Source organism: Labrus bergylta, chromosome 4, assembly GCF_963930695.1.
Source record: "Labrus bergylta chromosome 4, fLabBer1.1, whole genome shotgun sequence".
NCBI classification, from domain to species: Eukaryota; Metazoa; Chordata; class Actinopteri; order Labriformes; family Labridae; genus Labrus; species Labrus bergylta.
The window spans coordinates 11,009,061-11,153,239 of NC_089198.1; the positions used below are offsets into that span (position 1 = coordinate 11,009,061).

Genomic DNA, 144,179 nt, shown 5'->3' on the forward strand with positions numbered 1-144,179 from the left:
TTGAGTGTTATCTGGCTGTCAAATCCTGTACTTTGGAACGTGCAGAAAGGGCAGTACATCCACTCTGCTGATAGACACTGCTGTGAAATTCTCCCTCCACCACCCCAACCTCCACCTGCTTCAGTCATCACATTTTATACTCCAGGATGAATTGTTTGCTTCTTATGTCTGCAAGATGTTAGTACCATTACATGCACATTCAGGTTCTGTTCTGCATGTCCCCATGGGGGGAATTAAAGGTTTGCGCTCTCAGCTAAATCTGTGGCATACTGCACTGATACTGCTGAGAGCTAAGAGCAGAAACAATACTGTTAAATACAACTGAACAAACCATGAGTGCAATAAATGGTTAAATCTATGACGAGAGTATTCCTGACTGAAATACTGATAATGCTGAAATTGAACTAATGTCTCCAACAAAGGTATAATGAAGTACAAGTACACAAGGGTTCCGCTAAATCATATAGCTAGATACAGTATAAATGGATTGTATTCATATTTTCTACTAAGACACTACCGATTCCTACATAATGTTTCAGGTTAATTGTCTCTGATTTGCTTTTCTTCTCATAGCCAGCAAATACCTTAAGGCATCAAGACCAACAGTTGAACAGTTAATTCTACAAAATACCTTTTACCATAGCCTGCTGTATCATGTTCATCTGTTCCACAGACTTTTAATGTTCACCAGAATCAGTTTAAAAACAACAGTCATTGTGTAAGTTCCTGACTTACTTGCCAAACAATCAATCATTTTTCTATTTGGAGATGGTCCCACATTCACGCCTTTCATAAGTGGTTGCTGTCAGCAAAACAACTCAAGTTCTCACTTAATTAAAGCCTCCTCCCTTTTTATAGCACTTGGTTTGGCGTTACATCAATGAGCGCATCACAAAGGTGCCTATCTGTCCATGTGACCTGCAGGTGCACATACAGAGCGGGGAACTACTGCAAACACAGCTGAAAAACCAATACATGCAGAGGAGCAGCATACACTCAGCAGAACAGTCATTAAAGATGCAACGTATAATGCTCAGTTCAACCAAAGTCTACACGATGGAGTGATTGAGTTCAGAGTGACATGGGAGGGCAGGCGCACTTTATCTATGAACCTTTTTAACCCGTGGGAAGACGCTGTTTAGCGTTCCGCTGGATTTGACAGTAGACGTTTTGGCAAAGCGTCTACTGTCGATGCTTTGCCAAAGCATCTACAGTGTATGCTTTGCCAAAGCATCTGTCATGATTTGGTCTTATTTAGTTTTGTATTTCAGAATTCAGGTTTCCATTTCTCCTGTTTATCCTAGTGTTGCTGCATGTTTCATAGTTTAGTCTTCAGTGTTTCCTGTGTTATTTTGTAATTTTGTATCCTTGTGTCCCTCTCTGTTCTAGTGTGTCGATGTTTAACAGTGTCTTCAGTGTTTCATATATTTGTCATAGCTGTCCTCAGTGTTTCTTGTCCTGCCTCTGTGTGTTTCTCTCCAGTGTTGATTGCCCTCATTGTCTTCACCTGTGGCATTAGTCTCACCTGTGTCTGATTACCCCATGTCTATTTAGTCTCTTGGTTTCTTGGCCTCTGCGTCAGTTCATTGTCGTGTGTGAGTTGTCAGTTGTCATTTTACGAGTGTCTCCTTGTTTTTTTGAGTTGGATTTTGATAGGAAGTTTTTGTTTGCCTTTTTGTTTAAAAAAATAAGTAGTTTTTGTTATTCTGCACTTGTGTCCACATCCCCTTGTTTTCCAACCGTTCATGACAGAATGAACTGACCATCAATGGACCCAGCAGATTTTTTTTAGTTGTTTCAACAAGCCTTCTCCCTGGGAGGGGACTCATCTTGCCTTTTTCTCTAGCACTCAAGGTAGAAGGAGACGCAGTCAGGGCCTTCCATGTCAGGACTCAACCCAGCTAAGCTTCAGCTCAAGTTTCAGCCTCCCTGTGCCTCAGAGCCACAGCCTCCTTGTGTTCCTGCAGAGCGCCGTCTGCCATTCCAACTCCTGAGCCCTTGTCGGAGGCCCTGCCGACTCGTGAGCCCTCGTCGGAGGCCCTGCCAACTCCTGGTGCTTCCCAGTCCAGTCTTGGAGAGCAGGATTGAGTTGTTGTTGACGGTGATGAGTCCCTACTTAAGCAAATTTGACGATGGCTGGTGTCGAATCTCGCACTTGAGTTATATTGAGTCAGCGGGGAGAACAGCAGGGGGTGCTCAGGCTGCCCCGAGATGAACCTGTAAACTGTGAGATGGATTTTGATGTTTGGCTGCCCGCCCTGACCAACTGCTGCCTCTACGTCTGGAAGTTTGGGCCATAAATCATTTAAGCGTGAGTCTTAGTCTACATAACGTGATGCAACCTGACTCAAGCCCCAGTCTTGATGGGCCTTTTCAGGTCAGTGGTTTGTCAACATGATGGTGGCAGTGTCATCATAAATGATTGTTGCTTGCAGATAACTAATAAATCTTTCCACCAGGGTTTTTTTCATAGGTCACTATTGTTATGGTTTAATATAATTAAATCCAGCTCCAGTACATATCATTACTTCATTAACAGTTTGGTTTCAATAAGACATTTTAATCATTGCATTTAACTAACATAATAAAATTGACTCCTTCTTTTGGATGAGTGTGTGTGATCTTTGTCTGTGAACGCCCTGCCTTGTATCTAGTTTCTCTTTTATTTTAAACTAAGTAGGTCTGAATCATAGACTGAAACTATTAGTGGACGAAGCCTGAGTGATGTCAGCCATCTGTTACTGCAGGGGGCTCCGGAGGCTGATCGGCAGCAGCCGCGATGCTGGAAATCCTGTCTCAGCCTAACTTTCAGTCAAACTAACGACAGGCTAAGAGCTGGAGCTGAGGCGGGTTTGAAGCCTCTTGACCAACCGTTATATCGCGTCCAGCTGTCAATCATGTCAGCGCCGCTCCTAACATGTACTGTTTTCAAAATCCAAAATTCACCCCCTGTACACTGTGTGCCAGTGTTGACAATAACTAATGTAGAGACATGTTTCGTTTTTTGTACCAGGCTGCAAACATCTTTATTTATGCTGTAAAATCGGCTTTTTTAGCCAGTCGTGTGTGTGACTTCTGGTGTAACTGGAGCCAGCCTGAAGTGGACACTCAATGAACTGCAGAATTTTGCACTTGCGCTTTGGCTTCATTTTTCATGACCGGGGCTGCAAGTACCTACTCAATCTTTCAGTAGGCTGTACGTACTATCCGTGCTGCATACTGTTAGTACCTACTATTCAGTATGCACACACAGTAGGCAGATATTTGTTCCTACTTCGTCTGAACTGGCCGCATCCACCCGTTTCTTTTGTTTAGCGTTATTCAAGAGTAATGCGCATATAGTCAGGTAAACAATATCACAATGTAAATCAAGTAAAAGACAGATTAAATAATATACCGTAGCCTTCATCAAGAAAAGTACAAATGAAAGACAGTAAAATGAAGACATTATTTAAATAGAGGGGGAAAGGTTTTATAATAATGCAGACATTTGTTATATTTTCTGTTGTTAATTAAAAGTAGTGATTTCAGTCGGGACTTTAACTCTAGATTAAAAATTGATTCAATAAATCCACGCTTGTTTGGTTTGATTTGGAGGCGGACGTGACGATTTACGTTTAATTTCGCACAGCATTGTGGGTGGTAAAATACAATTAATTTCCTGAAAGCATGCATCCGATCCATACTGCATGAAACCTGGAAGTTAGTATCCATACTGAAATGTTCAGTATACTGAAACTCCCTACTGAATAGTACGTACTGCCTACTGAACTGTGGCTATTCGGAAAGGGCCCGGAGGTTGCCTGCTTGGTCTGAATTGAACAATCACATAATTTTTGCTTCCTTTGTTGTTATTTCTGTATTCTAATAATTGTTGTAAGTCATTGTTTCTTCTATGCATTGTGCGTAGTTGCTGTTTGTTTTGAAATGTGCCTTTTATTAAAAAAAATGTGATCTGACTTGACTTGATTGGGGCTTGAAGAAAAACAGATTGAGTGTGCCAACGGTGCAACATAAAAAAGCAAATATTAAGAATACAATTAAGATTAATGACCAAAATAAATACAGTTTTTAACTAAATATTAATTTCTCGAAATCACAAGTGTGTTTTTAGAGCAGTGTTACAACATAAATCACACCCTCACATTTTTTATGTCATGCATATTTTAAGGTAATTTCAGGATGTCTATTTAAGATGAAAAAAAGGGACTTTGTTAATTTTCATCCACATAAACTGCAACTTTAAAATGTGAGGGGGTTATTTCTTACACTGATTTTGGACCATGGTTGGAGAGCAAGTTTTTTGCGGCTTTAGGATTGTTTGGATCTTCCCAGCTTGCTTCACCTGAGACACTCCTGAAGCCCAATATGCCCTTGTCGCAAAAAAAACAAACTGTCTCCATCTTGGAAATAATAAAATAGGGTCCGTTTTTCCCCTCCCTCTTACGAAATTTACAGCACACCTTTTGCCTTAGGTTATGTGAACCTGATCCGTCCTGCCCTGCCTCCCCTTAAAATCTATATAGTTGTGATGACTGCTGCTCCAGTTTAGTCGCGCCCTGCTGATGCTTGGACACCTTTGCCTGCCTAGTGATGGAGAACCACAATCATTTCATGGTTGCTCTGTCGGCCGCCCTGGCATTCGGGTCTTTGACCATAATATTCGTGCTGAGATGGGTTTCCAACTATAGAGATGGTTTGGCCTGGGATGGAGGACCAGCCAATTTCAACTGGCATCCCGTCTTGCAGCTCTCTGGATTTGTTTTCTTGAATGGACTGGGTGAGTCTTTTTTACATTTAAAAAAATTGCAACAGCTAAGAAGTATATTGCTTTTAGGTTGCATAGTGTAAGGTTAGTCCTCTCCAGGAACCCAGCAGAACAAAAAATGTTCATTGATTTAATATTAAAAGTGCAATCAACAAATGCACCTTTCAAACCTTAACATGTGCATAGAGATATGGAGCCTGTTCTTAATGAAAACAATGTCTTTGTTCATGTGCAAAATGTAGAAATCTGCATAATTGATAAACAGAGTTTGCAACTAAGCCCGAGTCGCCTTCTCTTGCAGGCATCATTGCCTTCAGACTCCCCTGGACCCATCAGCTCAGCAAAGAATCTGTGAAGTTGATCCATGCGGCATTGAATACCTTGGCCTTCTTCTGCGCCATAATGGCTCTCAAGGCTGTTTTTGGTTCCCAAAGTGGTTCCAATTTCCCGGATTTGTTCAGCCTGCACAGCTGGCTGGGCATAACTGTTGTTTCACTGTTTGGCATAGAGGTATTTAAACTACATTTCAGATTATACTGTAATGAGTACTCATATTATTTTTTACTTGCAACTAATGGAATCACATTACTGTATTTTTAACAACCGTTACAAACCTTTTTTTTTAAAGCTGTGATAAATCCTCTCTTTCTGAAACACCACGTCATAGTGACAACAATATAGATATTTGAAGAGTAAATGTTTCCGTCTCCATCAATGAACAGATTGCTCTTGCAGCCAGCATCTACTTGTTTCCAATCACACCAGAGTCCTGGAAAGCAGCGTTTCACCCCCTCCATGTGTTCCTTGGACGTTTTCTCTTCGGTAGCACGATATGTGTGTCACTCATTGGCCTTACAGAGAGACTCATTTTTAGCTTGTGAGTATCACCCCAGGAAACATTCCTCAAATTGTTCAAATTGAAACTTTAGACATGATGTAAACAGAGAATGTGCTGCCTCACAATGTGTAAACTTTTTCTCTTTTTTTTTTTTTTTTTTTTCTCATTAAGGAACGACCCAAAGTACTCGGACTCCCCACCAGAGGCATTCTTTGCAAATGTAATGGGATTGTTGCTGGTGGCCTACGGTGTTGCAATCTTCTGGATTTCAACTAATAAATCTTGGAAACACCCCGGCCCGCCAATTTGGCATACCAGTGGGCTGCTTGAGGATAAGATAAAATAAGCTGTTAAGTCGAAGCTGAGAGTTGAGTGGGTGTGAGGAGGAGGAGGGATAACAAACAAATTACCAAGACCTTTGATTCAAATAGAAATGATAAAGAGCAGATGCTTTGAATGTATGTTTGTTTAGTCTAAACTGGTTAAAGATTGTCTAAAGAGGAAATTTACGCTTGCTGATCTTTCTATTCATGACTTTATTTCTTTGAACCTAAAACTATTTCATGTTTATTAAGATTGTTTTTTTGGTAACATTTCATATTAAAAACATGCATGAATATTCATAGTGTCAATCAATCCCAATATGGAGGCTATAAATTATGGTGCTGGTATATATTTAAACTGTTAAAAAAAGATATATTGTCATGTTGTTTTTATATTCATTTATAGGCTTTATCATGTTTCTTGGGTTGAGTAGAATTAAAAACATGTTTGGAAAACAGAACCTCACTGAAATAAATAAAAAAATCTGAAACTTCCACCTGAGTCTTGTACTATTTGAATGTATATAAATATGTTCATATTATATTTACTGCCTGCAAAGAATGAGCAGCAGCTTGTGTTGTAGTGATTTCAGTCATCATTAGTACTCTGAGCTTTAGGCAATATAAATAATTATACTACATATCGGCCTATATTGGTACTTTCATAAACCAAACCAATATAAACTAAAGAACATTCAGTTCATTTTCAAACGCTTCATTTTAAACGATTACCGCTGAATTATGAGGTTTAGACAAGTCGAAAGTCTCCATGTTTGACCTCAAGTGACTCTTTCCTCCAACAACCGCTGGCTGCAGATGTGGGCGGAACCTGGTGGAGTCGGATGTGGGCGAGGCTTGACACCACAGACGGCAAGTATCGAGATCATGAAACAGATATCACCATCTGCCGGACAAATATTATTTATGTGTCTGACAACATAATAAAAACTTATATTAGTTTAATCCGAGTGAATGCATTTAATATGCTAAGTATACACACAGAAGGTCAAATTTGCATCTTGTAAAATGTAACTGAAATATACCTCTCAAGTTGCAGGGTTGTTAAATTCATTATTTTGGGTCCTTACATTTTAAATTACACCGTATTTCATAAGATATTCGAGGAAATCAAAAAAAATACAAACAGGATGATATATTTCAGGAAAATGTAACTTAATTATTTAAATATTAGGTTATCACTTTACTGGAATGTCTGTACTTTTTAAATCACTAGAGTTAATGAGTGCAGCAGTGAGACTAATCTACTGTAGTGGTAGAATTACTGAAATCCGTTTTTAAGCAAGAACAACAGAACAAACATGTAGAAATACATGTGGACTTAAAGCCCAATTTCAAATCCTGCCATCGAAACCCATTGAAACTTTTTTTTTTTAAATGTTGGAATATATAGTCTACTGATTTGTTTCTTATCTATGAGCAGCAGTGGATCGCCAGCACTGAGACAATTTTTTTTTTTTTTTTTTACAGCTGTTGCTCCTTAAGGTGAAGTTGGTTTTACTATTTTATCCAATGCCAGGTAGCTTTTTACTTTAGGGTTCATAAACCAGGAGTAGGGGCCCCTCAAAATGTCACCAGATTTATCTTTCAGTTCATATTAGAAGGAGGAAAGACAGATTAAAGAATGGGTGTGAAAGGCGATATTTGGTTGTGCAACAGATAATTTTGCTCTTTTGGCCTCAAGCTCTATCAATGAAACATATCAAGGCTGTATGGGAGTGACATTTAATGAGGGACAAGAACAAACACAGCAACTTGTCTTTACTTGTCTTTACTCCCCTAAAACAGAAGGTTATCAAACGGCAGAGAATAGCTCCATTGCTCAACTCAGAAACCCGTACTCTAAAACAATCGTCGCAAAATTTTGAAAGAATATGGCGCTCGACCAAAACGGTAGAATCTCGTTTATTCTGGCAGGATAGTCATAGAAAATATATGAAGGCTCTACGTCACGCTCGAGCTGCCTACTACTCCTCTCTAATCGAGGAAAACAAAAGCAATCCTAGATACCATTTCAGCACTGTAGCCAGGCTGACAGAGAGTCATAGCTCCATTGAGCCTTGTATTCCTTTAGCCCTCAGCAGTAATGATTTCCTTAGTGTTTTCAACAACAAAATTCAAGACATCAGAGACAAAATTAGTAACCTCCTGCCCTTACCTGGTGCAGATACGTCTGATACGGCAGAGACAGTTCCAGGACCAGATATTAGTCTAGACTGTTTTTCTCCAATCGACCTTTCAGAGCTAAATTCAACTATTTCTCAGTCGAAACTGTCAACCTGTCTTTTAGACCCAATCCCAACCAAGCTGTTTAAGGAAGTCTTTCCCTTAGTTAGCAACTCTATATTAGATATGATCAATATGTCTTTACTGGCAATATGTACCACAGTCATTTAAAGTAGCGGTAATCAAACCTCTACTCAAAAAACCTACTCTAGATTCAGGAACTCTGGCTAACTATAGGCCTATATCCAACCTTCCTTTTATCTCAAAGATCCTGGAGAAAGTGGTAACTCATCAGCTGTGTGACTTTCTCCATGACAACAGTTTATTTGAGGAGTTTCAGTCAGGATTTAGAGTCCACCATAGCACTGAGAGTGCACTAGTTAAAGTTACAAACGATCTACTTCTAGCTTCAAACAGGGGACTTCTCTCTGTGCTCGTCTTGTTAGATCTTAGTGCTGCTTTTGACACCATTGACCATCAGATCCTAATATACAGACTAGAACATTTACTTGGAATTGTAAAATTGGACTGCTTTAAGTTGGTTTGAATCCTACTTAGCAGACCGATCTCAGTTTGTACATGTTAATGATAAGTCCTCTATGCACACCAAAGTTAGCCATGGAGTGCCACAAGGTTCAGTTTCTTTCGTACATTCAAGTATTTTGTGTTTATAAATGCATGTTTAATCTTTTTGACACAGTCTTTAATAATTAAGACTTTGTTTATATATATATTTAGCAGTTTCTCTGAAATGATTTGATGCAGATGTGATTTTGTCTTGTGGTGATTTTTAACAATATATGATGATTAATAAAGAGAGGAGAGTTTAGTTCCTTAAGGTGCTCTAACATTTTCTTTAAAGTCTGTTGAAGAGGTAGAGTGTAAACTATTATTTTCAAACACAAAAAAAACTCTTGCACAAACAACACCTCTTCATAATGAACAAAGAAACATGGTCTTATATGTGCGTTTTAAGGCAAAGATTTTGGAGACGGAAGAGTGACTGAACGTAAATAATGTTTGTTTCCCTAAAAGGTCCACATCCTCCTGGTCAGTAACGGCATATTCTGGTCTGCCACAAGAGTATAGTAGACAAGGGCAAATAAGTTGCATAGGCCCATAGATTAAAGAAAAACAAACATATTTTTATATTTATAGGCTAAACAATATTAACTTGTCTAATTAAAAATACATCTGACGTTGAAGCTGAAATGTGTGTTTTTTTTGCTTTTATTTTATTTGGTAATAATGAAATAAGGTAACTTAAAGTGTAATGTAAATATGTATGTAATTCCGACATTGACCACCAGGTAGAGCCATAGCTTAGTCTGAATTTTGAGTCAGGTTTGTGGATCAAGCATACAAGTTTTTTTTTTAACTTGTCGGAGTATTTGTAAAATTGATTTGAGTTTATGCACTTTGTTTGATTATTCATTGAATTTATAGATTATAAGAATATGTGGACATGTGAAATGTAAATGAATGAATCGACAAATTTAAACTTGCTTCAACCTGAACACACATCAACACTAGTTCCCAAACTGTACCCCAGTGACTTATTTCAACAATATAAGGTGTGTTGAAATAAGTCTTTACACCTGATAACATGCACAGAATAAACTGTAGTTCATCCCCTTTAAGAATAAACCTTAATTATACAGGTTTACTTCTTATAAAGTTGATGTAAATCATCTCCATATCCTCTTTTTTTGCTACACCCTATCCTGTATTTTAGACACTGTAGTTCCTCACCTGTCCACTAGTGGCCCTCAGAGAGGCTGCAGCTCTCTTGTCCAGTGACGTTGACGTTGACCTTGCTTTTCAAAATTTAAGATTGCTGCTTGTTAACATTTATGGGTCAACATTAACACACCATTTTTCACAGTTTTAGTCTAAAACTACTCTTTTGTTAGTAAAGTACAGTTTTTAGTTACTACCATGATCAATTTAAACAAACAAACAAACAGTAAGTTTGAGCTTTATTAGACTGTGTCACGACCATAAACTGTAAATAGGTCATTACCGATATTTCAGTAGCGTTCAAGATGTCAAATGTCGAGGAAAATAAGTAATTCCTTGTGAAATTTAGGACTGATAAACTTCATTAATACTACGAGTAAGACTTTTGAGTTGACAGTGAACTGTTTTGGTGTCCTGTTGTGTTCCTAACTTGAATTTGTTGTATTATATCTTCTTTGCTCACAGTTTAAGTTGTGATTTATTTCACTTCAGTCTTGAGTGGTAGCTGTTTTTTTAAAATTATTATTTAGTGGTGATTGATATTGTGTAGGCTACTTTATATGAGTAGAATGAATTAATTGTGTGCTTGTATATTTATTAGGAACGGGCATTTAATTTCTATTATAGGATGTGGTTATTTTTTATGCTTGTTATGTTAGAAAATCGTCAGCTCCTTCTTTTAACAATTAAGCCCTCAAAGCTCCCCCAATTATAATTTATGGCACTCATGAGTCCATGTTAATTATAGCCCACCTTCAGTTATGTTGGTAATTAACGCTGATCTAAATGTATTCATTTTTTGCCCTCTAATACATCTGTGTCCATTACGTTTCTTTAAAAAAAGAAGAAGAGAGAAGTCCTCTACACTCGTCATCAGGCTCAGGCATTAGCGAGGTAGTCAAATCCTATTTTCCATCATAAAAAGTGAAATTTATGAACACAAACTTTCATCACTTCCACGTCGCCTAATCCGCTCAACTCAGAGGAGAAAGGCTGATCCTGATTTTCTCTCTCTCAGAAACCTGGACTGGCTGCACTGATCAGACCTGTTTAGAAACTTCTCCTGTACCTGAAGTACGGAGGACAAGATATAAAGATGGGGCTTTAATTTGTAACTTTGTGTTTTTTTGTACATATTTTCGGCGAAGGTTCTCGTATTATTCATTCCAGGAGATACACGGATTATAGAATCGCTTTTCCCCTCCCTTTGTATGGTCTTGAAGGTGCACCGGTGGCAGATCTCGGTGAGTTTTTCACTTTATTTTACACAACATGTAAGAGAAGCGATTGAAAAATGAAATAACATCCATACTTTGTTTAGCAGCCTCCCTAAAATCAGTACCTGATTTTTTGCTTGTTACTTTAGTCTGTGATTCCGTAGGAGTAAGGTGGCTTCTCTCTCTGATACTGATTAAAGTTTGGATGTTTTCATTTTCATGTTTACATAGTTGAAGTACATGAAGAATGAGTTGCTATGGCTTTGATATTTCTCCATTAAAGCTTTGGTAAATCTAAGTTAAAAAAGCATATAGCTCCATCCTCTGTAATTCCCTGCAGACTCACGGATCTGCTGTCATGGAGGCTTCAGTCATAGAGAAGTGGGTCTGGACTTCCTTCTTGACTCAGAGTGATACAGAAAGAAAGAGATTTCCTCCTCAGGAATGCTATTGCAGAAAATCCAAATCCTGCTGAGTGTTAATACCCCTGATTTTCTTGTGTAAGTGGCTCAAGACGAGTTTGGAGTTCTTACAAGGACACAGCTCTGAACTCTTATTGTGTCTAATAAAGGTGTAAAACTGCATTTAATTCAGTTTAACGTGTTTACTGAACAGATGAGGAGATTTATGTTTCATAGACAGAAATGTGGAAAGTCTTTCGTTGGCTGCACACTTAACAACACCTTACAAGAAATGTCTCACAACAATTTTAAGAACAACAGTATTTAATAGCTATTATCTTATTTTACTTTGAGTATATCTTACAACTTTACCCACTCACATATTTTCAAAGGTGGTAGTTATATGAGCATTAATACTGAGGGGTTTATTTGGGATTTAAATCACAAGTCTCCAGGAAGATGTGACAGGAAAGCTGACGTTGAAATTTCTAAAAAAATAAAATAACAAAAATCATTAAGCATGACATTTCACTTTAAATCAGTCATACTGGATAGTTTACTCCCAGTGTGTTTTGTCTACTGGATTCCCTTGGATGTGCTAAATAACAGACACCTCAGAATTTGAATGCAGTGCAGTTAAAACTCAATCTAAACTTTAAAAAAAAGGTATGCTATATTATATATATGTATTAGTTCAAGCCAGATGCAATCTCAAGTTTTCTTTTTCAATTTGACACTTTAGTCCAGGACAAAGATTTTCTGATCTGATTTGTGTTGTTTCGTGTCTTTTTTGTTCCTTATAGATGATAACAACGGGCTGATTGATTGGTCAGAGGGGTTGAGCGACAGTCGGAGGAGGAGGTGTGTCAGCAATGGGGCGTAAGCTGGATCTGTCAGGGCTGTCTGACAATGAGGCGGAGCATGTGCTGCAGGTGGTGCAGAGAGACATGAAGCTACGCAAGAAAGAGGAGGAGCGACTCAGGTTAGACCTGGACCATCTGTGGTCTAAGCTTTAGACACTTGTGATAAACGTCTAATGCCACCTTTGCTCTAAGTGTAACCTTGAGTCATTCCATCTTAACAATGGATCAAAACTGCCCTCTTAACGGACAAGGAGGTTGAGTAGCTATGCTCGCTATCACAACTGGTAACTGCCATTTAATGGACTGATAACACTTAGATAATCTAAAATAATGAGCTGAGCGTTGATGAGCAGGTTGTCGTGTAATTAAATGTATCGTATAACATCACACATTAACATACTGACTTTCAGTATCTGTTAATAATAGGGAGAATAGTTTGTATTAGAGTCGTTTGTGAACATCAGTGTGTGTTTTCTGTCCTCTCCTCTCAAGTTTGTTCAACAACACTGGACGGGAAATCACCTCCCTTTCCTGTTGTACTCAGACTGACTTCCTCAAAGCGTCAGTCCCTAAATGCATGGACACAAAGACAGAATTAAATGCTAATGTGGGTCTGATCTGAGAGGGACATGGTGGGACACAATAGTTGGAAATGCTCACCACTGTAAGTTAGTTATCGGTTAGATATGTCAACATTATGTCATTCTCCCTCCTTACTGGTTTACATCTTCCTCGTGCCCTTTCTGTTATTGACCTACAAAACAATATTCAGTCCTTTCTTTATCAAAAAAGGCTGTTAACAATCTGGGAACCAAATCAAAAGATAAAACAACTTGTTAAATAGACTCACCGGTAATGGTGGCGAGTTTTTATCACAGGAAGTCCTAATGTTGAATTTGGCTCGAGACGTACGTTCTGAACTCTGCCATAAGAGAAAATGACCAGGAACATTTTTATGTCAATAACCTGTTACCAATAAAAACCTGTTTTAAGTGAGCCCCAGTGTTGCCAGACCCAGTGTTGCGAGACTTTTTGCTTTGGGTCCAATTATTTTGAATAAACAAATAAGACGACATTTAAAATGACCCTGCTAAGAACTTGTAGACAGAATTAAAGGCCACTACCTGAAACTTTTTCTAGGGCGCCAAGCTGAGAGAAAAGGTTGGAAGCAGTGGTCGATTATGTTTTGTGATTTTAATGGTCATAAATTCCAAGGTGAATTAATGAATGTTAACTCATAGAAACACTTGTAAAATTAGAGTTACAGCAACATAAGTATTATGTCTTTATTCAGTCTGTTTTTGTGTTTACTTAATAATTTTCCTCTGCTGTTGAAATGAAGCTCAAAAAGAGTTAACAGGAAGGTTTCTGGTTCAGTTTCCATGTGACCAAAAGCGATTAAGTGGTGAGCTTTCTTCTTTCTTAAAATGTGGAAAGCAGTGTGCTTACTTGGAGATAATCCTGTTGTTGTTTACAGCTCCAGGTGTGCAGAGACTCACACTTACATTTGGCTGAAAGAGGGGTTTGAAGTTTTGATGCACAATAATTGTTGTTTTTTAAGGTTTGAAGAACAAGAGGGCTTTTTCAATTACTTGACTCTGATGCAAGACATGACATCAAAATGACAACAGTGGCTGACACTATAGCCGTTTTTCACATATGCAATCCCACACACTACGCTTGCCGAGCGTCACCAAAAAAACGAAGCATTGTGATCTTTCTAATGAACTGGTGATGCTTGGCAAGAGTAGTGTGCAGGTGTTTTGTTTTTAAGTAATAGTTTGTCACCCTATGCACCTACTTTATGAGATAGTAGGATGTGCAAACACCTCCTTAAAATTTAAAAATACATATGCACTCTTGAAATCTGTTCACATATGCACTTCACAGCCGGGAGACTGACCCTGTCGGACGGGAGGGGGGTCTCCACTCTCCAGAGGCAAGAAATGACAAAGAACAACAGGGAAGTGGCACATGGTGCAACCAAGTCCTCTATACGACGCTAAAATTAGAATATATTTTCCTTTTTATCAATGTTAGGTGTAGTTAGACTGAATCACAGCACCTACTAAAGAGTGGAGGAGATCAATCTGTCGAACAGAAAACGTATTGCAGCTGTTTAGTCACATACATGGTGATAGTAGCCGTGCACCGGTCACAGGATAGAAATGTCACCACCAGCCCCGTCCCATTCGCTCGAGGTGAATTCTCCTGATTATTTCCTGCTGTGTTCTCACGTCAGCTTACTTGGACTTACCGTGGAAAACAATCGAGGTAGCTGGAAGGAGAAACTCCGGGAAAAGGTCAAAGTGAACATTTAATATACGATAGAGTGTTCAAGCAGATAGATTAAAGAAACAGTCAGTGAATCCAGCAGTACACTGAGTGTGTCATGAGAGTGAATTTGTGCTAAATAATTCTGTGGCTAATGAAGCACAATCTGACTGTGTTTTGTTTGTTAATTCTTCCCGCTCACTGATACGTTTTCTGGGAAAAGCACCAGTAGCCATTTTCCTGCCAATGCACCTGATGATTAGGGGATTGCAAGCATGTGTTTCTGTCTCGTGTGCACACATCCACCCACACACACACACACACACACACACACACACACACACACGCATACTGGGCGTCTGTGGAAAACCGCATGAAAAAGGACAAATGTTGCCTTCCATTTTTTTCAGTTTGTTTTGATTTGTATTACATTGAGTACTAGTTTCAGAATTGTTCTTTGATGTCTTAATGAGATGAATTTATTTGACAAAGTTGTTGTCACAGCCCATTTAAACAGTATGAAGATTTTGATTCTGAACTTTATCCGATTGTGAAGAAGTTGAATTTCAAACACAAGAAATTAAAATGTATCCTGACATGCATCTCAAACATCTCAGACAGTTTGACAATAACACACACATAGCGTTAATAATAGTCGTCTACTTTTATGGTTTAATGGGACTTTAATCTTTATGTAAAGTTTCATGACATTGAGCTAGATCTTCTTCATTAACTGAACATTATTTTTCTTAAGTGGCAGCGGACTGACAGTGTGCGTAAATAATTTATAAATATATTGGTACTGATAAACTACAATTGATCATTAGTTTCTTTTGTTAATTCCTTCAGCAGAGAAACACGTTTTACACAGAGAAAGCAACAGTAGCTGGTTTACTGCCAATTCACCTGACCAATTTGGGATTGCTGACACGTGTTTCTATTTGATGCCAACAGGCATACACACACAGACACACACAGACAGACACACACACAGACACACACACACACAGACACACACACACGCTCACAGTTTGACGTAACCAGCTCAACAGATCAAGACACTACATTATGCGTATTCAACATTACCATATTCTACTTTATAAAACAAACACTATGGACCAATTTAAAATCAAGCAGGCAAAGAAGCATAAACGTTCATGGTTTCACACAGATGCAGGCACACATCCGCAGACATCACATCAGCTTATCTTAGAGAAACAGACTTTTTTTTTTCTGAGGATTATTGCAGCTGACACGGCTCGAGCTTCTTCATGTTTGCTCTGTTTTCTGTGCCGCCAGCTACAAAACTCCTTCAGACGAGGGTCGGTGAGGCACAGAGCTGCAGATACTGGAGAGTGGACATGTATGTATCATGTTTCATACGTATTCAGACGATTCAGAGAGATGAGGAGGGATTGTTGCTTCACTGTTAACGTCATGGCTGCAGGTTCGTCCTGCTGAGTCAGAGGTTTGTTTTTAATAGCGAACTGCTCCGTGCACTCGTATTATGGACGTTACTTTACTCTAACTCTTCCTTCTGTAATGTTGCGTGTTGTTGTGGTGAGAGGGCGTCTGTCTCTCAGTCAGAAAGGCCTCTGATGGACACAGCTTGAATAGTTTTGGAGTAACAAAAATGTAGCCTGAAGGTTAGTGCTGTCACAACTGAAGAGAAATGTGTCTGAGAAGAGGAATTCTGCTGTCTGTCACATAATGTGTAGCACAAAAAAAAGATCATGATTTACTCACATTTATTTTATGTGTACACACCACTTTAAATAAGAGAACCTCCTCAATAGAGTTTTGCAGTAAAAAAAAAGGTCATATATAAATGTGATGTTTGTATGTTCTGTCAAAACAGAAGACACATTTTTTCAACTATTATGATTCTTCAATCTGAATTGTTACCTTTTTGTTGTTTGTCATCCCTTTGTGACAAAAAAAAAAAGTGTGTTTAAAAAACGTCAATTTGGGAGTTGGGATATCATGAGAATAATTTTTCACTATATGCAGACTAGGGCCCGACCGATATGCGATTTTTGGGGGCGATACCGACAAAGGGGAGTGGAAAAAATCAGATGCCGATATATCGGCTGATAACTTCCTTAGATCTATGTTCAATCTGTAGCGCTAAATAGACTTAAATATACACATTTATTGCGTTAATCCCTCAAATGCATTTATCAAACACATGTAGAAAATATGTATAATAAAGACAAGACAAGATGGTCGCTGCATATTATGTCCACTACACTAAATTAAATAAAGAACTGTTTTGTCAAATAAGATAAAATCAATCTCTATTCACCTCACTTTAGTCTTTTTGTTTGTCGATTTTTTTACCCCACCTCTACTATTCATGTACCCACAATGCCTCTGTGCTTCACAGCTGTCCCAATAATCCAAAAACATATCAATTTAGATATATATAGAGAGAGAAATCAGTTTACTTCTTAGATCACGTCAGCTGCCCTCCTTCCTCCTTTAGAAGGAAGGATTTATGAATGACCAAACAAACAATGATTAGATGTTATTTCATCATCGCTTTTGGAAAGACTGAACAGAATAAAATAATTCCTTATTTGCAAACGCTCTAATTTTTCGTAACAGCCTAAAAACTTTTCCTAATCCAGGATTTTTCCACAGTAGGAGGGTTCATTTAATGTTTTCATGTCTAAATCGATTGTAATTGAAAAATACTGTTGTCATGGGGCCAACTGTCTTTATTCCCAGTTTGTCCACTGTGAGCATATCAATGAACTTCTTAGATTAGTTTAAAATGGCATTGGGAAACTGTCGATGAATGTTATGTTCTTCAGCTTCATCATCTACTAAATGGACTTTGTGTTGACTGTTTGATATTTTGTAGGTTGAAGCTAATTCAATATTTCAGCAAACGTGTAAAATAAGCCATCTGACCTTCAACTTAACTTGACACAAGCGGTGAACACAGCATTGAAATGTCATCATCGGATAACTTCACATAATACACAACACTTCATATGATGAAGCTATCGTCCAGCATTGTCATTCATTCGACGTTTTTCTGACAACCTAATGGATGGATTTTAAAATATACTCTCTTTGAGCGACATATCAGACCGTTAAGCTTCAAAATGATCCAATGTGACAACATGCTAGTTGGTGTCTTTGTCTGTCTGCAGTCCGTCAGAGTACAAAAGCTTTATAAATCCGCTCTACTCTTCCTGCTAGGGGTCAAACAGCAGACAGAGTTAGCTACTTGCTGGGGAACATAGAGGAGAATTTAGTAGATTGTGTGTCATTCAGAGATGGAGGAGACCAAAAACGGAGCTAAAAGAGAGTACCTCTGTCAGTTAGTCAGAAACATGACTCTTAATGATGCTCTACTAGATGTGTTGAATGCATTCATTTCAGTTGAAGGTGAAAAAAAACCTTGCAGATAGACCAGACCAGCAGGCGGCCTTTAAAGGGGAATGACATGATAAATCCTCAGCTTAAAATATCTTTATAAATGATCATTTCAGCTTTTTCAATCATCATTTACCTTCAAATGATACTCAGGAAAGGATGGATTGACCCACTTTGTGAAACCACTTTAATTTCTGCTCCATTTTCATTAAAGGGAGACCGAGGATCAGTGTGTCGTGCTCTATGTTTTTTTATGCATTTCATTTTCTCGTTGTAATATTCATCCGATTTATCTTAGGGAACCCATGACTGATCTATCCAACCTACTGAAACACATAACTACAGAATTAAAGATTTTTTTTGACCCTTTGTTTTCATATTACCCTCTCTAAAATGCACATCCCTGCTCTCACTATCTGTCCCCCTCTAACCATCTCCTCCTCTCTCTCTCTCTCTCTCTCTCTCTCTCTCTCTCTCCCCCCTCAGTGAACTGAAGCAGGAGCTGGACGACGAGGGCAGTCGCTGCCTCCTGCTGTCACGGCAGGGTTACTTCAACCAGCGCTGCTGCATCCGCTGCTGCTCGCCCTTCACCTTCCTGCTCAACCCCAAGCGCAAGTGTCACGACTGCAAGTACAACGTGTGCAAGGCCTGCCGGGTCTACAGCAAGCGGGAGAAAGCCTGGCTCTGCTCCTCCTGCGAGAAGAGCAGGTAAGGGCGCCGATAGTGAAAGTGCAGTGTGTGTGTGTGTGTGTGTGTGTGTGTGTGTGTACATGTGTAAGTTCAGGATGAGAGGCTGACATAAAGGTTATTTCAGTCTGACTCTGCTTCCGGAGAGATGGATTTAGCACTTATAACTTACAAAACAGTCATTAGGATATAGTGCAGAATAAAGTCTGCAATCGGCTGTTGTGTTGTTTCTGTTCTGATCACAACATGAAAGAGAGAAAGACACTTTTTTTGTTTTGTTTTGTTTTAATTAATGCTCTGTGAAAGAGGGGCAGGTATTATAAGATTAGTCTTCTTTCTGCTCCTTTTCATTCAAAATTTGAGATTTTATGTTTGTTTGTTTGTTTTTCTTAACTTTATTGTTTGTTTGAATGAAATAAAATTTACAAAAAAAATAGTGGTGGAAGAAGTGCAATAACATAAAATGTTTGAAAAAAAAAAGATTTTGAACTCCTTTTATTGAAATGTTTGTTTTTCCTGAAGTGTGAAGTTTAGCCTCTTTTTTCTTTTGACCTAAAGCCAATAGTTCCTAACTGCTTTGGTACATTCTGGTTTAAAATGCCAACTTTATCAAATGAAAAAATCAATTTGATTGGAAATCTATGGCTTTGAGGTTTTAGGTAGTTTACATTTCTTTTCGGGCTGCACAAGTAATCACAACGGCATCGACATTGAAATATGAGCTTCCTTTACGCATCAAAAAAGTGCACATTGACCTGTTTGATGGAGGGCCAGGTATAAACCTTTAACGACATGTTGATGCAGTCAGATAAACTACCCTCATCTGTAGAATATGAGAAGTGATCATGTTCAAATTAATTATCATGATGTCTGATGTTCACTCTGTATGAGGTGAGACTGCACAGACTGCAGGAATTATCTAAAGATGGGTCACACATGGAGAGTTTCTGTGTCACCTCCTGTCAACACACACACACACACACACACACACACACACACACACACACACACACACACACACACACACATGCTCAGCTCTCTCTCTGCTACTCGAGCGCACTGTGAACAGATGGTAACTCACGGCGAAACGAATATCTCTGCCATGTCCTACAGCTGTCAATCCCAAGCATTCAACTGTGTCATCCACTAATTAGATCTATGAACAAAAAGCATCTGATAACACATCTGTTAATTATAGAATATATGACAATATACACAACCTACAAGAACTGAAAAATCAACTGGAACTGGAACAATCTGTGGATTTAATTTTTGAAGAGCGTACGACCGATACCGCAGCCAGCCAGTAGGGGTGGCTCCAAATGTTTTGGCTTCACTTTAGCAGAGCCGTAATGTTGTCCATCTTTTTTACAGTCTATGGATTCAAGTCTTAGCACATTTCTTAGCACAGAAGCCGAAGATAGAAAATAGTTATCTTATCGATACCATTTCTGATTTCCATCAAGCTGCATTTGACGGCCTCAACATTGTCTCGACCTGTAAAGTGTTACAGACTCTCGTATCTGTGTGTGCTGTCAGCCTACTGACACTTATTTTCCTTTTTTTTTTTTATTTGTGAAAGAAGTTTATAGCGTAAGCCGGCTGAATTTGCACATGAACATTCAGTGTGATGCATGATTCAGATGAACACACAGTCACAGTGGTTATCTGCAGCGTGGAAGTGAACCTGCACAGCCGCCTGCAGCTGGATGTGTTCATCTGTGAGTCAAACCGTGCTCAGAACAGTTCAGCAGAGTTTCAGTCCATTAGGCATGCCAGCATGAATAATATTCAAACCTGGACTGAGTTCAGTTCATTACTGTGCTCTGTAAACACCTGGGAGCCGGGTGTAACAGTTTTTCTTTCAGAGCACATCTGATGCTGCACAAAATACTTTAATAACATATTACTAGAAGTAATACTAGTTATATTATGTGTGAGTCATTTTAATTTAGATAAATAAGTATAGGACTCATTATTGTATTACTTCTTTTTTTACCACATGTTTTAACATTCACTTCAATTACAAAAGAATGAGAGAGCTGAAATAGTCTTCATCATAGACTCTAATAACAGTATGTCCTGCTACCATGATCCATACACCGGAAAATATGTTTAAAAAAAACCTTTTTCATTTCACTTTTCATCTTCAGAAGCGATACGGCGCGTAAACCTACACGTCATGAGGAAAATATAAGATGTACGATTGTATTGTTCGATATTGTGATAATGATATGAAGTGTAATTAATAAAGTTAAGAGAGAAAAGAGGGTTTATCAGCATGAATTCACAGTGTCAGTGTCAACAACTGTGTTTGACTTCATGTCCCTTCTCAATCCAAATCCAAAAGCCAGTTTCTGGCACCACTGAATTTTCAAAAAGTAGCCAGCTTGAGCTTTGTGTGCCTTCAGTAGTGTGAAGCATGACGTTTACAATCCATCTGAAAGATAAACGTGTATCCATTTTGAGTGTGGAAGCATGGTTTGCTTGTTTGCACTGAATGAAATAACTTTTCTTATTCGCTGCGATAAATTCAGACTTTGGTGATGTGTTTATTGTTAATGCTCGTAGCGTGATTCATTGTGCAGCCCAAATACAGTAAGAAGTGAACTGAAGTATTAATCAGAAGGTTAGTACTCAGAGCTGTAGCGTCATCATTTAATGTCAACAATAACTGCATGGACTGACACCTGTTTGTTTTTCATTCTGTGTGCTGTGTTATATGAAAAGTATTAAAAATAGATTAGAATGATATACATGTTTTAAAAGTCAAAATGGATCTCTGTTTGTCTTTTCCAGGTTGTTGAAGACACAGAACCTGGAGTGGTTCTACACTAATGTGAAGACGCGCTTCAAGAGGTTCGGCAGTGCCAAAGTGCTGAAGACTCTTTACAGGAAGCACCTGGTGGAGCACAGTACACTTTCTGAGCTTACAGGTAACACCGCTCTGTTCAAACCTCATTTCTCTCCTCTGGTGGCAGTAGACAAATCATGTTCATGTGTTTCTCAACAGTAGTCTGACATACGTAAAGGTTAACTTTAACTGGATAGAAAGTGAAAAGTCAGTGTTTGTGTGTCAATTTACTCGGAAATGTTCTAGAAGAATTAGATGTTCTTTAATAAGTGACGCTAAGATCTTGTCAACAAGCCTTGTCCTTGAATACTGTAGACAGAGGGGCGGCTGTGGCTCAGTGGTAGAGTCAGACGTCCCTCAACTGGAAGGGCGTTAGATCCCCAGCTCCTCCACACATGTCTGATGTGTTCCTGACACTTGACCCCAACTTGACCCCTCGTGGAATGGGTAGTTGTGATCGATGCGGTGTGAAAGCACTTCGTCCATATGGATGTAGATAAAGATGTCGAGGACACATTGAAAAAAAAACAACCGTATATAGCAACATTAGTGTACGTTCCTTGTGTGTATATGTATGTGCATTTTTGCAGTTTCCTGCCTCATCACAGTGTAGAGCAGGAGCAGAGTGAAACAGGATTAAGCTCCCGCTTCGCTTTTTTTTCATATAACTAAATTAGATTACTCCTGTTCCTGCCAGAGTCACATTTTTTTTTTCATTTTTCATTAGAGACCCCTGGAGTCGGTGCTTTTTGTGGTATTATCGAATCAAACTTTAAGGTCATTTTGCATCACAACGTTTCTTGTACTGCGCATCTTGAGAATATTTTCCAGGGAATCTCTAACCACCAATCAGGGTGCGAAAAAATATGACATGAATAAAACACAATATTAAACACATTACAGACCCACCGCCTAGTGGCCGGTTTAAGAACTGATCTGTTTATCGTGACACGTATGGGTTTGTACAAATGACAGACTTCACTACTGCCAATTTATACTTGAATTTTAAATTAAATTGTAAATGAAGTATGTTCACTTCTTTTTGCACAACTCTAGCCAACAGCCTGCGAAGCCTCATTATCTTGTTTGCCTGCATTTATGAAGGTTGGTATCATAATAATTGAGTATTATGTCAAAGGTGCTCTGATTTTGACCCTTTAGCACATTGTGTAAAATCACAGAGTGGGGGTTGTTGCATGCATCCATTGTTTTGTTCTATGTATAAAAAAACAAAGGTGGCGTAACAGTGGGGCTTTTATTCAGTATTATTACAGAATCTCTGTATATAAAGGTCCATTGTACCGGTTTTTGGCAGCTGCAGTAAAAATTCTTAAAACTCAATGTGCACAAGCTTTTCAGCAGCAAACAGCAGATGGAAAACGTTCACAACAAGCAATCAGAGAAAGAGCATTTAGCAGCAGTAGATCCTATCAGTCACCAAAACACAGGAAAAGATCAGAGCTTACTTAAAGAAAGGGTTTGTCTTGAGAAATAGATGAAAAATAGAATATCTTGCCCCGTGTCCGTTGTATTTGTAAATATCCAGCTGCTAGCTAAGATATTACCCACATCAACTTCAGGAGGCGAAGATGTGCCAGTTTGGGGTTTGCAGCTTGTTCCCAAAAGTGACTTAAATTCATAGAAACAATAGAAGATTCAAGGTCAGTCCTGTTCGTCTTTACTACAGTCATTTTCACCTGGGGGGTCGGAGGGGGGTGTAGCAGAGAGAATCACTCCCATGATTCCCCGCCAGCCTTCGACATCATGTTTTGTTATTGTTTTGATTGAGAGCCCCCTGGTGGTGGATTTTACATACTGTTTACGTTGAATTGGTATCTGATTTTGCAGGAAGTGAGTATATTTCAGAGTGTGTATTTTGTTCAATGACACAAACTAGTTTCAAGAGAAAAGCTGTTTCAGTCATTTCCTTCATTCTTTCCATAAGGGGACTTTGAACAATCCTACACAGATTAAACACAAATACAGTCAGAGCTGTGAGCTTCACTGGAGCTATCCGGGCTGAAAATGTATTCATAGTACTCCTCAGTGCTTAAATAACACTGTTCACCCAGCAGCATATGCTCCATCCCGCTCGTCTAGTCAGAGTTGAGGCAGAGGAGTGCATCCTCGGGGCCATTAGTTCAGTCCTTCTGATCTGATTGAAGGACGAGGGATTTCAGAGTATTACAAGTGTTTCATGGAGTGGGGGGTCGCTGGCTGCAGATGATGCAGCACTGTGACCCCTGCGGGAGGATGACTGATGTGGGATGATCACCATCAGGCCACCGCTCACAATCGTATTCCTCACATGCACTCTTTTGCACAGTTTGCACAGTATCACACGTTTTAATTTGTTTTTCACCCAGCCGTGTTTAATCAGCTGCCAAATCCGATCTGCAGAGTCTGAACCATGAGGAACCTGCTAACATTGCCTCGTACAAGAACAACACGGGCTGAATGAATAGAATTAGAATTTGGAGTTTGACATAAACAGAAGATACTTGTGCCCTAATCAAAGGGTATCACACAAGTATCTTATTTATTTCAAATTCTAAAGCCATTCTCTTCTCCAAACTAAGTCATTTAGTGTGAGATTTTTGCAGCTGTGAAACATTAAGCCTCAAGAAACTACTACAAAGCAGCAACAGAGACATCCTCCTCTGGAGAGGGAAACACAGTGACTAAGTCCCCTGGAGTAGCAGTATACGCATAGAGAAAATGAGAGCTGATCACTGATTAAAGAAACATAAATGAATACGGTTTGGCTTTAATTTGACTCCCTTTTCTTTTCTCTTGCATGAAGAAAGAAAAAAATTATCAACAAACACAACAAAACAAGTTTGCAGCCATGCCAGCAGCTCAATGAGACAGCTCTCAGTCAGGGATGTGCCCTGGGCTTCATTCAGATTACATTAGATGTACTTTATTGTCCCTGAGGGGATATTTGTCTGGAGCAATAGTGCAAAAAGAAACATGCAGCTCAGTGCAACATGATGCAACATAAATACAAACCTAACACACAGGACTGGCAATAATAAGTAAAAGAAAATCACAAGGAGCATCAAACACGAGATGAAAATACGAGATTCTTAAGTGTGCAGAATAATGTCAAACAAAGACACTGCAGACAGGCTGAGATATAGAGCAGATATGTTTCATAATCTAGCTGCTGAGACTAATTTATTACCACTAAACATAAAGTCAGAGGCTGATTAGAATGTGGTGAGTTTAGCAGGTATTCAATAATTAGACAAATTAAAACTGTGACTGCATAATTGTGCTGGATAAAAAAAATCAAATGCTCGCTAAAGTCTCAACAAATCACCAAGAGAGGACAATGAATGTGTGCAAAAGTTCCAGGCAACTAATCCTACAGCTGTTAAAGTATTTCAGACCTCGTGACGGTGTTCAGGTATGAGAAGACCCTCGCTCTTTAGGGACGCAATCCCAGGATGTTGAGAGAAAAAAACACGGAAGACATGAAGAAAATTGTGTTTTGTGTTTGTTATCAAATTTGCAGTACTACAATTACAAATAAGAGCATGTTTGATCAAGATTTACTTTAAACTGTGTGTTATAGGAATCACACATTACCTCACATTTTAATAGCTTAAGTGACCAGTTTATATTTACTGTTTTTAGGTTAACATTGTGTTTATATCCTTAATTCATATTTATAGGTTTAACTCAGGGAGTGTGGGAGCAGTTGTGTTGTATTGTGTTGTCTTCAGCATCAGTGGACAGTTAAGCTTCCTGTTCAATAGAGGTGGGGAAAAAAATATTTTTTGTAAAAATCAAGATTTTTGTCTTTTGAGATTTGAAATAGATTAAGAACTTCCAAAAAAAAAAATATATATATATATTTTTGGGCTAATCGGTCCCTCCCTGCTAAGTGCTAATGCTAGCTCTTTAACTCAGTAGAATGTCAAATGGAGCAACAAGAAATTCAGCCAGTCTCACAGATGAATGGAGTAGATCCTGAAATATGTACTGACAAAAATAGTACATAAAATAATGATTCTCAGACTTCGGAATCGGCTCTGATTCCATATTCTTCCGTTTTTTTTAAGCACACAGTACTTACGTTTTCGGATGTGCGTGCTGTTTGATATTTTTTGTATGAACTCCAAATCCTTCAGTCTCATGAATGTGTTTAACATTTGTTATCCGGTATTAAAAATACTGAGTAGTATTCTGATGTGAGCTTCTGTAGAAAATGACACCATTATCATTATCCATGATTCACACATCATGTCAGTTTTATGATACACATAAAAACACAGATTAACAGATACTAAGTTAATGCCACAGTCAGTTCACCTTGGTTCAGGGGGTGTAATAGTGCATTCAGGGTAACTATGACCTTTAGCTGCTGTGCAACAGAAAGCTCTATTGGTCTCAAGTCTCTTTAATGTTCCTGTTCTGGGACAAAAAGGCCTCCACACTCATTTTCAAAAAATGTCAGGGGTCAACACAAGCTCCTAAAATGACACAGAATACCCTCATTTTGTCTTCATTTAAACGATCTGTCCCATCGGTGAACTTCTGCTTACATGCAGGGGTTTTACAACGAGATTCTGCGTGTGTTTGCAAAATGAGCGAGGTAAATATTACTTGGTTTAAATCCTGTCCCCTTTCCCCTTAAAATGATCAGAAGTGACCCTGTGTGTGAAGTGACCAGCGAGCGCAGCGCACAGATAAAGGTCTCCTGGTAATGCCACAAGTGAGGTCGCTCTAATGCACTTATATAACCACAAACGGCTGCATTGTTGCATGAATATTTACATGACATGCAAAGAGCTCAGGGCTCAGGGTTGGAAAGGGCAAGTCAACTGTGCGACTGAACTCTTTGCTGCAACATCAAATCACAAACTGTACATTTTGAAGGACAGCACAGATATCCCGTCTACTGTTTAAGTCATGCTGATGATAAAGTGACAGTACCATTTATTAAACCTGATTCTTCTTGTATCTGTGTTTACATTTCTCTGTATATCTATTTGTATGTGTGTTTCTGTGGGTGCACAGAGGGCAGCACCTACGAGGAGAGTATCTGCAATGAGGGCAGCATCAGCGGGAGCGACTCAGCCTTCTACAGACAAAGTGAAGGTACAGACACGTGTCATATTTATTTCATGTGATGCATCTTCTGGTAACACATTCAAAAAAACCAACAAAGCAAAACCTTTGAGATACCTTTTGGTTAACACACCAGTATGTTCATAGGGTTAGGGTTAGCATTTAACGTGCACTCAAGAGAAGAAGAAAGGCGATATGTATTTAAAGCCTACAGTTTGTCATGATTAAGATTTGTTTCCTAATCTCAGAAAATGAAACTTTATATACACACAAAGTGATGCTGTGAAAGATGATGTAAAAGTGTTTTTTTTTTGTAATAGCCATGGATTTATCAAAGATATTAGAGCAGACATTGCATTGTTTTTGGAAATACTGGAGTAACATTAGGACAAAGTAGCTTCATATTTAGCCAATAACTACAGCAGGTAGTATGAAGACTTGAAACGTGGGGAAACAGCTCGCCTGGAATATAACCAGACTTAACAAAACGAGGATCACTGGACCACCTTAACGGATTAAATGAGATCAGCGTGTGTGTGTGTGTGTGTGTGTGTGTGTGTGTGTGTGTGTGTGTGTGTGTGTGTGTGTGTGTGTGTGTGTGAGCTTGAGAGGCGCCGGTGGCTGGATTTAGTCACCTTTGTACTGAGCCCTGCTCGCTGTTTCCCCTTCTATTCATTCTTTGTGCTAAGCTAATGTGAGACTCATACACAAGTCTCTGTAAGAAAATGTAAAATGTTAAACTGGTATGTTTGATTTGGACAAAGCCCTGTTCTAAAAGAACGAGGGAACAATTAAGTTAAAAATGCAGGAGTTGTTGTACAGCTGTGTTTATAAGTGTTTTTGAAAGGATCATAGTGTCAAGTGTACATTGATTGGTTGACTGATGAGCCAGACGAGCGCAGGCAACAGCCACCAAAACATGCACCAATGGATTGACAGGAAGTCTAAATTCACCCCTGTTCTTTTTGAATGTTGATAATGTGATGAAACACAACTCCAAGCTCAGTCTCCTCCAACTTGTTTCTCATGTGGCGTTTCTTTACTAACTGCAGGCCTGCTTATGTTTCTATTACGTAAGCGTATGCACTTCCCTCATCCAGACATTGAGCGCTTGATTCCTAAAACGTGTGAAAATCATTTCACTCTGTCGTGACACAATCAGGTCTCTGAAAGAAGACTAATGACACATGACTTGTTAAGGATGCAATTACTCCCTTTTGAAACGAAAACATATTGCCCAGATAATGAAGAACATTAACAAGTGAAGATTTCATTTCTTTGTCTTTAGAGCACAGCATGGAAGAGACACTCACTGTGGCCTTGCGGGTGGCAGAGGAGGCCCTAGATGAGGCCATCACCAAGGCTGAGTTCGACACGTCCAGTCAGGTTATTTACATTATTCATTCTCAATTAAGACTTTGTGATTTGTATTTCTTGTTTTGGATCGCTAATCTTCTCATGTGTCAGCATTTCATGGACAACATATTTTTAGAGGCTTCAATCATAAGCTTAAATGCAGCTGTTTTAATGGTCTGTCTGCAGTCATTTCATCAAGTTTCTCCTTAATCTGACTCTTCTACTTTTTCTATCTATGTCAGATTATGAAAATCAGAAGAGCTTATATCCCGAGGATCATTACAGAGAACAAAAAAACCCTCTAGATCACTGTGTTCTACTGACAGACTATTTAATCCCAAACCCATCCAAGCCAAACTTTTGCCCCCAAATGTAACGAATCAGCATCTTTTTTTTCTTCTTCTGTTTTTACAGTGAAATCTCAAAATCTCAAAAACCCTAACTCAACAACATGAGTAACCATGAGTGAACTCACAGCATTTGATCAAACCCATAACTTTGAAACATGGAGCTATCGGCTTCTCTCCACGCTTCAACAATGTTTTCAGCTCTAACTCAAACTCTATCCTAAAATAAATGAACAAATCCATTAAAACTGGAACTGGACTTTAAACACATCCGTCATGAAAGCTCTACACAGGAAGCTTTAGACTCTGGGATAGTCAGCATCGGCCAATATTCAAAGATTGTTTATGACAAGTACCAGAGTCTCTTGGACTGGAGAAAAACACAAAATATAACTAATGCTGAATCAAACCGGCTTTGTTTCTAATAGCCAGCAGGGGGCACTGCAGTTATCAATTACAATGTTGTAGCTCATGATCTCTGAAGAAAGATATACTTCAGGGAGTTAAGAGAAAAACAAAACGACTACAAGGAGACACAAAATGTCAACAGAGATAAAAGCCGTGACTGGAAGAGAGCCTAGTTGTAAAACGACTCCAGTAACAAACATTAATGCATGACAAAAAACTACAAGTGGCACAATGCAACTACAAATACACACAATGCAACTACAAAGACAAATAAACAACAACAAAATGCAGGACAACAAAGACATGCAGAACCACACAGAAGAAAAGGCAACTACAAATGAGATCTTATGAACAGTAAAGAGACAATCACTGACTACAAATAAGAAAACTACAAAGAACATTTAACTTTAAAGAGGTAAAACTAAACAAACAAAGATGACTAATAACTAAAAAGAGGCACTAAATCACTCTGAAGACATTCAAAAAAGACTGCATAAAAGAACTACATTACTATGAACAGACAAAAAGGGCAAACTTAAGAAAAACAGACAATAACTGACTACAAAGAGGAAGCAAATAACGTCAAAGAGAAAATAAATCAATACAAGGAGGACCTTAATAACTATGAAGACACAACAAATGACCCCAATGGAACGCTCTTCTTCTTCACAACTTCAGACAATTGTTCAAATATATAAAACCTCAACACTACAAGTTTATTTCTAGTTCTGCTGTCCTTTTATTTGAAACACTGCAGCATGTCAGAAACCTTTCACCTTTCACTAATCTCTGCAAGTATCCCAAAGCTTTTGAACTGAATGCAGCAATTATGCGGCTTGAAGGGGTATCCGTGGAGGAGTAATCAGCTTACAGGGTTTTTTGTTGTTGTTGTGTGTGCGAGGTGCTGAATAGCTTTCTTAGTTGGTTCTGTGTTTGTTCACTAGGAGAAGCAGAATGAGGCGCACTATCTGCGAGAGCACAAAGGGGAGCTCGTTGAGGAACTGGCCAAAACTATTGTGCAAAAAGTAAGAGGCAGTTCTATATTTTGTTGCATGAATTTCTTTGAGAGTAGCAAGTGTTTGGAGGTGTGCAGTCGGGTTGATTTACTGTGTGTGAGAAGCCATTGAATGGAGAATTACGCTAGTCATTCAAACGTATTTCTCTTTAACTTAATAAAACACAACCGCAGTATTGTGCGCAGTACTAATCAGGTCTCTGTCTCTCTTAGATTATTAATCGGAGGAAGACTTTGGCTGACATGAGGGCAGAGTATGTCCAGGACTGGCCAGTTGAACACAACACTGACCTTCATCATCACCATCAGTCCGCCAGTGATCGTGCCACCAGCTCCGTCAAACAGCAACCAGGCCTCTTTGTAAAAACCAAACACAAACAATAAAAGCATCACAAACACAATCACTCAAGTTTCACAGATAAAAAAAAAACGTGCACTTTTAGGGTCAGGGCTCCAAAACAGGTTCAAAGATTTAAAGTTTCTCCTTCCTTCCTGATCTATCAATCTCTTCAGATTGATTTTTTATGTGACTCTCTACAGCAGGGCTATTCAACTCTATTTCAACTCAACTCCACATTTTTTAGAAAACTAAGGACCGGGGGGGGCCAGACAAGCAAGCCCACCACAGCAGTATACTGCCAGAAAGCCCATCAACAACACAAGCTTGTGATAGGCTGCAAGCACAGGACCAAAGATGTTCTATTAAACGGGAGTGCTGTGCTGTTTTTAAAACTTTACTGTGGCAACAATGACAGTCATTCCACAAGTTTTCCCCCGTTTATTAGTTATTTATTTTTTAATTGTAAATAGAACTGATCTGCAAGCCAGTCTGATGTCATCCACGGGCCGGAGTTGGCCCCCGGGCCACCAGTTGAATAGGCCTGCTCTACTGTACCGAACTTTATTTAAAGTTTACATTGCTCCACATCTACCAGCTACAATCAGTTCAATGCTGCTGACACATTATTGTTAAAAGAATCTGATATTATTATGAGAGAGCTAATCAGTGTTTGTGGTTCTCAGTGGTTCTTTTTTTTTATCAGTGATTCATACTAACTTCAGTGAGATTATACATGAAGGACCTGAACATTGTAGCATTGTGACAAAGGCAATCCTACTGAAATAAAGGATTCAGTTATCTTCAATCACAGAGGAGAAAAACGAATATGTGATGATTTCTGCACATACACATCCTCTCATCTGTATGCTGATATGTGCTGCCCTCTGCTGGTTCATGTGTGATTTTGTAATTCAGCCATGCAGAGTGCAGTATGGTTGTCGTTGAAGATAGAACAGGTGACACAGCAGAGATGTAGTTCTTACTTTCAGCCTTTCACTCAATTGTATTTGTCATATCGCCCCCTTCTCAGAGATCACACTCCGCCTTCTCACTGTTGGAGAACGACTCTCCCGGGATGGTTCAAGACTCTTCAAAGGCGTCAATGAAGGAAGACGGTGGTCCCGCTATGACAGCTTGGAAGAGTGTAGACCGGCTGGACAACGCGGGTAAGATCACATTTATTTTGCTTCTTTAACTTGAACAGTCATTGTTCCAGTCTTTTTTTCTTTTTTTTTTTTTTGGCAGTGATAAAAGATCAAAATGTTCTATTTGCTATCTGAAGAGAATGGTATGTGGTGAATACTTGATCTATAATTGACTAATTGTTTCAGTTCTTATGTGAAACAGGACATTTACATTGATACAGTAAACAGTGTCAGCTAATTCCTGCCTCTGCTGTTTGTTTGTGTTTGTTTATGTTGCAGCATGTCTGATTCTACTTTTTCTGGCATATGGTTATGTGTGTACATATTTGTGTTTGTGCGTGTGTGCGTATGCTTGCATACTTGCATGTAAAGGCGTCTCCGCAGTTCTTCACAGCATGGATGGGAACTGGATTGCCCTGCAGAGCGCCCAGCTGTCGCGTCCCAGCCTGCTGACGAAGAGGAAGAGCCAGGTCTACAGTGCCTTGGAGAGGGAGTCTGCAGTGGTGTCCGCCTACGAAGGCATGGGCTCCGACAACGACATCAAACACGGGTCGGACAGCTCTTTGGGTACCGCCCTCCAGGAGGTCCACAGGAAGATGGTGGACTCGAACATGGATCTGCAGGACACCTGCGACAGGATCCTGTCCCCGCTGATGAGCCGCCGAGCTAGCGGAGACAAGATCCTGTCCCCCATGTTGGGCCGCAGAAGCAGCAGAGACATCATGCTCGCCGACTCTGAGGGGAACTGGAAGCCAAACAAACCTCTGCTGGGTGTCATAAAACTGAAGGTGCCCGCAGAGATCAGGAGACCTCCTTCCCGCAGGACCAGCATCATCGATATGAACTTTAACACGGAGGGAGCCAGACAGGAAGAGAACATGGGGGCTGCGGAGAGATCACAGCAGAAGAAGAAGAGCGAGAAAGAGTCGTCTTCTCTGGTAAATAAATTACATGTTTCTATGATTGCGTTAAAACATAAACTGATGGGATGAAATGACATGAAGAGATAGGTTGATGAAAAAGACGACTTTACATAACCATGTGAAATTGTCAATTCTGGCACTGATTCAGTGTTTAGTTTTTAATTAATTTCAATTACTGTGTATTTATACAGCATATTTTAACAAATAGGTTCTGAAGCACATAGTTATCAAAGGACCCTGCACAATACCATAGAAACAGATACACACAGACACACCTTTTTCCTAGGAGAGCACACACACAGGACCATACATCAGCCATACATAATGGATGCATTTCATGTTTATGAGTTTAGAAAAATGTGTTGGACCTAACAATGAAGGGGAAGTGTCACTTCAGGCTCTCAACCTGGCTATAGAAAGTTTTCATGTCTCTTTTCGTTTGTAGTTGTCTTTAAGAAAACTTGCAGACTTGTATATTAATTGCAGATTCAAAGAGGTAATGCAAGGATTATTCAAAATTGAAAAAAAAAGGTTATGTGCATTTATTATAAACTAATAATTAGAAACATATACTCTTGTCGTCTGTCAGTGGACATAATCGTGGAAATGCCTCGCAGCTTTTAACACAGAATCTACACATCTGAGTTTATCTCATGTCACATGGAAGTTGGAATCATGGCAGAGCCGTTGTATTTTATTGCATCAGTTTTGTCTAACCAGAAACCTTTTTGAAAATATTCAAGATTCTCAAATGTTTTTGATCTTTCACAGAATAACAGAAAAAAAGACAACCATCCACCAGAAGCTTTGACTCCCGACACTTTGTCCTCTGGAGGTATGACGACCCCTGAAATACTGGAACTTGAGACTGACATCACTGGACAAGTAGCCAATCAGATGGACCAGGAGCTCACAGCCAAACTAGAACAGCTCGCTGGCCGAGTGGATGACTCATCCACTGGAGAAGAAAAAGAAGCTGTCGATGGAGATGCTGTTGATGATGGACGAAGAGAGGAAGAGGAGGATAAGGACAAAGACGAAGAAGATGAGCAGCAGCAAAGGATGGAGGTCGAGTCGGATGAGGGAAGAACTGAGGATGAGGAGAAAGAGGAGGAGGAAAGGAATGAAGAAGATGACGAGGAGATCAATTACAGATTAAACAAGCTGATCACTCATTCCAGGCTCAAGTACTTCTCTTCCACTGATGAAGAGTTAGACAAAGCTGGCAAGAGTGAAGAAGAAGAAGAAGAAGGAGAGAGAGAAGGAGAGGGAGATAAGGATGAAGATACAGAGGAGGAACAGAAAGAGGAGAGGGAGGAAAAGACAAACGGCTTTACATTTAAACTCTGTCAGCTGGAAAAAGAATCCCGGGCGTACCAGTTCTCCTCCACAGAGGACGAGATGGACAGAGTTGGCATCGAAGAGAAGACAGAAGATGAGGAGGAAAACGGGAAGAATGTGGAGCTGGCGGTTAAAGTGTGCAGATTAGCTTACCAAGTAAACGCCAACCAGTTTTCCTCCACGGAGGACGAGCTAGACAGTGTTGGCCTCTTGGACGAAGACATGAAGACTGGAGAGGAGGAGGAGGAGGAGGAGGAGGAGGAGGATGAGAAGAAAGAAGAGCTGGCGTTGAAAGTGTGCCGATTAGCACATCAAGTCAACGCTAGCCAATTTTCCTCCACTGAGGACGAGCTGGACCGAGTGGGCAGAGGTGAAGAAGAGGAGGAGGGGACAGACGAGGAGGCACTGTGGAAACTGCGGGCGGAGAAGGCCGTCCAGGCCGCTCACATGCGTGATTTAGCCAGTCTAGTTGGTGCTTCTGAGTTTTCTTCCACTGAGGATAATCTGGATAAAGTCGGACAGACAGGGCAGGAGGTAAACAAAGTGACAGGAAGTGATATGTGGGAGAACGCAGAGGGAAATAATCAAGACAAGGAGGAATCCTTCGAGGATTTGGATGTGAACATGTTTGATTTAAGGGATGAAATCGAGGAGAAAAAGAAAGGGAGCAGTGATGAAACAGTGGAGGAAAAGAAAGATGGCAAGGAGGACGGAGTCACAGAGCAGGGTGAGGTATTAAAAGACACTGAAAAGGCAAGAGAGGCAGAGATGGAGTTAAAAACTGTGGAAGAGGGCAAGGAGATAATAAAAGTTGTAGAAGAGAATCAGCCGGGGGCAAGACAGGAAGACGATAAAATCGAAGAAAGCAATGGCAGTCAGGGAAGCTGGGAGACGGCAAAAGATGAAGAAAACAGTGAGGAATACGCAGAGTTTGACAGGATCATCAGCAGCATGTTGATGATGACTCTGGAGGACATGCAGGTACAGACGGTAAATGACGAAGCAGGTGAAAATGGAGGAAACGTGAGCGAGCAAGCGCAAGTAAAGGTGGACGAGAATGTCAAAATAGAGGGAGGAAGTGGTTCAGTGCAAATGGAGGTGGATAGGGAAGTGACAATAGGGAACGAAAGTGAGTTGATGCATGTGGAGGTGGACGAGGAAGTCAAAAAAGGGGGAGAAAGTGAATTGGAGCATGTCAAGGTAGACGGAGAAGTCCAAACTGGGGCAGAAAGTGGATTGGAGAATGTAGAGCTGGATGTGGAATTCATGATTGATGCACAGAGCACAGAAGACACCAAGGAGACAGAAAGTAAAAAGGAATTGGAAAGTCCAAGCGAAAATGCTCCACAATCATATGCGAAGGAAAACCCAGAGGCAAATATTCAGAAACAAGAGGAGAGTGAAGATGCTAAATGCAGAAAAGACAACGAGCAGGGAAAAGAAACTGATCCACAGGTCATAAGATCTCCAGCAAAGACTGCAGTTATGTCCATCAAAGAGATGCTGGAGACATATGAGGCCAAACAGTTGTGTCAAAGAATAGGACTGCATGACGACAAGCAACAGGACAGAGGAGGAAAAGTCTCCACCATGCGTCTGATGATGGAGACACAGGGTGATGTTACAGAAACCAAGGAAAGGATGGAGGAGACTGAAGGAAAGAAAACGTACAAAAAAGATCAGAGCAGGAGGTCTTCTCTGGATGATGGGTTACAGACACCAGAGGAGATTCAAATGGTGAGTAAGCGTCTTCTGTTTACAACTTCTAGATGCATTTTTAGAAGCTTCAAATCTGATGTATGCCAAACTCCTTCACTAAAATAGCTTAAAAACCAATTAACTATACTGAAGTTTTCAATTATTAAGTGTTTGGAAATGGACAACGTTTGAGTGTTGACTTAATTTAAAGCAGCAATGTTAAAGATATATTGTCTCATATTTCATCTCTGAGGCCAAAACTGAAGAGTACAACAGTCATCATGATCAGACTGCGGTCTAATTATTTCTGAACATCAACATGTTGAAAGTGTTTCTACTTTAGGCAAATCAAATTCAGAAAGTGGAGAAATAAGATAGTCAAAAATAACATGTAAGGTTTTAGATTTCAAGCAAACTTCTTTCTCTGTCCTCAAAGGTCCAACCAAAACTGCTTTCAACACATTCAGGTATCACAAAGAAATGAGCGAACCTCAGGAAAAACTCCTGGGGGAAGGTTTACTGCCCTTTATAATCACCAAACAGCCTGTTAGAGCACACAATTTCCGAAAAGTGGAGCAGGCAAGACAGAGAGGATGGACTTTTCTCATAATTGGGGGTGTTTGTAAACAGACTAGGGAAACATATTAGAGTTAGAAGACATGGTTAAGTGCTTTTATCGCAAAGAAATTTGAGAATTACAAAGAAATGAGCGAACCTCTGACAAAAACTCTGCCTGTGTTTCTGTGTGTTGTAGAGCTCCTCTGCAGTGCAAAGAATAGGACTACATGATGACAAACAGGACATAGGAGGAAAAGTCTCCACCATGCTACACATGATGGAGGCACAGAGTGATGTCACAGAAACCAAGGAAAGGATGGAGGAAACTAAAGGAAAGAAAACGTACAAAAAAGATCAGAGCAGGAGGTCTTCTCTGGATGATGTTTTACAGACACCAGAGGAGATTCAAATGGTGAGTAAGAGTCTTCTGTTTGCAACTTCTATATGTAGTTTAAAAAGCTTAAAATCAAAGGACTGCCAAACTCTTTCACTCAGAGTCACATAACTTTCAAACCATGTAATGCAACATTTTCAATTAAAAAAGCATTATTTCTTAAAATGGACGGTTACATTTAAAGGTGATAAACTGCACAAAATCATCACAAAGTTTCACCTGTTTGTTTTTTTGTCTCTAGATTAATCTTAAGTTAGGTGGAGAAATCATCTCAAACATGGAGATAGTCATCACTCGGCTTCAGAAAGCCTCTTCAGAAACCAACTTGCTCAACCTTCTTAACAAACTTAACCAACAAGCCTCGTCTGTATAATAAAGCAGCTTGTTTGGAGTTAAGATATTTTTTTTCCATGTATGAATCATTTGTGCTATTGAAATGTATTATTCCAAATGTCCCATCATCATCCCAGGATCACTTCATAGAATGGGCTGCCAGCTGCTGATTTCTACTTGATGCTGGATTTATTTCCTTGTTTCTCTCCTGTGCTACTTTTTTCTTAGAATCAAACTGCTTCATAAGAATTTATGAATATCAACATTGTTTATGTTTAAGGCAAATCAAATTCAGAAAGTAAAAATGAAAGAGTAAAATTTCAAGGTATAGATAGATTTCAAGAAAACTAATCTCCCCGTCCTCAAAGGTCCAATCAAAACTGCTTTCATCACATTCAGGTATCGCAAAGAAATGAGCGAACCTCTGAAAAAACCCTGCCTGTGTGTCTGTGTGTTGTAGAGGTACTCTGCAGTGCAAAGAATAGGACTGCATGATGACAAACAAGACATAGGAGGAAAAGTCTCCACCATGCTACAGATGATGGAGGCACAGAGTGACATCGCAGAAACCAAGGAAAGGATGGAGGAAACTAAAGGAAAGAAAACATACAAAAAAGATCAGAGCAGGAGGTCTTCTCTGGATGATGTTTTACAGACACCAGAGGAGATTCAAATGGTGAGTAAGATTAACAGGTGTGTGAACTTTCTTGTTCTAAATCCACTCTGATCCTGTATTTGATCATGTCTATAAACCCCTCTATTTCAGCCCTGCTCAGAACAGGCTGTTTCTGTGTCTGTACCTTTAAATATGTAAATGAGCTGTGTCTGACCACGCCCCCTCTCTGGAAGGGCTTTGGTTGCTTGGGCTTTCTTGCACCATGCCGTATTGTTTAGGATGAGAAGGCAGACTCAGATGGCAGAACAAACCCCTAGCTGTGGGAGTGTCACCCACCTGGGGGAGGGGTTACTGCCCTTTGTGATGTCATGAAGGGAAAATCTCCAAACGGCCTGTTTGAGCACACATTTTCTGAAAAGTGGAGCAGGCAAAAGATGGAGAGGGTGGACTTTTCTCATCATTGGGGGGTTTGTAGACAGACAAACCCCCCAATGGACACATGTTAGCGTTAGAGAAACATGGTTAAGAGCGTTCATCACAAATGTGAATTACAAAAAGAAGAGCAAACATCTGAAAAACCCTGCCTGTGTGTCTGTGTGTTGTAGAGGTACTCTGCAGTGCAAAGAATAGGACTGCATGATGACAAACAGGACATAGGAGGAAAAGTCTCCACCATGCTACACATGATGGAGGCACAGAGTGACGTCACAGAAACTAAGGAAAGGATGGAGGAAACTAAAGGAAAGAAAACATACAAAAAAGATCAGAGCAGGAGGTCTTCTCTGGATGATGTTTTACAGACACCAGAGGAGATTCAAATGGTGAGTAAGCGTCTTCTGTTTACAACTTCTAGATGTAGTTTAAAAAGGTTTAATTTGAATGTGTGCCAAACTTGTTTTTCACCAACAGTCAACAACATAGCTTTCAAACCAAGTAATGAATGTAATGAAAATATAATTATTTCGACAAATAAAAGGTGACATTTAATCGAGGTAAACTGCACATCTACACATTTTAAAACACTCCAGGGTTGCGCTGCTAGAGCTTCATCAGGTCTGATGTGTTTGCTTATATTTGCAAAAACAGAGTGCTTATTAAAGCTCCTATGAGGAGTTTTTGGGTGCAAAACAAATAGCATTTTGAAGTAACATTACAACATTGTCACTTAGCCCTGATTTCTTCACAATCCAAGTAACATGTGAAGTTTACTAGCTTTTTATACATTCAAGGGTCTTGATGTTACAAACCATCTTATTCTCAAATGATCAGCTGTAAGTTGACTTGGTCTGATATGAACAGCTGGTAGCCAACAGCAGCTACTCGGGCTGATTATGAAAAACCTACATACCACTGTATAACTGATATAACCTGCTCAACTTACTTAACAAAGTTAGCGATCAAGCCTTGTCTATATGTATTATGAAGCTCCTTGTTGGGACTTAAAGGTGACATATTATCCTCCATTTCAAGTTCAAACTAAATATCAGAGCTCCCCAAAACATTTGTGTGAAGTTTCTTGTTCTAAATCCACTCTGATCTTGTATTTGATCATGTCTATAAACCCCTCTATTTCAGCCCTGCTCAGAAAAGGCTGTTTATGTGTCTGTACCTTTAAATATGTAAATGAGCTGTGTCTGACCACGCCCCCTCACTGGAAGGGCTTTGGTTGCTTGGCCTTTCTTGCACCATGCTGTATTGTTTAGGATGAGAAGGCAGACTCAGAGGGCAGAACAAACACCTAGCTGTGGGAGTGTCACCCACTTGGGGGAGGGGTTACTGCCCTTTGTGATGTCATGAAGGGAAAATCTCCAAACGGCCTGTTTGAGCACACATTTTCTGAAAAGTGGAGCAGGCAAAAAACAGAGAGGATGGACTTTTCTCATAATTAGGGGGTTTGTAGACAGACTAGGGACACATGTCAGCGTTAGAGAAACATGGTGAAGACCGTTCATCACAAAGAAATTTGTGAATTACAAAAAGATGAGCATATGAAAAGCCCTGCCTGTGTGTCTGTGTGTTGTAGAGGTACTCTGCAGTGCAAAGAATAGGACTGCATGATGAAAAACAGGACATAGGAGGAAAAGTCTCCACCATGCTACACATGATGGAGGCACAGAGTGATGTCACAGAAACCAAGGAAAGGATGGAGGAAACTAAAGGAAAGAAAACGTACAAAAAAGATCAGAGCAGGAGGTCTTCTCTGGATGATGTTTTACAGACACCAGAGGAGATTCAAATGGTGAGTAAGAGTCTTCTGTTTACAACTCCTAGAAGCTTTAACTCTATTGCATGCCAAAATCTTTCACCAACATAGCTTAAAAACAAAGTGATGCAACATTTGTAATGAAAATAGCATTATTGCAAAAAATGAAAGGTTAAATTAAATGGTGATAAACACATTTTGAAACACTCAAGGGTTTTGCAGCTAGAGCTTCATCAGGTCCGGTATGTTTGCTTATATTTGTAAAAACAAATAGAGTGCTTATTAAAGCTCCTATAGGAGTTCTTGGTTCATGAAACAGACATAAATGATTTTGGTGCTTCTTTATGAGAAGATTGACTATTTCTGTATTCTTTTTTAATGCCTGAAACTACTGCTGCTGGGTAGGTGTCAGTAAAATTAATTAATTACAAACTTAAGAAACATATGTTTTTTACACTTAGGCCCTGTGTCCAGCTAGCTTGTTTTATTCTCAAATGATCAAATGTCAGTTAATGTGGTCTGATATGAACAGCTGATAGCCAACCGCAGCTATCGTGGGCTGCAGTCAGATTATTCTTTTCCATCGTTTTTATTTGTGATTCAGAAACATATTGTTCTAAACTTACACACATTCAGGTATTACAAAGAACTGAGCGAGCCTCAGACAAAACCCTGCCTGTGTGTCTGTGTGTTGTAGAGGTACTCTGCAGCGCAAAGAATAGGACTGCATGATGACAAACAGGACAAAGGAGGAAAAGTCTCCTCCATGCTACAGATGATGGAGGCACAGAGTGACGTCACAGAGGAAAGGATGGAGGAAACTAAAGGAAAGAAAACATACAAAAAAGATCAGAGCAGGAGGTCTTCTCTGGATGATGTTTTACAGACACCAGAGGAGATTCAAATGGTGAGTAAGATTAAGTTTTCTTAACTGCTAGCTGGTTGTCAGGAGTTAAAATGAATTATTTATGGTGTAGAAAAAAATCTTTTTAAACTTACACATCATCATCCCGGGATCAGTCCATTGAATGAGCTGCCCGCTGATGTTTTCACCCACTCTCTTTTTAAACTTTTCTTTGCATTTCAACCAAACTCTTAACAACTCTCCTTGGTGCTGGATTTCTTTTCTTGTTTCTGTTACTCTGCTTTTCTTCTCTTCCTCTGTGCTTTTCTCCGTGTACGGTAGGATAGTGACATGGACATATGCAAAACTCTAGAGTTCATATCGACTCTGCTGGAGCAGGTGAGAGCTTGATTTTAGAGGACACATCTTCATTTAATTTATTCTTGCTTCTGGCATTGCCTTGATATTATTGTTATTTAGACATGATTAATATAATGTTGTAATTTATACATGTGTTCAGGTTACACTAATATGTATTGAAGAAGGCTCAGTGAAGGCTCTTCCTCAATAGATCAATAAGCTAATCAAAACAGCTGGATCTGTTATTGACATTTTCCCAGATTCACTTCTTTCTAAAACTCATGCCTGTCTGACTGTGTCTTGCAGAGGTACTCTGCAGTGCAGTTGCGGACCATCACCACCGAGGTCCTGAAGGTGCTAAACACCACTGAAGACCTGCTGCATGGAGTGAAGGGAGGAGACAAGCTCAGGTCCTCCACCCCCTCACTGCCCCCCAACACTGACCCCAGAAAACTGGACCAGCAGTTCTCCAAACTGGAGGAGAACGTAAGTCCAGCTCCATGTCACTTTACATTTTGTGATTATTATAAGGTTACGCTTGAGGGGAGTTGACTTTATGTAACAAAAACACAGGTTTCATTTAGTCAAAGTTCTACATTTCGAAAGGAACCTTGTGTTGGACTGCAGGTGTACGTGGCAGCGGGATCAGTTTACAGTCTGGAGGCAGAGCTCGGTGACCTGGAGGAGTGCGCCAGGAGCATCAGTGGATCTACGTCAGACATGGAGCTGTCCTTCCTGGAGGAGCAGGTGGCCTCAGCAGCTGCCAAAGTTCAACAGTCTGATCTGCAGGTGAGCTGAAGAGCTGAATCATTTTTTTGTGCTGCTTGTGGAAACAACGCGCCTAAAGCCATGTGTGTGAGCTTTGTGAGGCTTTGATTTGTACATAAAAATACAGGATGCTTTTTGATGGAAAGACATGATTAAAATCTCTACTCTGATGGATACTTTGGTTTAATTTCTCACTCTGGCTTCTGCTGTGATTTGACCCTGATGGTGTATCTGTAAAAAAGAACATCTAAGTATTAACTCAATCTGGAATCTGCACAGGAGGCATGCAAGGCAAAAGCCCAAAAAATGAATAGACCCTTAAAAAAACTATGAAATCATATCTGAAACAATGATTCTGTTTGTGTTGTCATTCTCTAGATTTGTGACATCTCAGCCAGAATTGCGGCTTTGAAGAATGCAGGGCTCAATGTGGACACACAGTCTCGCCCCACAAAGGCCAGGACGATCCCAGTGATGGTACTGTACCTGTATACCTTATACACATCTTATCATTAGAGTGCATCAACATGATGTCAAGAGCTTGTTTATGTATACAAGTAAACCCTCATGTTTCATCTGCATCTTCCGCAGCCTGTCACCCTGGACTCATCCAGACAGTTTAGGAGGAGATTACCTGCACCACCTGTGAAGGGTAAGAATCACCAACCACACAACACACTGACTGTACACAGCGGGGTTTTTTAATGATACATTGTTTTTATACTTAAAGGAAATCCAGTTATGGCAATTAAATATCACACATAGAAAAAAATGAGGGTCTTCTTTGGGCGTTACTACCATCCAAATACATTTAAATGGAATAAGCAGCTACTTCAGTCCCTGTCAGAATGCATTGTTGGAGATCATCATCTCTCACATATGTGACTGTATGAAAAGATGGACAACATGACAGCTCCCCAAGAAGTGAAGCTAAAACATTTGGAGCTCCCCCTACAGGCTATTTGCGGTGTCAGTCATAAGCTCTGCCTCCTCCATGTTAACAGATGGGTCAAACTATGAAATCAAAATACTCATTAATAACGTTTTATTTCAATTTAGCTGTTATCGTGCTTATTTATGTCAAAGAGTTCATTTTTTTCTGAGAAGTTACGTTTTAATTGGTTATTTGATGCTATAATAAGGGTTAAAATGACTTGATTGACAGCTCTAATAACAAAGGCTCCTGAGGCACTGTTTTCCACAGATAAGCAGAGTAGAAGAGGAACTGTGACAAACACTAACTCCTTATTTCCACATACTCCATGTGTGCCATGGTCTGTCAGCGCCACAGTTTTGCTTCGTCAGACGGCGCCCCACTGGGTCAATTTCCGCAGAGCTTTGTCTTTCTGAGGTTGCTCTGTTGTTCATTTGGTGCCTGTTTTGTCGATGTTGATCAAGTGATGGAACATAAAATCGTGAGTACGTATATTGTGTTTTATTTTGAAATTGACCGGACGCTCTGTGCGTTTCCTTTTCTTACTTCCTGTACGGGTCGTTCTATTCTGTCCAGCTTGACGTGTGATTGCAGCAGGTTTTGTTGAAAATAGACTCGCGGCTCATTTGAAATAGAGCAGAGCGTAGCGGCATTTCTGGCACGCTCCGGAGACGCTCTGTGCCGCTTGCTGGGATTACACAATCATTGACTAGAGTGTCAGCGAACGGTGTCGGCGCGCTCGGAGTATGAGGATATTGGGAGTCACACCAGAGTTGTTGAACTTTCTGTTACTGTAATTGTCTGTCCTGTACCGACACAATAAACTGTCCTGTTGTGGATTTTGCTGATCTTTTGGGATTTTTGCCGTTTTAAAAATAAGTGTAGTATATATGTTTTGTGAAGTGTAAGGGGCTGGACGTCAAGATGGTGGCAGTATCTAATATCCAACTATGGCTCTGAATGACATCATTAGGTCTGCACCCATCACAGGCGGTACTTTGGCTTCACATCACAACAGTGGGAGGGCGAGATGTATCATCTGTCTTTATATACAGTCAATGGTCTTTAAACAGGACCCTCATGTGAAGGTTATGTCAAGTGCTTCCCCAACGCAAAACTGTATCCTCATCATGTCCTCACACTGTTTTCATTTGGTTTTTCTGAATGTTTGTCTTGACATTCTGCTGACATGAATGCAGTACAAAGTTCTGTTTGACTGATGTTTGACTCTCTTCTCTCACAAGATAAAGAAACCTAAACCATGGACCACACATCGTCAAAGAACCTCCACCACAGCAGTGCCTTGACTGTCTCGCCCAGCAGACTACAGGCCAGTCTTAAGTGATCCATTTAGAAACCTCTTGCCTTAATACAATGTCAAACTGAACATGCCTACAATGACACAGGACAGTACTACTGTTTGTGGATTCTGTTTAGATGTCCTCTGTGTCACTCTCACGGTGCAGGAAACTGTTGATTTTTCGGTCATTGAATTAAATGTTTTGTAGATATAATCAGATTGATTAGCAAACCGTTCTTAAATTTATCCTCACTGATCAAATAAAAGGATAATAAACGTTACGATCCTCAAATGTAAGAACAAGAAAATCAGTACACAGAGTTTAAAGGCTTTATATGCGATTTTTCACACTTAAATGTAATAGAAATCAAGTATATCCTCTGAAAATAACTCTGTGAGTCATGACTGTCTACAATGGGTGTAACACCAGAGTCCCACTGTCTGTGATGCTTTCAGAGTTTTCAGAGTCCTATCTTCAGTTTGTTTACATCGCCGGGACGGCCGGCTGACTCCTCCCCTCGTGTATAAAAGTTGTTTAATTGAGGGACTAGAGAAAAGAAGAATAACATACTGTACTCACTGCTTAACTGTGTTTCTAGATCACGCTCATTTCAGGTAAATTTACATGCAGTGTGAAGATACAAGCGTAATAAAGATCGCTAGCATTAGCATGCTAACACAACAATGCACCGCAAGTTGTTTTGGTTTCATGCTGGTGCTCAAGGGCGACATCTGCTGGGTCAAAAAAAATCGCATAAAAAGCCTTTAACACCTTGAGATAAATTGTTACATTATACAGCTTGTGTACGATTAATCTTGTTAAATGCTTTAATTATAATATTTTTATAGACCTCTTTTTAACGACTGTAGTAATCCAATGAACTTGCTGATGAATAATATCATATCAATGGTTATTAGTGAGTGTAACAGTAATTATCAGCAGCACAGCTTCTGAATAACACCCACAGTAGACCTGTTTGTACTGTTATATGATAAATGTACACACGACATATATGTGGGAACAATTAAATATGTTAGAAGATTTGAACTGTCTCATGTCTAAAATAAATAGACCTGTGTTTTCAATGGCTGTGGATGTTTGTGATGTCTGTACAGCTATCATCAGTTAACACGTTTTCTGCCTTTGTCGTCATTAAATTCAGAAAGTAAAGACGCACATTCTGCATAAAATCTGTTTTTCTCTGAGATGAGCAGCAGAGGAAACACTGCACGCCCTGTTTGCATCCCGGATGAAGGTGGGTGTAATGGTGAGGTATTTAGTCTGTATTTTTCAGATGAGGAGGAAGTGACACCTGACTATGACATTCCTACTTGTGAAGAAGTGTGGGAACAACACATAAACGGCTGGAAAATAACTGACTTCTTCACAAACATGCAGCAACATCCCGTCTTGCTCCGCAGATAAACTCGAAAAAAAAAACACACCTGATCTGAGCGAATGTGAAACATCTTTAAAACAGTCCAATGGCTCACCTCAAAACTGTAAACATGAAGCCAAACTGTAAATAAAATATGTACCGGTAGTTATAATCTCCTCGTGGGTCCGGTGTTTTCCCCTTCTGAATGCTCAGCTTCTGTCCTTGAAATGAACCTGAACAACAAGAAGTCACAGCATTCAAGGAGGGAATGCGTTGTCCCAAAGAGAACCAGCTCCGCCCCAAAGCTTTGTGGGAAAAGTAGTTTTGGTCAGGATCTCTCTGATATCAGAAAGCGCTCCCTCTGATCAGGAACTATGAATCCTTCTTTCTGTTCACTCTCTCTTCTGTCCGACATGACAAAAGACTGTTTGGGGTCGATGACCACCGTGCTGTCTTTGTCCGGAGACTCAACCTCGGAGTATGACGGGTGACCTGAGCCCCGCCTGAACTTCAGGATTGGCCAACGGGTTGGCCGCCGCTGAAGGGGGGGATGAACAAAAGATAGTGAACACACAAATCTCCATTAAAACAAGTAGTTATTTACTATTGAAACAAAGAATATAATTTGTCTTTGTGCTCTGCTGAATTGCACCACTGGGGATGGATACATATCAACAAATTCAATCAAGCCTTTTAAATGTTTATTGAGAACAACTCCACCTCTTTGCATGTTTTTTGAATAGCCTAAAGTTAGTTGGAGTCACCATTTTTAAAATGACGACCATCATAGTTTGGCTTCATAATGCCTCTTCAGAAACCAACGGGTGACGCCACTGACACCACAACCATGTCTTATACAGTCTAACAACCAAACATTGGTAAGAACTGAGGGCACGAGTGTCACTGACCTCCATGAAGAAGAGACTTGCGCTGGATGTCGGGTTGTTGTACATGTAAACAGATGTGAGGACAGCTGCTGCGATGATGACCATCGCCATGATGATGCCCGCAAGTAGACCCATCTGCAGACGTTCATCGCTCTCTCCTCTGCTCTCTCGGGCTCCTTCTGTACAGAGGTGATGTTGGTACACTCAGTGATGTCATACAGACACAAAGACACAGGGTTGATTTTAAATAGCTCACTCTGTAATCCCACAAAAACATGGAGGCTTGAGTTTCACACACATCAGATGTAAATCCATTTGACAGAGAAGTATGTTTAGACAAGAAATTGACATGGCAACTACTGACAGTATGAGTTATATTAATGTAAAAATATGATTGACAGGCCCGCCTCAACCTCTTTGTCTGTTTCTAGAATTGAAGTCAGGTAGAGATAGCGTGTTAAATATGGCGATCACCATCATTCGGCTTCATCATCTGTCTTCAGTAGGGTTCAATGGGTGACATCACTAAGTTCAAGTTTTAACCATCAGTCTCTGAACTTACATTAATGATTTGAGCAAACTATCAAACACCTGAAGACGTTGTTAGTCCACAAACAACTTTTACAAATGTGGAATCAATAACCCCTAAAGGATGAAATTACATGTAGTAACTTACAAATAAACATGCAGTTTTTACATCATGAACCTTTGTTTTGTTCAGTTTTTTACCCCAAACTTTATTCCATACTGCGTCAATAAATAAAAAATGTGTTACCTTTCAGTGAGTCTGGACAAGCACCTCATTCAATTCAACCAGTTAGAAATGATTTCTGTGCAAGTCCTACAGGAAAGTCTGCACAAATGCTTTCACAGTAGGTCAGCCACACGTACTCACACATCTGCCCGTAATGCAACTCAAAGTCTTTAGGTGTAAAGTTTGGGATTCAGCCATTCTCAAACTCTGTCCTCTTTTCCTTTCGAAATTATGAAATATTCTGATCCTTAAACTTTGAAGAGCTTTATGTTTTTAACAAACTCCAGTTGGAAACAAAGCTTTTTGCTTTTTGGACAGTTCAGCTGGTTAACAAAAGCGCTAACAGCCCTCCCATATTTTGACCAACCAGAGTGATGCACATACGTTGAGTCATCCTTCAGCAGCTGAGGACAGTATGCAGTATTTAACATGGCGCTGTATACACTCAGCTATGAGCTCACAGAGGGCTGGGAAATAGCTGACCATTTGACCCCGACTCTGTCAGACTTCACACAACTAACAGGCGAGGAGCCGATTCAACAACAGCACGTATCGATTCATGAGCCGTACTGACGACCTGCTCAAGATCACGCTGAAGTTTGAGATGAATACACATTGAGGTTCCAACAGAAGATTTGAAAGGATTTTGTCGGGTTACCTTCCGCAGGGTTGCTGGTAGGAGTCTGAGGAGAGGATTTGATTCTGCTCATACGTCCGTGTGATGGGGGGTTGGGGGCACTGGGAGCCTTGCTGTGGGGGGTCGAGGTCACGCTGGAGGTCCTCCGCTGCACTGTGGTGGTTGTAGCCGGAGTGGTCGAATGAGTGAGGTGAGGAGATGTAACGTTTGTGAGGTTTGTCGGTCGGAAACACTGGGGATCTTTTCTCTGGAGAGACAAACGTCAGTAAACACTTCTGTGCAAGACAGACTCAAAGAGGAGGAGAGTTCTAACGTTTGTTTTTTATAAAGCCAGAAATAAAGAGAACCTCCTCAGGGCAGCCGAGGTCGACCCAGTCCTGCCGGAAACGATCAAAGCCGCTGGAGCACCTGAGAAAGAAAGTAAAGATGAATACATGGAAATAAACACAGCTGGCATTAAAGGAGGACTTCACAAACATGTAAGATACTCCGGAAGCACATTCTTACCAAAGAGCAAAACATGATGAAAACTTTGACATTGATTAAAACAAATTATACTCATGATGTGTCAAAAAGCTGAAATAGTGAGATGAAAAGTATTCTCATAAAACATTGTATTATGAGATAAAAAAAAAAAAGGTAAAGCTTAAAAATCAAAACCATGAGAGGAAAAGTCACAATTATGAGAAAAGTGTCAAACGTCTACATAAAAAGTGAACGTACAAAAAGTAAGAAACTATGGGATAAACAGGAATAAATATGTCTTAATACATCAACAGTCTGTGGCACACTGATAATAACTTTACTTTTTATTGTGAGCGAATAAAAATCTTTAAAGAATCTTTACAATAAAAAAAATCTTTAAAGAATCTTTACAATAAAATTTTCAGTGAGCCACAGACTTTTGATTTATTTTCGTGGTATGATCCTGCAACGTTGTGCAGCTGAGAACGTGTTTAGACTGTGCACGGGGTATGTGTGCGCTATTTAGATGCCTTAATACATGTTTATGACATCGATGGCCTTAATTATGAATTGAAAACTTCAGATTTAAAAGTCAGAATCATTAGACGACTGATAACCCGTAATTTTGATCAAAAAAACTATAATGTGTTCATAACCTGCATTACTTGTTGATAACATTCAAATTGAGATAAAAGCCCAAATTAAAATGTCAACATTTAAGATTAAGACTTGTGATTATGAGATGAAAAATTATTGTTCTAGATAGATTTACATTTTGTGACAGAAAGTCGATATTATTAAGTACAAATCAGACATGACAACAGCAACAATTAAATGATCAAAGTTCTGAAAACAGTTTCAGATCAAATATTCCTGTATTTAACTAAAAGTAGAGAAAGTGAAAGCTTTCTCCGTGGTGTAAGTTCACCCAATGCCTCCCAGTTTTACCTTTGTAGCCGACTGCACCAGCTGCAGTTGAAGCCGATGTGAGAGGTGACACATGCACCACAGGTGGAGAACTGCAGACATGCTGGGAACAAAGAAACCCGTGAAGAAGAGTGAGGAGGAGGAGGAGACCGCTTTGACCTCTGTACATTTGACCTGAATGTATTTCTACAGGCCGTCCCACAGCAGTGACGCTTTTATGAAACTACTGACACATTTTCACCATCAGATGTCATTCACTATTAACCTCTTGACGATTGATCAATCCTTACAGAACACAAGTGGAAATATTTCTACAAATCTATGTCTTGCCATCTTTATAGCACTTCTCTTCTTACTCTTAAATATTAATTCACTTACTGGGGAGAGGGAAAATCTCCACAGCTGTGGAGTTGGAGATTTTGGACTTTAGGATGTTGACTTTGTGATACTCAAAGATGGTTTTCCTCCGAACATCTGCAGCATGTAAGACAGGATATTAATTAATTAGAAGGTTTTTTAAAACAAGTTAAATTAGTAACTTAAAAATCTTCCATAAAGATTTAGATGTCTCACTCACTGGGGATCTGCTCTATCTCATGAAGCACCACAAAAGCATCCGACAAGCCCACTTTGACAGGATGATTCTCGCTGCTGATCTCACTGATGTCTACAGGAATCTGGGAAGAGGAGAAAAAAAAAGCTGCATCATGTCACATTTTTTTAACAGAAGAACAAGAAGATGAGAAGAATTGTCACCTCTTTGTATGCAAAGACGATGCGTCCGTCGCTGTGCAGAACAGCCTGGAAGGTGAAAGATCCCAGACTGATGTTGTCCTGGACGTGAATCTTGTTCCACTGAACCACCAATGCAGTCCCTACACAGTAAACAACAACAACACATGCACACATTAAGTGTAAATATTCTACAGCTGATTCACAAACAAACCCTAACCCATAAAAGGAAGCATAGTGAGGTCATGCAAATGTCTTCCTCTGACTCTCTTACCATTGTCAAAGTAGACCACTGAGCAGTTTTTGGACAGACTGGGGTCAAAGTTGGCCATCAGAGGGGCGATGTACTGTGTCGCTGTGAGCAGTGTGTGGATTATATCCCCCGTATAAATAAAACCTGTGAGATTAAAAAACATGCAGAGGCTGCTATTAGTAATTTATATGCTGAGCAGTGAGATGACAACAATGTGATTTTCACCCGTGCATTCTACTCCCTCCTTTACGGATTCATAGACTGTATAAAAAGATGGACGGCATAGCTCCCAAAAACTGAAGCCAAAACATTTGGAGCGCCCCCCCTGCTGACTGTCTGCAGTATATGTCACAAGCTCCGCCTCCTAAATGTTTGGGCTTCACTTCCGGGGCTCCGTCATGTCATCCATCGTTATTTACAATCTGTGATTCCTCCTCTCACCTCCGGTTGCCACGGTGATTTCTTTCAGCATATGGCCGTAGAAAGGGAAGTCAAAGGAAAGACTCACTCTCTGGAAAGGAAAAGTACAATTTTAATTGTATGATGAAGATTTTCAACAAACACTGTCAAGTGACTACAAAACATTAAAAATAGATTCCTGTTTCTCCTTCTTCTAACTGGATTTATTTCATTTTCATAAAACATTCAGTACCCCCTGTTAGTACGAATTTTCATGAAATTCATTCATCTTGGTAACTTCGTGAAATGTATTATTTAAGTCTGCCTACCACGTGTTAACACTCCTACCTTTAGGTGTCTGAAGCTGTAACCGTATATGAGCGAAGCACCTAAGTAGTAGCAGATCTACATATGGAGAGGAGCCAACTATATGTTGTCAGCAACTGTTTGCTAGACAGAGAGTCTACATCTGATACGTATACAAATCAGTGTCATGTCATCTTTATTGTTTATGGTGATGCACCCAAATAGAAAGGAATTTGTGGGTTGCACCTTTTTGACAGAATATAAGCAGCACTGTGAACACTTTTACTTTGTCAGCACTTTGTCAGTCAAGTGATTTGGAAGCATGCTTGTTTGATGAAGTTGTCTGACCTCGGCCGATTAAACAGTGTTATAATCTCCAGTCTGTTTCACGATTTCTTCATTAGATTTATACATTAGAAACAAACCCCACCTAACACCCCCAAAACAATGGTTTGATACCTCGGCTTGTCTGTGGGTGCTGGAAAGAGTGCCAAAGACCTTCCACTCCTCCTCTTTCATCTGATCCACGTTCACCCACAGCTCTTTACTGGCCGCCTCACCTGAGACGTAGATTTTAGATGTGTAGTAGGCGTGATCGATGTCCTGTCCAAAGATAAAGGGATGGATTTACTTTGAATACATATTTTAAAAATAAATACAAAGAGGTGGAACTACATTTTTTAAATATATTGTTTAATATTAAAGGTTAGGAACCTGTTATTCATATTTTTGAAAGAAGGAAGAACATGCATCACTCACTCAAATCACTTTACAGTCAGTAAACAAGACAATCAACAAAAAAATTAATTAATAATAAAAAACTCTCTTTATATATTTTATAGTTATAATTGAAATGTTTTAAATTCTACTACGATTTATCAAATGGTCCAAATGTCATTACTGTTACTCATATGGACTGTATTAATAGATGGACGACATGACAGCACCCCAAAAGTGAAGTCAAAACATTTGGAGCTCCCCCTCCTGACTGGCTGCAGTACGCAGTATGTCATAAGCTCCGCCTCCTCCATGTAAACAGATGGGACATGGGTCAAACTATGAAATCAAAATACACATCAAATAAATTCTTGTTAAACGTTTTGTTTTTTGTTTTTAAACGTAATTCCTGTCGTGCTGATTAATGTCCTAAGTGATTTGAGAAGTTCAGTTTTTTCATGCTGTAAATAAATGCAGCAGGAGGACCAATGACAGGAATTTAGCAAAGCCTGACAAAAGAGCCATTTACATAGCGGTAACCATGAATTAGGGATGAACGTTATATTGTTTTAACAACGCTATTGCCATGTGTTCATGTGCAAAAGTCAAGAGTGTTTAATTTAAATATTAATTGATGGACTTAAAAATACATTTCATTTATCTGTCACTTCAATTTCTAATTTTGTTTGTATTAATGGTGATATATATATGGCAGAAGATTTTTTGTGAAGTGTTTCAGGTCTTCCGTGAATCCTTTCTGCTGTGGACTCTGACTACCTGAAGGATCTTCTCTCGTTATTCAGTACGTTAAATGTATTTTTTGAGTAAATGAAAGAATGGTCGGGACGTCAATACCGTGGCAGTCTACTTTGCAACTCCAGTTCTAAATGACGTCACCAGCGCAATGTGTCAGCTCATGTCGTAGAGGTATTTTGGCCTCCCTTTTGGAAGTGGAGATGTGTTGTCCATTTTTATATACCACATTGGGACTGCTTTACAAAAAGACCTCAAGATTTCATCCTATTTGAAGACTAACTACACATGTTTTTAAAGTGAGGTCCCTATGATGTTATGTTTAGTTTGGACCTTCAGTCGTCTTCTTAACAACAAATCCTTACCACAATCTGTGTAGAGTTGTCGTGTCTCTCCTCCATGAGCAGGTCTGGATCGGACTTATCTGGTTTGTGCTGGTCTCTGTAGAGGCCCTTCTTATGCGTGGCCCAGCCAGGAGCTCCAGACCTGGGCCTGGACGCCCACCTCCTGTCGCTGGTCTGGTTGTTCTCTGTGGTCACATAAGACCTTCTCTCTGGAGGAGCCAGGCTCTGTGAGTCAGGAAGGTAGAGTCCTGAGGAATCAGAGAGACCGAGTGTGTGAATAAAAGAGGTTTTCATCACTCACTTTTGCAGTTTGAGACGGTAAAGAGCCGGACACCTGCATGAAATAAAAGTAGTGAAATGATCATAGAAAGTTGAGTCTTATCTAAACCTTTTAAAATATAAAATATAAAATAAAATGGGTAACAAAACACCAACACACATCTCATCCAGCAGCACGGCTAGATGTCTTCACGTCTTTTTTTTCTACTACTTAAGACACGGTTATATATATTTTTACTTACCCTCTAAGACCAAAAGAAGCAGACAATTCTTACATTTTAAACCTGGAACTGTCACATTTATTAAAATTAAGATTATCCTAATATTTGCTTATATTATCAGATTATAGCTCTTCCCTTGACATTTCAAATATTCCACCCCACTGAAGTTTAATTTGATTTTTTTGTAGTTATAAAGTCATAAATAAACAACATTTTGGTTAAAGTCTGTATAAAATGATGCATTTGGCTTTAAGAACATTTCCAATACATTAAATAATTCTGCATAAAAAACATTAAGGTTGAATATTTCAGCCAGTATGAACATTTAATAACTTTAAAAAATGGCCATAGTATAAATTCTAATTGTGCAATATTAGGATCAGATCATATGTCTTAGGGTTATTAAAATTTGAAATCAAACCTCCAAACTTTTGCAAGCATCAAGACATAAACAATTTCCCAGAGTGCACCATGTGGCCAACATGCGTGGTCACCCCGTCATCCTACGCTTCCTGTGACAACAGTGAGCCTAACTTTCCTCTTCACAGCGGAGGGTGAAAGCATGCTTCACATTTTTCACACCAGCAGCTCAAGCACCCGGCATGTGAGGCCGGGCAGCAGTGGGTGTTGTGTTTATATTTCAGTCACATGGCAGCTCTGGTAAGCGCTCCACCTGTGAGGCAGTGTGACGTGGGCAGTGTGACGTGGGCAGTGTCTACATCATCTGAGGTTGATGTGCAGGTGTCAACACAACAGAGCAGTGTTGCTGGTAAAAATGAGTAGGGGGCGGTTGAGGGCTCACAAACTTAAACCAAAGCAGTGGCCTCAAATGTGCACATTTTGCAACTACTGTAGGAAACCTCCCCCCCCCCCCCCCCCATCTGACAGCACTAAACCGTATTGCCCTGCTAAGCGTTGCATGCATTATTGCCGTGTAATCCAAAATATGTCAAAGGAAGTCAACAAAGAAAAATGAAGAGGAATGATCCGTCGAATGGAGAGCGCTGGTTGAAGGGTGCCCACATTGAATTTCACCTGGGGCCCTGACCGCCTCTAGAATCGCCACTGAAGTTGAACTCAGTCTTTGTTTTTTATTTCCTGCAAAAATACACTGTTAAGATTTGTTTATTTCGATTGTGATGTCAGGATAAGGAATAAAACTGTGATTTATTACACCTACTTCAGAGTCAGAGTAATCATATACTGTTTAATATAAATCAATTTCTGTTGAAGCTTTGCAAACTGTTTTTTTACTTTAAATAATATTATTCGGAAATTCTGTTTAAAAAATCATTACTACAGAAAAAATAATACGTTTTTCAAATAATAATATGCATAAAATATGATAATTAAAAAACACAGACAATTTACAAACACTTGAAGTCGGCTTATATTAATGTGTTATATTAAAATTTAAGTTTTTTTGTCCTAATACATGTGGATAAGATAGGAGGTTGGTTAGCTTGCTGTATTGAAACATAACACTGAAGTATTAAAGTAATTCAAGTGATCAAATAAAAACAGTAAACACATTTATAAGATTATATGTAGCATTTACAATATAAACTGTACAAATGTAATGAGTAATTCAGTTTTTCTAAATAACATCTGACCCACTTAAGTCAGGGTCCTAAAAGAAGAAAAAGGTGTGTTTTTTTTGATGACTTACCATAGACTGACTTCTGCTTCGTGAAGCTCAGGTGAAACTGGAAAACAATAAGCAGTCCTGTGATCAGGTTAAATGTCTTGGTCAGAGTGATCGCCATCCTTCCTCTTAGTTCATGGCACATCTTCAAGCTTCGAGACTTGGGTCAACCTCATCAGGAGAACATTTCTTTTGCTGAGTTAGACAGCGAGCTGTAGTCCCTACTTTCATCAGTACTGTAGGAGTCGTCCTTTGAGCTGGACTAGTTCACACTGACCTCTATGAGCAGCGGACTGTGGTGACTCTGAAGATGCACTGCGGTGAAGCCAGCCGCTCCTCGCTTTTACATGGTGAAGTGAGCCGCCCCTAAATTTGAAGTGCCCACGTATTCTGATCTTTACGGTAAATGCTCCGGACTGCAGAGCGAGCAGCAGTAACAGACAGAGAGAGCGAATTTGACCCGTTATTAATCTCCTTTTCCAGTCTTACCATAAAACTGGTACACGTGTATGAAACTGGAGCAAACAAACTACTGTTCAGGGAATAGCTTCGGAGGTCGGTGAAATTAGTTTGAGAATAATACTGCGAGTCTGCGATAACTTTTTCAAAATAAGGTGTTCACAACAAAAAGAAAAACTGTTTTCCTGGGAAAAAAATATAAAAAAATATGTTCTTCCATGAGTACACAATGATTCTGATATGGTTGGACTAAATACTTCTTAGACTACATGCACCAGTACTATGGAGTACTTTTACAATGTGTTCTTTTTGAGTAATCCACTGTCAAAGTCCCTTATAAATCACTATAATGAGTCTTTTTTTATCAATTTGATGTCTTGTAAAAAACAATTCTTCCATGAGTACACAATGATTCTGATATGACTATACCTAACACTTCTTAGACTACATGCACGGGTACTATGGAGTACTTTTACTGTGTACTTTTTGAGAAATCCACCATCAAAGTCCCTTATATGTCATGTTACAGAGTCTTTTTTTTCTGACTTTGATGTCTGGTTAAAACATTTTCTTCCGTAAGTACACCATGACTCTGATATGGTTGGACTTAATACTTCTTAGACTACATGCACAGGTACTATGAAGTACTTTTACTGTGTACTTTTTGAGAAAGTTAGAGTTGATCTATGCCACCCACCATTCTGATAGGCTACTACACAATGTCTTCTGTTTCTGTCAAAAGAAATCAAAACAGAAACAGTCATCCTGAGAATTTTACTATGTATGTTAATGTGTTAATGTGTGGATGTGTTTTTCTATTGTTTTATTTATTGGTTTTAAAGGAAGAAGCTGAATGTTTGGCAGCACTTTGAGTATATTATATCATATCGTATCGTATCGTAAACAGTAGACCTGAAAAATAATAATCACCCTGGGACCTTTTGACTTTTTAATGCTTGATTATTAATTGTGTTCTTTTTCTCTGTGTTTATTCAGGTGGTAAGTATTTATTTTTATTCTCCTTTCTTCATATTTTTTGAGCCTTAACCAATTTAAATAAAGCTTGTTAATTTTTATCTAAATAAGTATATGTAAATATATTAAATATAATGTATATATAACACGATGATGACAATGGCCCACTCTGTGAATGTTTGAAATATAACTGCGTGGGAACCGAGGAGTCTTATTTATTTGAAAAAGGAAACAGTGTTCTGTTTATGTTAATGCGTGAAAATTAAAAACCTTAAAAGAACTTTAAAGGCTTTATATGCGATTTTTCACACTTAAATATAATATAAATCAAGTATATCCTCTGAAAATAACTCTGTGAGTCATCTGTCTACAATGGGTGTAACACCAGAGTCCCACTGTCTGTGATGCTTTCAGAGTTTTCAGAGTCCTATCTTCAGTTTGTTTACATCGCCTGGACGGCTGGCTGACTCCTCCCCTCGTGTATAAAAGTTGTTTAATTGAGGGACTAGAGAAAAGAAGAATAACTTACTGTACTCACTGCTTAACTGTGTTTCTAGATCACGCTCATTTCAGGTAAATTTACATGCAGTGTGAAGATACGAGCATAATAAAGATCGCTAGCATTAGCATGCTAACACAACAATACAGCACGAGTTGTTTTGGTTTCATGCTGGAGCTCAAGAGCGACATCTGCTGGATGAAAAAATCACATATTAAGCCTTTAAAAGAAGCCTTAAGCAGTCATGCATCTGTAGTGTACATTATATTCACCTCTGTTTTCCCGTGATGACTTAATGTGTCTGTAACGACTGTATGTTGGTCCCTGTGCTGTTTGTCCCTTCTCCCCTCCCGTTGTCTCCAGCTCTGCCCAGGTGAAGCCAAAGATCAATCAACAAGGTTACCTAGCCTCAGGTGTTGTTTGGAGACTTTTGGAGCGGAGGCTGCTGACCTCTGACCTCTCATTCAGGGGTTGTGTGTTGTTGCTTTAGTCCTTTGTAAACTATTTATTTATGTCTCATAACAAATCCCCTTTTGAGTGTTTTTGAGTGCTAAATGTTTTGTAGAAGTATCGTGCTTTAAGGCAGCGGTTCTCAACTAGTGGGTTGGGACCCAAGAGTGGGCCACGGAGCTGTTTTCAGTGGGTCGCGAATGTGCGTCTGGAAAAAAAAGTGTCTAAAAGTCCATGTAGTGCTTTTAAAATATGTTTGTTTTGTTCCGTCTCATGTTTCCCACCGTCTCAGGTCCAAACTGCTCGATCTTTCATGAAATAAATCTCATTGTTTAAAAAATTACAGACATTCAGACTTCCCATGAAGGAGTTGGTGGTGGGGAACCACTGCTTTAAGGTGTTCCACATGTTTCTGTGGGTCGTTGTTAGACCCCGAGGGGCGCCTCATGGTGGGGCGTTACAGTTTGTATTTTTTTTAATGGAGAATACTGAAGAACAACTTTGTGAACAACTTTAACGATATTGAAGTGATGGATTAGAACAGTGTGGCCTCTTCTACTCAGCATGCACACACCAGTTTGAAAAGTATTCATGGTTAAACCCCACCATCTCATACTGGGGGTGGTGGTTTACATTTCATATTGTGTCCAGTAGGGGGCGTCATTGCATTACAGTTCTCCTCTCCAGCATTGAAACTGACTGCAGATACTCCACAGCATTTCAAATGTTGGATTCTTATCAGTCCTTTTTTTAAATAAGCTTCATCGGATATGTGAAAAGTTACTTTTTGTTTTATACATTTGCAGATATTTACATGAGAAGTCACGGTACATAAACATTTCATAGGTAAAGTCTATTATAGAACGATCCCACATATTCTTTAATAAGGTTAAGTTTAGTTTTGTGTTTTTAATCCATGGTTGATTTTCACCTTTATGATGTAATTCTGTTACTTCAAAGTGTTCATGGCATTATCATGATCATGTATGTGACACATGAAAAAAAAAAAAAAACGCTATAGAATAAACCTTTAATCACAGCAATAGATGAACAATATTTGAAGGATTTCTGCTGAAAGCACTCAATGATGTGATGTGTTGTATATGGCAAAAAACATATCTCATCTAAGCTGTGCTTCCTTTATGGATGAAGTTCAATGTGTCGACTTTACCTTCGCATGGTTGTGTGATAAAAGCTTCTGATACACAAAATAGATTCTCAAGAAACAGCTTCTGAAGAAACGGCTCAGCGTCCGACGACACCTGTAGTAAGAGAAAAAGGAGAAAGACGGGCAGAGCCTCTTCATGAACGCACCTTGCTGCATTATTTACAGCACTATTTTATTTGATCTCCATATGATGGGCAGACATCTCAAGCTGAAGGCGCCACACACTCCTCGTCGCCGGGGGCCTCGCATAGCAAAAAAGACCAAGTGCTGTCGGTTGATCACAAAGTCCAAAAAAAAAAAGAAAAGCTACTTAGTATGAGTTTCTGGATTAGAAAAAAACAAACACAAGAGACTAACATGTAAAAACAGTTTCTAGAACCGGAAAGACCTCAAAAATGACAACATACCAGCTATGTACAAAAACATCAATAATATATTTATATATATATATATTTATATACTTTTTTTTTTTTTAATCTTCTAGACCCACTAAAATATACCAAAGAAGCAGCTATTGGTCAATCTGAGGAACTCGTTCACCAACGTGTTTTTTGAAAACAGTTTAAATATCCTTCAGCTGTAAATGTGAAAACTCAAAGAGAGAAAAAACAAAGAAAAGACAGGTGAATCAGTTTAAAAAATATATAACCCTACAAAAGTCCTGTGTTCATCCTGTGTGCCATTTTGGAATACTGCAGAGTGTGAGGAGGTAAGCCACTTCAACCAGCTTCTCCAGTGGATCAGAAGAGTTTGTTCGAGGATGGACCGTTTCCTAACCACCCGACAAAGAGTTCCCGAAGTCTTTGATTTTCAGTTTGTCATTACCGCGCGTACAAAGATTCAGACAAAAGTTCAATGACAACTGATGGAGGCAACAGACAAAATAGAAGGGCACTTTTTCTTTTCTTTTTTCTTTTTCCAAAACTTAGCAACCGAGGGATGAATCCTTGGGTTGGATAAGGAGTCGAGAGAGGAGGGGGGGGGAGGGGATTGCAGTCTGGACTTATGAGGGGACAGTGGGTTTAGCAGCCGTCTTGTTTGTCAAGAGTTTGTTTCACAGTTGAATCCATTAATCCACCCAGTCTAGCAAACTTTGCAATATATATATACAGTATATAAACTACAATCATGGACAAGAGACAAGGGAGGTTCGTCCTTAAATACAAAAAGTGTCGTCTGGCATCCATGTTTGGGCGTGCTGTAGTGTGTGTTTGTGGCATCGGAGGAGAAAAATAAGGTCCTGAGATATGCACTGAGTGGCGTCTGGAGAGAGAGTGATAAAAGTGTGATCTCTATAAAATGACAACGAAAAACAAAAATATATATTTTTAATCTATAGCGACATGTTTGAGTAAAGGGGGGCGGGGGGTGTTAGGAGGGGCTGGACCGGGGTAGGGCCAGTATTCGTCCGTTGGTCTTTCCCCCGTTCATGTGTGTGAAGGGGATGTGGTGCTCCTCGTAACTGCCCCTCAGGCCCATGGAGGAGGCCTCGTCTCTGTCCAAACAGTGCTCCCTCTGGGAGTACGATGACGGGTCCAGTGGGATGCTCTCCATGTTCTCCATGTCCAGGTCAAAGTCCTCGCTCTCCGGCGGCTTGTTCTCCTCGCTGTAGAAGAAGGACACCTCCTGGAAGGAAGGGTGCAGGTCCTCGCGCAGCATCTCGATGATCTCCTGGAAGGCGGGACGCATCTTGGGGTTGTACTGCCAGGACATCTGCATCAGGTTGTGTCTGTGTGAGGATACAGGGAGAGTGAGATCACAGAAGAAATCAGCATTTACAGTGAGGTGAGGTTGGATCCAGAGAATTGAGGGGATTTATTATTAAAAAAAAATAACTTTTATGAGCTCTAATGGAGATGATAAACCACCAGTGTGACTTTCAGCTTTGTAAATGAACTGAACAGTGAGGTGAGCCTGAAATTATTCACAATTCACAATACATTTCTCTGATTGTATCAAACCACCGCCCTGCTCTTGTACTCACAGTCTGTCTGCGCAGTTGTCCGGCCGGTCCAGGAAGCCCCCGTCCATGACAAACTTGAGGACCTGCTCGTTGGACAGGCCCTGGTACGGCTGCTCGGCCAGCGTGCTGATCTCCCACAGCACCACCCCGAACGACCTGGCACACAGGCGAGTGAGAGAGACAACAACAGAGACGAGGGGGAGAATGAGGACACGCCAATTAAGACACCTGACAGAGTTAATCTGTTGGTAAACACTTGAGGCAGAGAGCGGGTGGACTGAGGGCAGAGGCAGCAGGGGAGAGATGCTGGTAAACAAAGTTAGCCATGAAAACAGGTTAGCGGCGCACACGTGGTCTAGACCTAAAAGCTCTAAAAAAAAAAATGGAACTAAACAGAAAAGAATTGACCTCTGGAAGAGCTTTGTTGATCAATTATTCACAAATATAGATAGATTTTTTTTTATGAAGGCTACGCTAAGCCGTGACACATGAGCTTTTATTTCATTCCTTACATCATCTTTTACATGCTGTATGATTAACAATGACGGCACATTTTAGAAAACATCCTCCTGACTCCCAAAAAACACCAGAGACGCCCCCCCCTCACTCTCCACCTTAAAGAAATACCCAAAAACCCACCTCTTAAACATACAACCTCTATCAAACTCTGTGTTCTCATCCTCCCTCTCTTTGACTATTTCTTTGTTGTATTTGTTATTATTTTAAACCCTGATGCCTTTACATTTAATACCTTAGCTGCTCCGTTTTCCTTCTTTTTTTAGAGACTGATTGATGCAGACTTTTATTTTATAAACATGCACAGCAATCCATCAATCAGTTCTTATTATGTAGCATTAATACATAACAGCTGATATCTAAGGCTCCTTTATGTAAACAGCGAGTCTGGACTGTACATCTTATTTTCTAGACACTAAACCGTGCACATCAACATCACTCTGCCCCCGCACTCAGTATCTGAGGTGTCACTGACCAGCAGTCTGAATTTGCAGTGAAGACTCCGTCCTTCAGAGACTCGGGGGCCATCCACCTGACGGGCAGCAGGCCCTTCCCTCCCTTCCTGTAGTAGTCGGTCTCGTAGATGTCTCTGGTCATGCCGAAGTCTGCAAAGGTAAAAGAGAGTCGGGCGAGTGAGAGGGCTTCATATTCATATATTCCACAAATGTTTCACTGCTGTGTGTACTTTGAGAAGCTGAAGGAATAGATTCATCTTGGCTTGAATGCTGTTGTTGACTTACAGTAAAGGCAGCATAGTTCACTTGTTGTTTCTAAATGGAGTTACCAGAATGTAATGCACTGTGTGAGTTTAAATGCATTTGATCTATAGCAGCTGTGTGAAAACTTATCCAGGAGGATAAATCAAATCTACTTTTACAGCTCTGTCAGTGATATCAGAGTGCATCGTCTGTCAGTCTCTATGACAACATCACTGCCTTTTAAATCATGCAAACCTTTTTATTGCATATTGAACTTTGATCTAAAAAAAAAACAATTTAGAAAAACACAAACAATAGACTCCTACACAAAGGCTCCCTGACACAACACGAGAACAGAACAGTGTCCTAAAGCTTCCTTTTATAAACGTTCATGCTTGTCCTGCTGAGAACTTACCTCCTATTTTGACAGTGAGATCGTGAGCGACCATGCAGTTTCTGGCTGCCAGATCTCTGTGGACAAACTTCTTGGCGTTAAGGTAAGCCATGCCGTCTGCGATCTCAGCGGCCATTTGTATCATCTCCTTCAGAGTGGGCGGTGGACGCCCGGGGTTGTTCTGAAGGACACAGGTTAAGAGCTGATTTAGATACTGTTTAACATAGGACCTGAAAGGCGTCTGATCCAACCTTCACAACAGGGTCCTAAGTCTCTGACTAGACTCTTCTCCTCTGTTGCCCCCCGGTGGTGGAATGAACTTCCAAACTCCATTGGATCTGCAGAGTCCCTCTGCACCTTTAAGAAAAAGCTAAAGACCCAGCTCTTTCATGAATACCTACTAACTTAATGATGATGGTCTCGATATTATTGATGATGATGATGGTTGTGATGATTGTTTTTGTTTGATAACGATGACTTATAAGATGGTTTCTATACTGATTAGAGCTCTCAAGAACTGCCCTCAATGTTGTGCTTTGCCTCTGGTCACTTCCTGTCAGCACCTGTGTGTCCAATCAGACTCAAAGCTGATCGTTTGCTCTTACTGACATTGTTCTAGATCCTTGCTTGTGTTGTTCTTACTCTCTGATGTACGTCGCTTTGGATAAAAGCGTCTGCTAAGTGAACTGTAGATTTCATACATCCCACAGCATAAAGAAACATTACAATTAGAACCATTTTTGCAACACTTGACTATGAGCAGCTCAGCAGCTCAAATGTTCTCAATCTTTTGGGAAGCCTGCTGTTAAACTCCAAACAAGACGTGTTTCCTGATGACTTAGAGGACGACTGCTCAAGTCTTCTGTCAAGAACTCACTCCTGCTCCTGTTCCCACCACAGAGCCATCTGCATGTTTGCACACTTCACTGGTTAATCATCTGTACACATATCAAATATAAATACACCATGGCATTTTTTTTATAGTGCACATTGTTGAATGGGAAAGGTGCGGCAGGTCTGAGTCTTTGTCACATCGCAAATAAGTCAATGACAGGTCTCAAAGTCCTTAGTGTGTTTTAAGTACATGTAGTCGATGTGATTAAATCAAGAATCTGAGGAATGTGGCTTGACAGAAAACCACAGATTGAGTGAAATGTGTCAGGGGAAGAGTCCGCGTTTACTTATTGTGTTCACTGTTAGCTTGTTTCAATATTGATGGATTTAAGTTGTTCAGTGTTTGTACATCTGTGACGACGCTTCAACCCAGATAAGAGTTTGGGAACTGCAGGGATTTGACAAAGAGGGAAGTGAAGTGCGTTTATAAAAGTATTGTTGTAAGTGTCAGAGGAGCTGAATGTCGTCAGGAAGAGAAGCAGACGATTGATTGAGGGAGAAATAATGTGAATTCAATGTCAAACCACCCCAAAGCAAAAATTATTTCTGACTTAGGGATAGAATTAAAATATCAGAAATGTCTATTCTAATAAGAGAAATGCATCGATTGGCTTCTTTACACTTCATGTAGAAATGTAACGCAGAAGAACATGACTGAAGAGTTTCTGTTCAGTTCAACCATCAATGAAACATTCATTCACACACTTGAGATTGAGTTTGTGATTCGGGGGGATGTGAGCTGTTACCTCAGAGTCAGGTCTCAGAGAGCGCAGCCAGCTCTTCAGGTCTCCGTGGGTCATCAGCTCCATCACCACCAACGTGGGCTGACCTTTAGACACGACTCCCAGCAGACGCACCTGGGGAAGACAAGCAAGAGGGAGGTTTTGGTTTTTGTTTTCAATTCAGTTTGTTTAGAGTATGCACAAAACGGCTGAGGAAAATAAGCTCAACACATTCAGGGTATCGATTGTTTATCTCGCTCTACTGACCCTCTCATAACGGAGATCAGGCTGCTCAGAAAACTGACAAATCAACGCAGAGTTTCTATGAGCGAGGGCTGTGTTGGCTTCATAAAAAAAAAACCAAGCTTGCCTACAGCAGATCGTCATGTTTCTCAAACTCAGAGAAAATGATGATAGCAAAATGTGAAGAAGATAAAAGCCTAATCTTCACTAAAGTAACCACAGCTGCAGACACAAATTCAGGAAGAACTAGCCGCAGAAAAAACTATCCCCAAGTGTGGATGCGGATGTTAGGATTTAAGATATCACTCCGACAACATTAGTGCATCATCGACCTGTTTTTCCCATAAATGTAATTACTGCTTTTCATGCCGTGTTTGACGGTTTTAATGTGAACAAACGGAGACGAGGCGAGCTGATAAAATGAATGTGAAAGCAGAATTGAAAAGTGTTCTTAACTCGTTTGTATAACCAGTAAAAGGCTTCACAGTTTAATGAGTCTGTTGTTGAAAAATACATTATTTGGCTGATCTCTCTCTCTCCCCCCCAGATTGGTCAGCTTGTGTTTTCCTCGTATCCAGGTGTTCAGCATTAGTTGCTATGGCGATCTACCCCAGAGGGAAGTGAACCATCTCCCTTGTCCTGACTACACAGAGTTAAACCTGATGTTTCCTCGCTCACTTTAAACCTCTGCTCTGTAGCTGGTTTCCTTTACTAAAGGTCAGGTATTTGAACACGTTGGGACATTATGAACAAACTGTTCTTCATGTGGGTTTGATAATTCATAGGTATGGTTCACTGACTCACACACTTCCTTAATCTTTAAACGATGGTCAATATGAATCACTAATCCCACAATGCACTCTGTTTGTGTGTTCAAGGAAAGCCTGATGTCTCTTCTTACCACATGGTGACAGTTGAAGGCCTTCATGACCGAGGCCTCGTTCAGGAACTCGATTCTCTCCCTCAGGCTGGCCGACTCGTTCACCGTCTTCACCGCTACCCGCGTATCGCCCTCGCCCTTGATGATGTCCTTGGCGATGCCCTCGTACACCATGCCGAAGGAGCCCTGGCCCAGCTCCCTCAAGATGTTGATCTTGTCTCTCCCCACCTCCCACTCGTCCTCCTCGTACACTGCAGACACATTTCAGAGAAACAAACGCACACAAGAAGACACAGGTTAGTCGGGGCAAGAAAACTGGATTACTGGATAATAAAACTCATCAGTAGTCAGATTTCTTCGATACTCCTTAGAAAGCTGGCTGTGGTTTTAAGTAAATTCAATCCTTAAAGAAACCAACTTAATTTGAGTTTGTTTGCTTTTCGTTGCCTGCAGCAGTTTAACTTAAACTAAGAGGAAGAGGGAAGCGCGTGTTGTCCTCAGTGTGCCAAATGTTTATTTGTGGACATCCACTCAGCCTTCACATCCACAAATCAAGTTTCCCAGTCTGAACAGAGTTTCTCAGAATGTTTTGACCAGTTGGTGGAAAACTGCATTTGTTATTTAAAGAAGTTAAGTTACTGCTGAAATAAACAAATGCAAATAAACTGATTCCCCGAGTGTATATAATGGAGTTCAAATTAGACAGTTATGTCGAGGTCAGACTACACGTTACAAACACGATATTAGCCTGATCCAGCAGCGAAGGGATTGGGGACCAGTCGACCCTGGAAACGGATCGTTTCATATCATGTAGTGTCATAGTGAGCGACAATCAAGCTCACTTCTGAGACGCCTCACAACCTCCCGACAGGAAGTCTAGCATGTTGGATTTTTCTCTCTGCTTTCTATGACGTGTTCCCTCACAGCAGTGATGTTGACCAATGAGAGCACAGAGCGCAGTAGTCACCAGTGTTACCAAACAAAATGGCGACGCCAAAAAAGAATGGTGAAGTTGATGCTACGAGATGGAACTATGAGACAGAGGAACATATTCGGTCCTGACGATTGGTCAGGTACCAACGTGTGGTCTGTCATGTCTCTCCTCCAAGTCACGTCGTGAATGTATGTCTGTGTGACCGTCTGATCTGACACAGTTACCATGGTAACAGACAAAAATATTTTGTAGTCTGACCTCAGCGTTAGGGTGCTAACATGGAATTCATCATAATAACAAAGTGTTTAAATGAAAAAGTTCTTCAAGGCTGTTTGTAAGTCTTTGGTTGCCATGGTTACCATAAGAAAACGCAGTGATAATGGTTAATATTTTCAAAAAGTCAGGCGCACATAACTTAAATAATTTTCACTAAACAATTTATTTTAAATTCACCAGATATATAATAATTTAATTGTTATTTCAACATGAAATGTTTCTTGAGTTGGCTTAAATCTAAACTATAAATCAAGTTTCATCTTCTGTATTATTGATCAGGTCTTACCGTCATTAGCGCTGAGATACTCCGGGTTAGAGGAGGCGTAGATGGGACCACTTGGTCCTTGAGTTTGACTAAAGAGAAGTGGACAAAAATTATCAAATAATCTCACTGACAACGATTGAAAACAAACTAAAAGCTTGAAGGCATCGAGCTGGATTTAAGAAGTGTGTACCTCTTTCTGAAGATGACGAATCCAGCCGTGGCCATGCACAGCACCAGGACAAAGCAGAGGATCGGCCCGATGATGATCTTTACGAAGTAGAGAGGATCGCCTGCAGAACAAGTAAAGGATCACTATGCTGATACTTGTATGTGTAAATAATAAAACGTGTATTTCTGGATTTTAGACCTGATGTCCAAGTCGTAGCTTTGTTTCCTTCATAGCAGACGGAGACTTACTTGCGTCCTGGACGTAGAAGTACGTGGGATCAGTCCAGGATCCGTTCCCTGCCAGCGAGGTGGCCCGGATCCTCACTGTGTAATTCCCAGGATGCATCACTTTCAGCTTTGCGCCCCGGGTCACTTTATACATGTTCCTCGACACGCAGTAGTGAAGCTCCTGCAGAAAGAGGAACACTGAGGATTAGCGCTGGGCTTTCCTGAATACTTTCAAGCTTTAAAATAACATCGTGCGATACTATTCAGTCACAAAGTAAAGACTGTGCCGAGATTTATTTTATTTTTTGAGTTTTTCATTTGCTGTCCGAAGAAAATCACAGACTGCCGCACCAGCCAAATGTTTTGTTGATCTGTCTCCATAGCAACTAAAACATAATGCAAAGCCTAAATGACGTCTCCGTTTAGTGGTCAACCTCTCTCATTAGTGAGGCCGTAAGGCTTCATTTGAAACTACATTTGCAGTCATAAGTATTGCCTCTTATTTGTCTGTGCAGCATGTCTTTCATTCCCAGGCTCGGCCGTCGAGTTTAATGAAGAGGAGAAGTATTCAAAGTGCTTTCTGATTACCAACGAGCGTCTGTGTTATGTGTTGTAGTGAACTTAAAGTGAACTCATGCACCCAGTGACCCAGCCCATCAAATCCCAACACTAAAGCAATAAAGGCAGAGCAGAGGGTGTGTGTGTGTGTGTGTGTGTGTGTGTGTGTGTGTGTGTGTGTGTGTGTGTGTGTGTGTGTGTGTGTGTGTGTGTGTGTGTGTGTGTGTGTCCTTACCTCTGAGTCTCCCAGTCTCTTGTAGTTGACCTCGTACAGGATGATCATACCATTAGGGGCCGCAGGTTCCTGCCATGAGATCAGCACTGTGTTCTCTGCCACGTCATAATTGATTGGACCAATGACGTCGTCGGCTTTATCTGCAGGTGTCAATCACATTATTTCATGAGTGACATTCTTAATGAAACCCCAGGTCTGTTTGGATTTAATCTAAGATGAGATGTTTGCTGTCTGATTGGCTGAATCATTTACGTCTATGGTGAGGTCGGGCTACAGGTTATATTATGTTTTTGCAACATGTCCCTTCTACATCCAAAAGAAATACATATGTATTATTCATATATATTCCAAGAATCTAAGGCGTCCATTTCAGCAAAGACAACAAAAAACAAACAAGGAATTAAAGCCCAAAAGACAAAAACAAGACACCTCATAAACCCCTCAGTAAACCATGCTCCTAAAAAAAAAAAAAAAAAAAAAAAAAGGTTTTCCCAGAGTATACAACTTGTATGTTTCCGAGCAAAAGAATGAGAATCCTATAAGAAACACAAACACTATATTGTTTATATATGCTAACCAAGCGCCCACATATTGAAAAATAAGAGAAGGGGATGAGTAGCCACAAATGTTAAATTAACAACATCTCCAACTTGAGATGGCTTGGACCCTTTAAAAAAATAAAAAATAAATAAATAGTTGACTACACAGACCAACATTCTTCAGACCCTTACCTTCAGGCATTGTGCGGGCACTGACATACGCCGCCATGCTGCACCGTGCGGCGTCAGTCGGGTGGTTGCAGGCGTGGATCTCGATCTGGTAGCTGGTGAAGTGGCGCAGGCTTGAGATGACAGTGGACTCCTTTGCGTGGACGGTGACGACAGACTTGGAGTTTTCAAAGTTTTCCTCGTCCTCGTCCGGGCTGCCTGTGCCATGGGTCGGGCTCGGGGCGGTGGTGAGGAAGGGGTGTGTTCGATTGGCGATGCCCATCACAGAGCGCCGCTGTCTCGAGCGTCTAAAAAGGAGAAGGCAAGTTTAAAATATTTGATATGACAGAAGAAAGATGAAACACTCCCAGAAGGCAGATTACACTGCCAGCTTCATCTTTTAACTTTTAGACATGTGAGAGAAGCAGACTTCCAACAACCCTTTTCACATTACGCACAAAACTCTGGATAATAATAATAATAATAAGTTAAATTTATATATTGCCTTTCAAGGAACCCAATGATGCCAAATTCCCCATATTTCTGGATGGGCTGCATGTTTAAACACAAACAACCACCATTTTCACCCCTTCTTTATCCAGACTTGTAACGCCCGGCAACCCTCCTAGTAAAACTTACCTCAGAAGTCTGGGTGGGCAGATGTGTGAACACAGTGGGTAATATTCAGGAAAATTCTCGAGTGGGAGGAGGTGACGACGTATCACACCCTGAGAGATCTGTGTAAACTTCCTGTTGCTCAGTCTGCCATCTTGAATAGGTTGTAAACAGCATACCGCTGCAACCCTTTTTGCTGTATGCCCTCCCCCCTAAGACCCCCCCCCCCCCCCCCCCGTCCGAAAGGGAACATTTTCTGCTGTGGGGGAAGACCTGTGTGAAAGAGCAACTCAGGAAGCTTTCAGACAGCAGGCTGTCCTGAACCCATCAGGAGTGCATGTGTGAAAGGGGCTGAACATTCATCCATTCACACGTGAGTGACCAGCTGTGTGATGATGAGAACAGAGTCGAGCTTCCACTGTCTCTCTCTCTCTCTCTCTTTTTTATTTGCTACACAAAAATGTCACACATGGGACAAGATCTGGATTTGGATTTTGTGATCCCTGAATGATCTCATGTCTCCCCCTCTGTGACCTCCACTTTTCATCAGGCCTACAGTGTGGATGTATGCATCAACTACAAGTACACACTTTTTAATCACTAATGTGGTCCAACATGTCGTTCTAACTTCAAGTTTTCTCATAAAACCCGACCCTTATAAAGGTTTTTTGATGTTTTTGTTGCAAGTAGAAAAAAAGTTTTTTGTATATTTTCAGTTTTTTATTCTTTTTGGTCTTTCCATGCAGCTGCAAGGTGATTGGTTCTGCACTTTTTTACCCCCTTTTGCATCCTCTTAAACTTTCTTTAGTCTCAAAACTCGTGCTACTTTTTTTTTTTAATGGAGCGTTCTTTGCATGATTCAAATACCAAACAACACATGGTTCAAAGAGGCCTCATCTGTTGCACTACAGTCAACACTCAAAGCAAAGGTGAACTTCATTAAGATAACAACATGGAAACCAAGAGAAGAAAAGCATTTAGTCTGACTTGTTTGAAAACTTAAGAAGTAACTTTCCTAATGGCACGATTAAAGAAACAAAAAGTTTTAAAAACAAACTACAGTTTTGTACATTTTCATCTCATTTGTCTTACTTGAGCTCAAAGACTTCGTTGTGAAGGTAATTCTCAAAGGTCTTCCGGTACTCCGAGTCCTCTTTCTCCTTCTTCAGTTCCTTGTCGGTTTTGGGGCAGGCGCAGCATCGCGTCCCCTGGCCCTGCTCCTCCGTCTGGTTCCACTTCTGCTCCTCGTCACTGTCGACCTGTGTGGGAACCCGAGACGGCAGCTTCATCCCTGATGAAAAGAAAAAGAGAAAAAAATAGAGAAAAAAACAAAAACACAGTTAATCAGACAGAATGGGGTAACAGGTGGGATAAACACAGACACATTAGACAAAAACAATCACACAGACATCCTCCCACACTCGTGGCTGAGGGGCACGTCTGTCATCGTCACCCTTTCTGCTGGAGATAAATTACAACATGACCTCCCTGCAGACTCCCATCTCTCTCTCTGGTGTAGTGGAAAAATACTATCTGTCTGTTGTCTTCGTTTGACCTTAAAAGATTAGGATGTTCGTGTGTCATTTAGCAATTAGAAACTGTTTCTCTGTATGGCCTTGGTCTGTATCTCCAACAGGAACACTCCTCAGGATCTGGGTACAGCATGACCCTAAATCAGTGCCCTCCTGACAAAGGAGTTTCTGTTGGTGTTCCTCCAACTTTTTACTATATACAATAAAATACACAAAGACAAAAGACTTTGACTTGAGATCTTTCATTACCAACAGAAAAATCCACAACACTGGTGTGTGTATGTGGGAGTTAAAAAGAGGAACGTTTGGGTTGGTTGGGTGCTAATATGGTAGGGCATGGATGGCAGGGAATCGACGTAGGTCATGCTGTGACAGGAAATAATTCATCCATATTAAAGGTCTGAACTTTGTCTGAACCCGCGTCAAAGCAGGAGGTCGATCTTGACCGTCTCATTGTCTTGTCTCATTGCTAAAATTCATTTAGTTTGAGCTACATAACAGTCCCCTAACAAAAGATTCACCTTTACTGCAATTGATGTTTTTTTTCTCAATGGTTAAAGAGCAGCACTCAGCCTGTTGGAGAGCACGGCTCAATTCACAAATGGCTCACTGGGGTTAAAACGCACTCGGAGATAAAAACTGGTCCACAAATGGCTTTGTCCTTTTCTGTCCAATCCAACCTCTCTTCCTACTGAGACACAACAAACCCTGTTCTTTTCACACACTCCTATTGTCATGTCTTGAGTTGTGATATCAATGTTTTTAACAGCGAGCTGAAAATGACAACAGCTGAAACCTGGAATATGTATTAATATTATAACATGTGAGGTCATCAAGCTTACAGCAAACCTTTTATTCCTGTTCTAAAAACAGACTTTATGCCTTTAGTTAGATGTCATTTTTTATTCTGTGAAAACTCTGTGAGGTCAAAAATCTTTAAAAACAACTAAGCTGAGCGTATTTGCTTTTTGTCTCGGATTCGGTTGTATGTTTCCTTGAGTGTGTAAATGCATACCCGGCCAATAACGCTGATTCTGATAAAAAGCTTGTAAAGAAAATGAAGTACTTGAACATTGATCAGAAAGTGTGCCTGAGAAAACAGCAACAACTTGAAATAGAGGAGTCTTTCAGGGACAAAAAGCTTTTCTGCAAATAAAAAGACGACAAAAGAAATCCTCACCGCGTCTGTCAGAAGGAACTCAGACATACAAAACCACAAAACACAAAAGCAGAACCACTAACAATGAAGCTCACCTTTCTGACAGTAGTCAAACTTGTAGAGCTCGCTGGCTTCAGGCTGGCGCTGGCAGAAGACCAGGTAGTGAGTGATGTTCCCATTGGGGTCGTTGGGAGGTTTCCACTTGAGGATGATCTGAGAGGAAGAGTTGGACGAGGAGATGGGGTCCAGCGGGACTGAGGGTTCTGAGGAGACATCACAGAGATGTCAGAAAGAGTCATCAAAATACATCTTAAACACTTCTCACGCTCAATCCTAATCCTGCAGACCCGGCATGTGCATTATTTAATCCTATGTTAAGACTTTGGACATGCATTTCTGGAGGCTGTAGTCCTCCAAGTGGACAGGTTCAAATCCAACCTGTGGCTTCTTTCACACATGTCATTACCCACTCACTCACTCACTCTCTCTCTCTCTCTCGCTCTCTCTCTGATTTCCAACTCTATCCACTGTCCCATCTCTCCAATAAAGGCAGAAAATGCCCAAAAATAAATCTTAAAAAAGAAAAAGACTGCAGACTACTCGAGAAGAGAAACAGAAACAAAGTGTTCTGACATTAAATGGAAAGAGTTTTTTTTGTATCCTGTGCATCCAGGTGTAATGATTGATCTTTGATTGCCGTAGACTGAGTAGACAGCTAATAACAAACGTGGGTTTTCCACTGCTGCAAGTTCAAAATGAGGTTAGCAGCTACATGTGGACTAGCAGTGGCAAGTGTTTATCTGATTGTCTGATGATCAGTCGTCTTCTGAGCAGACAGATGAATCAGATTTTCAAGTGGGAGGCGACGTAAGAGGGACTTGTCCTGGCCTGAAGTGGAGTAGGAGTGAAGAGGAGAGTGTCAGAAATAGAACCGAGCAAAGATTTAGGTGTCGACGTCTAGAGTTCATACGGAGAGTGTGTGATGAGGAGAATAGATACCAGGAGGGAGCGGCATGTGGGGATGTCACACAGAACCCTGAAGAGACACAGATCTCAGATTCTTTGTCATTTAGAGTGATTATGATGTCCCCGTCTCACGTCGCGACACACTGGTCCGACCGCATTGTCAGACTAGACTCATCAGAAACAGCTTATCGGTAATGACAGCTTTGCCCTTCTGACGAGGTACGACACAGAGCAGGAAGCCTGAGCGGCTGCCAGATGTGTAGAAAACAAGCCTCCCTTTTTTGACACCCTGCCTGTCTCTGCTGGAAGCCTGTTTCTTTGTGAGCGAGGGGTGTCATGTTTAATTTGGTTTATCGGAAAGGAAATGCAGATCGTGAAAAAAAGGGAGCCAGTTAGACGAGGAGTGATGACGACGGGCGCAAACTGCACACGACACACTCTGTGGGTGTCAAGAGTGCAATTAAGAAGGGAGAGATTTAGGATTGCTGCGTGACTGAGAGATGAAGACACCTTGTACGAGGCAAGCACCCTGTTGGTCAGAGGACCCCCCAGGCGAAAAGTCCCATCTGTCTTTCCTGTTCCCTGCTCTTCTGCCAAGGTCATTTAGACAGAAACCAGACTGACACTGAACTCACTGAAGCCACCAGTCAATGATAGTAACAGCCTTAAAATAGATCAACTCTCGCACAGGAGAAGGAAAACAGCTTTTACATTCTAATATTTAAAAAAAACCTTCACCGTTGGCGTCGAATGAACCCACGATGCACTCACAGTATAAGTCAGTCTTACTTGTGGCGTTGGTGCGGACATAGATGATTTTGCTCTTCGCTCCGTGGTGGACCTGGTGCTCGTCGGAGGCCGAGAGCTGGGTTTTCACCATGATGGCGTACTGCGTCCAGGGCTTCAGCGGCAGGATGAGGTAACCCGGTTCAGACTGCTCCCTGTCTCCGTCTGTGGCTCGACGCGGAGGGTCCACGTCGGCGATCACCCAGCTGTTGGAGCCGCAGGCGTCCTGCCCGTCGAACTCGGTTACGTTCTGAAAAGGTCTTTTTTTGGTGTAGAAAAAGAGAAAAACAACAAGCAGAAGACAGATTTGTTATATGTGGGCTTAAAATTATATTCAACAACAGACAGGAGATTGAGATCCAATTTGATGTCTTGCTTTTACTCGTCGCGTCAATAAAGGAAACAAGCCGCGCAAAACACAACAGAGACCTGAGAATTCTTTGAAATGATGCTGCGTTTTGTTGTTTTTGTTTTTTTAAAGTTATTTTTTTTTGGAGCCTTTATGCCTTTATTGTACAGGACAGCTGAGGAGAGACAGGAAATGTTGGGAGGAGAGAGTGGGGGATGACCGCAAAGGGCAAAGGTCAGATTCGAACCCACAGCTGCTGCGACGAGGACTACAGCCTCTCTACATCGGGCATGCAACATAACCGCTAGGCTATCACTAAAATGATGCTGTTTTAAAAGGAGGAAACTGGCTGGTTTTAGTTTGTTTTAATCTCTGAAAGAATGTAAACAATGCACTTTTGAATGTGCAAGCTCTACTGGTGAATTAGTAAAGACAACAAATGAGATGTTCCCAACATACAAACAATGTTTCAGACAAACGACGACATCTACCTGCTCTTTATTTTTCTATTCAACCCTTCCTATCTCTAAAGTACTTTGGCATCTTAAACGATATTGTGTCTGGCAGAGATCCCGGTCTGATCGTCACAGAGGACACAAAGACTGACTTACGCTTCTTTGTAGAGCACCATAAAGCCCAGCAGGTCTCTGAAGTCTGGAGGCCAGAAGGGTTCCCACTTCACCAATATTTTATCACTCCCAGTTCGGATCACAGTGAACTTCAACACGTGGTTCTCACCTGAAAAACAACAACAACATTCATCAATTAAAATCAGGGAGAAGAGCATGAAGAGTTCAAGGTAAAGTAAGATGTTATGTTAAACTTGTATTATCTGTTACAGAGAGGTATCGCTGTTGTCTCAGAAAGAAATGTTTTTGTTATTATATGCAGGAAAGCTCCTCTCCCATTCAACTGTCAGGGTTCTTGTTTCGTTAGGGGGGTAGCAGAGTTTCATTTTGACCTTCAGGTAATGGACTACAGTCTGACACCACATGAGTGAAAACACATCAGTGAAAAGAATGTGAAGAAGCTGTCCTAAAACATCAAGACTCATCCACTCCCTTTACTCATTTTATTTGCTTCCAAATAATAATAAGATTGGTTCAGTTTTTTTGATAAGGAAGGTGAAGCGGAGACAGAGAGGAGGTAGAGGAGGGTAGAAGGAAACTGTTGCGCTTCAGCCCCTCCACAAATGGAAGTCGGTGATCTCACCAAAGGACCCTAAACTTTCAAAACAATTCAGTGGACTCCTCTCCTCAGACTGGAGCACACAAATCACTTAATTTACTTAGGTTCAAAAGACTAAGGTGTTGAAGCACTGCGTCTTTCTCATAATCAAAGGAGTGGAGGGGGAGGACTTTGTTGCTGCCCTATGCGTCAGCCTGTCATGAGAATGACTATTTTGTTGATTAATTATGAAAACCTGCCAAACTCTTAGAGCCGCTTCCCGCCTTCACCTCGTCATTGTAAGTATAAATCACACTGTGGGCTCCTCTTCAGATTGAATGACCTCAAACCTCAACACAAAAACCTGTTTTGTTCTCTGGAGGTTTTAATTATGCTGTTATTAAAGAAAGAACGTTAAGTAGCAGGGTGTCCTGGTTTTGGAGATCTGTCTGACACCTTCCACTTGACCTTATTAGTCCAACAATTAGCCTGGCTTTCTGCATCATAGTGAGCGAATCAATCTGCTCAGACAGATATCACGTAGCTGACCTTCATATCTGTCTAAGGGTTCTTCTTGTCGGAGGAGCCTTTATAACCCTAAAAGAAGACATGGAAATCTCACCAAAAGTCCAACAGAGAAACTTTAAAAACAAACTAAACCAATCAGGAAAAGGAACCGCAACACAGCAAAGCCCTCACACATGCACAACTGAACAATTTCAGGACAGCCTGATTTACTCTTTTACATATTTCTATCAGGGTCATGTTCTGGTTTCAGGAGCTGGACCCTTTAACAATCCTCTTTTAATGTCTGTATTGCACTTTGTGTTTTTAATGTGAGCTGTCTTTACTGTTTGAGCCGTGTCAAAGGAGAATTTATGTCCCTGTTAGGACAGACAATAAGGATTATCTATCCATCTATCTATCCATCTATCTATCTATCTATCTATCTATCTATCTATCTATCTATAAACATCGCCACCTCTCATACTTGCTCGCGTTTCTGGTAGAAATTACACTCGCAGGCTGGCAGGACATGTTGAAAAATGTGGCTGTTTGCATTCGCTCATGAAGTTCAAGCTGACAATTTTGGGGACATTTTCAAGGTTGCAGTAAAAGTGAAAAATGGGCTCAAGAAAGAGTCAGAAATAGACCAAAGGGTTCAAACAGAGCCGCGGTCATCATCTCTGGCAGCAGTGTTATGCATCATTATTTAATGAGTAGCTGTGGAGTAGTTTTCTACATTAATTTCACTTTAACTTTTCTATTGACATCCATATAGCCTCAACAACAACAACATCATTTTTCCTCATGGAGATTATTATTTTGTTTTGCTGCCCAATAAGGGCTGGCAGGGGCTCTGCTTGGACCTCCGTAAGTCAGCTCATATCCCAGATAAGGACTTCGTTGAAGCATCTTTTCCCCATTTATTTCCTCCTGTTAACCGTCTCCTTCTTTTTTTAAGACAAGGCTCTAATCTGTCTCTTGTGTGTTTTTGATAGACTCCCTGAACACACCCCTGAACACACCCTGTCCCTGATCCTAAACTGAGATGGAAAGTACAAAACGGAGCACATCATCATATATCAATGTGTTCCCATGTTATACATTAATCTGCTCTGCTCTGTTTGTTGTTCCTGTGCCACTAAAAGCTCTGCAGGAAGAAATCTGCAAACATAGAGGAGCAGGAAATGACCATCATAACAAGAACTATGACTTTGTTTGCGTCTGTTCCAGGCAGGACTCTGTGTTTCCTGTTGCCACGGTAACTCTTACAACAACTGTCATGTCTTCAGAGCACAGGTTCTTACATGAGGCCTGGTCTCCGTTTGTCTTGGAGGCGATGTCGTTCTTGACCTGCCGCTCTTTGGTCCCCGTCACCCCCTCCATCTTGTGGATCTCGGACATGCAGAGTTTGGAGTTGTAGTGGAAGAACATGCGTCCCTGCAGGATGGTCAGCTTGTGTTTGGACCAGTCCCAGAGCTGCCGCAGGTTCTGGTTGTCCAGAGCGTAGAAGGAGTAATTCCTTGACAAAAAAAAAACAAAAAAAACACACATGCAAGATTACAAGAAGATATTTTTCATCAAATGTACGACACTTTACTGTAAAAGATCTCCTGGAGTTACATGAGCAGAAAAACTATTTCAGCATGGTTAGCCTTCAATTTGCATCATGTGCCTATCTTTTGCCGTTTTTACAGTAAGTGTAGTTCATTGTGCTACAAACGGCTTCCTCCTCGTCTGCATGAAGCCTTGTGTATGATTTTGGAAAGTCTAACCAAAAACAGCCACCACAGAAAGACATTTTCAAAAGGTCAGTCCTTCCGCTTTTAACTCATAATTACAGGAGGCGGCTCTGACATGGCGAGGATGAGATGGGCTCAGAAGTCAAAGTCTCACCCGATTTCCTGTTCCTCTCCGCGAATAACATGGAGTTTACGGAAAAACGAGAGGGAGACGAGGGCGTAGGAACGCCGCACTGTCAGGTAGCCAGTGATCTCCTCCAGCTGGCCCAGGCTGGCCTCCAGTTCAGCAGCGATGTTGTCTACAAAGAACAAAAGACACAAAGCTATGAAGGAGACCTTTGAGCCTACAGCATGCAAACTGTACTCTGCAGTTTGTTATTTCACTATCACCTTTCTTCCTTATAAGGATAAGTCTAATAATAAGCTTATCCATTTATAGCACTCTCTACATAGCAGCTACTTTGCACAAATTCTTCATGTTAGATTTAATTCACATCTGCACACATTTTATTCAAGAAAACAGAAAACTAAATAAATAAAAAATAGTGTCTGTTTTTTTTTGTCAAATAGTCGAGTCTGTGTGTAGTAGAGTCTCAACCCAACCAGTCAGGTCTTTATTTAGTTTATTCATAGCTGCAGCGTAAGGCTTCTCTGGCTGCAGGTTAGTTGTGCTCCTAATGGGCGGACAAAAAGCTACAGAAACTCTTTTGAACCTGCGGCTATGGCACTACTTAACAAAGCTAGCACAAGATGATTCACTTTAACCATGTAAGGATATCTTGAACTCTTGAGTGGTTGTCTGTGTAAGCACTTTGTCATGACCTGATTTAAAGGAGGATGTTTGTTGTGATGTATTCTGTCTGGATGTCTGTGAACTTTGAATTTGTATAGCTTTAAAGCTCACATATTATCCTCCTTTTCAACAACTTTAAATACGTCTCAGAGCTCCCTAAAACATGTCTGTAAAGTTTCTTGTTCTAAATCCACTCTGATCCTGTATTTGATCATGTCTATAAACTCCTCTATTTCAGCCCTGCTCAGAACAGGCTGTTTCTGTGTCTGTAGCTTTAAATGCAAATGAGCTGTGTCTGACCCTGCCCCCTCTCTGGAAGGACTTTGGTGCCTCGGACTCACGCACCATGCCCTATTGTTTACAGTGAGAAGGCAAACGCAGAGGGCAGAAAAAACACCTAGATGTGAGAGGTGTTACTGCCCTTTGTGATGTCATGAGGGGGAAAATCTCCAAACAGCCTGTTTTCTGAAAAGTGGAGCAGGTAAAAGACGACGAAGAAGGACTTTTCTCAAAATTGAGGGGTTTGTAGACAGACTAGAGACACATATTAGAGTTAGAATAACATAGTAAAGTGTATTTTACTTAATGTGACATTTAAAGTGTTGCTTTTGTCTTTGGAACGCTGAGCTCACATCTACACACATAAAAAGAATAAAGAAACCTTGAAACCTGACACCTACATTATACGTTTATTATTATTATTACTCTGTGAATATACATCTGTCTGACAATAATGTCTCTGTAGCAACTGTTTTTTCAGCAGTATTTTACTTTACTACATCAAAATGCTGCACACAGCATGTTTTAGTGTGATTGTGCAATTATCTGTGCACTTACCCTTCTATTCCTTAAGAATGAGTGTACATAATTGATATTAAATGATTAGTATTTACATTATAATATTTTATTCTTGTCAGTAATTTGTCTTTGCATTTTGTATCTATCCCACTTTAACACTTGATTTACTTTGAGCGGCTCTAACAACTCAATAAGCCCCAAATGTGTAATTATTAAGTTTATCTTCATCTCATCTGAATCTATTTTTGGCTCTTTTGACACAAAATCATTTCCCCCTTTCATTTCCCCCTTGAAGTGTTCCTTTACTTTGTTATTGTTGAGTAGACAAACAAAGAGGGTCATCACAGGTGAGGTGAAACGCCTGACATCATGTAACACAGGAAATGAAAAGAAGCTCGCTTGCGTTGGAGTTTAAAGGTCAGTCGTTCCTTTACGTCTCAGTTAACCTTTAAAAATCACAGAAATCCTTTATGATCCATGACTGTGATTCATGCAAAGCCCGAGTAGTTCAGGGAGGGAGAGCTCTGTGACTCAGAAAAGAAAGACGTAAAAGAAAGACAACAATATGTTCAAGTCGAAGTAAAGAAACCTCCTCTTATATAAGTGAGACTTCCAGTGACTTCAGTATTTCTTTACCACCTTTAGAGAAAGGTTTGTCACATGAATACATACTCTGCCCTATTGACTGTCATTTAAAGTCTAAAATAATGACACTATTACTCATATTTCTCCACCATGCTCTGATATGTTCCCCTTATGTAAGAAGAATTACTAATAATGTGACTCTCTGGATGTAAACATGCATTTTTAATGTGTTGATCTCAAAAATAAATGTTTAACAAAGAAGAATAACCTCAAGAGAGAAGAGTTGTTTTCCTGTTCACGTCTGATGACTGATGATGATTTATTTAATTGTTTATTTTTTTCACTTTTCTCTCTTTAATGTTTCTCGTATATTGATTTTTAGTTTCCAGACACTTGTTATTGTTTTGATCTCATCTTAATGCTCTTACAGATCTTCTTATTGTTTCTCTTTTTAACCGCTTATTTATCTTCTTACATCCTCGGACCTCTCGGTTTCTACCCAAGCTGCCTGGGTGGCAGTAGCTCAATCTGTAGGGACTTGGGTTGAGAGATTCACCAGTTCAAGTCCCGGTGCGGACCATATCTATAAATGGGTCTGGTAGCCGGGGAGTCGCCGATTCACTTCCTGAGCACTGCCGAGGTGCAAGCCACATTGGGTGTGGTTTTTGTTTTGGTTCTTTAACTCTTGGGGTTTTGTTGTTGGTTGTGTGTCTCTTCCATGGGTTGCCTTGTTGTTGTTGTTGTTGTTGTTGTGGTGGTGTTCTGTTGTTATTTGGGTTCCTCTGCTTTGTTGTCATGTTATATTCTGCACGTGTCAAAGCACTTTGTAAACCATTGTTTTTAAAAAGTTCTTTATAAATAAAGTTATTATTATTGTTCTAATATTTATTGTGGTTTAAACACTGGTGTTAATGACAGTTTGACCTTCTCTCTGCGTCCTTTGATCGCTTGATGTACTTTTCGATTCATGTGTGTCTTTGTTTTCTTACCTCGCTGCTAAACACATTTCTCCACAGGGACGAGGAAGTCAAACCTAAAGCTGAGTCTGTCATTCTAAACCAACGTGCTCCATTTCTTTATATAACTTTCATTCTTTTTGCATTATTAAATCCAACAAAGATAAAACTGATGCAAAACCTTCATATGCGATTACATGGTCTCAGTCATCTTAAAAAGCAATATTTATTTCATAATTTTGCTGTAAAACAAATTATATTTATCAAAAATCATGAAAAGAAAAGACTAATGGTATTTGCATGTTAACACTTATTTAGTTTGGTTTAAGGTGTGTGTTGCAGTTTGACTTCACTCAGTGTCACTTTGGCTGTTATGTCAGACTCTCTTTGTTCTTCTGTTGGTCCGTTGTGAACCGTTATCTTAGTGAACCAAAGAAAACCACAAAGACTCACTTCCTCCCCGCAGGTTGATGACCAGGCTCCCGTTGAGCACAGTGCAGCCTCTCAGAGCCTGAGCAGTCATGACCGAGTCCACAGTCTTCACACCCATACAGACCTTTGGACAGAGCCCGGCACAGGGAGTGCAGTTCAGCCTAAAAAAAATAAAGGAAAACGAGACATGGTGATTAAAAGATCCAGACATTGTGTGCAGGATAACAATTGTGGGTCGACTGCTAAATATAAGAGACACTGAGACATATGAGACCTTCAGTTCTGAAGAAATCAAGTAAAAGCTGCTTTATTAGCTGCACTGTGTGGATGACTAAAGCATCGCTAAGTGAGCTTTACTCAACTTCACTGAAAAAAGGAACCACTCCAAACCCCTCACAAGCGCCTGAAACAACCCGACTTACATCATGTCTTTATAACAAGTCTCCTCTCATAACAGGTACATATGTTCACGGCTTTGTGTGCCAACCTTATTAACCTACTTCCTGGAAAAGCCATCTGTGCAGTCCCTACACTCATAACGCAATAAGTGCAAACTTTGATGATTTCAAATCCAAAGTGCACAGCAACCTCTGCAGAGTCTCAGAATCACAGAGCAGAGAGAAGAGAAGAACATCTCTGATCAGAGACACGTGCTGCTGCGGAAACGACGGGCACTGAGGCATGACCAGACAATGACGGGCTGTCGGTTCAGGGCTGCTGTTCTGGGCATGCAAAAGAGTATTTCTTTGAAAAGATAAAGCACTCATTTTTTACACATTTCACTCCATCTGGGATCCTAGTTTCACACATCTAGATGAAATGAAAACTATATCTGATACCACTCAAGCGTCTTCAACTTAGAAGCATAACTCTTGAAATGAATAGAATCAAAAAGGATCGCACAGTTTTCAAGAAAGAAATAAGCTGTAGACTAGAGACCAAATCCATGTTTGGAACCAGACGGTAAACAGGTTTATTTGAACTGTAAAAATAGGAAATTAAATATGGAAGTATTGGGGATTCCTGCGGACACTCAAGGTACTTTTCTGCACTTCTGCATTGGCTTCATGTTCTAAAACCAGCGGTTGCAGATTGCCACAAATTGAGACAGTTGATCCCTATTACGCTGACTTACACCAGCTTTCTGATAGGCTCTTATAAGTCAGGGTATTTAGAAACAATTCAAGCTCAACATTTCAGGTCCTCTAAAACAAAGCACTCCAGATGTAGAGTAGAGACAATCTGCTTCCTGTTTACACATACTCTCATGTGCTCAGTGTAAGAGGATGGTCATGTGTTGTGTTTATGTCTGACATGTAGGGTTCATTCTTCATCAGCACTTTAACAATCACCAGGCTAGAAAGTGCTTTTCAATTTTAAACAAATTCACCAAAGAGAAGTGATATCGAAAATTAAATATTATAAAGAAAAAAATGTTGGAAAGTGTCAAATGAAAGAAGAATGTGAGGCATTGTTGCTTTGTCAGCGTCCTGATCTATCTCGTGACCTTTTCCCCCCTCCTCTATGGTGCCACATCTGCACTTTCAGCCTAGACGCTTCATCCTCATGAAGCACACCACTTTATCCCCTGAGCACTTTCATTTCCACAGCTTACTTTGAAGCCAGCTGCGGGAAGGAGATGCCAAAAAAGAAAAGATGGGCCATAAGGGGAGCAGAAAAGGCAGCGGAATCAAAATGATAATAAAAAAAAAGAGGTTGAGATGGGAGAACAGCAGGGTTCATCACAGGTGAATGGGAGCTTAAAGGTGCAGATTATAGGGATTAATGATCTAAATACCTGGCAAGAAGTGATCAAGTTAACACACTGAGAGGCTCCGAAATTTGTTTAAGCCTCAATGAAAGAGCTGCTGAGCATCAGACAATCACAGTCGAGCTAAACCTGTCCAATAAAGGCACATACATAAAAACACATGAATCTATTTCCAGCCTTCTCTGATGGCCTTTTTTCTGTTGATGTACACCAACAATTTTCCCTTTTCAAACAGTGATTGACTCAAATGCTCTCCTCAAGTGTGCAACATAATGATACCTGAATAAAACAAAAATGAAAAAGTCATTATCACCAAGTAATGTGTCATAAATAATCCTTTCTGTACCTCACAAAGTTTGATCAGTTTGAAAGATGCGAGTTCAGATTGAGATTCAGCTTCTTTATAATCCAGAAGTTATGAAACCTGATTGATCAGCTGATTCAGGGTGTTTATAAAACTCCTTGTGATGAAAGTCCATCCTCTCCGTCTTTTGCCTGCTCCACTTTTCAGAAAATGTGTGCTCAAACAGGCCGTTTGGAGATTTTCCCTTCATGACATCACAAAGGGCAGTAGCCCCTCCCCCAGGTGGGTGACACTCCCACAGCTAGGTGTTTGTTCTGCCCTCTGAGTCTGCCCTCTCATCGTAAACACTAGGGCACGGTGCAAGAAAGCCCAAGCCACATCTCAATCCAGAGAGGGGGCGTGGTCAGGCACAGCTAATTTAAATATTTAAAGCTACAGACACAGAAACAGTCTGTTCTGATCAGGGCTGAAATAGAGGCGTTTATAGACATGATCAAATACAGGATCAGAGTGGATTCAGAACAAGAAACTTCACATTTATTTTGTGGAGGACCTCTGAGAGTTATTTAAACTTGTTGAAAAGATCAACACTCCTGTCGTGGTCAGTGAAGGTGTCACACACACACACACACACACACACACACACACACACACACACACACACACACACACACACACACACACACACACACACACACACACACACACACACACACACACACACACACACACACACACACACACACACACACACACACACACACACACACACACACACACACACACACACACACACACACACACACACACACACACACACACACGGTTGTAAATTACAGATGTGGAGAAAAGAGAAGAAACGGGTCACGTCTAACCGTCTGCCTATAGCTCGCCAACCGCAATGCAGTGGTTGTAAAGAACCGTCAATTTAGTGCAGTGCGCGAGCGACAAAAAAATGCAGCAGATAGACTCTGAGTCAAAAGCAGAGGCTGAGATGTGCCAGCCTTCCTACTGCGCTGCACTGCTTTGACCTAGCTGTCTTCAGCATATTGAGGAGCTTTATGAGCTCAGCGGGAGGACCTTCACTTCCTGCTCTGTCATTCTGAGCCAGAAACACAGTGGCGAGAGCAAAACCAAGGCAGGCATCTCTATCCTTTATTTTTTAACATTACAGGTTGACTTTCTCTCTTTTTTTTTTTATATATGATTGTTTATGAGAAGTTCGCTGTCCAATCGACGCACACAAACATGCGTCTACATCTCCACCCTGCATGCAGCTGCCTGTTTCAGGTGAATAAGGCTGAAGCAGCGTTTCATCTCTTCTCTGCTCTCCCTTCATCACACCTGCAGCTCTTTATACAACCAACACACACGGCAGATTGTTTTCATTCACACCACAAATACCAGCACTTGGTCACAAACATTGGCAGTCATTTCAAAAGACACACACGTTCTGCAGCAGACGAGTGTACGAGTGAGACGAAGACAAGAATGTCACCTGGTAGCTACAGGTTTTGTTTTTTCGGGATATCATCAACATCATCAAAACAAGATTATAAAGAGGGTTAACACTCTAAGAAAATGATAATAAAGATTATTGTTAAGGGCTGTCAAACTATTACAGCGATTGAGCGTGTAAATCACGTGTCTGAAGTTCCATCATGTTGCATTTCTAAAAAGCTTTTTAAGTCCTTTATTTTGTATTTTTGTACTGTATTAAGCTTAGGATTCCTTTCTTCTTGGTTGGATACAAACCTGTTTTAATTTGATAAGAAAATAAGCAACTGATTATACGACGGATGAGGATTATAATAAATGTAAATATTTGATGTCATGAGATGGATGCTACTTTTGACTTATCGACTGAGTCTATTATTTTCAGAACTCTATCATATTGTCATGATTGAGTGAATGCTGACAGTTCTTTCATTTTTGTTCTCATCGATACTCTGTCTTTGAAGAAAATCCTTCATTATGTTATTGTACGTCAGGTCTGCTGCAGGGTTAATGAAAAAAATGCAACGTGTGATAACAGTGTTCAGTATCGTGATGACGATATAAAGGGACAATAAACAAATAATAATAGAGTGTACCAGCTATAATTATAGTTTTTAAGTCAATCTGCTTTGATTTAGTCGCTCCCCGCAACATTTCTGTAGTGACTTCAAGATAAATCCAAACAGCCGTTCTTCTTCTTTTCTTCAACACTAAACTGAGAGTAACTGATTACTGGCTTGAGCTTCATCCGAGGAAGAGGACAAAATACAATTATAAAATATGGGTATTTTTAAAATAACATTTCTTATTTATCCCCATTAATTCAGACTTTTGTGATGTCTGTATTGGGAATGCTCAAACCACAATTATGATGACACTGGAATTAATTTAGCAGCACAATTTAACATCGTAACAAACGTGTTCAGATTCCTTTTCTGTACCAGCAATTTGTGCAGTTCGGTCATTAAATACTCTTCTCGTGTAGTATAGTATGTTAAGTGTGTAAATGTACAATTCTGGTATCCGGACAACACCGGTCTCTTAGAAAACAAAAATCCAACCTTCCCTTCTCTACTTCTTCCAACCTTAAACCCACCCTGAAACAATCCATTTTAAGCACTCTTGAGTGTCAGGGTCAAATCCTCCCATTAAATGATTACTGCTTAATACCTCGGAGTCCCTTTTATGATAATCTGTAGTCAACACTAAAGCATTTGTAAATTAAGATATTGTTTCTATGTTTAACAGTGTGACAGAATGTACTTGGTTTTAAGAATATTATATACATTTACAGAACACACATCGTTCCATCAACCAGGCTTGAGAGTCCACTTACATGGAGGAGTTGACGGTGGTGTAGCCGGAGGGACACTCAGGGATGCATCCCCCGTTGTGGATGACGTACTCGTGGCAGTCGGGGCTCTTGGTGCGCTCCTTCTCCCGCTTGCATTTGTTGTGGAGTTCCTGACAGAAGGCAAAAGAGACGCAGCGCCAGCCTTTATAGGTAAAGTGGTTTTCGGGGCAGCGTTCTACGCAGGTGCCCTCGTGCTGGAGGCCGCGGCAGGCCACGCAGTGAGCGGCCGAGTGGGGCTTCAGGCAGCCGCCCAGACACTGGTCGTGGCAGCACTGGTCGTCCTTGGTGCAGGCTCGATGTTTACACTGAACAGGACACACTGCAGAGGAGAGAGGGATAAGACAGTCCAGTTAGAGAAGCATAGGCAAACAGGAACCATCAAGTCTGAGTGGCTCTTTCACACATGCCCATCACCGTGGGAGACTTGGGATGCAATTGAATTCACAGTTATGTTTACAACATTTCCAAGATGTCAGACAAAGCCACAGATGAAATGCCTTCATTACAATGCTATCTGTAAATGAACACAAGTATAAGAACATGAAAGAGTGTGAAGCAGCTTCATTTTGTGCACAAAGATCGAACATGGCAGGACGCAAGTAACAAGACAATATCCTCGTCACCACGCTTACTTCTTGTGGTCAGCTCACCCCAACTTCTGTTTTTTCTTTTCTTTTTTTTTTTTGTTGCCTTCATTTATAGTAGAGGAACTTAGGCCCCTAAAAGTTGAGACACCCCTACCCGAGATAGAACAAAGCACAACCATATTTTTTCAAAACTTGAACATGTCTAGTTTATGAAACGGATGGTTGTATCAAAATATTTTACTGCAAAATAACTTTTTTTGGATGTTTTATACATCTTACCAAAAAACGAAAAATAGGTCAAATTATTTGTTCACAAATAAAAGGGCTGCTGAAGATGTATGGACTGAATATGAGCTACAGCGTCAGAGAAAAAGGAACATTAATGGTATCCAAGTAGCCCAATCCGTTTTTAAATACAGTATAAAGATAGATATTCTCATATTCATCTGCTCCTTCTGTCTGCGTACAGAGTGTAATCCCTCTCCACAGCATTCACCAGAAGCCCAAACACAACCATCTGTGGTTGGCCAACATGCAAAGTGAATACAAACAGAACAGCAGGGATCAAACGGTATTTGACTAAATCCAAACACTTATCCAGAAGGTGAAAGTGAGGCAGAGGGGAAAAGGCTGCACGTGCATTTGCAGGTTCTTGGAAATTTGAGAACATTTAGTTTTACAATTTCAGACAGTTTCAGATTTAAAAAAGAAAAAAAGTAGGTCTTAAAAGGAAGTTCACATTAAAAGGAAAAAATAATTCTTGGGAGCTCTGCAGTGCCTTGAGTTCATGAAATCAAAGTTGAGGCACAAAATCATTTAAGGAGAGCATGATGATGATATCCATCCGTTCATCACTGGGCTCTGGCTGCGATGTCTATAGTCCAAACAAACCCGACGGTAAATCATGTAAAGTAGATGTGTGAAACAAAAGCAGGGGCCTCTTTCAGAAAGATGAAGTGTTTAACAGACACAAAACAAACACACACACTGAAGTTCATAACTGTTTCTAGAGTTCAATAACAAACAGCTAAAGACAGCGTAGGTCAGCTGTTTGTGCATACGTCTGCATGTGTGTGTGTGTGTGTGTGTGCTTGTACATTAGCCTCTTACATAACATTAGACCGTTAGGATTGGCAAAGAGTGTGTGTGTGTGTAAGTGCACCAGGGGTTTACGAGTGTGTTGTTGTGTCAGCAGAAGTATGAGGACAAGTGTGTGAGCATGTACGGAGGCTTCTCAGAGGTAAATACCGCTGACTGACCTCCCTGCTGAGATTAGCCTCTCATCCACGAGAGCCAGATTAAGAGCGGTCAGCAGCAGGGGATATAATGAGTCGCAGAGGTTACAGGTTACACCGTAAAGTTGTGAGTGTGTTGGTGTATCCAAGTGTCTGCGCCAACATTAAGACGTGGAAAGAAAACGACAGGAGAGGAAATGTTTCCTTTCGGACTTCCAATTTCGCCTCCATAATCTGTTTTTTTTTCCCCCTATGTAATTGATTTCCTTATTAACTTTCTGTTGTCGGGCACGACCGTGTTCAAAAACTGCTTGGCCTCATTAGCGACATGAGGTCAGGCCTAGCGCGAACAAAACAACACGGACCCCCTGTCCTCCTGCATTCATAAAGGTAAGCTCCTGAAGCGCAAGAGGAGTGTGTTCGGCAGGCAGCAGCAACATGAGAATAGGAGTATGTGCCTGTATGTTGGGGAGGGGGGTGCTGGAGGGGGGGGGGGGGGACAAATGATATAACCACCTTTTATCTACGTCAGCCTGCTAGTCCACTGATACACAGTGAAAAAAGAAAAAGACAGAAAGAAAACAAAAATGTCCTCTTGATAAATTGTTTTTCTATTATTTAAGTTCCACTCAAAAGCTGCTCTTCAACTTTTCCCCAAACACGTACGCACATACACCCCCCCCCCCACACACACACACTCCCTCCCCCCTCTCCACGCCTCCCCCCATATGTTTGAACAGAAACGCTTTGCTGTGTGCTCACACAGACTCCTGATCCTCCAGCGCGGCTCCATGTCGGAGCACAGGCCCAGCAGCAGATCCACCCTCAGCCTTAGCCAATGTGTTGGCTAGCTGCAGAAGCTAGCCATTCAAATGGCCTCTCCCATCTCCAAGGAAGACAGGCGCACAGTTTAACCCTTTGTGTCCCTCTGTCCTCCCTCTCAGCCAGTCAGACAGCCGCAGCGATGGGTGGTACTCAACACATATCAACCCCGAGAGCCACATAGTAACAGACTGGAGCTGAAGCCAAAAAAAAAACCGGGAGGGGGGAGGGGGGCAATGCTGCGCTCTCTGTTTCTTTGTGGCTACAATTGTTTTTATGATATAGAAAGCACAACTTGTTCTTAAGATGTTTTATAAAAATGATGCATTAACTTTGAGTTGAAAGAAGGAGGAACAGATGCAAAGCAGTTTCCAGTTCATCCTTGTTGAGAGATATATGTTGTATTTTGGTTATTAAGAGGTTCAAATTCATACAGACGTTAATGTTATGTTATTAAAGTGTTGAAAACTTATAGCTCGCCAACCGCAATGCAGTGGTTGTAAAGAACCGTCGATTTAGTGCAGTGCGCGAGCGACAAAAAAATGCAGCAGATTAACATGTGATGCATCAAGTCTCATCTTGTTCATAACTCTTTAGAAGTACTAACTGACTTTAACAGATTGTTATGAGAGCAACTTCTTCAAACTGACTGATTGTTTTAAGAGTGGAGTTTGAACTTCTTTCAGATACTTTTGGTTCATATTTCTGCAAAGGGTAAAATATGTTTGTGTTGAAATGTTGTCTTTATAGAAAGACGTGTATCAGAGTCAGATCGGGCTTTTATGATCCGTTGATGATGGTTAGTACAGTTTGTACAACTTCTGTCAAATGGACACCATGAAGAACTGCCATTTAAAAAAGAAAAGAAAATTGTTTTTGAATCACAGAGGACCAGGAACAATTTGTTGATTAACTTTTAACTGGTCAAATCTGCAGTTGTTCCAACCATCTCAAACTCAACATTGGTTCAGAGATTATGTCGTGTATGTTTGATATTTTTGTTGATTTAATGTTGTCCTTTTGTGTTAGATGATGCCATTATACCATGTCTCACTTGTTTTTAGGGGTTTTTAACTTCACTCTGACTTCACTGTTAAAGGCTGTAAATAAACACATCATCGATACGTTGATCAACATACAGGTGAAATACATCGTTTTAGGTTTATTATCAAGCAAGAATTATATATGTTCTGCTCATCGCTTCTCAAATGTTAGGATGCGCTTCTTCTTCGTTTTTAATTTGAATAAAATATGTTGAGTTTTGATAAAAAGCCTCTGGGACAAAACAAGATATTTAAAAACACCATCTTGAACTTTAAGTTTGTTTTTATTTTATTCATTGAATGAACTTCTCAATGTTGTTGATTATTCATTACAATACTCAACAACTCAACAGAAAATGAAAAAATAACTGATAGTTGCAGCCCTACATTGTATTTTCTTATTTAAATTAGAGCTGGGGAAGTTATGTTGATTAGTTTGTTAACTAAATATCAGCTTTTCCATTGTTAGGATTTTAGCATTTAAAATTTTAAATCTTGACTTCATATCATAACAAGGATTTGAAAGATGTGACCTTGATCCCTCAGAATGTGTGATGTGTGTGTTCTTCCTTTGAGGTTCTTATATTCAGAGAAAATGTTTAATAAATCTGTTTGTTGGTTTCTGTTGCTCATGTAATTCAAATGTAGCATCTCTCAAAAAAGTGTGGTGGGTGCAGGAGAAGAAAAATACAACGGTTGGTTGATGTGGTTTAGTCAATTAAGGCGGTTGATGTCAAGCCTCAGACATGCAGCCGGTGCCACCTGAAAGTGGACAACAACTTTCATGAAGCACCAAAACAAACCAATCACTGTCCAAAAGATTTTTACAGTCCACTTGAGCTGACTCGGCAATGCGTGCCAAATTGTTATCGTTAGGTTTGCAGTTTGGCCTAAATTAGCAGCATTATTTGCTGTCGGGAGATCATCAGGGTGTTCATAACATCAACAGCGAGTGACCACACTGAAGGAGATAAACTTGTTTCTTGTGTGCTTGTCCAAAAGGTTTTCAAGGTCGAGACCCTGACGACCTTTGAGAGTGAGGCCACCCCAAGCCGTCTTTGATCTCCCCGAGCGAGAACGACGCTGAGGAGACCGTTTGGAGGAGTATGTCATTCTTTCCTTAAAACATGCAAATCTCTTAATACAGGCCCAGTTTCTTTATTGTCGTTATGAACCCCCGCTGCTCGCACTGTTCATGGAAAGCAGAGGTCTTTTCTCAGTTTGGTCGGTGTCGATTAGTTATGCTCAGCTTGAGTTTGGTCTTGTCAGCATCTCCACCACTTATCTCCCGTTTGGACAAAGTAAAATCACTTGACAACAAAGAATCAATGGAGGTTTTTGGGAGGCAAGCGCTGGATTGGCAGTTGGACTTAGGTTTGTTTACAAATGGCTACATCTTATTGTTTTAAAGCTTTCTGGGCTGAGTGTATCTACTCCAGTCTCTGAACTCCTTATCCTCTGGATTATGACTCTGGTTCATCTGGCATGCTGTCTGATCTCTTTGTCATGGGGTTTTTGTGTAAAGTGCAGCAGGATCACATGAAGGCCTGCGAATAATGCTGCAGAAATGCCTGGCTCTTCATCTCATCAGAAGAGGCTTTCGCTTGGCTATGGGGGCAGAGCCACACAATGAGATGCACAATCCTTGAAATCAACAACAAACCAACACAACTCCACACTGTTTGGGGGATGCCAACTTGGACATGGGAGGTGAAGAAAAAGATTTGTGCAGCCTGCAAGCCAACAGCGAATTTCAGCCGCGTGGGGTGTTGGAAAGGCAGAAAGAATCCACATTGCTTGCAAGAAATGACTCATGCAGTTTATAATGGATCCTTGTCTGCTGTCTGACACCAATGCACACTCAGTTAGGAAGACTTTTCCATCTTTGTTATTTCTACCAAACACTTCACCATGTTCCCTAAGCATTGAGATTTCTGCCTAAAATGAAGACCCTATGTACTTCTCATTAACCACAATCGCCCCTAAGATCATTTTGTGGTGAGTTTTTCCAAGTTCCCTTTTTAGCAGTGACGAAACGGCAGCTTATTCGGGCTTTTTTGTACAGAACAGGAATGCGGCGGTGTGCTGGTTGGTAATTAAAATTCCAGGTCCATGACGAGGGCAGTGTTTAGTTTCTTATGAAAGCACGTTTTTGCTGAAGGTCCAGAACAGAACAATCTCAAACAGAACAAATGAGGTGCCTCTGAAAGTCGTGCTAAGGAGTTTTTCAGCAGTTTGGACAAGTTTTAAACATACGAACCTCAATGTAAGAAGTGTATAAACTTCTGAAATTGAACTAAGTACATGAACTTTTCTTTCAAATGACATGAAGCGGCCTGCATGGCACGGACTCATTCATTCTTTCTTTCATCCTTTATTCACACATCGGAGAATCATTGAGGGCATGCCCTCATTTGTAATGATGTCCAGAGTACAACAGGACACATTAAATATGCAAAAACAAGTCAACAACAGCTGACTGGACGTTTAGGGATAATGAGGTCATTAAAAAAAACAATGAAAAGAACAGAAAAGGTTCAAAAGAGACAACAGCTAACAAATATACGAGATAAGTTAATACTGTTCCAACTCATAAATATTTTTAATTTTGGACTTATCCATAAAACATTCGCTGTGTTCATGTGGATGTCTCATCTTCAAACGATTTCTTTTATCAACAGACATTCAAATTATAATGTAACAGCTGGTTTTAGCAGATGTCTGTCCACCTATGTGTCCAGTTCTGACAGACATTTCTGCCTGTTGGAAGTTTTTCCTCGCTTCTGTTGGAACTGCTTGATCATTGGTTTAATACTGTTGTATATAATTATTTTATAAATGGTAGGGATATGAATCATAGGGTAACTCACTATATGATACACAATATGTGGCCCACAGTCACAATAAAATCAAGATACCAAAATTCTGCAATAATGAATAGATTGCAAGCCAATCCTATAATGATACATCCAGATATCTGATTAACTGAAGAATATTAAATGCTCCTAAAAAGGGAAAGTGCAGAATTAATGTATTCACAGAATTCTGAGTCAGTTTCACTTCTTCTCATGCTTCATCCTTGTTTTCTTCAGAACTTCTTTTAACTGCTGGCCGACATCACCCCTCTGTTCTGCTATGGCTAATTAACTCGTGTACGTGTTGTCCTTATTCATGGCTTAAACGCCACCATGAGGAGTCATGAAGGGATGGCATGGTAGGTCATATTGGTGGGGAAATCTGTTTCAAGCACAGTATATTTTATTTATCAAAATATCCATATTTAGCACTGGGGATTCGATAGTTGTATCCAACGAGTTAGGGCGGTGATATTTTGGCCTTATCAAGAATTTGTCCCAACGAGAATTAAGACTCAGGACTTTTCTATGTTCCCTCTGAGCATGTTTTAATCCTGAGACAATACTTTTATTCCCAATAAAAGCAGTGTCCAAGGCAGTAGATGCCACTTTTCATTTCCATTATCTTTTTATGTTTTTAATCTGTTTCCTCTGATTGTTTTTCATAGAATCGCTAAATCAACTATTTAAGCATGACCTGGAGGATTACGTCCAATGTCACATCTCAAATAATAAAAATCAACAGACTCCTCGGCCTACGAGCAGCTGTGTCACCTACTTCTGAGTGTTTTCTAGTAATGGTTCATATTTAAATCCCCCACTGGCTAATTTCTTTGTTCCTGTTGGGTACGTGAGGGTTTTTGTTATCTCAGACATGCTGGTGCAAGTTGACCAAACTGTTTACAGGACTGAGCCTGTGCTTCCTTCACGGCAACAACAATGTTTATGAAGTCAGGAAACCATCCGATGTTTTCACTCAACTTTGAACAAACTCCTTCATTGTGCTCGTCAGAATCTTATTTTTCTAGCAGATGTTATTGGAAGTATAAAGTTGAACACCCATCTATATGTGTGAACTGCACAGCTACTTTAAAAAGGTGTTTATTGGAGTTAATTAACGTCTCATATTCATGGGTAGCCATGGCAACAGCGAATGGATTGCGGTGTTTGATTGCGTCTTTTTAAACAGAAGGACACTGAGAGGCGGCCATGTTTAATCATCCTGCCATCATCAGTTGAGGCTGTTTTAATCCTTTATGACATAAATCCATTTGAGAGTTTTGTTGGGGACTATCAGCTCTGTAACCTACGGCGCATCGCAAACACAATGGTGTTCACCACGCCAGAAGAAGACAGATTTCAAGATGGCTGCAAATACAAGCCAGACATCCGAGGCCCTTTTTTTTCCCTTTGCTCTGCCCAATTTGAGGATAATAAATACCATCAGCGTACTTCACCATCTTTAACGTTTCAAGTCCTATAACAGAGTCTTAGCAAATGAAATGTATGATTTAGCCTAGCTGGCCTCAGGTGGTGATGACTGTTGTCTCCGTCCTGATGTGCACCAACGTCTGTCATTGATGCAGAGCTGCCTGGTTTCCTCTCTGCTACTGAGAACCAGATGTCACATACTCCCAACTTCTATTTCCAAACAAGTCTCTGTCAGCTCACTCTGAACCTCAGATGAGAATCACATAGTGGTGATTGAAGATTGGGTTAAGGAGGGACATGAACAACAACACTGAATTAATTCATTAAATGGAGTGCATGACATTTGAGCGCAGATATTGACTTTGCCACGAGTCATGTATTGACAGAACACAGGGAAGCAACTCAGTGTTATTTATATATGAGCGCCCGGTGACATTTAGAAAGACAACTCATTCATTTCCTTTTATCTCCTGGAGCTATCATTACATCCCCGGGCTTTGTTCACAGAGGACACTCCAGGTTCATATCTCACAGTCATTAGTTTATATGACTCCAGGCTTGATATAAGTTAGGGATCTATTTAATATTTGTCAGAAAAGTTTGTTGTAGCTCGGATTTTTGGGGGGCCTCTTAAAGAAGTTTTGAAAAGGCAAAAACAACTGACTAGCAGGTAAAGCTAATAATGTATTAAATAGATAGATTTACTTTATTGATCCCATATCACAATTTCCCAGTTTTCCCAGGGATCAATAAAGTAAATCTATCTAATACAACTGGTCTGTGTTACTTTAATAACAAATAAAACCTCTTGTATGTGAAGGGTTCTTCCTGTTCTTTAGGATCAGTGTAGATTTGGAAATATACGAATCAATCAACAGCAGGAGTTGTATTTGTTTGAGTCAAATGTAAATCAGAAATGCAGCGTTTGTTTGTTTGTTTGTTGTTATTTTGGACATGAGAAGGTTCACAGCTTCTCTTTGTGTTATTCAGAGTCAACTGTATGATTTCTTAGGACACTCTGTCAGACAACACAACAGATACATTTTCAGGCTCAGGAAAAAATAAAAGAGGGCATTTACAGATGAAACCATTAGTTGAAAATAATAACATGATGTGGATAATGATATAAATAAAAAGGATGTTGTAAAGAGATGTCTTTGTGAGGCAAGAATCTTTGTGTTTTGGACGGTTGGTTGGATAAAACGAAAAGTTAAGGAAGATCACCTTAAGGTCAAGGACATTTTGATGAGAAATATGTAAAAATATATCAAGTAAAAATCATCCACAAACCTGATGAAGCCGTGAGGGAGAAACGCGATATTCGTTTGAGAATGGAATAAAAAGTGTTTTAGCCTTCTTGTGTGCGGTGAATCTCATTTGCTGTCGAGGTGATGTTTCCTGCCATCACCTGCACTAAGATATAAGAAATGACATCGCTCTGCACAGGGCGTCCATGTTTGGATGATATATAAAACAGTTTTGATGTTTAATAAACTTCAAAATGAATCTAAACATCAGAAATCCTAATGTGTCCTGTGTATCTGAGCCGAGTCCTTTTTCCTTTTTTAAGTGTCACAGGAAGCATAAAAGATTAAATGATAATAAGAATGAACGAGATGTTATTTTATTAATATACGCTCCTCTCTGCTGCAGAATTTAATTATGCTTCAAAACAAAAGATGAGCCGGATGAAGACTTAGAACAGCCTGTGATTCAAATGAAGACAAAACTAAGAACGTCAAATGGAAATGTAGGTACAACAGTTACCAGAGCGTGACAGTATAAATAGCGAAGGCTTACGACCTGGGTTTGTCTCGTTTTGTCTCGTTCACCACGTGTCAGCCGCTCTGACTCAGCAGCAGCAGCAGGTTTGAGACGACTCTGGTACCAACAGGAACCGTAAACACTTTCATTAACCGTCCTGCTCCTCCGTTAATAGAACAAAAACACACAAACAACATGGAAAAACACTTTTTGTTTTTGATGCTGCCCTGCCTCCGCTGTCATCAGAAGGCAGGATATCCAGTTTGTCCGTGACTGGAATAGAAATGATAAACCCTGTGCACTCATTGATGGGCAATTACAGCGCCTGTTTGACAGGCAAATGACGCACGCCGCGGTCTTGAATCTTCATTTCCTTCCAGGTCTCAGTGTCAGCCTGAAATAATAACTACTTCTGTGCTCGGCTTCGACTACCGGTTATGACATCAGAAGTGTGTCATATTTGTTTAATTTATGCTTCATCACAAAACCCTTTGTCCTTATTTAAATTGACACGTTCATCTTTTGAAGAGAGCAGAAACCCCGAGGAGAAATACAAAAAAGAAGTGTAAGCAGCACCACAATTCACTTCTTCTCTTTCTGCAATTTAGCTGAAGGTTCAAGGTGCCAAAGGGGACAGTTTTTTGTTGTTTTTTTTAAAAACTGATGGCCTGTTAGCTCCACGATTTTGCTCAGTCGAATGGCGTGCGGCCTTCCCCCGCTGGGTCTGTTTCACGAGCTTGAGCACAGCAGAGCGCAGCCATGAGCAGCTGTACACACATCACAGGAAGTCCACAAGATCACCCGGGAATAAAGAGAAAATGTTGATAAAGTGATGGAAAATACGATCGTGAGTCCGTATATGGTGTTTTCTTTTGAAATTGACCGGACACTCCTCGTCTGGCTTCCTTTTCAGGTCTTTCAATGCTGTCCAGCTTGACGCGTGCGCCATTTGAAAATAGACCCGCACCGTATTTGAAACTGGGCAGGGCGAAGTGGCGCTGCTGGCACGCTCAGAAGACGGACTGCGGCGCTCGCTGTGGAATCACTCAGTGACTAGAGTGGCAGCGAGCGCTGGCGTAGTGTGCGGCGCTGACGGACCGAGGCAGTCATGTAGTTTTTTAGAAAGTGGGAGTTAGACAACAGCTTCACGTGCAGAAATGTAAACATAACGTCCAACACGATGTTACCATGGAGCCAGCTTTCTGTCAATGTTAGACCTTTAAACAGAGCCGTCAGTAAACAGCAGTGGACGCCTGTTCATCAAAGGTTCAACGGACAAAAGACAATTATTGATACATTTAGTGGAGTCACACTCAGATTATAGATTGTTAAATGGAAGGATTATATTTTATACCATCGTAAAATATGCAGAGATTTAAGTCGTAATTTGGATTATTATGGAATACAGATTCTTTACTATTTTCTAAAAATAAATAGTAACAGCCCGGCCAATCGAGAACGATTTATGCAGCTCACTTGACAAAAATGACAATATTAAAAATTATTATGTTTTACCACCACGTTCTACATTGACATGCCCACAAATAATATTTTTCATTGAGCTTTTCTTGGAGGGCAATAAAACCGCTCACTCACTCTCTCAAAACCTTCACGGCACTGAGAGGCCTAAATCAATCTCAATAAATCCACTCGAGTCCCTGGATCAGCTCTCCATCACTGTACCATGTTCTTAAGTTCACCACTAAAGGATGCTTTCCTGTTTTTTCTCTCATTTGCAGCCTTGGGTTCACACAGAAGAACATTTCTGGCCTTCAGTTGACACTAAAGCAAAAATACTTTATCATGTTCACAGTAGAGACATTTAGTTTGTACTCAAACTTTTTTTTACTCAAAAAACTTCAATACATTCAGAACTCCGCAGCCCGTCTCCTCACACACTCCCACACCAGAGACCACATCACCCCCGTTCTTCATGACCTCCACTGGCTCCCCATCCCCCAGCGTATCAACTTCAAACTCCTCATCATCACCTTCAAAGCCCTTCACAACCTGGCTCCCCCCTACCTGTCTCACCTCCTGCACAGACACACTCCCACCCGCACTCTCAGATCTACAGATGCAAACCTCCTGTCCCCGCCCCCTGCAGGACAAACCTTCGGTCCTGGGGGGACAGAGCTTTTTCTGTTGCTGCTCCCACCCTCTGGAACTCCCTCCCAAAAAACATTAGAGACTCCCCCACACTCACCTCCTTCAAGAAATCCCTCAAAACTCACCTCTTCAACATTGCCTACAACCACTAACTCCCCCCTCCCCCTACATTACTTCATTGTACTGTCCTCGTCATTATTTGTTTTGTTTTTATGGTTTTATATTTTGTCACTTATACTTTGGGTTCCTAGAAAAGCACTTTAAAAAACAATATTATTATTATTATTATGACAGTATAAGAATGAGAAATCCTTATTCAGGAGTTTCCGTTTCAGGATCTAAGTCAAGAAATACAGGAAATTAAAATATAAGTAGGAATATAAAATTACGTTTAAATATTAAATATGAGCAAATTAGATAGGATAGGAAGAGTTTGTTTATTTGACAAATTGCAGATTATTGCACTGTTACATTTTGTAAATGTTGTTCAGGTGCAATAAACTTAATAATTTAATGATGAAATCACAATAAACAAATGAATAAAACATTTGGATCAAAGTTGCATGTAAGCTGTGTGAGCAGGTAAAAAGAAACTATTTCCTGCGGAGCCGATTAAACCTGCAGTTAAACAGCAGTGAGTCGCTGTAAAGTGAATGGCTGCGGCGAGCATGAGCGCGTACAGCGGTGCAGAAACGCCTGTCGGCCCAGCTTTAACAGATGCCTGAAATGTCTGGGATTCCATGGGAACGGCTCCAGGAGCTGAGCGCCGGCGAGGGTTCGCAGGGTGCAGCAGCTCCTCTCCACAAGACTGAGTGCCAGAGCAGTTAAGTCAGCTAAGAGGACGGGACTCATGGTGTGTGTGTGTGTGTCTAGGCTAGTAGAATAGCCATGAAAAGAGTTCTGTAGACTCTTCAGGCTGAGAGGGGAAAATAAGGGGGGGGGGGCAGATTTCCATGAGTTTTATGCATGTGTCTGATCTTGTTTTCCTTTTTCTTCATTTCATGTCTGATTACAAACCTAAGTTTAAAAAAGCCGTAAAACAGTTAAGGTTTTTTTTCCTAAAGCTAATAAAACTGCTAAGTGCTCATTTGGTTCTAAGTGGAGCAGTTACTGTATTTTTTTCAAACACGATGCTGGGCTTTGTAGTGTTTCTTTTTCAACAGCTGATCTACGGGGGGGGAGAAAGGACAACCTTCGACCTTTACCTTGTAAACCTGCTGGCCATATGTGCATTTAAATGTCTACACTGTGTTTGTTTTCTCACACTATGTGAGGTCTCTAAAGTTGTAATCCAACCACAGCCGGCTGCACTGAGGAGTTCTGACAGTCATTTTATTTGGCTTTTGTAGATAATGAAGTTTGTCCATGTTGGTGATTTATGGACAGTGCAGTAACTGTTAATTTCTCAGTAAAGACTTTGATTTTCTTTCACTTCTGAGTCACATTAAATGCAATTATGGTCTCTTTCTTGCAACAGCAGCCATGTGCAATGGTTACAGATTTAAGCTCTGAGGTTTGATATTATATAGAGGACACGGAACGAATGGTGGCCATGACAGAAATAGAAGGAATGATTCATGTGATGCAAGGAGGAAGGGGTGGCTTGGCTTTCAGACACAGTTCATTATTTTCAAGTAAAGAACACATGAGGCCGATCGAGCTGTGGAAATGGACTTACACCTGCCTTCATGCTGTCAGAGACCCATCGCAGAGCCATGCCTTTTAAATGCTGGCGGCTCTAAAGTGACGAGCAATCACAGTTTTCAGAAATAAAAGTGCCACAATGAACACAATGTCAAGATTGTTTAATGAAAGCGTCACGTTCGGTCACAGCATGGGTCACTTCCATCTCAAAATAATAAAGCTTTGTAACAATATCCACAATTTCCCCCACGGACAGATTTACTGCCGGCTAAGTTTGTCCTCTTTTCCTGCCTCGCTGACCTCCAGGGGTCATGCGTCGGTATTTTGGTCTCATAAAAGTGTCTGAGCCGCTACTGAGGCTGCATCCCAGTCCCCTGTGTCCATTCATAACCTCGGAGCGGAAACAGACCAACAAAGACAGGAAACAATCGGGAAGAGCGCTCCATGATCTTCTACGACCACTATTGTGCAGGTCGGAAAAGGATCATGGCGCCAGCGCTGACTGATGCGTGTGGGAGCTGCGACAAAGCCGGCAGAGAAGAGAGCTGAGGGTCAACGGTGAGGCGGTACACATCCCCCTATCCCACTACCCACTTCGTACTTCATACTTCGTATGACCGGTGACCTCGCTTTTCCTTCCGATACGACTTGGCTGCGGGACCGATGTGTTCATACCCACCATTACACCACAGTGTTACTCTCCTGTTTCCTAGCAGCAAGACTAAACAATAGCCGTCCACTCTGTCTGCAAACACAGACACACAGACACACACAGAGGTTATGTCCCTGAGTGATTTATTCCTCGTGTCTGTGTAGCCATTACACCCATACTGACCCTGACAAATCTCCCAAGTCCATCTTGTGATTGGTGGACAGACGTGTGTGATGTGAGCCAAAACTAAATTTGGATCATCCATATCAAGAAAGGTCCTCACCTGACCTGGCTCAAATGTGCTTCACAGCAATACTCCAATTGTGACAGCCTGCATCAAACTATGGTTTTATCTCCTTCTGCCCACGGGCCGCAAAGACACACGTGTGAAAATGGAAAAAACAAACTCAAGAGGCTCAGGCAATTCCAAATACTGGTGTAAGCTGCAGTGGTTGCTGAGGAGGAAGACAACAGCCCCCTCCTTGGTGTCTCACCTCAGACAGAGGTTGCATAATTAAGATCACTTTTAATACGGTGTACACGAGCCAACTGGGAGAAACATTTATATCTCTGGGCTCAGTGGACGACCGGCAACAGAAAATACTCCTCGATGGAAATTAATACATTCTGCGTCTGACGAGAAAAGTAAAAGACTAAAATGACAACATATAAACCCCAGTGTTTCCCCTACCATTATATTAGGGGGGCAGCCCGCCCCCCCCCCCCCCCAACAATTTTTTTTAAGATTAATTTTTGGGCTTTTTTGGGCCTTTATTGTAGGGATATGATAGTGGATAGAGTCGGAAATCAGGGAAAGAAGTCATTTAAAGATACCTTTCCGATAGAAAAGGACAGCAAGAGCATGAACAGCATGAACACCAAGATTCCTTCAAGTGTTCGTGTCGCCGTGTCGGCATGTCCCCACCCCCCCAACGCTTTAAACCTAGGGGAAACACTGAACCCCACGACAAGAAAAAACTCTTCAGAAATTGAAGTGTAAAACACGCATCAAGTTTTCTGCAGGGTTCAAAAGGTTTAAGATAAAAAAAATAATAATCATCTTTTTATCGACAAGAATTTGATTTAAAGTACACTGAAAAACCATCAGGCATAACTTGGCTTAATAAATACAAACTGATTGGGGAAAAAAAGAAAAAAGAAAGAGATAAATTAGAAGTTCACAATCTTGCAAAAATTGGAACACATCTATTATGAAATGATCGCTTACTTTAGCCTGTTTATTAAAAAGAAATTCAATTAAATGTTTTTTTTTTTCTAAATACAATTTTACTATTCACTTAGCAGACGCTTTCATCAAAGCGAGGAATATCAGAGAGGAAGTACAACACAAGCAAAGATCTAGAGAGGAAACAGCGTCAGTAAGTTTAAATGAATAACTTTAAATCTGATAGGACACACAGGCGCAGACAGGAAGTGACCAGAGGCAGAGCACGACCTCGACCGCTGTTCTTGAGTTCTAATCAGAATCAAAACCATCCTTAATGTCGTCATCGTCATTATCAAACTAAACCAACATCATCATCATCAGTATCAGTATCATTAAGGTTGAAGGTGTTCATGAAAGAGCAGGGGGGTCTTTAGGTTTTTCTTAAAGGTGCAGAGGGACTCTGCAGATCAAACTGAAGGTAAAGAAGACTTTTTTATGGGTTTGATTACGTTGAAAATGAAGCATTTATTAGTTTAAATATGTGAAGGCATTGTGATTGGAGCTGTTGTTCCCATCATCTCGATCACTTTAAACTTTAAGCCCCTCCAACAGGCCAGAGTAAGAAGTTCTGTGTGAGAGGTGTTAAGCATCAAGATATTTTTATACAAGTTAGTGAGAGAGGAAAAACCTTTAATGTATGCACACGTATATGACTCAGACAGTGCTTCAGACATTTTTTTTCAAAATCTAAATAGATATTAGAGATATGTGAAGTTAAAGGCTCCCTGAAGGCTAAAGTTTTTTTTTTAGAGCGGCCACTGTTGCATGACATTCCCCTCTTTATCTCCCTCTCCCCTCGTTACCAGTAAGTCATTTCTCTTCTGAAGAACATGAGCCCAAAACTACTGAAGAAAAACAAACAGATTCAACATTTCACTCAATATTTGCTGGTTATATAGATATAATATATGTATAAAATAACCATTTCAATCACATGTATGTATTGTTTTATATGAATATAAAATGTTTTTTACAGAAAGTCCTGATTTCTTAACGGATACAAAGACAATATTTCCAGTTGGCAGACTCTCAGAGCTCAGGCTAATCTGTTCTCACAGTCTAGAAAAAGCTGTGCCACATAACAACCATTACCAAAACATAATCAAATGTGTCTTATCTTCAAATCAGGGTTGGCAAGAAACCGTTATTTATAAAAGTAAACAGACAAAAGTGCAGTGTGTTAGCCTTCCAGACAGCTCATTACTCTAACTCCGTTTAAAGAGGAAATAAAGGCCTTTTTTGTTACGCAGGACGTTTCATATTGCATAAAAGTTAATGTGCCATTTTATTTTGAGAGCAGCAAGCTCATGTAGGACATTATTTATGGAGACAGTTCATTATGACATTATTACTCATGATGCATAACAATCAATGTGGAATTATAACCTTGTAATTCCTAGACAACCGACGCTAATTATTTATCCATCTAGTCCATCAACCTCGTTTTATAGCACTTTGTGTCACTTTAATGGACAGTGAATGTGATGAATGTTATTCTTTTGTTTTAGAGACACAAAGCAACAACAATAAAGACGTTCTTCTTCTCTTGTTTAAATTTAAATAAAGGGTTTGTAACAGAATACAAACTATTAATTTACATCCTCATGCAACTATTGATTATCGTCAGTAACACAGGGCTTCAAGATCAGATCAGAACAGATCAGAACAGACCAGAACAGAACAGACCAGAACAGATCAGAACAGACCAGACCAGAACAGAACAGACCAGAACAGAACAGACCAGAACAGACCAGAACAGACCAGAACAGATCAGAACAGATCAGATTCTGATTCTGGTAGCTGGAAAGGTGCCAGTTCACTTCCTGAGCACTGCCGAGGTTCCCTTAAGCAAGTCACTGAACTTTATTTTACATACTTCATTAATCCTTGAGGGGGGAATTCGGGTTTACACAGGCCCAAAAAACGCACGTTCACAAACAGGACCTATGGAGCAGCTATATAGGGAGCATGCCAGAGGTGTTGGGGGGTTCGGTGTCTTGCACAAGGGCACCTTGGCAGTACTCGGGAAGTGACCTGGCACCTCTCCAGCCACCAGAACGACTTCCATACGTTGGTCCACACCGAGACTTGGCTTACTGCCGCCCCAATTTGTCAGTCAGATGACGCTGCAAAAACAAATGTTACCCTTGTCTAATTGACCGCTGCCCGTGTCCAAGTCAAAGTGGTTTAGCTGTAGGAGAAAATATAACATGTTCTAAACATGAATTTGCTCCACTTCCCCACAAGCACCTCGTGACATGAGTAAACAACAAACACGAACCTGAAGATGCAGAAGTAACATCCACAAGTGTTCAAGCTCTTTTTAGAGTTGTTTTGTATCTCTGAAATGTTTGTGTGTTTGTCTAGTCATTTTCTTTCTTGAAACTCAGGAACAAATCAACCACAATTTAGCCCTAATTTGGATCAACTTTGAGACAGATGATTGCAGGAATGAGATAGATGCTCCGCAGGATGATGTCTTATATTTACTAAAATTACAGCTGTGTGTGTGTTTGTGTGAGACTGTAGCCAAATCTAATCAGCTTCAGTAATGAGCATCTCCTGCAACCTACTTAGCCACTTTGTTAAAAGGAAAGCACCCAATTTAGTTTAAAACAAAAAAAAAAGGAAGAAATTAGCAGAAGCAGTTCTGGGTGAAGTTCAAATGACCCTTGTTATAGAAGCTAGGAAGGGAAATGGGTTGTGACTCCAAACATGGGAGCTTAGCCAAGCCTCGTGGTTGTGCAGCTTTGTTTTCTGTTAGACTTCAGAGTGTGTGTGTGTGTGACCTGCAGTGACCTCTGGCAATTACAACACTTAACCACTACCTTATGTTTGAGTTACAAACCTATTTAAAACCAGCAAAATCACATTATGGTTTCTGGTTTTTTTTAAATTTAGAGCTCACTGATATTGCCTTAAAAAATATATATTTCTATGAGATCTATTGCTCATAAGGGTTGCCACAATATCGGAATTTTAATCTTGGTTTTGATACCAGTACAATTAAATGATATCAATGCCTACTTTTATACCAAAGCAACAAAAATACAAAATACAAGTGCTTAGTATTTGGTAATTTTTTATGTTTGATCACCAAAAGTTGCAGGCAAACTACTGCACACTGCCTAAATTGTGCAAGTACATCAGCAACCTTCCCTACTGCAATGTTGCCAACTTATTTGTACAATTCAGAAAACTGTGTTTAAAAGCTTCAGTGCTTTTTGATACAATCTGTAAAACAACAGTGATTGTTATTTTATTAACACGTGGTATCGAAAAGTATACTGATACACCTGACAACATTAGTAAGCATGCAAAAAAAAGAAAGTTAGGTGCACCGGTGGCCTAGTGGTTAGTGCGCGCCCCATGTGCAAAGGCTGTAATGCCCCAAACAGGCAGCACAGTATCGATTCCAACCTGTGGCATCTTTTTCCGCATGTCATTCCCCTCTCTCTCTCTCTCCATCTCGCTCTCCCTGACTTCTGACTCTATTCACTGTCCTGTCTCTAAATAAAAGGAATATAAAAAAATAAAATAAAGAGTTTGATTCCTTTTGGCTTTAAAATGTTTCTTTTGGTATCAGATCTACACACTTAAAAGTATAAAATCCCCATCCAAAACAAAATAATAGAAAAGCTGTGACGAGAGAAGGGTAGAGAAAAGAACAACAACCAGTTTGGGGAGAATCGAATAGTTAAAGAACTACGGTAGGTCTGTAAAAAGCAGCAAAAGTGTTCATCTGAGGAGGTCACCAGCTGCCTTGCACTCTGTCCTGCGGTTCCAGCTCGGGCTTCACGGCTCTTTTCATGCTTTAGTGAAAGTAGGCAATAAACCACAGGTCCCGGACCACAAGACCGCAGGCCCTGCCCCAGCTGAATGCAGAGCCATGACTAGGGATCAGAGCTCGCCAGGCGACGTCTGGTCTTGATTCATCGCCATCGCACACAATTAGGAAGTCATCTGTGCAGTGAGATTTTTTTATACGACACTTTCTTCCCCTTCGACATTCACCGCAATGTGACAAAAGGCTCTGTGAGAAATCACCTCAAGCGAAAAGTAATTTAGAGGAAAAACCTACAAAAACAAAAACAAAAACAACAGCACAGAAGAGCTTAATAATGGAACTTGCTCAGCCAAAGAGAAAGTGAATGCAGCCACTAAAGCAAACAAATTTTAATAAGAGTCTGAGTGAGCTGACAAACTCCTTCAAACGGGGCTGTTTAACTCATGTATGCAGTGTTGCGTAATGGTGCGAGCCAAGGTGCTCAGACAGCACCCATGCGCAAAATTCTTCCCAGCACTCGAACTTGAACTCTTTGGCTGTGTGAAATGGGTGGGCTTGTCATTTTACAGTAAAAGAAAGAACACACGGGGAAGGGCCCGTGTCACGGCAGGGCGCTTCAAAAAGGGGAACAATGAGAAATGTGCAGTGATGTCTTCTGTAGCTCGTTCACACAACATGAGCAAGAACAACCCCCCCCCCCCCCCCTCCCCCCCGACTGAAGAGGGTAAACACCCAAAGACTAACTGGCATGGTGTTGCGTCACCTTAGAGTGCCGTTCAAGCTGCATTGACACAGAACTTGGCCTACTTCACTTAACCTGAGTAAATGACACAGCTCTGGCATTTCAACACTAAGAGGGGACACAACTAGCTTCTGCCAAAACAACTTCAAGGATGCAATTTATCTTCATTTTGACAAGTAGAAAACACATCTTTGATTTATAAATTGCCCCTTCACTTGTTGTTGTTTTAGTTCAGATGGAGAGCTGAATTCTCGGGGTGTTGGGATGTTTGAACGTGGTGCAAAAACACATTTAACACATAAATAAATTAAAACCACACAAGGAGTTATACCTGCTCTGCGACAAAGATTTATACAACAACACTGTCATGAAAACTACGTTTCTTATCTTGAACAAGTGTTGCGTAAATGTTAAAGATTGAACTGTTGATGAAGCCTTAACCTGTAATTCAAGAACTGTGAATAAGAAAATGAAATGTTTTCCTGGAAGCAGCTGGAGATTGGGCTGTGATCTAAGATTGAAAGATGACTATGGTTTAACAAGTACGATATGATTATCAAAGCTTTAAAAAAAAAAAATTAAAAAAAAACGCAGATCCTTAGTCATAATTACCGTATTTTCCGCACTATAAGGCGCACCGGATTATAAGGCGCACCTTCAATGAATGGCCTATTTTAGAACTGTTTTCATATATAGGGCGCACCAGATTATAAGGCGCATAGAATAGAACGTGTTTACAACTGAACAAGGCTGGGAGATATTGTGAATATATAAATATAAATACGTAGTGCATTCACAATAACTCAACGTTGTTCAAACGTTAATGTGCATATTCACAATATCTCCCAGCCTTGTTCAGTTGTAAACACGTAAAAGAAACTCAGTCTGATACCGCTAATTCAAACGTTAGTGCATAACTCAACATTGTTCAGTTACGTATAACACGTAAAGCTCACTTTTTCAGTTCATTCCCCGTCCACGAATCCCTCAAATTCTTCTTCTTCAGTGTCCGAATTGAACAGTTGGGCGAGTACGGCATCCAACATGCCCGGCTCCCTCTCGTCATTATCCGAGTCAGTGTCGCTGAGCGCCGTGTACAACCAGTATGGATCAACCAATTAACCAATTGATCCATATATAAGGCGCTCCGGATTATAAGGCGCACTGTCGTTTTTTGAGAAAATTAAAGGCTTTTAAGTGCGCCTTATAGTGCGGAAAATACGGTAACCCAAAGCTGCGGCAAGCGCAAGAGAGAGAGGAATGGTGGTCCAATCAAATTGACTAAGACCGGCTTTCCAAACTGATATAGAATTACATAAAGATGCAAAAGTTTGGTTTATGTCTCTTAGTGACAGACGGAGAGCAGAGGAGGTGACACTTAAGTTGTATTGAGTCCTGGTCTGTGGATTATTGGCCGTGAACTCCACACCACTTCACAATGATTGATGCACAGAAATCAACAGAAATGTCCCGTACATCTATTTCTGATAATTAAAAACTAAAAACCTCTCCAATTTGGTGCCAAGGATTTCTAATTATGTTGCTGCTGTCTCAAAACGGGACATTGGTTTTATTTGATTTTTTACTAGTTTAGAACCAAAAGTTTAAAATGAAGACTCATCATTTTGGGAAAAGTTCAAAATTGGGTCAAATTCTGTCCAGTATCGATTAAGCTGCCGGTTTGCGTTTCTGTAACACATTTTATGAATGTTTACTACATACGATGTTGGTTCACTATGGCGCCCAACCATGACCGTGTGATGGTCAAGGACGTAAAATATCACTGCATGTTGAATAAATCCAGTTCTACCGGGAAGAATTGAACACAGACCAGCTTCATCACGAGAGTTAGAACATATGACAAAAGATTGCTTACTTCTTTGACAGTGGTTCTGCGTCCAGCAGCGTTCACTGAAGTGTCCGTTGATGGTGGTAGTCTGGCAGGTGGTCTTTCCGATGGCGGCCCCCGGGCAAACATCTCCGCACTCTCTGTCGTTCTTGTTCGCCATGATGTAGTTGTCCTCCACTGTGTCGAGGATCTTGGACCAGTCCAGAGTGGAGAGGTAGCAGAGATCTGGGTTCTTCTCAATTCTCACGGCTCCACGGGTGATGTTCATCAAGTTTCGGAGGCCGATCTCTCGCAGCTGGAGCATCTCGAACATCACCAGGGCGTAGTTGAAGAACAGGTTGTTGCCTCTGATCACGGTGAGGTTGGGAAAGAGATCGCTGAGGCTCTCCATGCCGTAGACCCTGAAGAGCAACAGGTAGTCTGTGATCACCATCAGTTTGGGGAAAGTGAGGCCTCGGAAATCCTCGGGCTTGGTTCGGAACATGAGCAGGATCTTCAGGTGGCCTTCGATCACAGTGCAGTTCTCAAGCGTCTGCAGGTTGGTCACATTGTTCCGGATGTCCTTGCTTGGACACACTGAAAAGACAGAAAATACAAAGCTTTATTAGAAAATAAGGTTGCAATGATAAAAGAGTTCTAAACATTGGATACCAGTCTTGCAAGAATCAAATGCAACCTGTTTTGGCGGCACAGCAACAGAAGTACAAGGGCGCCGCATATTGGGAAATGATAATGAATTGTTCTTAATTAAGTCTGTCTCTGTCTAAATAGTACAAATACGTTGGTAACAATTTGTATTTGTACAATTTAGACACTACTGCCCTCGCTGCATCTTTTGGATAAAAAATATGACCTAATGGTGTGCTCCATTTGATGTCAGAACTCGGGAATTCAGAGTTGCCGGTTTGATACGTCATTGGGAACACCCCGCCTGAAGTCGGAATTCCAACTTGAAAACTGAGCAACTTCAGCAGTCAAGAGTTAAAATCCAACATGGCTGCTACTGCTACGTGCATCTACAGTTTAAGTTGCAGCTATTGTGTTTATTGGCAACTTAGTCCTCTGTTTAAAATCAATCAATGTGAACGTATCGTGCAAGTTCTATCAGTAGACATGTTACTTTTTGCACACAAACTATCCTGTAGTGTGATGTCATCACCATGTGTTAGCTAACAAAACAAAGGCACTCCTGGAGGCGTACATGTTGCTTGTCTGACTTGTTGCCAACTCGCAACTGGAACGCGGTTAACCCGGGTGTGGCGCAATCCCAGCTCCGAGATCCGAGTTCTGATGTAAATGGAACCCGACATAAGAACTGCAGTTTTTTTTTTAACAGCTTTAATACCTTTCTGATTGATCATTAAAAAAGGTGATAGTATCGTTTTAAAACACGTGGTATCAAAAAGTATCAAAAAATCGTAAACCTTAGAACTAAATAACATTGTGTATGAGCCACAGAATATCTTTCAAAATGTGTGTTTTATGTTGAAAGGCTGGGAGGCACAGTAAAGACTCGTGCCTCTAAGAATAGGGCATGTTGTGATTATGAAACAACGCAAAAATAAATTCCCAAAGACAATCAATCTTCTGGATTGGCCGAAGGATCGTACCTTAATAAAAGTGACTGACGTATTAGGCGAGACGTCAGTTTTGCAAACTAGGAAAACTGGGTTAAAGAAGTCTGAGACGTTCTCAAGGAGGATAAAAAAATAGCTCTTGGTAATTAGAGAGGATATTTTGCTGGAAAAGAAAAATGCGGTCATGTCTCTGGCTTTGATGAAGACCAGGCTATCTTTGCTGACGTGTTGTTTAGCAACCACATATCTGGCTGAGAGCCACTGTCAAATATGGAGCGCTGTCACCAGAGTGAGGCCATGCTCATCCTTAGTTATGCCGAGTTGATTTGTGGACTTGCTTCTGAAACTCAAGCCCATAAAAAACATTAGCTAATGCGTTAAAAATATTCGTCTGTGAGGGGGGATTGAGGCACTAACAGCCACGTATTGCACCAGTGGGAGATTTGTGGCTTTGTCAGTCTTCACCCAGACGTACAGTATGAGCCCATTGGGTGTGAAATTCCTTAACTATGCTATTGCACAGACAAAAAAATGAAATTGTATTTCAACACAACTGCAGGAGATATTCATTTGTTTTAAGTATAATATTATATTTGATTAACTACTAAGTTTAGTTTTGTTATATTTAGTCTTGGCATTATTATCATAAATCCTCTCACCCCTTATTGATGTTTCAGATCAGAAGGCCTTGGCAGAAGTGTCTTCTTAGCACTTATTTGCGCTATCAAAGGCCAAACAAATCCATGAGTTGTGATATAAAACACATAACCAGAAATGTTAATCCTCAACTTCAGATAGCCAAAAGTATAAACTCTTTGGCTTTAACTTTTTTTTAAACTTCTCATACGATGAATATGGAACATTTGATGACATCTTTTCTTTAGATTCCAAGTCCATGAATCACCATCTCTGATTGTTTCAGGTCTAAGATCCTTCTGTAAAATCTATCACACACTATTGCACTCAGGGGGTTTCTGTATGGAGGGAGCGGACACAGTAATTAAGGATTTCCTCGTCTCTCTTTTTCTGGAAATTAGCCAAACTCCAGAGCATATGCTTTTGTGACATAACACACAAGTAATGATGGTCATAAAAAATAAAATGTTCCTTTGCAGGTGCAACGTGGGACATTCCAGTCCCCAGTTTTGCAGTTCGTGAGTCCTGGGTGCAGCTGGTGGGAGTGCTGCCTGGTGAGAGGACTGTATTTGTTTACTAACTGGCCCACCATGGATCTGAGCACATCAGGCCAACTGGTCAGCCACGTGGGGAAGAGGTCTAACAGCTAGGCGTGCACCTCTTTATGGCAGCAGCTCATTTTACACCTTCTGTTACATAAGAGTACAAGACAACCGACACACACACACACACAGTGTCCAATCACAGAGTGTCCAAACAACAAGCTTTTCACTGCATGACCTTAACCAGCATGCTCACTATCTACAGTTCAGACTACAACTGTGAGGCTTGTTTAAAGTACACACCAAATGTCCTAACATGGGTTTAAACTGCAAGATCAAAGTTACTTGGCTGCATTTCTTTTTTTAAACTTTTAGAACTGCAGTTCTACTTGTGGTTTGGGGATTAGAGACGTTTTGTAAGCATGAGCGGCATGCCTCTAAACTTCTACACATCCACCTCCAAATGAAACAGGTCCCATCGACGTGACGGTAACTGCCAGGAGGAGTGTGCACCAGGGGAACACAGACGCGGTATTCACAACTACAAAGACTCTCTCTGTGTCTCACCCCACACACACACACTCTCAAACAAAAACAGTTTAACAGACAAAGACGCCAGAGGTTCAGTGCAAAGGGGATGGTGGTCCTGTAGCTGCAGCTGAGTCGGCCATCAGAGTACCGAGTGACCCTGGGAGGAGGCGAATCATCACAGGGCGGCGAGTCCACGCTCCCTTCAGTGTACGCTTTCAGCCAAGCCAGTATTTTTAGCACCACATTCCCAATGGAGAATTTAATACACTCCAGCCGTTCCGATAGTGGCTCGCATTGGATACTGGAACATGGCAGTCCTGGTGTGTAAGTGAGGAATTTCAGAGCGGCAGCAGAGAAAGGACTCTGGTCGAGCTGATTTTCTTCACGTGTGAGAGGACTCACTATGGAAACAAAACTTGGCAAAAGCTGGAATTTTTTTTTCCTCCTCCAAAACTATATTCGTTGCTGTTGTTGTACAGTGGAGCGTCGACCTTCAGTTCACCACCGCAGGAGAAAAACTTTAGCAAAACAAACCAGGTTCATACCAGAATTTAAATGTTGCCTGTATTGTGAGGAAAGAGAAGAAAAAAAACTGGGAGGATTTCACAAAGGTTACCATGGTGACCGGGCCAGCTCCAGCTCTCCATACATTCCCCGCTAACAGCCAGACCAGACCTAAAAAACACAGCGCCGGGGCTCTGAATCACCAATTAGAGTCATCAGAGAGGCTGCAGGTCTTCACTGACCGCTGCCCTCTGAAGTCTCTCACTGTCTGCACCCCTGAGACTAAATTAACTTTTAGGTTAATTAATAAGAAATGAGAAGTGTGAGAGTTTTCATTTTCTGGCAATACTGTGAGCAAGAACAGCCTGTTGATATTAAATGAGATCATAGCCGCACAGGAGCGAGCTTAAATCAAAGTTTAAAGGTTTCTGTTCGGAGTATTAGTCATCTAAAGAAAGGAGCATAAACAACAATTAAATTATCCTCCAAGCCTAACATGGCAAATTTGATTTGTATAGCTATAATAAATAGCAGAGTTAAATCAAAGTGTCGTCTTATCTAAGATGTTAAAATGGATCACAGTGGCTTCTGAAGAGATAATCAAATCAATGAGTACGGTGCAGAAGTTCATTCTTAGCCCTGACATAGTAGTTTGGCTGAATAGTCCCAACTAAAGCTTCATTTATTAGCTTTTAGATTTTCCATGGATGTGATTACATAACGGTGGATTGTGTTCTCCTCCCGTTGCGCTCCACATGGGACTGTTTTCCTGACAAAATCAGATCAGAACACATTCTGGTCTCATACCTGAAGCTTCTGCATTTGATGCAGAATATAAAAAGAGGGGATGCTGGTGGCCAAGTGGTTAGGGCGAGCATGCCGTGTACAGAGGCTGTAGTCCTAGAAGCGGACGGCCCAGGTTTATATCCAATTTGTGTCCTTTCCGGCTGGTCGTTCCCCACTCTCTCTCTCTCCCTACTTCTGACTCTAATCTACACTGTCCTATCTCTACAATAAAGGCATAAAAGATAAAGAATTAATCTTATTTTTAATAATCTAAAAAGAGATGTATTATGTGTTTAAAGTCGTATATAAAAATCTGAAAAAAATGTAAGCTTGTTTTGATCATCATTTTAAGCAAACATTTTAAGACCCCATTCACATGTTTTAAAAGTACAATCAGGCTCTGGATATCTAATTCTTCACATCATGTTGGGAGTTGCAAACATGAGGGTAAGGTTGCTGCCACATTGAGTAAAATATATGTACTTCCCTTCTTAGTGGAAACTCTATTTTTTATAGTTTTATATATATATATATATATAAGTGCTTCATTTCATCTCTCAAAAAGGTGAACTGAGCTGGCAGGTTTTTCTGTTTCCAATTCAGCAAAATTCATGTTCTTGCTCACAATTGAGGATGTCTTATCTTTATAGAAAAAAGTATGATATTAAAACTGAAAGGGGTCCGGAAAAATAATTATATCTCATATGAATCAATGGAAAATAACAGCAATTATTCTAAAAACAAGTTGGAGTTTCAAAGGTTGTAAATGGCTTAAATTCTGTTCTCAAAGACTAAAATAAGAACAACATGGAAAATGAATGTCTGCATTTTGGACTATCGTTTGAACACAAGTCATGTGACAACGACACCTTCAGCCCCACAAAGCTGATATCTTTATTGATTGGGGGGGCGGGGGGAACAACAACAGCAGACTAATGAATAATGCAAAAGCTCATTAACTGCAGTCCTACACTTAAATGCAAAGTGTAATCACATGCAGCGTGCACTGCAATCAGACTGTGTCGAGATATTTTCAGTGACACTTGAAGGTGGCTTACATTGTGACATGAGTAGACCTCAGCAAGGTCAGCCTGACGTGAAGCAGTCCCCCCCCCCCCCCCACACACACACACACACACACAAGAAGTCGATATATTGACATCAAAGAGGTGACGCCTTCTGTGAAACTGCTTAGACAGTCCTCATTCTGTACAATAATGCAGACAAGTTCAAAACAAAAGCAGATTAAAAATAAGCCGGGGATGACATTGCCGAAGTCCTTGTAATAAATCCACATAGATACCGTTGTGAGCGCCTGACGTAGATCACATCTGGGGTCACTAAATTTAAATCAGCATGGACTCGGCTATAACTCTGAACACATACTGAACATATCGCTACACAACGTGAGCTTGAACAAACCCACAATCCTTTCACTGCAGCTGCAAGCATCAACAGGCATCTTGTGAAGGAGGTGAACGGAGTTGGAAAGGGTGTGTGTGGGTGTGTGTGGGTGTGTGTGTGTGGGGGGGGCAACAGGTTGTCAGACTGATGGCGTAGGTATATAACCGCTGCTGGGCCTCGGAGTGAACTGAGGCCTCAATAAGCACACAGAAACACAAACACCAAGTGATTGCAACACTTCCCCTTTCAAGGTTTCGCCGTTCTGCTGTTTTCCAAACTGAGACTTGAACACACCGCAGATCCACAAAATGCCGAGGTCACCGTGTTACATGTTCACTGTGTCCAAACGGACATGTGATGTAATCCACTTTAAGGCGGGCTGTAAAACCTAATTATCTGTCAATTTAAAAGGGAAACACGCACACATAGGGAAACAAATTGTCAATACCGCTAGGGGGGAAAAATGGCTTTATTCAAAACCTATTTCTACCCATAGGACAAAAGGCTCTGTAACATTTGAGCTTGAGGTCATGTCTGATAAGTCAAAGTACTTTGAATTCTCTGGAGAATATTCTGCTGTGTTCTCACATCAGCTCACTCGGACTTGCTGCTGAAAGAAATACAACTGGCAGGAGAAACTCCGGGTGGAGTCTGAGTGAAAAATGTGGCAGTTTGCGTTCACACATGTATCAAAAACAAACTGCTCCTCCTGCAAATATCCAGAGTTTTTCAGGAGTTTTCTGCAAGTGCGAAAGCTCGAGAGTTTTTTCATCTCAGAAATTGAAATTGCAAGGCCTGCATCATATGTGCAAAATATAATTTACTGCCATAAATTCAGACTTTTGTGATGTGTTCATTGTAATAACAATGAAATTGGGATGAGTAGTGAAGCCCTAATCAAATCTATAAGTTATGCAACTGTCCAGGGATGTGACTTAGGAGTCATCTTTACGAGTTCAGGCTCTCCTATAAATGTCTAGTAAGCAGGGTCGGGGGTACAGAGGGTTGTCCAACGTGCCAGCGGCTGGTCAGGGTGACATGAAGTGCAGCACATTGACAGTACATTACAGTGCAAAAGGTCAAGGAATAAAATTTGTAATAAAAATAAGTAGAGTAATCCAGTCTGCAGTGTTCATACTGAGGGAACGGAAAGAGAGAAACTGTAAAACCACAACGTTCCCTCTTGGGGTTTTGTTTGATGTGAATCCTTGTAGACAAATGTCTCCAGACCAAAGATCCTTTTGTGCTTCTGTTGCCCACCAGCTGCATCCATTTACCAATTATTCTCTTTGCCAACGTTGGCAGTGAGGTAATTATTACCTCTGAAGCGTGATGCACAATAACAAACGCATTTCCTTTCAGCGGGGTCAGAGTCAGTGGTACAGATCTGACACAACAAGGCTTTTTTTTTTGTTTTGTTTTTTTAATCAGGCGTCTTTGTGGTCAAAGTGAGACATTACAGGTGTGGCAGTTTTCATAATGAACCTGTCGACCCGGATTAGAAAGCAACTGTAGGAGGCTGACAGGTGCAGAAATCAATCTACTGTACACACGTCAGACACACTCGTGACTTTAACACTCGAGACAACAGTGGCAGGTTAACTGCAGTGTCTCGTCTGAGTGTTTCTGTTGTGAAGCAGCGTCGGGCGGGGGCGGTTTCATCACCTCACTATTCCTCTCCTTGTGAGGAGGCATAAATCAAAAGGTGCCAGGTCGCCGATTGTCACCCCTCTTACAGAACCTGCTTTGACCAGATCTGTGCTCAACAACAAGCCAGAGGCTTCACAACAACTGCCTGCTGCCTGACACTGTTCACAAAGTGATGTTTCATCATGGCACGACGACTCGCTGCAGTCGGACCGACATTTAATCTCACACCAACCAAACTGGAAGATAACCACAGCTTCTACCTCTAATGTAGTGTCGATACATTCAGGTTGCATGGATAAGAAGAAAAAAAAGATTTAGACTGTCATATTGACGGAGATTGAATTTCTAGAAACCTCAACGATGGCGGTTGAAAACATATTCCGTCTGCTACATAATAAAACATGTTTAACCTGTAATGTGGGTTGCAACTGATTGCTATCAGGGTTTAATAAAGTTAAATGTAGGGACATGTGATTTCTGCGATGCGGAGGACACTGCCGGAAACTGACAAAGAAAATGGAATGAGCTGTGAAACGCTGAATTTCTCGCTCCTCTGCTGTCTGCATGTAGAAGCAACGCACGACGCACTGAAACACACAAACACTTAAGTGTCCACACACACAGGAGCGCCAGCCATCATGCACATCCGATTACTTTTAGAACAGGAGAACACAGCCCGTGATCCATACGGACCTGAGTCTTTATGGTCGGGAACGTATGTGATCCAGTCAAAAGGTCGGTTCTGAATTATTTGTATCCACTCTCAGCGTGTCTGCATTAATCAACAATCGGCAACTTAACCGGCTGTGAACGTATCCACACGAAACAGCGCTGCGTTACATTCTCACACGGAGGATAACCGCCGACAAAGCAACTCCTCGTGTGGCTGCAGGAGCTGGGGATCGATCGAACCCCCAAACTTCCGACTGAGAGACGACTTCCTACCACTGAGCCAAAGCCGCCCCACTGCATTGTAACGCTTCATGCTGCTGCTTTTCCTGTTTCTTGATGCAAAACAAAAACTTGCCAGGTTCTCATTTTCCAACACTTGTCAATAAAAGTCTGAAACTTCGGTTGCAAAAAGTTGCTGCCACACGGCTTGACACGCTCACATAATTAACACACAATTCAACGTCTTTAGAAACGTTTTATGCAACCGACAAGTTTATTAATAAACAGGTCGCTTCATCTGTTGTCTCATTTACTTTTCCAGGCTGCTGTAAGACTCATTGGAAGAGGGGCTGAACCAAACAGGGTATAAACAGAAGGGAGATTTTGTTCTGTTAGGAAATAGACTCCCACATGGTAACCCCATATGACAGCTCATTATTATTCATTGATTTTAACATTACAAACTCTGATTATCTGGAATACTTTCCTTTACTTTTCAAATTGTAAAATATCTGTCAGGATGAAAATAAAAATCCTAAATCATGCAGCCTTACATGGTAGTAACACTTATTTGTATATAACTATATATATATATATATATATATATATATATATCTATGTGTGTGAATATAGCTAAACACATGTCATTTTTTCATGATTATTATTAGATAGCACAGCTGAACAGAGGGAGGAAATGTTTGATCGGGAAAGTGGGGGGGATTCAAACCCACGGCGAGGACTTCAGCCTCTGTACGTTGGGCGCGAGACACAACCGCTGGGCCATCTGGTGCCCCGATAAACATGTGATTTAGTCTGAAAACACAAAATAAAGGTTTAAGAGTCATGTAGCCTGAGGGACTGGCAACATTGCTGACATGTTATACATGATATACAAAATGAGCACAGGCACGTTGTCTTCTTCAGCTCATAGGACGGTTAGCGAGCGGTGGCGTGACTCGAGAAACAGGTTGAAACTCTTAACAAGTCAAAACTGAGAATTTCGTTCAAGCGTTTGTTTGAGGGGTCTTTCCAGATTCTGGAGATATGATCAGAACAGCTGTGAGTAAGTGCTCATGAACTATCTGCTGTTGTCTTTTTAAAGATCACTATCTCTCTTTTTCAAGAAAAATAAAGGGAGGCTTTGCTCATTGACTCTTGCGACATTAGAGGACCAATCAGGGGCTAACTGGAAGTAAGAGGGTTTTTTTTTTTTTCAAATTGGCAAAATTGTTCAAACTGTCAGGCAATGCTTAATAAAGCACTTCAATCCCCACACTCCATACTTATGATAAGCTTTCATTCTTAAGTGATTTCTTCTTTTTTTTTCCCCCATCAAGCTGAGCTGGACAGCGTCCAAACAAGTAGCTCAGAAGCTTCTGACCTGACTTGGACACCGGTCGCTCCACTTTTTGAAATTGTGCTCAGTGAGAAGCCCAGGTTCCCCTTTTCTTCCTTCTGCGGTTCACGTTCACAACATGCTCTTTATTTATGTCTTCAAAGTCTTGCTCAAACTGGTCCGATGACATTGCTCCATTCACTCACTCTCCCCCCCCCCCCCGATACGATCTGATGAAAGGTGAGAGAGGGAGCGCTTCTCTTTTCCTTCAGCGTGGACTCTTTAGACCGATTACTGACACTGACTGCAGAGATACAGTTTGTGGGGTACGAACTGCGTTTTCATAAACTACACAGATGACGAGTGTGTGCTGTTGTGTGAATGCTGAAGATTTAAGAAACATTTAATCTTTATAATAAGATAAGAACAAAATGAATTGCTTCATCAGTTACTACAGTATAGTAGCTCATAAAAAAAAAAAACTTCTGTAAACATAATTTCTGTGGACACAGGACTCTCTGTCGAACATTAAGATTTTAAGGAAGTAGTTGAAAGCAAAAATAGTATCACTCCACTACATCTACTTTCCTGTAGTAGAGGTTTTGCAATTCAGAATATATGTTTTTCTTCAGTCATCTGTCATCAGTTTCTGTAGAATTTGGTGATTTCATTTCACAAGAAAGTAATGACACATGATCTTAAACACAGCAACTTTTCCTTCCAACTAAGCCAAAGGTGAAAAGATCTGTCTGATTTATTTTGCTATTTCAGTCTGACAAGTAGGGAGACCACCAGCAGGGATTTAAACAGAAAACATCTCCTCCCCGTGACTTTCACTGCAATCACCTGCTTACGTTGAAATTCATCATATTTCCTGGTTATAATGATTAACTATGAAATGCCATGTTTACCAGGCTGCTCTCTGTTGTTGTCACCCTGAGAACACACACTCCTGTAGAGTCATTTAAATCAACAAGTCGTCCTACAGGTTTGCTTTACGTTTCCTCATTGCTAATGTTTGCTTAAAGAAACAGATTCCGACAGAGAGAGAAACAGCGAGCCTGTGTGCGGCCATTGTGGGGTCTGAGAAATGTGAAAATGTCTCCGGGGCGATTGCAAATGTGTTCATTCATTCTTATCACCCCGGTTCGTTCGCTGGTGAATATAAAGGGATTGTCAGGAGCTGTAAAGAGGGCTTATTGTTACATTCCAGCACTGACCACAGCAACAGGCTTTCCTCTCCAACAACAACAACCGACTAATTCTTCTCATTTCTCAGACATACTTTTTTTATTTGGGGGGGGGGGGACAAAACCTTTTGTTTACAGTTCCTGCAGACTCAAACAGCAGATAAGTGTTAACCTTTGTCCCGTCAATGCAGTGACTGTCTTTTAAAACATCTGTTGCTGCCAGAGTGCTTTCATCAAATCATCAAATCACACGCAAAATCGAAATGACTTAAAAAAACATCAAGGGCTAAACGATGAATCAAAATAATATCAAAATTCCAGCCGTATAAATGTACAATAATAGCAGCTACATATTTGTTATTCGAATATGTTTTTTAATTAATATACGATGTGATGCCAAACCATAGAATAGAATAGAATTACTTTATTGATGCCAAACTGGGAAATTGTGGATGTCTACATATCTTGTTTTCCAGATGTTTAAAAGCATAGAAGTTTGTTTTTGTACAGCTGTCGTACAATGATAATGATTTTACATTTCTTTTTCAGGAAAAATGATCGACACTCTTGAAATATATCACAATCTTTACATTCCACTGAGTCACAATAATTGCAATAAAATGTACATTCATGTATGTTATGTAGCTGTGATGATAACACTGCATCAGGGATGTATTAGGGCTGGGAAATATATCGAGTTTTTAAGATATATTGATATATTTTCAAACAAGATATAGGGTAAGACAATATCGTTAATATGGATATAGTTTATGTTGCATTTAAATAACATTACAGAGGTGCCAGGTCACCTTTTTTCTCATCTCACTGATGATGACTGACTGTCTGTCCCTCTTAACTCTGCTCCTCTCTCTCTCTCTCTCTTTAATTGTATCTAAGGAACATTTTTATTTAATTATATTACTTTTTAAATTCACAAACAGGTAGTTTATTTTTCCATGTGTTTTCACTGTTAATAAAAACACATATCGATACATATCGAGTATCGCCATTCAGCTAAACAATATCGAGATATATATCGTTTTTTGTTTTGAAAGAAATTCTTAGAACAAATTTTGTTCTGACATGTTTTGTTTTTAGTAACCTAGCAGTGTCTTTGTAATAAGGGTAGGTGTAATAAGCTAAAGCTTCAGCCTCCACCTTTTCGGTTTTTTTCTTGTGACCGAAATAAATGATTACTACATATGACTTTTGGTCCATATCGCCCAGCCCTAGGATGTATGCCTAAATCAATTACTAGGCCATTTTTTTAATGCTATTATTCTATTTTTAATGAAATGCTATTAAAGACTTGTGTTTAGTACAGAAAGCATGTGCTAAACATTAATAATAATTAAAATCTCAGTTATTTATATGCCATGTTTTTATAAAAATCTTCGAGAAACCATAAAAATAAAAATAATTAATTTTAAATATTGGTACTGAATAACTGTGTCAGATGTATCTTTTTATTGCTGCTGTAACAATTTATTTTAAATTATTTTTTTAATTATTTGGATGAAATGTGGTGATTATGTTATATTTTATCACTTCTGGTTCCTGTGTGTTGCATAATGTTGTTTTTCTTACAGTGGTGCAAACACAGCCACGTATTCACACTATTTAAGAAAAAAATAACTAATGTTGTTGTTGTTGTTTTAAATAAATGCATTAATAAAATGTAATAATAATGGTTACTTACCCTCTGCTTCAGCTCGATGACAGCTCATGAGAAAGACTCCAGCAGTCAAAACAAAACACAAACACAAAGTCCGGAGCCTCATCACTGACTCGGGATAAGTCACTATTCCGTGTCAAATACAGAATAATCCTTTTGGTAGCTCAGACTGGTGGATATATATGCCTTCAGGACACTGGTTTTGTTTCGCGACATGGGCCAACAGGTAAACAAAAATAAATAAAAGACATCCCAGAAGATGGGCGGAGGGAACGACCAAGTCCAACGTGTTCAGTCAAACACGAGCTAACGACGCTGCTACAGTTAGCCACCTCATGGAGAGAGAGAGGAACAAACCCCCCCCCACCACCCCCCCTGTTAACAAACAAACAACAGCACAAGACACGGCTGCTCCCTTTGTGTCAGCTACTGCATTGTCGTGTTGAATTGCTGCAGCTAAGTTTGTCCGTGTCGACGTTTAAAAAAAGCAGAAAAACACACCAACGGGAGTTGTTGTTGTTGTCGTCCGGGACTGAAGGTGGTGTTAGCCGCTAGCTGCGTTAGCTCGACTCCGCTGCTCCAGCACCAGGCCACGGGGAGAAGTTTGAGGCATGCGTGGAGAGGGAAGAGGGGGGGGGAGGAGGTGTGTGAAAAAAACACCTCAAGTCCTTTTTAAAAAAGCACAACACGTAACAGCCGACTTCACCTAGTGAGATATGAGTTTCTTTTTTTTTTTTCCCCCACGCAGCTTGTTTTGCTCCAATGCGACAACTCCTCCGCCAGTGTGTGCAGAGATTTGCAGAGATCCTCTGTGACAGACTTCTTCGTGGCTCTGCAGCTACTTTTTCTTCTTCTTCTTCTTCTTCTTCTTCTTCGTGGTTTGTTTGGGAGTCAAAAATGCAAAATACACACAGTGCTGTGATCCGGGTTTGTCTTTATGCTCGGAACAAGCTCACAGCCGTGGGAACAATTTGAGAGAAAGAAAAAGCTTTTTTTTTTTTTTGATAGATTATGTCTCCTTCTTCTTCTTCTTCTTCGTCCACCACGCCACAGAGGTAGATTGTACAGTCTCTCTCTCTCTCTCTCTCTCTCTCTCTCTCTCTCTCTCTCTCTCTCTCTCAGGTCCTGCAGGATCCCCCTTCTTCTTCTTCTTCTTCCCAGCCTCTCTCCGCCAGTAAACAAACCCTGCCAGTGAGCCAGATGGGTTCGAGGGGAAATACGGACTGGAGCTTATTGGATTACACAACAAACTTGATCCTGCTGTCAGGCGGCTGTCAAGAAAAGTGAATGCTGTGTAATGTGCAGAAATAAAAATAAACACTTTTAGAAGTAAAATTGTGCGTTAAATTTCCAGGTAACAAAATGTGCTTTATTAAACCCGAATATGTATTTGATTGATGAAAAAAAACATTTGAAATAGAATTAGTATTAAAACATACAACAAATCTTAATTATAATAAGTAGCGCATTTCAGAAAAATGTTGGCTTTTATTTAAGTATAATTTATATTCATACTTCTGGATAACTTTTGAGTAACTCCCTGACGATCCATACATTTTATCTTATTTTATTTGTATAGTACAGCTCATATAAAACAAATAAATAAAAACAGTAGAAACTCATTTTGATGTGAAATCCAAAACACATTTATGAAAAGGACCTTACACCATCCCACACAAAACACCTTCACACATACACCTGTTGATCGGTAAGTTAGCAGTTACAAGACAAAGAAATACGTTCATTTGCACTTATGAGTTTAAAAGAAAACGTAGAAACAAATTTTAATTCCATTTGTTAATTACCTTATTGGTTAATCAACTCATTGCTTCAGTTGTTTAGGCTCGAGGAGACTGAATAAATAAATTAATTTGACGTTTATAAATAAATTGAGTAGAAATAGAAAGTTGCAGAGAATGTGGAGTTATGGGTAAAGAACAAGTGTACTTTGACATTATACTAATGAACAGGGCTTTCTGTTTCTGTTCTTTATTTCCACCATTAGTGTAAAAACGTTCAGCCTCCTCTAGACTATGAAGTCCTGAAGCAACGAGTCGATAGATCAATAAGGTGATTAACACAAAATAAATATTCTATCATGTCCTGGAGTCATTTTTAATTACTTTTTATAAGAAAATTAAAATATTTATTTGTTTTGTAACCGATCACTTGCTGATAACAAACATAAGAAATCCTACTTGTCTTTAAAGAAATAAATATTCTAAGTATTGTGAATAAAAATGTTTAAAAATGGTTATAATCGTCTCATTATAAGTTTAAAATAGATATTTAAATTTAATGCATACTTCATTTATTTTTTAAGGGGGGGAATTGTTAGGTTTTTTTTTTGTTTGTTTTTTTACAATCTGGCTTAATTTTAAATTGATCCAAATGAGAACAGTACCGGAGGAGTCATGTACTGAATAGTTTAAATATTCATAGAACTTTACTGTTATTGGCTAGCAGCACGATTGGTCCCGCCCCCTCCAACAAGAGAGAAGAAAATGTTCAGCAGCGAGAAATCTGACACCGAAACAGAAACACATTTTGTGTGGTCAGTATGTAACTTCACTCACCTTCCTGTGTGTAGCTTTCTTTTTTTTCTTTTTTTTTAATCTTTCAGTCCCATCTGACGTGCTGTGGATGAAATGTGACGGTTTCATGAATCCTCAAGTCAAAACATATAAAAACATTGAAGAACCATTGTTTCATACTTTCCTGTACCTAAGTTACCTGGGGTGTACAAGTCTTTGAAGTTGTTTAAAAGTGGGTTAGATAGACTACAGGGTGGTTGTATGAACAGTATTTTTAACTACATTATTAAAGTCATAATGAATATAATGACAGCAGTGATTCAATGTAATTACTCTGTCTCTTTACATTGTTTTTGTTCTGCTGCTCGTCCCTATAGAAGCAGAGTCAGAGAAACCGAAACAACAAGTGTACAGATGAGCTCATTAATCAGTAACAAGAAAAGCTCAAGGCAAAAAAAATAAAAAATCAAAGATATTAAAAAAAATACAATTTTAGAAAAAATACAAAAACACCAATTTCCTAAAGGCGGGATCACAGAAGGTGTTCAGAATGAGACAGACAGAAACGGCCATACAGGTTTAAATGTTGTGTTGCAGTGATTATGAGCCTTCTTATGTCGCAACCAGTAGCGATTCAAGAGTCTGTTGGGGCCCGAGGCAAAAATCAGTTCGGGGGCCCCTCCAACCAGCATTCATCAGCAACTTCTTCAGGCAGATTTAAAAATACTTTTTTACCTACTGCAATTGCACTTTAATAACGACTCCCCTTTAAGTAAGGACAGAAGACATTTAAACTTTTAAACTTTAACCTGAGCTGCATATATCAAACTGTATTTTGCACTTTACTGTTTTTTTTAATAATAATTCTTTATTTATCTATCATACTATGCACTGGCAGAGCTAGTATTTTGTACTGTTATCTATGAGTAACAGCTACTTATGCACATGGACCATCCATACCACTTTTTTATCCTGGCTATGTATTGTGGGCTCATGTTTTTTTGTATGGGTGGGATATGTATGTATATATGTGTTGTGTTGTGTGTTTGTATGTATGCTGGCTGCTGGAACACCTACATTTCCCTGCTGGGATGAATAAAGTATATCTTATCTTATCTATATCTTATCTTATATAATTCCTTATTTATGTTTTTCTTTGTTGACTTTCACTGATCAACTTTGGTTTTCACAGCAATGATGCATGCAACGCTGAGCAGGGCATCGAGAGTGAGTAGCTGCTGTAAGATGATGCCCTCTTAGGGAGGCTTCCTACTGTTGTTGCAAAAAAATGTGCACATTGCTTTGGTTTAAGTTTGTGAGCCCACAAAATTGAGCATATGGTATGTTCTTTTCTGTTTGAAGACACAATGACATGTTGAAGTTTAATTCAACATGTCATGTAAGGACAAAGTTCAAGGCAACTATAAAACAGTTTAAAACAACAACCTTCATATACAAGGTGCATGAAGTGTATCTTTGTTGGAGTCACTCGTACGTGCATGATTTGGTTGTTTTCATCGAGGTCGGTCCTTCTGCACTTTTTTTTTAATTTGATAAATATCTCCAGAAGTTCCGGATTCATCTGTTGATTAAAAAAAAAGAAAAGAAACATTGATTCTCCTTTTGATTTTGTTGTGTTCTCACACTGACAGACTAATGGGTGGGGGGGGGGGATGAAAATATCTGAGATGTTTGTGTGGGCTGCTATCGCACCACAATGCCATCTCCATCACTGCTGCTAATTCACTACCTGTTTACATCTTCCATCTAAGCAGCAGCAGATAATCACGTCCTGTTATGTACCATGCACTGAAATAGATCTTACTGGAATATCGGAAAAGATGAATTTACGGGATTTCTGTGGCCGCTGTGACACTTTCTCTCATCACTTCATGTCAAAATGTCACTGACGGACTTGTATGTAAAGCAGGCAGGTGACGATAATGAGCTCACTTTCTGTTGTTGATGCAGCAGGCTTTGATTTCCTGGAGAAGTGACCACTTATGCAAGACGTGAAACAGGAGGGCGGCTCATTAGAAGCATCAGCACTCTGCAATCAGAGTTATTTACCACGGGAAAGAAAGGACGAAGGATACGTGAGAGCGTGTTCACAACAACACGGCTCGGAAACGTTGGAAGGGAAACAGACGCAACAGGGTCAAGAGGTGATGCTCGCCAACGTCTTTCAGCAAGCAACACTAATAGGGCGACAATGGAGAACACAAACCTCGTTCAGAATTACACACTTAAAGCTCCTGTGAGGAGTTTTCAGCTGATAATGAAACAGACAGAACTATATACTGATGCCTCTTCATGACATACATAAGCAAACACATAACTTATAACAATTTGTAATACTTGTAGGAGCTGCCTCTGGGAAGGTGTCAGACAAAATGAGTTAAAGTACACTGCAGTTTCACATTTTCCACAGGGGGAAGATTTACAGCAAGTGATATGTTTGATTGTTAAAAGACAGCAGAGTGAGAGTTTTAGTCAAAACAGTATATACACCCGAAAAATACATGATCTGCAAAGAGATAATATGTGCCGCTTTGACCACAGGGGGCGCCAAAATCAACATAAACCCGAAGTTCCTCACAGGAGCTTAGTTATCATTTTACCCCAGTCTAATGTCACACAGAGCAGAGCAGCTCTTACAGGCTTCTTTAACTATTTTATTCCAAAGACAGGGCTGAAAATCAGAGAACTGGACTTGAATGTGTCTCAAACAACACACAACAAGATTCTTCATCCACTATTTCGCCATCATAACAATCCAAAACATTGTTACATTTAAATTAATACTTCAAGGATAACTCTGATGATTTATCAGATGTCTAAACCTAGAGACTCAACATAGTAAGACGGATGTACAATGTCAAATCTATCTGGAGTTATTGTGATTTTTAGCTTCATTAACTTCAAAATCATAGCGTCACCTTCTATACTGGCACAATGGCTGCTTTAACTCAATGTTATCTCAATGTAAAATCCCCACAATCTTGTACATTTTTTGGGGGGAATTTCCATTTTCTTATCTGTGATCTTTTCTGTCTCAAAAAGGTTACAGGACTTGCTCCATGCAGTTGTGTCACAAACAAACAAATTGCCCAGTGACTCCCACATCAACTTGACTCTTGTCTACGAGTCTTTTCCTTTCCGTGAAGGTCCAGGGCATTAATAGAAATGTGGTATTTGTTAAAGGCCACTTAATGTTTTAAACAACAATATAAAGCTGTTTTTTAGATTAAAGATACGATTGCTATTAAGTCAAAAACTGCTGACTCTGCTCTGAGCAAGTTGCAAATTCTGGTGATGGAAAATGAATGTAGAAATGCAAAAACAACTACAGTTCCTCAAGTGTTCACTTTGTGCCGACTTTAAAAACAAAGGAATCCCAATTATAGCCAGTTTTTACAGCAGAAATAAACGTGTTTACAACTTGGTACCAAAAAAAGGATTCGCTTTATTGGTAAAAAAAACTGTGTGTGAGGTCACTTTTGTTCCATTTTGATGATAAGGCTAAGAGGTATGCAGAGATTGGTTTGATAAGGGGCATTGAATAGTTGACTGACAGGTAGGGAAATCACGTTTGCAAAGAGGCTAAAGACCCACCTATAAGCTCCAACTCTTTGTTTGTTTCTAAATGGATTGAAAGTTAGGTGAAGATAGAATTTCAAATCTTATGACCGCTACTGTTCAGCCTCTGAATGCCTCTTCAGAAACCAACAGGGGATGCATTGGGTCCATGTTTTATTCAATCCATGGTTCTAAGTTTTCCATGTAAATCAATGGGGTTTGGAACACTTTTTTTTTCTAACTACAGACACAGATCCAAGCAGTTCTGGTTCACTGAAGTTCACTCTAATGAGAGACTGCAATCCCACATGTTTTATAGGAAAGCATTAAAATCACAGATGAGATTTGACCTGCTGTAGACTTCTTCACGTTTCCTTCCCTAACATAAGAAGCTCTCTGAAACACATGCAGCCTTAAAAAGTTTCTGCCAGAGCAATAGCCAAGTAATTGAACGCCGCCTTTTGATGAGTTTAATGAACTTCATGTGTAATATTTGTGGTTAATTACCAATATGAGACTCTTATGTGTTCACATTAAGACTTTTGAAAGGATGGAAAGAAAACCGAAGCAACAGGGTCAAGCGCTCACTGACGCCTTCCAACGAGAGACGAGCTCATTCAGAATTACACACTTTAATGTTTCCCCTCTATCCAGCATCAACAGCACCAGGGTGATTAGCCAAGAGCTGATTGGACCATCATGCACTGCAGGAAGTTCATGCATTAAATAGGAAGCAGAGCTAAATTGCATTGCTGTGACTTCTATAATCCCATGTTGAGTTAGCAGTCTGCAGGATGAGGTTTCTTAATGAGATTAAAGCCTGAGTGAGTGACTAGACCTTTCCTTACCATGAACCTCTGACTAGTTATATAAAGAGTTTTTTTTATTTGTTTAGTCTAAAAGGACATATGAGTGATGAAAAGGTCAGGTTGGGTCTGATTTTGTAATTTTTCTTCAATATTTTGTCTAGAGCCCGATATTTATTAGCATATAGCACAAATACTAGCATATCAAGTGACTATCAGTATTGGCAAATTTTATCGCAGATATGCGATATTTCTAGATTTATTCACCTGTCAAATAACATTTCATTTGAGTATCATTGTATGTATGTACATGTATGTAGAGCAGTTCTCTCTCAACAGCAGAGTGCTATATGGATTACAACCAGCATCCTCGCTCTCCAGTGTCAAGCGATGATGCATGTTCATGCGCAGTTACTTTCCAGTTGAGTAACCATCTTGTTTTTCGTAATATATCTTTTCCACAAGTGTTTGATAACTGCATTTTAGGGATCAACGCAATTTTTTTTGTGTGTGAATCTATATCTTTCTTTCTCTAAAGATCGGCGACAGCTCTAAGAAATACATCGGCTGATTTATCGTTATTGGATTTGATCTCTTCCTAATATCAATATCGGTATCGGCCCCAAAAATCACATATCGGTCGGGCCCTAAATCTGAGCCTGTTGTTGATATTGTGATACAGAGGATGTGTTTTGTTCAGTTAGCATAGAAGAGCTAGGTACATGATCTTATAAACATTCATAAGAATAATACACTTAATTTCACATTCAACCCTTTAAAACAGAGCAACTCAATGATATACATGCAATGTATATAATCAACTCAACAATGAAATGAAATTTAAAAAAATTGAATTGCATGAAATGGAAAAAAATTCACACAGCAAAACATGAAATATCAAAACACAAAAACCTTGCAGAAGTGTTTTAAGATGTGTAATGTGTCCTTCAGTAGTCCACCTATTGTCATATCATCTGAAAGAAATGATCCATCAACCATCTCTAAACCCAATTCAAAATGTCGTCTTTTGAACAACTAGAATGGTTTATTCAAAAACTTGTTTTGCCAACGAATGAGGTCATTCTCCATCATTTTTTATCTTAACTGGTGAGTCAAAAGCAGAGCATGTTCCCTGCTGTGCTATTTTGACCAGATTAGGGCCATTATGCCTCAGAACTATTGATGTGTTATTGGAGTCTGAGATGAGGAGAAAAACAAATGAGTCATAAACACACCATGTGAACGCTGGCAGCCTGCTGCTTGATGCTGGGAACTGAAAAAAGAGGTTGTTTTTCAGACCTGACTCCCAATCCTGACGACCTCCTAATCCTGACCTCTGCTGGGCCAGCACAGGGGTCAGAGCGGATTGTGCAGGTTGAAGCAGTCCCACTGTTGCGTGCACGGCATGGCCTCCATCAGTCTGGTTTAGGTGGAAGGTAAAAAGATGGTTCAAGGTCGGGCTTGAGTTTACCCCCAAGGAGAAGATGTGGGTTTTAAACTGGACTTCAACTCAGGGGCAGATCCAGACTTTTTTTGACTGGGGTGACTGACTGATGACTACTAACATCATTGTACCTTAAACATGTTATATTCCTGTGTATATTTTTTTTGAAAGGAACACAGTAGACTGGTGACACATACTGATAAATATTCTTGGCTTCATTGGTTGTTTTTGCAAGATCTCCACATATTCATCTTGTATCCCCATGTTTCTAAAAGCATAAAACAAACATAATCTCTTTTAGAGCTCGACACCCCGACAGCACTGTAACAAAGCTCCGCCATTAGTACGTTTTTGTGCATTCAAATTGATTCCACTGGCGTAATATCGGTGTCAGTCTGTGAATTCAGGATGCGTTACAGCATTGCAGAAGCACGATATGTAAAGAAACAGCGGGAACTCCACATACACAAGCATTCAGACGTGCATACACACACACAGCGCTGTTCTCCACGATGGTTTGGTCAATCCCGTCTCCTCCCTCAAACGCCTCTGTTACTAACTCATACTTTAAAAGTTTTGTGTATTTTTCCTTCTTTGAGGCAACAATTTGGAAGGTTAAATGAAAAGGTTATTCTGCCATGAGGGTCATACCAATACAATTAAACATCTGAAATCAAAACAAAACACTGTCACTATCACAGCCTTACTTTAATCATAATTATTTGTATAAGTGGAAGATATGGGGAATTGTATTTTTGATGATGTTTTCAGAGTTAATTGATTTGGCTTTAATTTCATGTTTTGTGGACAAATATGAACCTCTTACTAAATAAATAAATAAGAATAAACCATGAGAGACAGATAGAATATTGTAAATCCAGTTAACAGTTTATGAAACATTCAACATCACGACTGTGTTTTTTTTTTTTCACATTTATAATAACATCATATCTGAAGTCTGACTAAAATGACAACCTTGATGTTAAAAGTCATTGATGCCTGTTAAGATGCCAAATTGCACAAAGATCAATCAAAACAAAGGCTTCCCTGGGAAGAAATGAAAACCCAACAATGCATACCCCTAAACACTCAAATTTCTGCGTAATGTAATGGTCGGAAAATCTCAAAAGATCACATGATTGAAGACGCCAGAAACTTTTCAAAGCGTCACAAGTTTGACCTTCAGAAAATACTTTGAAAGAGATTTCCCTCACCTTTTAGTTTTCCGGTATGAGTGACCCATCGCTCCTCATGTGCATCGTAAAAACCTGCTTGGAGAGGAAACTCTTCCTCTGTGGTGCCTCAAAGGAAGCTGCCTCTGCCAATATTTACATGTTTGCTGGTGTTAAGCTACGCATTCACAGGACATGTTGTCGGGGAAATTAGAGTTGCAAAACAAACAATGAGCAAACATGGATGTCCTGGAAAGGACTAGGAATTTGGCACAGCCACCCAAAAGGTTTGGTAGACAGTTTTAACCCTCCTATTATCTTTGGGGTCAGTTTGACCCCAGTCAATGTTTAACGTCTCTAAATAAATGTTGACATCATTTGTTTTGCTTCATATTTAATGACTTTTCCTAATTTAATGGGGACAACTGGGTAAACATAAAATCAACATGATTATGTGTTTTTAATTTCCTGTACACATGTTGTACGCATCAGTGTTCTTTGAGGTCAATTTGACCTGAAGCTGTTTTAGCTGTATAACCCTCGTGTGGTGTTCGGTCTATGTTTTTTTTTTTTGCAAATAAATAACTGTTATGTGTTTCTTACTGATGTTCTGTTTTAAAATTAAAATCCTCTTGAAATTGTGTTTGTTTTTCCTGAGGTCAAATTGACCCCGTTATATACATGTTACTTTTCTTGATAACAGAAATTGTTTTTCATTCCAAATGTTATAGATAACAAATTATATTAGAAATTATATAAATCCATTCAAACACCACAAATCTCTTTCCAATTTTACTTCAAGACAAATGAAGGTGGTTTAATTGATTTAATGGCCACTAGGGGGCGAATAAACTCAAGTCAAGCCAAAAAATATCCTAATAAATAATTGACTTGATATGCTTAAACAACTTATTATAGGTCCAACATATACAAAAAAAGTATAATCTCACGGATGAGAAATAAAAAAACGAGATCTCACTGGTGGGCGGGTCTCTGCCGTTTTACGGTTAAATTAAATGCGTTATGGTTAGCGGAAGGGGTGGGACGTCAAACCATAGTACCGCCTTTGCACAAAATGTCTGCACCTGTTGGGGTGATATTTTTGGCTTAACTTTAGTTCAACAGGAGGAGGCGGGCACATGATGTCCATCTTTATGGACATATCAATATTTCCCCCCTGACAGTGTACCATAGATTTAAAAACAAACTAAAACAAAATGTCAAAATGAACTAGTGTTGCAGATAATTTGGGCCATAAATCTTTGTGGATTAAAGTCAATTAAACATTTAAAAACATGCCAATGTTTAAGAGATTTAAACATTATTTGTGACAAACAGTCATGACTCTCAGAGGGTTAATAACAAACGTATAGTAACCTCTATGTGACCCCTCCATGCAGCTAAAAGGCTTAAATGTGGCTCAGGGAGTTAAAAGAGATTTAATTTAGCTCATGCGACAATGTAGAAAATGATGGGAAGCATTATAAAACAGATGTGATTTGTGGTAAAGAACAGGTGTGTTGGTTTATATTGTGTCTCTCGGTAATGACATCAGTCTGCTCCAAATGATCAGCTCTGTGCATGCGGGGATTAAAGTGCTCTTTCATAAAAGCCTCAAGCTGCACTTTCTGCCTCTCTTCAAGTGTGTGCATCCTGCTGCCACTTTATAACAACCACACGTCAACATGTAACCATTACCTTATTCTTTCATGTATGTTTGAATATGACAGGGTCAGGGTTCGGAAAGATAAGACTGATTGATTCTGTTATTTTGAACATGCTGTGACACACTGGTGTTGTTTCTCTCATTTGACAGTAACTGTCAAAGACGCAGGAGAGGTAAAAATAGAGTTTTTATGGCTTTGGAGGAAGAATTCCGACGTTTTTCTTCAGAAATGTGCGGGCCTTGTGAGTGAAACATGCAGTACCCGGAGGCCCACACCTTCCCCTTGAGTTAATCATTAACCGCTTCTGCTGGGAAGTCATATGAGGAAATATTGGCGGTCTGCATATAGAACATGGGAAAACAGACTGTGGCAGAGGTTAGTGAAAAAACTCAGGTTCACACCGACCTGTTTGACTGGAAGAACAATGAGGTTCACACATGATTCATCCCGGGTTTTTCCTAGACGCCAGTACATGCTTCGTTTCTCCACCACAGGAAGAGATGCTGCCGTGCGTCCACGCCGAGTGGGACATCCATCTCTGGGCCCCACTTCCCCTTCCCAGTGCGTCTTAGGGGCTCGAGGTGTACTGCTCTAAAGATAACGTTTTCACAAGACAATACTTAAAGTTTTGAGACAGGGCGTGATGGATGCAGTGCCTATCTGAGGTTAATGCACATTCAGAGTAATGGCGCTGTGGACGGTGCATGGCCTCGAGCCAAGTCCAGGAGGCCTGTTTTCCAAACATGTAAGCACTCTTCTCCTCTCATGCACCTAATTGAAGCCTGGAGGGTAAATGTGCTATGACAGCGACTCTGCATCACAATACATTCCAGCGGCTCCCCCCAAACAGTCACACGGCCCCTTTTCATCCCAAACATGAGCACAAATAAACGACAGGGGGGACGCTCTAGAGAGCCACTTGTGCTCACTCTTACTCTCCTTGGAAGTGATCTGAGCAGCCACCTTCTGTAAAGCGCTCGGTTAAGTTGCTCTTGTTAAAACATGCCCAATCCTTTCTCTGCCAGAGAGCCGTTAATCCTGACAAGGCTGTGTGCCCCTAATTCCCAGAAAGCTGGAACCTGCTGTTTGTTGATGATGCGTTGTGTCGCCACAAGCACAGGAGGCTGTGAGTCGCAGCATTCAACCCTCCTACTTTGAAGTGCAACAAGCAAAAGAAAAGGGTTATCCGTCAACTTTTCAGGTGCAGACGAAACTAAAATAAAAATGCGATACACATCGGAACCACTGGACTTTTAAAGCCTGTTATGAAACGATATGTACTGAGGTTGGTGATTATGAATGCTCAATAAAAGCTCTCACCCCATTACCAAGGCTGAGACTTTAATGTAATCATAATAGAATATGATTTAAGTAATACATTAAATGCATCAAGAGAATTAAAGCTGTTGCAGCCACTAGGAGGCAGAACAATCCAAATCAAGTAGATTGACAACTTGACAGTCTCTTATTTAGTGTGGCTAACGTTCTAGCTTATTTTACATCCAAAGTACTCAAACATTATTATCCCGTCCAAGTGAAGTCTGCTGATAAACATAATACCATTTTTCAAAACTGTTTTAAAACGTTGTTTCTGTCTCAGGAAACTACTGTAAAAATGTGTTACCTTCAATATGCTTAGCTTATACTAGGAGCCACTAATTTTGTGCTACACATGAATACCTACTTAAGAAAAAAAAGAAATTATTATCCCTAAATTATGTGAAAAGTCATCTTATACTATAAATGTAGAACCAGAATTCACTCAATATTTACTCTGTTATTTACCCAATCCAACGCCTGTGAAAAATTGAGTTTCTGAGTGATCAAGCATCCATTTCTTCGGGAGCGTGTCTATTTTCTAGTTTCCCCAACCCTATGTTCACTTAGCCCTTGGTTCCCTCAGATTATTACCGTATTTTCCGCACTATAAGGCGCACCGGATTATAAGGCGCACCTTCAATAAATGGCCTATTTTAGAACTGTTTTCATATATAGGGCGCACCGGATTATAAAGCGCATAGAATAGAAGATACTGCAGTCAAACATTTGACTGGGGTTGCGTTATGCATCCACTCCTCTTCTCCCAAACGTGGAGGGGAACTTTTCCCTGATTCAGTAAACACGTAGTAAAAGAAACAGTCTGATACCACTAAATCAAACGTTAGTGCATTCACAATATAGTAACTCTCGAAATTGTTCATTCATTAGTGCATTCACAATAACTCAACGTTGTTCAAACGTTAATGTGCATATTCACAATATCTCCCAGCCTAGTTCAGTTGTAAACACGTAAAAGAAACACAGTCTGATACCGCTAATTCAAACGTTAGTGCATAACTCAACATTGTTCAGTTACGTATAACACGTAAAGCTCACTTTTTCAGTTCATTCCCCGTCCATGAATCCCTCGAATTCTTCTTCTTCAGTGTCCGAATTGAACAGTTGGGCGAGTACGGCATCCAACATGCCCGGCTCCCTCTCGTCATTATCCGAGTCAGTGTCGCTGAGCGCCGTGTACAACCAGTATGGATCAACCAATTAACCAATTGATCCATATATAAGGCGCTCCGGATTATAAGGCGCACTGTCGTTTTTTGAGAAAATTAAAGGCTTTTAAGTGCGCCTTATAGTGCGGAAAATACGGTACTTGACTCATTTGCGCCACCTGCTTGTTCAGTCGAGTTTAAAACTTTCAAATTGAGCAAATCATTTGCGTGAATTTAAGCGATTTATGTGATTTTTCCGCTTTTGGGGTGAATGCATCGAGTGATTTATTCTTGCAGTTTATTTGCCCGTCAATAATATTTTTCTAACCTACATCCATTCAATGTAACTACATTATAAGTGACAGCCCTGATGTTGGGGGAATTAAATGAGGGGACAAAGGGCCAAATTTTAGGGAAAATCCTTGAGGGATCATCGGGATGAGGAAATTTAGGGCCTAACTTAGATGGGGGGGGGAAATTTCATGGAAATGAGGGAACATAGGGTTAAAGTCGGCTTATAGAAGTTTTTTTCTTCTGTGGCTGAAAACTAGGCTGGTGAAAGTTGTGACACTTCACAAATACAATAAATGTGCCGTTAAACAATAACAATAAGCTAAAATTAGCTAAATAGGTCAGTAGAGCTGCTTATATAGGTTATAATTCCTCATGGCTTTAACTTTCTTTCTTACACCATCCCTTAGATTCCTGAAGCCCACATGACACAGTTTGCACACTTCATACTGAAAAGTCAATTTACTTAATTCTGAGGCATCTAGGGATCAGCATTTTAAAAAACTAGCTAAAAGACATTTCAACACATTGCTGACTTGCTATGGCTAACACGTTAGCTACTCAAATAGAAATCTAGAAAAACCTCATCATCTCTCTCAAGATATTTTGTAGGTCACCTATAAAAATAATGTTAAAACAGTAATCCCACATGGTTCACTGTTGTTATTTTTTTCCAGTTAGCAGCTCTTTGATGCTAACGTAGGCTAACAGAGGATTTTTTTTTTTTTTTTTTTAATTCTGTTGGCTACCAGGAAATCAAGCTGTTAACCAAAACTTTAAATGTGTCTAAAACTCCAACAATGAGCTAAAAGGATCCCGAAAAAATGGCCTAGAGCTGCTAATAGCCTACGTTAAACATTCCTTCTGGCTTCAGCTCTTTTACTAGATTTCTTTGAAAACACCTCAAGTAAAACTAGAGTTGAAGATGGATTAGTTGATTAAACTTTGGCCACTTGGGTGCTGAATAACAACTCCAGGCTGATAGAAAGCCTAAAATACTTCTAGCTTAATAAGGCTAACATGCGAACAACTTATAAGATAAGATATGTTTATTGTCACTGTACAAGTACAACAAAATATTGTTGGAGCAAGCCTGTAGATGCCTAATATCAGAAATATACAAATATACAAATACTAAAACCAAATATTCAAACAAGAAATACAATTGAATAATACGATATGGTATACAATATACAATTAATTTGCAGGTGACAGGTATGGAATAACTATATTATATCGCTCCATATTACAACATTAGAGTATCTGAATTTACGTTTCTGGTCATTCAATGAATTAAAAAACTTAATTCGTGGGCGTTTTGTTTGAGCTCCACCAACTCCTTTTACAATGATCAGTGTGCTACTAAATGTTAAACAGCAGCTATTTGCCATTATTTCTGTATCTTTTCTCCTTCTGTCGCTAGAAATAGAGCTGACATGGGTGGTAGACCACATTTTAAATTTGCCAGAAAACAAAAATCAGTAGGCCTAAGCTATAAGACGATAGGAAGATCAGTAGAGCTGCTAATATGGGTTGTAGCCTACTTCTATGCAGCTTTGTGTTTTTTACACTGTAGACTGGCACCAGCCCTAACTTGATAAATGCACAGGCCAAAAGAAAGTTGTCAAAAAACACTCTGAAACTTGTTATCACCGTACCAAAATGGACACAGGTCCAGCAGATTTCCAGCCTCGCTGAGACTGAGGCAGCCTGGCTTCCTCCATCTGAAAAATACTTGAGAATTGCATTGTTTTTACTGTATTTACTCTAGAAAATGATACAGCAAAAGAATAAAGTCTTATTAATGGAGAACAAATAAATGATGATAGGGAGAGCAGGCATGAAGATAAAATAAATAAAAGGAAATCAAATCAAATAATACATATAATGGATCATAAAAAGTGAAGAACAATACAAAAAAAAGAGAAAATTCAATTTTGTCTTATTAAGTAAACAAGTAGTGTGTTCTGTGTCATTTTTGGTTAAAAAACAAACAAAACAAACAAAAATGACAGTTTATGAGTGAAGGTATAAAGTTCTGAAATGTTTGACCTTGGATGTGTTCGGTGACGTGTTCGGTGACATGAAGAACAATACAAAAAAAGTTACAATTCATTTTTGTCTTATCAAGAGAAGCAGTCATTTCTGTAGACCAGTAATGTGTTCTGTGATGCTGCTGTTAGGCGGTCAATTTTTGGTAAAAAAAACAAAACAAAACAAAACAAACCAAAAACACAGTTTATGAGTGAGTCATTTACGTAAGCCATTGGTGAATATGACGGATGTGGACGTAGCAGCAAAGAAAAGAAAATATAATCAGAGTGAGGAGAAACACCAAGTGGATACTGATGAACGCACAGATGGTGATGTGGAGGTGAAGGGCGGAGCCAGTTCTGACAAAGGAAGCAGAAGGTTGTTGTCATAATCTAATTAAACAAAACACAACAAAAGTTTCATGATACACAAAAATCTAATACCTTAGTGCAGGTAAACACATTGCCATTGCACACAGAGAGGCTGCAGAGAAGGCTTCATGATGTGTGCTTCATTGACATGTTCAGATCTCTGTGCAATTGTCTTTGTCTTCACCTTATACAGGTTGAAGCACTTTGGAGATAGACCTGAAGGAAGACACTGATGTTAACAACAATGATATTTGGACTTGTGAAGTTTAATCTGATAGATTAATAAATGCACAGAAAATTAAAATGACACATCGAAAGCACATAATACCTTTGAACCTGTTGTGTAGACACTGGGGCACTGGCAGTTGGGACTTGCTGTTAGGGAGGAGGGATGGACCACTTTCTTCTTTCTGCTTTAAAAACTAAAACTTAAAAACTAGCATTTAAGTGACAATCAGGGTAAATGTGATGATTCACACCCCTTTGAAAGAAGGAAAACAAATGAAAACATGAATCAAAAAATGTACTCATACCAAAATTAAAAGAAAAGAAAGTTGTCAAAAAACACTCTGAAACTTGTTATTACTGTACCAGCACCCCCCCCCCCCCAGCCTCGCTGAGATTGGGGCAGCCTGGCGAGGTGTTGCAGCCGGACCGCAGAGCTTACTCCATCTGAAAAATACTTGAGAATTGCATTGTTTTTACTGTATTTACTCTTAATATTTACAACTTCAATAAAAGAGCCAAGTTTTCCTTTTCTTAATCTTGAAATCATCAAGCTGACTTCTTTACGAGCTGTTAGAGGACAGCACACAGTAAACAGGGTTGTGGTAACTGTAATAGGTCTGCATGACACCTGAGTGGAGACATTGCTGTGGTCGTGAGATAAAAATGGGGTCCAGGAGGGTGCTCTTATCTGTTGTGGCAGCGGTGATCAGTTGAGCATATCTCTTGGACTGAAATAGCTCCAGAATCGGCTTCCTGGTGTTTGAAAACAGGTTCTCGATGAAATCGCCACACACAATGATGGGATGGCAGTCCATGAGCTCCAGTGAGTCCAAAAGACATCCCAGGTTGGTCAGAAATGCTGCAACACTGTAGTTGGGAGGTCTGTACATGGCAGCAATCAGTGCCCTCACCGGAGCTTCAACTTTCAAAGCCACAAACTCAAGGTCAGTTACATTACCGTATTTTCCGCACTATAAGGCGCACTTAAAAGCCTTTAATTTTCTCAAAAAACGACAGTGCGCCTTATAATCCGGAGCGCCTTATATATGGATCAATTGGTTAATTGGTTGATCCATACTGGTTGTACACGGCGCTCAGCGACACTGACTCGGATAATGACGAGAGGGAGCCGGGCATGTTGGATGCCGTACTCGCCCAACTGTTCAATTCGGACACTGAAGAAGAAGAATTCGAGGGATTCGTGGACGGGGAATGAACTGAAAAAGTGAGCTTTACGCGTTATACGTAACTGAACAATGTTGAGTTATGCACTAACGCAGGGGTGCCCAACCTTTTTTGAACCAAGATCTACTTTTAAAGTTACCAGTCTGCCGAGATCTACCAGTCCACATAGTGAGCCATAGCCTTTACCAACAGCCTACAAACGCATTTAATACTCACACAACAAACAGAAAATAATAAATGAGAGTTCTGTAAAAAATAATGCAGACTACAGACTACAGCAGGCTGCTGTGAGATGATTTTGCTTTTGTTAAATTAGCTGCAGACACGGTGAGAGTGAACGGAGTAAAGTCCAACCGACTGTTTGACCGGGTCACGTGTGTTCCCACCTCGGTCCGTACGGATCACGGATCAACTGTGTGCTGTAGCACTAAAAGTAAAAAGTAAAAAGGTTCGCGTGGTGGCTGGCGCTCCAGTGCAAGTGTGTGTGTGTGTGTGTGTGCGTGTGTGTGTGCGTGTGCGTTTGCGCTGTTTGTTGGTGTGTCTCGTCCCCCGCGATGCTCACAGTCATGACAGCAGAGAGGAGCAGAGAAAAGTAGCTGCAGCTTCATCAAATGCGCTTAATACTCGTAGCATAGTTTCTATATATGACTTTTTGGTAAAACATTTACCCCCCCGGTTTTACCTGCACGTCATTGCGCATGCCTGCACTCTCTCTCTTGCGCGCTCTCTCTCTCTCTCTATCTCCGCCGCTCGCTCTCTCATGCACGCAGCAATTTCATGAATAAATGAAAAATTAAATACACACAGGTCGGAAGTATACTTGGGCTCCCAACACAGGTATCGTGTGTGGGAAACAGCGCAATGAGATGAAATTGAAATCACTTTTCTATTTTACAATTGTATTTCATATTGACAAAACATCTCGCGATCGACTGAGAATCAGTCAGCGATCTACCTGTCGATCGCGATCTACCTGTCGATCGCGATCTACCTGTCGATCGCGATCGACTGTTTGGGCACCCCTGCACTAACGTTTGAATTAGCGGTATCAGACTGTGTTTCTTTTACGTGTTTACAACTGAACAAGGCTGGGAGATATTGTGAATATGCACATTAACGCTTGAACAACGTTGAGTTATTGTGAATGCACTACGTATAAAACTACGTTTTGAGAGTTAAGAGAAACGTCAAAGAAATAATTTATTATTTGGGGAAATCGTCTTATGTACTTTTGTTTTTGTAGTTTTATACGTTACGTTTTATGCGTATTTATATTTATATATTCACAATATCTCCCAGCCTTGTTCAGTTGTATACACGTTCTATTCTATGCGCCTTATAATCCGGTGCGCCCTATATATGAAAACAGTTCTAAAATAGGCCATTCATTGAAGGTGCGCCTTATAATCCGGTGCGCCTTATAGTGCGGAAAATACGGTATTTATGTACCTTTTTTCATGCGCCTGCAAGTGGTTTTTCACATAAACGGCGACTCCACCACACCCTCTGCTGGCGATTTCTGGAAAATTTGCATATGACATGTGTCTGTTGCGTGTGAACATCCTGTAGCCCTCTAAAAGGAGACTGTCTGCAACTGAGGAACCTGGAAGGTGTGTTTCTGTGGGACACAAAATATCCGCAAGATGCAGTTCATGATGGCTCTTGACTTCGTTGACATGAGATGGCAATCCTTCTGTGTTGTGGTGAACAATGCTCACAGTGTCACCGCTGCTCAGTGTCTGCTGAATCTGAAGAAGCGGCATCATATGGTCCAAGTTGACTTGTCTCATGGCCTCTAAAGCTGCATTGACTTGTTGGTTTGCATAGATTTTACTCTCATCCAAGTCGAGCATGTGCAGTCCTGTGAGAGAGGTCACTCTACTGATATCAACATACGCCATGCCTGGTTCAAAAATGTGTTTCAGTGAAACGACAGCCGATTCCCTCGTCATTCCTTGCACCTTGTGTATTGTACATGCAAAGGCAAGTATCATTGGAAACTGTCTGCGCACCACTCCTTTTTGTTTCAGACTCTCCTCCGATCTCTCTATGTACACCAGATTGTCAGCTCCTGCTCTGTTACGATAACTCCTGCCGTTCACCAAACCTTCAGACACTTCTATGTTTCTGGTTAGCATGACTCAAATGCCTTCAGCGACATTCAGTGTGTTAGGTAAATCATTTCTGCCTCCTTTCAATGGTGCACCTTGTCTTGTCATGTGTCCAGTGTGTGGGTCCTTTTTAAAGTCATCTGCATCAATGGTGGTGACATGAGAATGGAGCAGGGATAAAGTTGCAGAGTTGTGTGCCTCTACTTGTTTATTGGTTGCAAAAATGTGCAGGGCGTCAGTTGGACAACGGTCTGGTTCAGTGACACACTGTGACAGCAAAGCTCTGTCTGCTACAGAAAGCTCTTCTGCTTTTCCCTTCTCACGGATCCTGTTCAACATCTCTGCAAAGACAATGTCATCCTTCTGTCGCATGATCTCTGTCAGAGTGATCATCTGAAAGTTTTCCTGCCACAGGTCAATCTCAGACGGGTCATAGACACAAAGTGGTTTGGACTGTCGTACAGGTGGCAGCTGATAAAAATCTCCCACAGCTATAACTGACATGCCTCCGAAGGGTCTGTGATTACCTTTGATCTGTTTCAGTCTCACATCCACATATGCAAACAGGGGCTTTGACACCATGGACACCTTGTCAATAACAAGGATTTTGGCATTGGAAAGCTCACATCGGACTTCATCCAGTTTGTTACCAAGACCTTGAAATGGTGGTTTAAGGCTTCTGGGCAGCTTGAGGAGAGAGTGCAGTGTTGTACCGGAGATGTTAAAGGCTGCAGTTCCAGTGAAAGCAGTCAACAGCACAGTGGGGTTTGATATGTCAGCTTCCTTGGCGCGTGTGGGCAGTTTGCACAGTATCTTGGATGCCTCAGAGTAGATGCATTTAATGAGGTGTGACTTTCTGGTTCCAGCTCCACCGTTTACATAATAAAAGAACTGCTCTGGGTTTAGTCCACAGACACGCTTTATGCACCAATCTCTCACAGCATAGAACACACACGCTTGTTTCCAGTTCAGACTCTGATACATCTGACGTAACAGTGTGGGATCGATCACAGGGGGGCTCTCTTGTGGCTCTCACTTCTGTAGCAGCATTAGCCTGTCTACTGTAGTCAGGTACATTCTCTTGTACATTTTCATGATCGCTCTGTCTGGCTTCCAGTTCATCGATACACTCCATCCTCACTAGTTCAGATTCTGGTGCTAAATTAGACCACTCATCTATCATGTCTCTGTTTTCCTCATAGTCCTGGACAGCACTCTCAATTTCATCACTGTTTTTTTCATATCTCTGTTTGTTTCTGTCCACGATGTTTCTAACATACTCAGGATGGGGAGAATATGGCAGCTGAACTATAGCACTGTTGTGGAATGACACGTACGTGGGTAGAGACGTTCTTTTCAGTTCTTGGTCTGAGCGGTGAGGAAGATACAGTTTAAGCAACGTGTCATAATACTGCTCAGGATATTTCTCCTTGGATATGCGGCGATATCTGATGACTGCAGGTTTATCGGCTTCTCTCCTCTGTACATGGCCCACCTCATTCAGCAGAGGCACAACATTTTTTCCTTTTGTCTGTTGTCCATACACAAATCTGCAGCAAGAGGCAAAGTCTGCCATGCATATCTGCTCAAACTCCGGCGTTTCAGGTCTGGCTTTGTACTTGTCTGTCAAAGATGTCATCCACACATTCAGACTATCTGGTGTTCTGCTGTCAAGGCTTGAGCGTGGGAGACTCATTTTAACTGGGTTGTCATCTGTCGGAATGAACACGACACCACGGGAAGACCTTTTCATGTTAAGTCCAGTGCAATGCGCAACAGCTTCCTGTGCAGAAATCTCTCTCTTTTTGGAATATGCCTGCATGATTTCCCTCATCTCATCACATTCATTGACACAGTCTGTGTTGGAGTTTTCAATGAGTGCTTGCAGATATCGACTCACAGAGTTCTCACTTTTGCACATCTATGTGCAGATGTAGTGTATCAGACCGTAATAAGACAGGATGAACTCTAGGTCCATGTTTGCCGACCACACGTCAAGCAGCTGAGGGTTGTAAGGATTTACCCAGCAGTCCTTTGGATCACGTTGGAGTACGATATTGCTGGAATGGCTCATCATGTGCAGGTGTTGCTCATATTCATTCATGGTTAAATCACATCGAGCGAGGACCTCTACTAAACTCAGGGAGGCAGTTGCAGGTTCATTCAGCAGCTGAATCAGTGGTGCCAGTTTTGTCTTTGTCTTTGCCATTGCAAGCCTAACTGATCATTTTTCTGCACGGTTGCTTAGGGAAACCAAACCTGCACCCAGATCTTGCACCTTTGAAACAAGTCTTTGAGTGGCTTTTGCTGTGAATTTTGACTTCTGTGACGATCTTGTACAGTTCAGGTTGCGTATTTGGGTCAGATAGCTGAGCAGTGATGTATTAGGTGTTGGGCCACGCAGGCTTAGAACAGTCAAGCAATGGACTTGGGCCTGCACCTCTGTAAAAGCCTCATTTGAGTTATTCACTGAGATCACAAAGAGGCCTAAAAGGACTCTTAATCCCAGAATCCCCTGCGGTACTTCACACCTACGTGTGAAGTAAAGGGGGGACCGGAACCTCTCTCTCCTCATTGGAGGGGACCTGAGGTAGACCCCCATGGAGCAGGCCAGGCTACAAAACTCCAAGACTTCCATTGCTCGCTCTCTTTCACGCGCTGACCTTCGGTGCTCGGAGACCCAAGAAGATCTCCTGTTTCCTGCAACAATCTTCCTTTGTTTTAAGTTTTGGCACGCAGGTAATCCGCGGCCGGCAGTGTTCTAAATTCCGAGCTCGGATTGTCCAGTGAACGCATCTCAGTTTCTCGGAGAGCGTCAGACTATAACAGATTATCAGAAAGATAACGGTCTTATTCCGTCCTGCAACGAAAGGACATCAAAGGACATTTTTCCACTCGACGGAGAACCAACGAAGCCGCTCTCGCCGTAAGGGACCCTCGCCGCCATCAGACGCCTCTGCACCAGGACGGACAGACGATCTGCTCCATCGCCGGACTCTTTTCCTTTCACCAATCGCGGACAAAATGATTCACAAGTGAGGCTTAATTAGGTCTGGGCAGAATTAGCTTTAGAGAGTGTTTTTAACAATCGTTGATCAAAGCAGAAACTGTAATTTTTATCTTTGTTGGACCTGCGTCCTGAGTTTTACCTGTTTAAAACTCTTGTTGTTGTTTCGGACCGCTGCGTCCTATATGTGTTTAGCGTAACAGCGTTATAACCGGGTATTACTCTTCTGATCAGAAAGGCCAGTGTAAGCCGTATTAACTTGAATTCGGCTATTGGTTTGTTTCTGTGAATGAAGGGAATTACTCCAAGTTGTGGCGCGGGAGTCGGACTGTGATCCGGCCTCTTCAGGCACGCATTTCTCTTTTATTCTCTTTTATTTCCCCTTCTACGAACACACATACACACATATTCCTGTGTAAACGTACATCTGGAGACCAACTCCACCACCGCGCCATTACGCACAGAGATCTATACACTCGCGGCTATCCAGACGCCTCAGAGACACAGATCGTGTAGGGCCGAACTCAGTCTCTTTTAGAGCTTAAGGCCACATTTAGGCCTTTGTTAGGTGTGTGCCATCGGAAGGGCGACCACGTGGGACGAAGTAATCTTCCCCCCCTTCTCTCTCCCTTTCATCCACACAAGCACGCACCCAGGTCTTTGTTAGGTTTGCGCCATCGTGAACGACCACGAGGGTACGAAGCCATCTCCCCCCCTTTCTTCTCTCTCTCTCTCTCTCTCTCTCTCTCTTTCTCTCTCTCTCTCTCTCTCTCTCTCTCTCTCTCTCTCTCACACACACACACACACACACCTACATTCACACCCCTTCCACAAGCCTTGGCTTGATAATGTTTGTTTGCTTAGATTAGTTTATAATAGTTATTTGTTTAATTAAGTTCATTGATTTTGGATTGATGTTGCTTTGTTTGAATAAATTCTGTTATAATTTAAGAGAGCAGTTGTTTGTGGTTACTGGTGTATTTGCATTGTGATATAAGCTGGGTGCGAAGGCTTTGTGTACGGATTTCACGCCTTCAATTTATTAAATATAGTTATTCATTATTAATAATATTAGTAATTAAATAACTAATTTGAGACTGATTTGAGTGATATTTTGGTTATATTTACCTGATTACAGGTTGGTGCCCCAAAACGAGATTAAACATAGTTTAATGATATTTTATTTATATTATTAATAATTAAGTATAATTATTAAAGAATATAACCAAAGTTGACTTGATACAACCCCAACAAATGGTGCCCCGTGTGAGGCCTTCAATAAACCAGCTTTATTGCACTGTAAATGCACAGTAATCCAAACTTAAAATCCTAAAAAGGATCCTTCGGAAGAAAATTATATTTTCTTTAAATTTTTGTGGTTTAAGCAAAGCAGACATCAAGCTGTGGCTTAGTTGTGTTGTATGTTGTTAGTTAATGGTTAAAGCCATAACTGTTGTCCCCTTTGGGTCCATACAACAATTGGACATAATGATGCAGCTAGTGTGACTTTATCAAGGAACTTGATTTGTTGCATTAATCTAGATTTTGATCCTGAAGTATTCGACTAAAGGATTGTGGTGCTCCTTGTTGTTTGAGAGCCATTTGGCCAGATGAGAGTGTAACCTCATCATTGTGGCATAGCCAGCTGTCTGAGAGGTGTGAGTTCCTCCCTTCCTTTGAGGACTTGAGGTGTGAATCCCCTCTCCTATCTTCCAGGATAGACTGCAGTGATCAGTTGGGAAACTTAGATAAGATTTGCTCTTGTGTACCAAGACCCTAGGTGAGTCGGGAGCTGAGACTCCTTTTGGATCAGACGACGCAGCACTGCAAGAAACTGCTGCCGGTCTGACGAACCTCTCCTCAGAGGAGAGTGCCAACCTATATAGCTAGTCAACTAGCATTAGTGATAAGAAGTTAGAAGAGCTAGTTGATCTTGTCAACCACAGAGCCAGGCTCACCCCTAATAAAGACAGAATGTATGCAGAAGACATACATC

At 40.5% G+C, this 144,179-nt stretch overlaps 4 protein-coding genes across 7 annotated transcripts; 2 read left to right on the plus strand and 2 right to left on the minus strand.

The window, feature by feature from the left end:
• The first annotated feature begins 4,544 nt into the window (after positions 1-4,544).
• Positions 4,545-6,424, plus strand: LOC109999882 (plasma membrane ascorbate-dependent reductase CYBRD1-like). Its single transcript, XM_065953313.1, has 4 exons — positions 4,545-4,780; positions 5,070-5,278; positions 5,491-5,645; positions 5,778-6,424. The coding sequence occupies exons 1-4, from the start codon at positions 4,594-4,596 to the stop codon at positions 5,950-5,952; spliced, it is 726 nt and encodes a 241-aa protein (XP_065809385.1). The 5' UTR covers positions 4,545-4,593; the 3' UTR covers positions 5,953-6,424.
• A 4,522-nt stretch (positions 6,425-10,946) lies between these two features.
• Positions 10,947-44,644, plus strand: LOC109999884 (cingulin). 4 transcript variants are annotated; one of them, XM_020655034.3, is made up of 22 exons: positions 10,947-11,157; positions 12,335-12,513; positions 18,542-18,763; positions 21,542-21,678; positions 26,625-26,705; positions 27,964-28,061; positions 29,731-29,811; positions 30,015-30,161; positions 31,172-31,307; positions 31,659-32,224; positions 32,981-35,287; positions 36,003-36,218; positions 36,994-37,209; positions 37,755-37,970; positions 39,173-39,388; positions 40,050-40,259; positions 40,539-40,595; positions 40,863-41,042; positions 41,184-41,345; positions 41,703-41,801; positions 41,916-41,976; positions 43,503-44,644. In XM_020655034.3, the coding sequence occupies exons 2-22, from the start codon at positions 12,404-12,406 to the stop codon at positions 43,514-43,516; spliced, it is 5,532 nt and encodes a 1,843-aa protein (XP_020510690.2). In that variant the 5' UTR covers positions 10,947-11,157; positions 12,335-12,403; the 3' UTR covers positions 43,517-44,644. The 4 variants fall into 4 exon arrangements, with proteins under 4 accessions (XP_020510690.2, XP_065809785.1, XP_065809786.1 ...); XM_065953713.1 differs by having other exon boundaries at positions 31,671-32,224; XM_065953714.1 differs by lacking the exon at positions 40,539-40,595.
• A 364-nt stretch (positions 44,645-45,008) lies between these two features.
• Positions 45,009-54,553, minus strand: LOC109999888 (plexin domain-containing protein 2-like). The gene is made up of 13 exons (XM_029281427.2): positions 54,281-54,553; positions 52,133-52,359; positions 50,757-50,900; positions 50,034-50,103; positions 49,614-49,736; positions 49,364-49,482; positions 49,185-49,284; positions 48,986-49,081; positions 48,629-48,710; positions 47,563-47,623; positions 47,237-47,462; positions 45,846-46,003; positions 45,009-45,475 (listed from the first exon to the last, which is right to left on the minus strand). Exons 1-13 carry the CDS (start codon positions 54,399-54,401, stop codon positions 45,266-45,268), a joined length of 1,737 nt encoding a protein of 578 aa, XP_029137260.2. The 5' UTR covers positions 54,402-54,553; the 3' UTR covers positions 45,009-45,265.
• Positions 54,554-57,655: 3,102 nt separating this feature from the next.
• On the minus strand, positions 57,656-120,387 carry LOC109999886 (insulin receptor). The gene is made up of 21 exons (XM_020655041.3): positions 119,293-120,387; positions 106,574-107,122; positions 84,781-85,117; positions 79,894-80,033; positions 76,463-76,607; positions 75,874-76,088; positions 73,507-73,633; positions 72,550-72,806; positions 70,890-71,057; positions 69,196-69,394; positions 67,513-67,796; positions 66,782-66,921; positions 66,010-66,169; positions 65,783-65,882; positions 65,614-65,681; positions 64,139-64,368; positions 63,019-63,129; positions 61,400-61,559; positions 60,762-60,891; positions 59,792-59,926; positions 57,656-59,536 (listed from the first exon to the last, which is right to left on the minus strand). Exons 1-21 carry the CDS (start codon positions 119,372-119,374, stop codon positions 59,179-59,181), a joined length of 4,095 nt encoding a protein of 1,364 aa, XP_020510697.1. The 5' UTR covers positions 119,375-120,387; the 3' UTR covers positions 57,656-59,178.
• Positions 120,388-144,179: the final 23,792 nt, after the last annotated feature.

What these genes read in the sequence shown, in the direction of transcription:
- LOC109999886 (XM_020655041.3), bottom strand. Translation starts at nt 119,374, where the DNA reads ATGAGGCTCCGGACTTTGTGTTTGTGTTTTGTTTTGACTGCTGGAGTC. An exon ending in TCTCACTGTCAAAATAGGAG is followed by an intron (nt 60,892 to 61,399) that starts GTAAGTTCTCAG and finishes TTACCTTTGCAG; the next exon opens with ACTTCGGCATGACCAGAGAC. An exon ending in GACAACTGCGCAGACAGACT is followed by an intron (nt 59,537 to 59,791) that starts GTGAGTACAAGA and finishes ATCCTCACACAG; the next exon opens with ACACAACCTGATGCAGATGT.
- LOC109999888 (XM_029281427.2), bottom strand. Translation starts at nt 54,401, where the DNA reads ATGTGCCATGAACTAAGAGGAAGGATGGCGATCACTCTGACCAAGACA. An exon ending in GAAGCAGAAGTCAGTCTATG is followed by an intron (nt 52,360 to 54,280) that starts GTAAGTCATCAA and finishes CTGATTCCTCAG; the next exon opens with GACTCTACCTTCCTGACTCA. An exon ending in ACAACTCTACACAGATTGTG is followed by an intron (nt 50,901 to 52,132) that starts GTAAGGATTTGT and finishes ATCTTTGGACAG; the next exon opens with GACATCGATCACGCCTACTA.
- LOC109999882 (XM_065953313.1), top strand. Translation starts at nt 4,594, where the DNA reads ATGGAGAACCACAATCATTTCATGGTTGCTCTGTCGGCCGCCCTGGCA. An exon ending in TTTCACTGTTTGGCATAGAG is followed by an intron (nt 5,279 to 5,490) that starts GTATTTAAACTA and finishes ATCAATGAACAG; the next exon opens with ATTGCTCTTGCAGCCAGCAT. An exon ending in GAGAGACTCATTTTTAGCTT is followed by an intron (nt 5,646 to 5,777) that starts GTGAGTATCACC and finishes TTTCTCATTAAG; the next exon opens with GAACGACCCAAAGTACTCGG.
- LOC109999884 (XM_020655034.3), top strand. Translation starts at nt 12,404, where the DNA reads ATGGGGCGTAAGCTGGATCTGTCAGGGCTGTCTGACAATGAGGCGGAG. An exon ending in CACCAGAGGAGATTCAAATG is followed by an intron (nt 36,219 to 36,993) that starts GTGAGTAAGAGT and finishes TGTGTGTTGTAG; the next exon opens with AGGTACTCTGCAGTGCAAAG. An exon ending in CCAGGACGATCCCAGTGATG is followed by an intron (nt 41,802 to 41,915) that starts GTACTGTACCTG and finishes CATCTTCCGCAG; the next exon opens with CCTGTCACCCTGGACTCATC.